General features: G+C 43.2%; 2 protein-coding genes across 3 annotated transcripts; one reads left to right on the forward strand and one right to left on the reverse strand.

Moving 5' to 3' along the window:
- Positions 1-22,258: 22,258 nt before the first annotated feature.
- LOC121573904 (ankycorbin-like) lies at positions 22,259-84,004 on the reverse strand. 2 transcript variants are annotated; one of them, XM_041886296.2, is made up of 18 exons: positions 83,782-84,004; positions 83,143-83,222; positions 47,293-47,423; positions 44,147-44,235; positions 43,285-43,349; positions 41,932-41,989; positions 39,380-39,450; positions 30,550-30,656; positions 30,138-30,325; positions 29,690-29,736; positions 29,120-29,206; positions 28,594-28,683; positions 28,018-28,167; positions 27,489-27,590; positions 25,739-27,280; positions 24,500-24,661; positions 23,372-23,437; positions 22,259-23,272 (listed from the first exon to the last, which is right to left on the reverse strand). In XM_041886296.2, the coding sequence occupies exons 2-18, from the start codon at positions 83,176-83,178 to the stop codon at positions 23,186-23,188; spliced, it is 3,078 nt and encodes a 1,025-aa protein (XP_041742230.2). In that variant the 5' UTR covers positions 83,179-83,222; positions 83,782-84,004; the 3' UTR covers positions 22,259-23,185. The 2 variants fall into 2 exon arrangements, with proteins under 2 accessions (XP_041742230.2, XP_041742231.2); XM_041886297.2 differs by lacking the exons at positions 27,489-27,590; positions 83,143-83,222; positions 83,782-84,004 and adding an exon at positions 47,529-47,618.
- A 22,305-nt stretch (positions 84,005-106,309) lies between these two features.
- On the forward strand, positions 106,310-107,540 carry LOC121574407 (relaxin-3 receptor 1-like). The gene has a single exon (XM_041887033.1). The coding sequence runs from the start codon at positions 106,327-106,329 to the stop codon at positions 107,533-107,535; it is 1,209 nt and encodes a 402-aa protein (XP_041742967.1). The 5' UTR covers positions 106,310-106,326; the 3' UTR covers positions 107,536-107,540.
- Positions 107,541-108,030: the final 490 nt, after the last annotated feature.

Below are 108,030 nucleotides of genomic sequence, written 5' to 3' on the forward strand. Positions count from 1 at the left end.
CATACTGCCAGGACCGGCCGGAGGAGTGGTCAAGGTACGTTCCCTGGGCCGAGATGGCCCAGAATTCCCTACGCCATTCCTCCACTAACCTAACTCCATTTCAATGTGTGTTAGGTTACCAGCCGGTTCTGGCACCCTGGCAGCAGAGCCAGATCGAGGCTCCTGCGGTGGATGAGTGGGCGCGGCGCTCGGAGGAGACTTGGAACGCTGCACACGTCCACCTGCAGCGGGCCCTCCGACGTCAGAAGGCGAGCGCTGATCTCCACCGCAGTGAGGCACCGGTGTACGCACCTGGTGATCGAGTCTGGCTCTCTACCAGAAACCTGCCCCTCTGCCTGCCCTGTCGGAAACTGGGTCGGGCGGTTTGTAGGGCCATTTAAAGTCCTGAGAAGGTTGAACGAGGTATGTTATAGATTACAGCTACCTGTGGAGTATAAGTGTATTAACCCCTCGTTCCATGTGTCCCTTCTCAGGCCGGTGGTAGCGGGCCCACTCCAAGAAGATGAGATCTTGGAGACTCCTCCGCCCCGTTGGACATCGAGGGGGCACCGGCGTACTCCGTGAGATCCATCTTGGATTCGAGACGCCGGATGGGGGTCTCCAGTATCTAGTGGAGTGGGAGGGGTACGGTCCGGAGGAGCGGTGCTGGGTGCCGAGGAGAGACGTGTTGGACCCGTCGCTCCTGACGGAGTTCCATCGGAGGCATCCGACGCGCCCTGCGCCGCGTCCCCCTGGTCGTCCCCGAGGCCGGAGTCGGCGCACGTCTGGAGCCGCGCGTCAAGGGGGGGGGTACTGTCACGGTTTCGGCCGAGGCTGCCTCTCTCCCTTGTTCGGGCAGGCTTCGGCGTTCGTCGTCTCCGGAATTCTAGCTGCCACCGATAGATGTTTCATGTTCGTTTGCTTTTGTCTGTTTGTTTCCACACCTGTTTCTGTTTTACGTAATTAGTGTCCTATAAGTTTCTCGTTGTGTTTGTCTAGTGTTGTGTATGATTGTTTCCGTCAGTGTTGTGTTTTGCTCGGTTGAGCGTATTTCTCCACTGTGCTGGAGCTTAGTTGCACTTGTGTGTGCACCGGTTCATTTTTGCCGCACCTGTTAGTGCGCATCTACCTTTCGCCTTCGTGCGTGTTTTTGCTGTCGGGCTTAGTTGTCCTGTTGCCTGTGTTGGGCCAGTATTACAGCATTTGGAACATTCAGTCTGCGTCCTGCGTTTGATTCCTACACTACACCTACAACACGCCCTGACAGGGTGTGATGTATGCAGAGGGTTTAGACATGTTAATGTCATGGAAAGTATGCAAAAGGTAAGACATGTTAATGAAGCTCTGTGAAGTATGCAGAGGGAGTTAGACATGTTAATAGTATCTGTGAGGGGGTTAGACATGTTAATGAATATCTGTGAAATGTGCAGTGGGGGTTAGACATGTTAATAGGGATCTGTGAAGTATGCAAAGGGTGTTAGACATGTTAATGGTTTTTGTGAAGTATGTTCATGTAGATCAGTTTTCTGTGTGATGGAGGATAGAGGAGAGGAGGGGAGTGCAGTGCAGTCTGTGTGTCCAGCCAGGAAAACACTTACTAATAATGGAGAAGAGTCAATTGAGTAAATACATAAAGGGCACTCTTGTTTTCAACACTTTTGTTTCTTGCCAATGAGAAAAACAGTTTACTTTTGAATTTGCAAACAATGTGTCCCATTAAATTGTATTAGCGAGTGCAATCTATGACAACAATAAATAAATATAATATAGTTTTTTCTTAGCACGGTAAGAATAAAATAATAAAATATGCCATTATGCTATAGGAATACTTTGTAATACATAGGAATGTCAGGTCTCAGGAGTGTGAGAACTAAATATGATTTGATGGGTTTTGAGGATTATAGTTGTATGAAGCAATGCAGTGTTATCCAGCTGTGTAAATGAAGCACAGAGTTTCCAGGAAGTCACTGCGGACGGCATTAGCCAAATAACTAAGTTGATTAATCATTGACTAACTAAGTCTGACTTTGCTTAATCAAATTGTCTCTGTATGAGAAACATCCAAAGGCTGTGTAGTATATTACTCATAGTGTCTGGAGCATGCCTCCATTCCACCTCCTCAGAGGGCACCAGGAGTTCTCCCTGCCTGCCATTGGCTTATTAATTTGCTTGTGCTTGGCAAGTGTTTAAGGCATAATTACCACAGAAAGTTACAAAAATACTGTTCTAAAGAGAGTTATTACTTTATTATTGCAGAAGGGTTCATTAGGATGCTTTGGGAGGGTTGTAAGCAATGATCCCTCTAAGTTGCGCGCGGGCGCTCCCCGGGACTGCGGCGCATAAAAAATATCAGTGTGCTCAGAGAAGCACAAGATAGTCACTCAACTTTCTAGAGTTTTCCCCATTAGTTAACACTATCAAAGTTTCCCTTTACTGTGGGAATTGTGATTGAATCAACACAATATTAGCCAATATTAGTGCCATAACTGTGGGAAGCATTGGAGTCAACATGGGCCAGTATCCCTGTGGACTGCTTTCGACACCTTGTAGAGTCAATGGGTGTGCAACTCAATATTAGGAAGGTGTTCTTAATGTTTTGTACACTCAGTGTAAAACCACCATCAAATAAATATGTCTGCCTTTATGGATTCACAGAAGATATTTACAGTGTATAAACTGTATTATAAGCTGTACAGGCCTCTGTAGCATCACACAGATGTTAGACATTAAGATATATCCCTCCAAAACATATTTGTCAAAATACAGCGGAGTGTACACTATTTTAATGCTAACTCAAAAAGAGAACTGGGTATTCGACAAGAATATTATAAGACAAAAGTAACATACAAAATAATACTGTATGAACAGTGTAGTACAGTTCAGTGTGTCTGAGTGTGTTTCAGGTATAGTAAAGTACAGAGAACTGTAGCTACAGATTGTTACACCAGATAACAATTGGCACAGATAGATTACATCTTCACTCATCGGATGGTTCTAGAATCGAATGAGTCCCTGCATACAAATACCTTGGTATTTGGATTGACAATGATTTATCATTTAAAAAACATACGAATGAGCTTGTTAAGAAACTAAGATTTAAAGTGGGCTTTTTTTACACAAACAGCTCTTGTCTCTCTCTAGTCAGCAGGAAGCAGATTGTGCAGTCAACCTTTCTACCTGTTCTTGATTATGGTGATACTATTTATCAAAGTGCAGCTGCCTCTACTCTTAAACTCCTGGATGCCGTTTCTCATAGCGCCCTTCGTTTTATCTCAGGAGACAGTTTTATTACTCATCACTGTATTCTTTACCAAAAGATTGGCTGGACCCCTTTGAAGTCACATAGATCACATCATTACGCTCTTTTTGTTTACACAAGCTTCCATCTTACCTAACTTCACTGTTAAGATTTAAAATGACAAGTTATCAAACTTGTTCACAGGGTTGCTTAACTCTGGAGGCTCCTTTGGTGTCTACAGAGTTAGGTAAGTCAGCCTTTAGTTTTCTTGCTCCACATGTTTTGAATGATCTCCACAATACATTTCGATTAGATGCGTTAGTGTCTCTAGGGCAGTTCAGGCAGCGGACAGAGGATTTTTGTAATGAAGAATGTGTTTGTTTTAGTTGACTGTGTTTTGTGTATATTTATGTTTGTCTGTGCAATATCTGTTGTGATGTATTTTATTAGTTTTATATTGTATTTGACTTTTTATCTACTTTATGAAATTGTACAGTATATGCAGGGCTCCCTCATAAAATAGACACTGGTCTCAATGGTGACTCCCTGATTAAATAAAGGTAAATAATAAATAAAAAAATGTTGGTTTCACTGTCCAATCATAAAAAGAAAAAAGAGCCCACTAATTGTTATTTGTACCTTTCCACAAACGGTCTGGTATGTGTTGCTTGATATGAACAAGTTAATACAAATGTATTAAAGAATAGGTAATGCGTCCACGATTAGTTAGTAGCTACTGCCTGGCCAGTGATCTAGCTAGCTACAATTCAATAATTAGCTATCCTCCTAAATGTGGTGGTCAGTGGATAAACTAGCTATGAGTTAAACATATTTGGCTAAAAATGAACTAGTAGCCAGTTTTGTTGCCTATTGTGGAATTAATCTAACCCGCTGGCTCCTGAAGCCTATGTCCCCATGAGCTCCCAAGTCTAGCTAACGTTAGCTAGCTAGCGTTGCAAATTAGTATTTCACCAGCATTTCACTAGCTAGCTGATATGAATCAAACATTGTAGCTAGCTAACACGCCCTCCTCGGCGACAATGTTATTGGGCCGCGGGAATGTCAGATTCTTATTCTTATTTTATGTTAACTGTCATTGAAGTTGGTGGTTACTACTGGTTTCAGATCCGATGAGAGAGAAATTGTCCGCCATGTTTTGTGTTTTGGTAAAGGCTCAGAGTGACGTCACACACTCAAGAACGCTTAACCAGACGCATTAATAATATTCAAGGAAATTTCCCCCACCGTATTTGTCATCTGCCCTCTTGGTGCTGGCATCGGCAGTAGCTGAGCTTCTAGCTAAAATCCTACTCTTTGTTTCGAACACTCTTTGCTATATTCCGGTTGAAACATGTATGGTTGAATGTCACCATGTAGCTAATAGAACATCAAAAAATGCTCCATCGTTGAATTCGTGTTGATGAGAGAAATCACTTGAAGTCATTGCAGTCTGGTCAGTTCTTTCAATTTTGCCCAAAGGATTTTGTGTCATTTCATATGTATATACTGTATTCTATTCTACTGTATTTTAGTCAATGCCACTTCGACATTGCTCGTCCTAATATTTATATATTTCTTAATTCCATTCTTTTACTTTTAGATTTGTGTGTATTTTTGTGAATTGTTAGATACTACTGCACTGTTGGAGCTAGGAACACAAGCATTTCGCTACACCTGCAATAACATCTGCTAAATATGTGTGTGACCAATAACCTTTGATTTGATTTGATTTAGTGTCCACCTCTCTTTCAAAAAAGCCCGCCCTGGGGGAGAGACGGGGCCAGATCACGGAGCACTGCTCCACATGAGTTGTAGACTTTCAGAGACTGGAAAAAACATGTCACCTTGTATATTTAGCAATTAATCCACCGATTAAAGACGTCCAATGGATCTATCAAACAAGGACAACCTTATCTACACACAAAAACACCTACAGTGTGATCGGTATAACCTTTGCGAAATGCCACAAAGCAGGACTACATTTATTTTCAGATCTCACACACCCCTCAATACACCAGAAGTCGTCATAGGGTGTATCGTTTGGCTCACGAAGCCGAGGCCCGCCCTCTTCATGGCCAATTATGTGTGAAACACATCTCACTGACCCAAGAAATCCCTCAGACATGATCAAAACAAACCCAGGGGTCCCCCAGGGTGAAATTCCCCTATAAGGGAAATACCCTGTAGTCAGGATATCTATCCACCTCTTTTATGTGCTGTTTCTCTTCGTCACACCTCCAACAGTCTTTGAGGTTACATTCATCTTTATACTGCTCTCCTTGTGTTTCTGTGTAACTACTTTCAACTGGGTCGCGCCCCACTAAGGGAAGGTTGGATTTGTGTCCAAAAGTGTCCAATAGGTGGAGAAACAGTTATCCAGAACAGAGAGTGAGTATTTCATACCATGTGTTACCCATTCCTCATCCTGGGTTCACATCATGTATTCTCTTACCTTTGCTTTACTGGAACAGTAATGATGCAGAACTCTGTGCTGAAAACCCCAACTAACAGCTCAAATATGTACTGTGGTCCTATGATGTTACAATCTTTATTAGATTTACCTTTCTCTCACCACCAAGTTAGGTTTGTAATCAAACACATTCACGCTGGTGATCTGAGATAAAGTGATTCAGTACTGGGATACAGTAACACAGTACTGCACATGAAGTTGCGGAATAGCAAGTTGCAGGTTTTTTTGTGAGAGACATTTCTGTTGGCCAGATAGACTATAACTCTTCCAAATCATTAAAAACATATGGTGCAAATGGCAGATGGCTTGATGAATTTGGAGGCAGTTGCACTGTTGACCATAAAAGCCCAGAACCGTCCTTCTAAGTAACTACATGTTGATGCATTGCCTCCGCAGCTAAAATTAATCAAAGCAGGTAATGTGTATTACTTTACCTACATCAAATGATGATTACTAGTACAGATGTAGGATCTTAATTTGATCACCCGGTTGCCGGATAACATTCTTGCAATGCAGAAATGTTTAAACTTGTAGTGTATTTGAGGTTTAAAAATGCTTCTGAAGTTTGTAGTTTCCACTTTGAACTTTCAGACTTGATTTTCCCTTGTGAAAAATGTATCAACCACTGTAAAAATGTCCATTAATTATAATCCACATAATAATTCACATTTCCTGTTGCTGCAGGATTATTTTCCTGCTATAGCAAACTGGATCAAGTTAAGATCCTACATCTGTAGCTTGGACAGTACATGGCATCAATATGGCAAGAGAGAAGAAATATGTCTCTATTCGTGTAAGCATTTTTCTTTGTCATGCTGAAAGAATGTCCCATGTTGATTTCTTGCCGCCATTACAGTACTGTACAAACATAACACATGTACTTAATATGTTTGTTTTTGTTTGTAATTAAGGCATATTACTTAAAGCCAAGTTCTCCAGAGGCAGACAGAGAGAGAAAAAACGTAATGTCCCATAAAACATCATTAATCACTCTTTAATTATTTTCAGATTGTCTTGAGGAAGCCATTTCAAAGGCTCATGGGCCAACATTAATAACATTAAAGGCGAAAGACCCTCAGCTGAGGAATTAGAGTGATAATAAAACATAAATATAACGGGCTGTGAGTGGGTCACAGGGAAACAGCCAGCAGAGCAATAAGGTTCAGATGTGACAAAGCGATAATTTAGCATTTGTATTGGAATGGATCCACAGGCATTAGCCAGGAGTGTGTGGACAGTTCAAAAGTATCGCATGGTTTCATTATGTTCAGAGATTATTAGGGACATGGAGATAATATTTCACTCCTTGGCCCCCACTCACAACACAGAGCTAAGTGTCTATAGGACAATCTTGTATCTTTGTTTGTAAATAGAATGTAAGCATTATTTACTAAGATGTGAAAGACATCCACATTTTTTACAATTGTATACATTTTCACTTCATATTAATGATATTAAATCATTAGAGAAATAAGATATATTGCAGATATATATAACATATCATGGAGTTACTTTGTTACTTGACTTATTTACTTATTCTCTTCATTGAACGAAGCAAACAGTAAACCTAACATGGTGGGCCTACCAAAGTTTCTGTTACCACTCATTTCTGTGTGTCATCCTATTAGAGGTTCATGGAATAGCCCAACCCAGCTCTGCTGCTGAGAGGTCCACACAGAGGGAAGATAGTACACAGAGAAACAGGCTTACAGCTCTGCTGCTAAGAGGGAAGAGAGAGTACACAGAGAAACAGGCTTACAGCTCTGCTACTAAGAGGGAAGAGAGAGGAAAGAGAGAGAGAGTACACAGAGAAACAGGCTTACAGCTCTGCTGCTAAGAGGGAAGAGAGAGAGTACACAGAGAAACAGGCTTACAGCTCTGCTGCTAAGAGGGAAGAGAGAGAGTATACAGAGAAACAGGCTTACAGCTCTGCTGCTGACAGGGAAGAGAGAGGAGAGAGAGAGAGTACACAGAATAACAGGCTTGCAGCTCTGCTGCTAAGAGGGAAGAGAGAGAGTACACAGAATAACAGGCTTACAGCTCTGCTGCTAAGAGGGAAGAGAGCGGAGAGAGAGAGAGAGTACACAGAATAACAGGCTTACAGCTCTGCTGCTAAGAGGGAAGAGAGAGGAGAGAGAGAGAGAGTACACAGAATAACAGGCTTACAGCTCTGCTGCTGACAGGGAAGAGAGAGGAAAGAGAGAGAGAGTACACAGAATAACAGGCTTACAGCTCTGCTGCTAAGAGGGAAGAGAGAGGAGAGAGAGAGAGAGAGTACACAGAATAACAGGCTTACAGCTCTGCTGCTAAGAGGGAAGAGAGAGGAGAGAGAGATAGTACACATAATAACAGGCTTACAGCTCTGCTGCTGACAGGGAAGAGAGAGGAGAGAGAGAGAGAGTACACAGAATAACAGGCTTACAGCTCTGCTGCTAAGAGGGAAGAGAGAGGAGAGAGAGAGAGAGTACACAGAATAACAGGCTTACAGCTCTGCTGCTGACAGGGAAGAGAGAGAGAGTACACAGAGATACATACTTTTTAAAGATTTAAAACACAATATGTTTGCATTTCCTGCAGTGCAGGTACTTTCCTGCAACAACAGGGTTATCAAATTAAGGTCCTATATCTGTTCTGTGGTCTGACTTCCCCCTAGGCCTGTGACCAGGCCAAAGCCTGTATGAGACACAGGATCTGACCAACCCAGTCTGGAGGGGTATAGGTAAAAACGAACTGACATAATGTCTTGTACTTTAACCTTAACACACACTAACTAAAACATAATTACAGATACAGATGATACTTTCACTGTCACGCCCTGGCTCTGGGGACACTTGTATGTTGAGCCAGGGAGTGAGTTTCATTTGTTTCTAGTAGTTGTATTTCTAGGTTGGCCAGAGTGGTTCCCAATCAGAGGCAACGAGTGTCAGCTGTTGCTGGTTGTCTCTGATTGGGAACCATATTTAGACAGGCTGTTTTCCCACAGTGGTTGTGGGATCTTGTGCCTTTTGGTTTGTACCGTAGGACTGCACGTATCGTTTGTTGTTTTGTTCGGGTAATCACAAATAAAGAGTATGTTTGCTTTCAACGCTGCGCCTTGGTCCTCCTCTCTTCCCGACGATCGTGACATTCACAAACAATTCTTCAATATACTGTAGAATAAAGCAAGTTATTATGCATATTGTTGGTGTACCCCTGGTTGTGGTGCTATGAAATATCGAGCTATAAATGGACTGACTCAGTGTTCTTGTGGTTAGAGTGTCCACCCTGAGTTTGGAAGGTTGGGAGTTCGATCCCTGGCCAAGTCATACCAACGACTGTAAAAAATGGGACACGATGCATCTCTGCTTGGCATTCCGTATTAAGGAGATAGATTGCGGATAAGGCCCTGCGATAGACTAGCGTCCTCTCCAGGGGGTGTACTTGTACATCAAGCTGCCTCATGCTACAGAAACAGGAGAACGGCTCCTGCTCCTATGAGCTGTTCTGGCTTGCACAAGGCTACTACTTTCTATAAATGGACTAGGAGTGAAGATGTGTGGTCCCTTACAGTTGCGTGGATGAACGGGCCTGTCTGATGAATGGAATACTTCCAGAGCTGTTGATGGGGATGTTAATGTGAGCCCACAATGATAAGGCTCTGGTTGCCGGAACTCCTCTGAGAGTGTGTGTTTAGTCTGAGTCGGGTCAACCATCTGCTCCACAGCTGCCTGCTTAATTGGAAAATGTTAATGTTAGTTAGGGAAATACTTAGAGAATCAAAGGATTAAGTTAAATAGCAACCATTTCAAGAAATCTCTCACTCACAAATATGCATTTCTTGCTTACTCATCTCTGGTTCACATCCATTGCACGTCCAGTGTTACAGTCTAACAGTGTGAGTTGGCCAATGTTAGGCAATTAACATCTCTGTCCTCCAGGGACACGGGGTAATAAGAATGTCTTAAACCACCTCCTCACCAGTCTTATTCATGGTCCTTTGAGACGGACAGGGACAATTATCCTGGTCACATGACTAGTAACGGACAGGATGCAGTACCCTGTGCCCCTGGACAACATTCAACCTTAGACCAGACTTTCGATTTGGGGGTGCTGGGCAACAATTATGTTGAGATCTAAAATTGGGCAGATGGGGAAAATGATCCCTAATGATTTTAATGCAAGGAATCACAATGTCCTTAACTGCTTTGTAAGTGCAGTAAAAGCTATCTTCCTTGGCATTACTTCCTACACCTCAGTCTAATCAGGTTTCAGTCTGAAATGCTAGTAGATCTGTGGAGCTAATTGTAATGTATTCCAGAGTCAGACTCAAAGCCGTGCAGATTCTGATTCTAACCCTCTTCCTAAAGTCCTGAATAAATTCACAGAGAACAACTAATCCCCACTGGAACAAAGTTTCAATATTGCAGAGGAAGAAGCCTGGTGATGTGCCAGTCTCCGCATGCTGGCAGATGACAGGGTACGACCGTCTGGAATGAAGACTTTCAAAGCCCACTGAAGGACAGAAATTGATTAGATATGTCAGTCGGACACAGAATACCTGCTGTAAGATCAATCATTGTCCTTGCCAGACCTCACCCTCAGTGAAAGCTCTCCACATACAAGGTCACCCCAGTCTTAGTTGCCTTAGCCTAATTTACCCTGTTGAACCCCAACACCAACCCTAACCTTCCCTGTCTAACCTGTTCCAGTCCCGTTATACTCTACCCCAGTCAGGCTTGTTCCTGTCACCATTGCCCCTGTCAGAAGATGCCTGCAGGGCTGTAACATGATTTGAGTTTTAGTGAGCAATTTCTTTTTTTAAGCTGAAGCTCATTTCATACATTTCTATACGATTCAAATGCTATTTGGAGAACAGCAAAACAAGCAAAAATTACCCCAGCCATTATCACCTTGGCTGTTGTAGGTTCATTCACCTCAGTTGATCTACAAACACCTAGCCTATTAGCTATTAGGGGGGAAATATGAGAAATGATTCACACGGACATGTAGCATCAGCGACTGTTCAGTCAGTTGTAATGATTGAATTGCATAAAATCATCAACTCTTTACATAGATATCTCTTTTCTCAAATTACATAGCATTCATATTTGTATTCCGAGGCATTACTAATCAACCGCTGCACAAACAGACATCAATGGAGCACACAGATGATCGTATTATCACGTTCACATGAATCATTTGAATATTACTGATGATTCTGTATTAATATCAGTGATGTAGTGGTAAAATAAAAGTGGGTGATGGATAAACTATAAACTCCAGTGGGCAATCAAGATAAGATGAACAACCACCAATATGAAATACAATTATTTTTAGAACTGTATTGGTTGCATTTTGATTGGATTTGAATGTAGGCCTATAGGGAAGATGGGCCATGTGGAGATGTTATTATTGAAACATATCTTATTTTTTAAAGTTCCTAACTTGTTTAAAAAGATTAGTAGGCCCCTTTTCTCAAGGGACCTCACATGGGGACCGACCCCAAGTTTGGGAACCACTGTACTAACCACTCTATGCTTGCTTCCCCTCGCTCTCTCTGTCTCCTCTGCTTCCTCCTGCATGCATTGCAACCCGCCTCAGCCTTACCACTGAGCACCACATCACCGTCTGTCTCAGTTGCCTACTCTTTGTAAAGCAAAGTTATTATGAGCACATAATAGCCATTTTTTTTGCTCCTGCTGAGGTAGGCTCTGTTTAATGTTAGCTTCTTACTTCATCCTTCTAGCTGGCTAATACTAGCCAGAGCCCTTTAATGTTACTGTAATAGAAGTCTCTGCCAGCAGCTAGCCACCTGACTGACTGACATACAGTATCTATAAGTGAATATTTACAGATGTAGGATCTTAATTTGATCACTCTTTTGTTGCTGAGAATATTCCGGCACAGCGGGAAATGCAAACTTGAAGTGTATTCAAGGTTTAAAAAGGCTTCTAAAGTTTGCAATTTCCACTTTAAAATGTCAGACTTGATTTGCCCTAATGAAAAATGTATCAACCCCTACATTTTTTTCTTCCATTGACTATAATCCAAATAATAATTAACGTTTCCTGTTGCTGCAGGATTATTTTCCTGCTGTAGTAAACTGGCTCAAATTAAGATCCTACATCTGTAGGTTGTGCACTCATTCCCTGAGAGTCGGTTTTTGTTTGTTTGGGGGATGTCTGTAGACACGACAGGAGTCACAGGACAGTTTTAAAATTGCATTTTGTCCAGCATCTCACAAACACATCTCTAGTTGCCTACTTGAGCTGACTCCGAGCTGGGGTAGTTTGTTTCACGTCTCAGGCCCTCGACCTGTGCCGTGAGAGGGCAGAGTTAGCTGAGAGTGGTGAATGTGCTGCTAAAAATGCAAATCCGAGTGACGCAGGCAAACATAACGAACAAACCACTGTTTGTGATTCCACTCGTTCGCAAAGAGGTAGGTGCGATTAGAACTCAGTCAGATCAAGAATATAAGCGTTCTGAGCTTCAATCCTTAAGAGTCTAGTTCTAATGAACTTACATATGGAATTGTTTTAAGATGGTCATACCAAGGATCATTTAGCTATTTGATTTAGAATTTTAGGACCCCTTGATGTATCTTTTTTTTTTGAAACATTGAATTTGGCCTTCCTGATATTAGCCCATAGAAACGCAGATAGTCAAAAAAAGTTTGTGAAAAGTGCAAATCAATCCCAGAATAACATCAAAGGACCTTGTGAAGATGCTGGAGGAAACAGGTACAAAAGTATCTATATCCACAGTAAAACGAGTCCTATATCGACATAACCTGAAAGGCCGCTCAGCAAGGAAGAAGCCACTGCTCCAAAACCGCCATAAAAAAGCCAGACTACGGTTTGCAACTGCACATGGGGACAAAGGTTGTGCCTTTTGGAGAAATGTCCTATGGTCTGATGAAACAAAAATAGAACTGTTTGGCTATAATGACCATCGTTATGTTTGGAGGAAAAAGGGGAATGCTTGCAAGCCGAAGAACACCATCCCAACCGTGAAGCACAGGGGTGGCAGCATCATGCTGTGGGGGTGCTTTGCTGCAGGAGGGACTGGTGCACTTCACAAAATAGATGGCATCATGAGGAAGGACAATTATGTGGATATATTGAAGCAACATCTCAAGACATCAGTCAGGAAGTTAAAGCTTGGTTGCAAATGGGTCTTCCAAATGGACAATGACACCAAGCATACTTCCAAAGTTGTGGCAAAATGGCTTAAGGACAACAAAGTCAAGGTATTGGAGTGGCCATCACAAAGCCCTGACCTCAATCCTATAGAAAATGTGTGGGCAGAACTGAAAAAGCGTGTGCGAGCAAGGAGGCCTACAAACCTGACTCAGTTACACCAGCTCTGTCAGGAGGAATGGGCCAAAATTCACCCAATTTATTGTGGGAAGCTTGTGGAAGGCTACCTGAAATGTTTGACCCAAGTTAAACAATTTAAAGGCAATGCTACCAAATACTAATTGAGTGTATGTAAACTTCTGACCCACTGGGAATGTGATGAAAGAAATAAAAGCTTAAATAAATCACTCTCTACTATTATTCTGACCTTTCACATTCTTAAAATAAAGTGGTGATCCTAACTGACCTAAGACAGGGAATTTTTACTAGGATTAAATGTCAGGAATTGTGAAAAAAATGAGTTTAAATGTATTTGGCTAAGGTGTATGTAAACCTCTGACTTCAACTGTATACTGTACTTCCATTCATTTTTTAACTGGTATCCGGCTACCTTCAGACTAGTCTTGTGAGGCTTGTGGGCGTCTTATAGCAAAACAACATGGGGAGTTCGTGAGAGACTCACCTTTCCATAGAGGGGTTAAACTGTTAGAAGGCTAGTGACTGAAGTTGGCAGATCGGCTGTACCGACTTCAGACGAGTCCCGTGACACTTGTGGGGGTCGTAGAACAAACGGAGAAATCCATTGTGTTCATGAGAGTCTCATCTTTCCATCTTTCCATAGTTTGTAGGCCAAACCATTCAGACGTTTTCATGAGAAGACTGGTTTCCAGGACGTATCATGGTCTGACAAACATCGCTCTAGCTCTGCCACCTTTCACTGCAGATGCAGTGGGGCGACATCAGTGGATGCAGTGGATGGCAAAAAAAAACATATCTCTAGCTTAAATTGATGGATTTTGATGGGGATGTTTTTATTATGCTAATTAGATTTCCGCGGGGGTTGGGTACATCGACTCTAGGGGATTAATCAATACTGGGAGCAGTATTTAGATGTTGACCCATCATTTATTTTCTTTATTGTGTACAAATATACAGAGTCTACAAAACATTAAGAACACCTTCCTAATATTGAGTTCTTCTTTAACCTGTCTCCTCCCCTTCATCTACACTGATTGAAGTGGATTTAACAAGTGACATCTATAAGGGATCATAGCTTTCACCTGTATTCACCTGGTCAGTCTATGTCATGGAAAGAGCAGGTGAATCTAAATGTTTTGTACACTCAGTGTATATATACACTACCAGTCAAAAGTTTTGACACACCTACTCATTCAAGGGTTTTTCTTTATTTTTACTATTTTCTACATTGTAGAATAATATTGAAGACATCAAAACTATGAAATAACACATATGGAATCATGTAGTAACCAAAAAAGCATTAAACAAATCAAAATATATTTTATATTTGAGATTATTCAAATAGCCACACTTTGCCTTGATGACAGCTTTGCACACTCTTGGCATTCTCTCAACCAGCTTCATGAGGTAGTCACCTGGAATGCATTTCAATTAACAGGTGTGCCTTCTTAAAAGTTAATTTGTGGAATGTCTTTCCTTCTTAATGTGTTTGAGCCAATCAGTTGTGTTGTGACAAGGTAGGGGAGGTACCCAGAAGATAGCCCTATTTGGTAAAAGACCAAGTCCATATTATGGCAAGAACAGCTCAAATAATCAAAGAGAAACAACAGTCCATCATTACTTTAAGACATGAAGGTCAGTCAATAGGGAAAATGTCAAGAACTTTGAAGGTTTCTTCAAGTGCAGTCCCAAAAACCATCAAGCGCTATGATTAAACTGGCCCTCATGAGGAGGTGTTATGGTGTGGGAGTGCTTTGCTGGTGACACTGTCTGTGTTTTATTTAAAATTCAAGGCACACTTAACCAGCATGGCTACCACAGCATTCTGCAGCGATACGCCATCCCATATGGTTTTGGCTTAGTGGGACTATCATTTGTGTTTCAACAGGACAATGACCCAACAGAACTCCAGGCTGTGTAAGGGCTATTTTACCAAGAAGGAGAGTGATGGAGTGCTGCATCAGATGACCTGGGCTCCACAATCCCCCGACCTCAACCCATTTGAGATGGTTTGGGATGAGTCGGACCGCAGAGTGAAGGAAAAGCAGCCAACAAGCGCTCAGCATATGTGGGAACTCCTTCAAGACTGTTGGAAAAGCATTCCAGGTGAAGCTGGTTGAGAGAATGCCAAGAGTGTGCAAAGCTGTCATCAAGGCAAAGGGTGGCTATTTGAAGAATCTCAAATATAAAATATATTTTGATTTGTTTAACACTCTTTTGGTTACTACATCATTCCATATGTGTTATTTCATAGTTTTGATGTCTTCACTATTATTCTACAATGTAGAAAATAGTAAAAATAAAGAAAAACCCTTAAATGAGTAGGTGTGTCCAAACTTTTGACTGGTACTGTATATTTATTTATTTTCAAATTAGAAACAATTACAGAGGTCCGGACCTCGGTGTCCTCATATGTAGTTACGGCCATGGCTGCCTGGACAGATGGTGTCTGTGCCTCCCTCCACCTCCCCTCTCCAACCAGGCAGTGTCTCCCTCCACGCCGAAGAAGTGAACCCTTGCTAGCCACTTCCTCCCTGGGTTCTCTTCACACATTTGCTAACACTGCACCGACACCGCTGGCCTTTTGAAGTCCTTTTGAAGAGCACAATTATTCCCCCCTCTAGACAGTACACTCACTTCCTACCTTTTTAGTAAGCCAGTCACAGACACTTTGGCGAAAGTGTCAGACTCTTAGACCTTAAGTATGCCCATAAATTCTCTGTCACTTGGTTGCAAACATTGAAACCTCTTTCCCCCAAGGTGTCTGTTTGCTCGTTTTTTGACTCAGTGCAAATGCAGCTTCCGCACCTTTGATTTTAGGTGAATCAGCTGTGACTGGATGTTAAAGAAGCCATTTCATTAGGGAGCTGGGTGTGCTAATTGCTTTACATGTGCCACCCTGGTATTAAACAAGGCACATTGGGCTGGTGTGGTTATGGGTTAGAATGGCGCCTTGGCGGGTGGTTAAGGTCAAAGGGTATTAGTTCAAGGGGCGGTAGCACCTCTGTTAACAGTATGTGTCTAGTAGTGTGTGTGTGTGTGTGAGGTCGGCTGGGGATCGGGGTGAGCTCTGTGTGTTGAGTAGTTACTGCTGAGGCAATCAGAGGCATTCTCCGGTTCTCCCTGCTCAGAGAAACTTCCTCAGTAGAAACCGTGTTGAGCTATTTAAGCCCAGCCTTTGAGAAGTCCCCCCCCCCCCCAGCTTGAAGCTCTCTTTGTCATTAATAATAAAATATAACCTGTTTTGAAATCCGGTTGTGGCATGTTTCCATTTAGGCTCATCAGAAATTGATGTGGATGCTGTGTGCGGATGCAAGGATCCAGAGGGCGATGGTAGGTTGCCTGGTTCAGCAGCACAGCGTGCTGACACGACCTGTGATGAGTGAGTCTCTGCCCTGTGTACTCTCAAAGCCTCCGTCCCAGGGAGAGTACTGTGGATACCCTCCTAAATAATACATCATGTTAGGCTATATGAGTGCACACACACACACAAATACAGTTGTTACACACAGGCATCTTAACAGATAAAGAGAGAAAGCCATTTACCCGTATATGATTAGATTTGCCATTCGCTGTGGATAGATAATTTCAAACCCACATTATGACTCACATACCTACCTGTGTCTCAATGTACCAGAGAAGGCTCTAGGATCCCACAAAGTCTGATTACAAATTGCCAGTGGAACTCAATCTCCTTGACCTGGGTTCACGAGCGAGCGAGCAGCACCACCACCACACTCTGTGTGATCTATGGGTAAGCAGTTGGCCATACATCTTGCAGCAATTTAGCAGCATGCGCCTTGTACAGTGAATACATTAATCAGTTCTGGGCCAGTGTATTAGGCAAATCTTTTGATGGCACGGTTGAGGCATAATGAACAGAGGCAGGAAATGTTGCGGACATTAGTAAATTACTCGACAATCAAATGCGGTTGCCCAGATATCCCTGGAGGTTTGGGAAACTCATTGGCCTGTGCTGCATATATGCATGTTTAGCTGAAGACAACGTCATTGTTTTGGAAATCAAATATTGACAGCACATCAGTAGCAACACTGGTTGATTTGAAAACTTCATACATTATTGGGTGATTAATCACAATAGTACAACAGAAGTTTTGAAATAATTCACTTTAACCCAGCTAATTTCTCCCATGGACAGCTTTACTAATTTTTCAGAGACTTTATGAGACAAGAGATCATCTTTCTACAAGCATAGTTTTTATTTGTAACTATAATTGACATGTCATTGCCAACTCCATCCACACATCTTTCATATTTGTTCTTGTTTTCTTTCCCCCAAACATGTCCCTATAAAGTCCAGATGCAAAGCCTAGAGACAGGGTATTGATTACTTTTACTGCAGTTGAGTTTGATGACTTCAAAAAGAGATAACACACACAAAGGTGAACTTTTGTCTATAATTTAGTCAATATTGTGTGTGACCATACTGTGGGTAAGTCCATACTGCCACCTACCAGAGGCTGAGAGAATTGCTATGAAGAGGTTTCCACATTTCCAAAGAGGTGTTCAATACAGTATATGGTAAATAGTAGATTTATGAAACATGGTCAATGAAATCATTAACATAGTGCATGCAAACCATAATTCTAAAACCGCTGGAGTTGGACCTCACAATCTTGCACTGGCTTCAATGCACTGGATGGCCTAGTGCCTGCATGAAACTGCCTGAATTGTGGAAATATGGGAGTAGGATTGCAAAATAACTTTCCCACATTTCCCAGAAAACCTGTTTGGAAACCTGGGAATTTTGGAAAAGTGACTGGAATTTTGCAACTCTACATGGGAGTGTGGTTGTCTTAAATCCTTGAAGTTCTACAGGTTTTATCATTGCCTCTCCTAGCAGCAATTCAGCCATTAGCTCACCAGGAAAACAAAAATTATTAAGAGGTTATAAAGATCTATTGTTATGAGTCATGAGAGGTGTACTAGTCTGTTGGAGCTAGGAGAGTTCAGTCACTATATGGCAGAGGTTTACAGTGGTGGCTCTCTTCTGTTCTTGCCCTAGGGGGATGATAGTGGGCCAGGGGAGGAAACTCTAAAGGGTCGTGCCACTGGGAAGAGGAAAATAGAGCGGATAAATTACCCAAAATTCAGCTGGCAGCACATCTGAGACCACGGCACAGCAAGGAAAGTCTGTTGACGTGTGTGTCGGGGGCATACCAAAAGGAACTGTCAGTGTCCTGAGGTCAGCACAGGCCTGCGGGGAAGTAGAGTGCCGTCTACCCTCGTCCGCCCAACTCCTAACTTCCCTGAGTCTTTTAACAGAACACCTTTCCTGTACGGAGGTATAGCAGTGATGTTAATATGAGGTTCAGGAGAAATTAGAATGCTATTAGAGAATCACTTTCAGAGTAGATTACAATCACAAAGAACCGGCGATACCAGTCATGCTCGTCTACAGGCACAATAATATGCACGTAAGATGAGTATGTGTCAGCAGGAGCATGACTGTGCATAAGTTACAGTAGATGTCCGCAGGGTACAATAACCTTATTTCCACTTCTCTGAAGCACATTATCCATTTCAATTATCAATAGAATGTCTTCAGGATAAATCAGATTCTCAACTCAACCTCAATATCTTCCTATGCCACATGACGACTCGCTAGCAGCTAGCTGGAGGGTGACTGATAACAGGAAACAATCGAGAAAGACTTCCAAGAAGTTAAAGCAAAGACAAAAAAATATATATTTGTGCTTCCTGTCTGTGCCACAGACTAAAGGCCTGTCGTCAGTGAGGCTACAGCAGCAGTCAGTGAGTCATGTGTCCTCCAAATGCTCCTTCCCACTCCTGGAGGGGAGAAGAGGGGGGTTCTATAGAACTCTAAAAAGGGGGTGGTGGACAGCTCCAATTCTGACACACTGTTAGACAACTAGATTCCAGTAGATACACTTTTTAATTAACATACAGAATGCTGCAGCACGAGGCATTCATAGGCAGCCTTAGTTATTATGCCCCCAGCCTCTGGAATAGCCTGCCAGAGAACCTGAGAGGGGCTGAAAGTGTGGACATATTTAAAAGAGATCTTAAAACACACCTTTTTAGCTTTGCTTTTCCTTAGGGTGTTTTTTAGTCGTTCAGTTTTTATTGTTATTCTTTTGTTTTTTATCCTCTTATGTTTGTTGTCTGGTAAATATTCCAGTTTTTTTTTCTTCATTGTTTTTATTAGTTTTTTCCTGTGAAGCACATTGTGTTGCATTCCATGTCTGAAATGTGCTGTATAAATAAAGCTTGATTTTATTTTATAATAAACAAATACCTAGAACAACACGATATAGAGAAAAATATCAACTAGATAGAATACTTTGAGTTTTTCCCACTGTCAGAAGGGTTTGATCGGAACCTCCAGGGTGGGTTTACATACTGATAAGGGTGTTGACACAGAGGGCTATATTCAATCCGTTGCACGGAAGATCTGTGATATAGCACAATTGAAAGGTAATTTCTGATTGAGCCGACATATGCAGAGTTTACCGTGAATACAGTCTCAGCGAACGCAGGAACATTGCCTATAAATTCAAATCTCGCAATAGCGCAGATCTTCAGCGCTACAGATTGAATCTAGGCCTGAGAGGAACAGATGTGAATAATGACCTGAGATGGGGCATAGTGACGGTCCAGACTTTTATACAAAAGGAGGAAGTCATCAGGGCTGTAAATGCAGTCTGCTGTCAGGCTAGTAGAGATAAATCCTTATCTAATAGCCATGATCTAACACAAATATCCATGCCTGGGGTAACCTGAGCAGCTCCCTAAATCAACATCCATCTAATGCTCTACAACTTCTATAAATAACAAGCTAGTTTTGCAGAGAACAAATTATTTCCACCTGCTTTACATCACCAAAAGTGGTGTGTGTGTGTGTGTTGAAATCAGAGCATGGCCATTCATTATTGTTTGGCAGAAGCCCCTCTGTCATCCTAATTGATTACCTCTGTCATCCTAATTGATTATTGATCAATCAATCAAGGGCATTTGCGCTCTCTGGCGGGGTTGAAATAAAAAGTAATCATCACCACAGCCAGTTGGATCAATACACGCCATTAAATGCCATATTTATGGATAAGGCAACAGGCGAGGCCTTTACAATTTATTGAAGTGGGCGAAAAGCAATTGGCAAACAAACATAAAAATCAGATTGAATTACAACAACAAGTTGAAAAACAGGAGACACAAAGGACATACTGTATCCTTCCTTATCCCTTTCTAAATTTAAAACATTCAGGCAACGCTTATTAACCTCTCTGTCATTGAGAGAGGAGTCTTCTTTTTACCCTTATTAACAAGAGTTATTCGAGAAACTCATAGGCTGCGTTTACACAGGCAGCCCAATTCTGATATTGTTTTCACTAATTGGTCTACGGACCAATCAGATCAGCTCTGAAAATGATCTGATGTGATTGGTCCAAAGACCAATTAGTGGAAAAAAAATCAGAATTGGGCTGCCTGTCTAAACACAGCCTTAGTGACCTAGGATAAAAGGACAACTTCACTCCTGTCTTTACCGTGTACTTAGTCTGAAAGATCAAGTCCTCATAGATACTGTAAAGGTAATCTTTTAGAAATGTATTCCAATGAGTAGTATGAAGATGTAGTGCATAATCCTAAATAATTTAGGCTGCGTTTAAACAGGCAGCCCAATACTGATCTTGTGCCACTAATTAGTATTTTGACCAATCAGATCACCATTGGGCAAAAGAGCCGAATTGGGCTCCATGAGTAAATACACACTGTAAAAAAAAATCCTGTTGTTTTTACAGTAACTTACTGGCAGCTAGTTACCTGTAAGTTACTGTAATAAAAAAGTATGTACTGTACAGTATGTACTGTTAAACCAAAGTTTATTTGGAATTTACGGCAACATACTGTACCTTTTTTAAAAGTAATTTACAGGTAACTTTTTTTTTTACAGTGCAGTCTTAGAGGTGCCGTAAGAGCAGAAATGTATGATAAGAACATCAAGTACAGCACTTTGGTGGTTTTTATGGGTTTGGGATATGTACAGTATGTCAGCCATATCTGGAGCTATCCTGCATATCACAGCTCTGATGTAATTGTACATCAATCACTGTGATCGTTCTATGGGAGTACACTATGTGTAAGATATGGCACATTCCATGTAATTGTGACAATCCTGAGCGTTCAACCCACTAATATACTCAGCTATTTATCATTGGATGCATCTGCTGCATTGTTCCTTGTATCATTGCAGTTGTACAACCGTAATGTTGCTTGTACTGAAAAGAGTTCAGATTCCCTAGGCTGTTGAAAATACATGATTTGTAGAGGACAACAGTGGAAGTGCAGGGATGAAATAGTGCAGTTGTTACACTTACCAGGCTACAATGAGATCATACAGCACTTGATTTAAACTTAACACAGCACAACAAACAGCACCAAAGACACATTGTCACTTATCTAGGACACACTGAACTAAAATCTTGCGTGATCGCGTCAGATGCTTGATTAAATTCTGTGGGAGATGTGTTAGAAAAGGTACTAAAAAAGTCTCCGTCCCTCTATACGTAAACTCTCAGCCAGTTTCAGGCAAGTCTTTGGGTCAAATGTCCACTCCCCTTCCGAAATTTGAAAGATGTGGGCACCTGCGAAATCGTGATTTGTCCAAATGATCAGTGACTGATGCTACTACCATTTACTGTATGTTACGAGCATCTATCATTGAGAGATTATAGTCCTCCTACTTATACCTAATGAATTTCACATTTCACAATACAACACAATACATGCTGCACTGCTCAGGTATAGTAAGTAGGTGGATGAAGTGGTTTGAATGAGGCTGAGCAACTTGCTCAACAGGCCAAGAGCCTCACATGCTGCCATACCAACACTGAAATGGTTGGATGTTTCATCCCCCAAAAATCAAGACACAATATGACTCCCTGCTACAGCTCTTACACTATAATGATATTACAAAAGGATGGAAGAAGAACACTGCAATATTACTTTTAAAGCCTTCAAGAATCAAGACAAATCTGTCAGGCTTCAACACGGAAAGAGCAGGTACATGGGACACAAAAACTAAAGGTGTAACAGGTAATCTGCAGAGGCTATATATTCTGCAGACTATAGAGTTTGAATGGGAGGACAGCGTGAGGAAAGTGCATTAGTCACATGGCTATGTTCTGTCCTCAGAGAGACTACCCAGAGCTCTGATACCACATCCCCCTTCAAGTACTGGATTATTGCTCAATAAGTATAATTGCTGAGGCAATGAAAGGGGGGTTTCATTATTTTAAAAGTCAATTCGGTTCTTAAAGTCATATTGATTTAAGAAGTCTCCAAGGGAATATGGAGTAAATGAGGACAAAACCCACAATTGGGTAAAATTGGCATTCACAGATTGCAGACACTAAAAAGGGCCTAGGTTATCACACAATATTGAATTCATTCAAAAACCACCAAATAGGGTTGTTAAAAAAATACAACTACCAAACTTCTTTGTTTTCATTTAAATAAGTTATGTATCTTGAAAAATATTGCATATATTTGAAAATATTACTTTTATAATTTGAAATGTCGCTAAAGTATTTAGCAGTGTTCTTCTTCTTTGGTTGATTTTGGAAAAGTTGCATGCAGAGGTCCAAAAAATATTTTTGATTATATAGCCTGGCTGACACAACTCACGTGGTAAACAGCCGAAAGAGAGCTGTGACACAATGGTTGTAAATGCAGTATTTGCGCAGAAATGGGCTGAGCTTTGATTGGTTCTCTCAAACATTTTTTCTTTCCTGGGGGGTTGAGACCTCATGTTGTTTGGATTTGAAAATCCAACAGTTGTATTGGAAGGGACGGCGCTCGGGGGCTGTGGGTGGTCGTGCCGACAACATCAAAATAGCCTTTTCAGACTGTGAAGTCAGGAGGACTTCGAGTTAGGTGTTAGCCAGACTAGAAAACCGGTGCTACAATTCAACATTGACAACATTACAAAACGAATACTGCTAGTTCATAGATAGGATGCCAGTCAAATCTATTGACAACAAGTCTTCATAGCTACCCTCTGACATCATTTGTAGACATAAGAATGTCTTTTTTTTTATCATTATCTTTGCTTTGATGGGCACACGTGCACTGTAGTGTGATAGATCAGATAGGTTGTGTCTCCTCTCCAGCATTGTCAGTAGACAGATAGACTGTTCCATCTCAGACACTTAATTTGGCTTCTGTTGGCAACTTGCACATCATCAGAATCTGCTTCAAGGCTTTCTGAACATCCTCATCCATCTGACCCTGTGAGGAATAAAGCCATGATGTCATAACATTAAAACCACACCTGCAGCGTTTAATATGAAATGCTATCCAGAGTACACAGTATGCATCAGAACATACCTGGACGGCGTATAGGAGGTGCATCCTGTAGATGGACACTATCTCATGGTGCTGCCTCTTTGACTCCTATAGTACAGAGATGCAGAAACAGGTTAGTGTGTTATTTTTACATTTTAGTCATTTAGCAGACGCTCTTATCCAGAGCGACTTACAGGAGCAATTAGGGTTAAGTGCATTGCTCAAGGGCACATCGGCAGATTTTTCACCTAGTCGGCTCGGGGATTCGAACGAGCAACCTTTCGGTTACTGGCCCAACACTCCTAACCGCTAGGCTACCTGCCGCCCAATTAGCTAGTCAAATATCCTTCATCAGCTATAAAACCATGGTGAAATTGCTCAGAATTATGAAAGATAACCAAAAATACTAAGATTGCATATACAGGAAAACCCCTTGCTAGATCAGCATCTACATGTAATTGTCCTTAGTCATAGCTATCTGAGTACTTCCAAAGAAACTGGGTGCTCAATAACTAAGAAGCTGTGTGTGCTGCAGCCTGTGAGAAACAGGTGCAGATGGGGAGATACAGCCCGCTGGGCACAGACGTCAGTTCAACGTCTATTTTAGATGTACATTTGGTTGAGTTGTCAACTAACATGAATTGAATGTGAAATCAACAAAACATGTCACCATGTAATTGGATTTAGGTGAAAATATGAAATTCCCTTACGTTGATGACTTTTGGCAAATCCAAACAGTTTTCCATGTTGATTTAATGTCATGGCATATAATGTTTTTGTTGAAATGACATGGAAACAACGTTGATTCAACCAATTTCTGCCCAGTGGGAGTATGATCCAGTTTGGCCGCCCAGCCCAAACACGCCTGTGTCTCATTATGTCTTGGACCAGAGGAGGCTGCCCTGGATCAGGACATTAGACGTCTTGGCTCTAAAAAACTAAAGTTATTGGCTAATCATGACAGTACAGATATTTCAGCACATCATTCACAGTAACTCACCCAACTGTTAGCTTCCAACTGTCTGACAAATGTTCCAGGAAAGTATTTAGTCTTAGGAATTCGTGTGAAACGGTGTATCCTGTCTTCTGTCTCTGATGCTATCTGAGTGAGGTTGAATACAGTACACTGATTGTAGGTTGAATAAGCCATATAGTTTGAACGTGACTTACCCCTAGCTGGTACTGCAGCTGCTTGACTTGCTGCAGTAGGTTGTCCAGCTGCTGCTGCTGCAGGGTCTGCTGTCTCTTGGCTGAGCCTGCGCTGTAGGACAGCTGGGATAGGCTGTTTAAGGCATCCTTTAACTTCCCCACCTCTCTCGACAGGTCATCAATCTGAGACACAAACATAGGGATCAATAAAAGTGCTTAGACAAAACAGCTTTTCTATCATGACCAAAGACTAAACAAAATGTCATAAGAAAGCAAAATAGAGGGCCTCCTGAGTGGCGCAGCGGTCTAAGGCACTGCATCGCAGTCCTGGGCTGTATCACAACCGGCCGTGATCGGGAGTCCCATAGGGCGGCGCACAATTGGCCCAGCTTCGTCCAGGTTAGGGGATGGTTTGGCCGGGGGGGGGGGCTTTACGTGGCTCATCATGCTCTAGCGATTCTTTGTGGCGGGCCGGGCGCCTGCAGGCTGACCTCGGTCGTGAGTTGAACAGTGTTTCCTACGACACATTGGTGCGGCTGGCTTCCGGGTTAAGCGGGCGGGTGTTAAGAAGTGCGGTTTGGCGGGTCATGATTCGGAGGACGCATGACTAGACCTTCGCCTCCAGAACCCGTTGGGGAGTTGCAGCGATGAGACAAAGTCGGAATTGGGGGGGAAAAAGGGGGTAAAATACAATAAATAAATAAATCGCAAAATAGAGGGATACCTCTTTAACAATGCAGCGGTTTTTATCTCAATATGAAATTATTTCTGGGTAGCGATTAAGTACCTTACTGTTAAGTACTGGATTGTTTTCAATTAAAATGCTCAAAAAGAAACACAAATAGCTTATTAGCAAAGAGCAATTTCTCAAGCAAGAGTGGTCTGAGTGGGGAGGGGAAAACTGAAAACTGTCTATTATTGGCATAAAGGTTTGGAACTCTCTTATTGGTCTATTAACTAATTTCCCGCCTGGTGATGTCACCAGGCAGGCCAAAACTCCATCCCACCACAACAGGCTGAAATTTCAGCCTTTTCAAACAGCTGTTACACTAAAAGGGCTTAATCATCATTTTCACAATTTCACAGTAGTATTCCAATCTCATAGTGTGGAAATATATATAAAACACTGGAAAATCACGTGTTTGACTGCACAGGTACTTTAAGTGTTTCCTTTGCCAAACCAGGGAATTTGCTAGCTATATCATTACCAATGAACATTGTATAAAACACTCTACCAACAGAAAGCTGTAACTAACAAACCTTCTTATTCTTCTCTCTCTCTGAGCTGACATGTTCCTCCACCAGCTTCTTCAGCTGAGCGATTGCATCTTTGGCCTCTCTGAGCTTGGTGCTCAGAGTGTGGTTCTCCTTCTCCCTGCTGATGGCTAGCTCCTGCAGGGCCTCCCTCTCACTCCTCCCCTCCTTCAGCTCCTGCCACGCTGCAGCCGCCTCCAGAGCCATCTCATCCTGCTTCCTCAGGGCCCCCTGGAGGAGCTGTGTCAGGTTCCCCATCTCCTTCTCCAGGCCCTCGCTCATCTGCTCGTGTTCCAGCTGTGATATTGAGTCTTCCGGTGTGTGTTCCTTCTCCATGGTAAGTCTGTTCTGTAGGGCGTCCACCTGCAGGGTCCTCTGGGACAGCTGTTGTCTCAGAGCGTCTGCCTGGCCCTCCAGGTCCTTGATGGCGCTGCCCAGAGAGGACACCACCTGGGTGTGGTCAGATAACGCCACTGACTCCTGAGCCTCAGCCTCAGCCTCCTGCTTCAGGAGGGCAATCTCCTCCAGAGAGGCTGAATACTTGCTCTGTGTGTCGGCTAGCAATGCCTGCAGCTCCTCTACTCTGCTCCTCAGCGTGTCCTGCTCCTTGTCTGGGGAGGCTACAGGGCTGCCAGGCTTAGACTTGACAGCCCAGGTCTCCTCTAGCTGGTTCCTAGTGGAGCTCAGTTCACTCTTGGCCTCGCTGTAGGACTTGGATAGTTCCAACAGGCGGCGCTGCAGCCCATCGATCACGCTCCCCAGCTCGCCTTTCATCTCCTCAAAGTCTTTAGCTGCAGCCTCTACGGGGACCGTCCCCCTCAGTGCCTCCTGCAGCATCCTGATCTCCTCCTGCGCCTCCTTGTACCGGTCCACCAGCAGGCTCTTCTCCCGATCACCACTGTCATCTACTGCCTTCAGCCTGGCCTCCTGCTCCCTGATCCGGCCTACATCTCTCTCCCTCTGCTGCCCTGACTGGGCCAGCTGGGACCTCAGCTCTTTCACTTCCTGTTCCAGAGAGCTTCTCAGTCTCTGGAGCTCCTGCCCTGTCGTTTCACTTCCTCCACCACCTCCTCTTTCAATATGTGCCCTGAGGGCCAGTACCTCCTCTCTGGCCTGCTGGTGTTTCTCCTGCGTCTCCGTCAACTTGGCCTGTAGCTCTGCTAGACTTTCCAGCAGCACCTCCCCCTCCCTCGTCGTCGTCACCTCCTCCTGCTCAGGTTTGAGCCTGGCATGGAGCGTGCAGTTCTCCTTCCGCGTCTCCTGCAGTTTGGACTGGACTCTTCCTAGGGACTCCCTCAGCAGTCGGATCTCCTCCTCGCCTCCCTCCTTCCCCCCATCCCAACTCTCTTCCTCCTTTTGTCTCAGGGAGGAGCTGCTGAGCTCCAGGGCAGACGCCTTAGACATGTCCTCCTCCTCTGTCCCCTGGGGCTGGAGCAGGGTCTCGCTGGGGGACTTGTGGTTGGTGTGGTAGGAGGTGTTAGAGTTCATACTGTTGGGATGGGACGAGTCCTCCTGGCCACCCTCACCTCCCTGGGGAGAAGGACGCTTCTACAGAGAGATGTAGATAGAAGGAGTGATGAGATGGAGAAAGATAAGTAGACAAGGTTTAGTTGATTATTTAGGATCTTATTAAGTGGATCTTTCTTAGGTAGAGGGCCTAATTATAGCAAACACCACACTGGGATATCACCATATTTCACTATATTAGGATATCTACGTCCCTGGAATGACAAGTTGTTTTGAGTATCTGGCTAACCTTGAGTATCTGGGCCAACTGCTGGTTCTCCAGAGACAGAGCTGTAATCTTGGCGTGTAGGGCCACTACCAGAGCTGAGTCTACCTTCCCACAGTCCTCTGCCTGTATCAGCACAATTATATAGTTAACATACAATGGTTTGGACCACCAGGGAATATTATGTTAGGACTTTGGGCCATCTCATGAAACTTACATCACACATCCATTAGTAATTTCTGATGTACATGTAGTAATATTAGTCAACAGTTCAGACTGTGTTAAGTAAAGTAGTGCAGCAGGTGGTTAACTCTTGTACTGTAACTGACTACATTACAGTGTGGGTTTTTGAGCTGCTGCAGAAAAAAACAGTGATGAGTTTTTGACAGCCCAGCCGTCAAAAACACAGCACAGCAGCTGTATAAATGGATTCCAGAGAGAGAGAGAGAGAGAGAGAGAGAGAGAGAGAGAGAGAGAGAGAGAGAGAGAGACGCTAGTGGACTGGGATCAAAGCAGACTGATATTAAAGGCCTGCGCTGTAGCTGTAACTCGCCTTGGGCTCCGGCTCCGTCTCAGTCTGGCATATAGTCACAGTCTGGTCCACAATCTGCTTCAGATTCTCAATGGTCTCCAGCAGCATGCACTTCTCCTCCTGTAGCTTCTCCAACTCCTCCTTTAGAGACACGCTCCGCAACTCCTCTTCCTGAGAGAGAGAGGAGAGGGAAAGAGGAGGGGAAGAGGAAGGGAGGGAGAGAGAGAGAGAGAGAGAGAGAGAGAGAGAGAGAGAGAGAGAGAGAGAGAGAGAGAAAGTTATGCAAAGAGAGAGAGAGAGAAAGTTATGCAGAGAGAGAGAGAGAGAGAGAGAAAGTTATGCAGAGAGAGAGAGAGAGAGAGAGAAAGTTATGCAGAGAGAGAGAGAGCGAGAGAGAGAAAGTTATGCAGAGAGAGCGAGAGAGAGAGAGAGAGAGAGAGAGAGAGAGAGAGAGAGAGAGAGAGAGAGAGAGAGAGCGCAGTAAGCAAAACCAACATAAACAACAGTAGTGACACAGAAAATAAAACATGATGGAAAACAACCAAATGAGAGGCCTAATGACTTATAAGAAATATTCTTGAGTGTAAATGCATGTACCTTATAATTAAATATTTTAAATCCACAACTTTTACTGGAGACTGGAGTTTCATTTGGGGTCATGTACGCGGGAGAGTTGGGACTAGATATCTAGAAAGTTTGGAAACATGAATGACATTTCTTATTGTTTACTCCTGCACCATAGACACAATAATTACTTCAGTAAAAGTTATCTATACATACAAATACACTCACACACAGAAAAACAACCCTAATGCAGCACTGAATTCAAAGAGGCTCAAAAATTTTTTTACACACGAATTCAAACAGATACTGACAAGGTAAACACATATTATAACGTTTAAGATACCTGGCACAAGCAGGGCTGAGGACCATTCAAAAGGGAACCAAAAAGGAAGATAAACAGACAGACAGGAGACGGACAGACCAAAAACAGACAGACAGACCAAAAACAGACGGACAGACCAAAAACAGACGGACAGACCAAATAGACAGGCAGACCAACAGACAGGCAGACCGACCAACATGACGAAAGACAGACTGACAGACAGAGACATGCCTTTACCTGCACAGGGCTAATTGGAGGTGGAGGTGCTTTTCGTTTTTTGGGAGTTGTGCTTCGATCGCCACCTAACCTAGCCAGTTGATCATGCTGAGGTGTGATTGAAGGAGTGGGAAGAAAGAGAAGAACAAAAACAGAAGAACGATCCAGCAGTTTTTAGTTAGGTTAGTTAGTGAAAGAGAAGAATCATCAAACATTTGGAGAGTTTGTGATCAAAGAGAAGGTATTTATCCAAGAGTAGCAAGGCCCTGAAGATTGATCTGTTAACTAACGTGTTAGATTCGTGCTCATACATGCTGCTTGAGGTGCATTTCAAAACGAGTCATTATGTAAAAGAAACAAAGCTATCATCTCATTCAAGTTTAGATAAGGTTGTCAATGACGACACTACAGTGGAAAGAGGTTGGTTTGACTGTCTAATGTGTACTATTCCTTCTGATTAGACTAATAAGTGTAATTTATTACATGTTGATATCAAGTTAAATGTGTGTAGGTTCAATGATTGGGAAAAACTGGTTGCAGTTGTGAAGCTTGGAAGAAGATAGAAAGATTGCACAAGCTGAACTAACTTACCTGAGGAGTTTTGGGGGACTTTGGGGACTTCGGGGACTTCGGGGTGTCTGTGAATAGGGAGGAGAGAGGGGAAGGACAACATTCAAGACACAGCCTGAAGATGGCAGTGTTGTATAAATTCTGCATGACAGGTCAACTGAAAAGTTGCATTTCAAAGCTTGACCACAAGGACCTCAATGATGTATCTGGGTAGATTATGCAGGAAAGTAAAGAAAAGCCTGAAGTTCTTCTAGTCAAAACATCTCTCTTTCTATAACTTTACAAAGTGAACAACAGAACAATGCTTCATGTTACAACCATTAACATGCATCCGAAAGCTTGAATTTCATAACTTCTAGTCACTTCAAATGGATTTGAAGGGAAATTAAGCCGGAAGGAGTCTGCTAGAGTCTCTGGTTAATTGCCTCATACTAGGCTCGATCAGTGCTAAAGACAGTTCTTCTCTCACCGGACTCTGAGTGGGCCTTGTGCAACTCAGCGGTCAGAACGGCCCTGATCTCACTGCTGCCAGACAGCTTGGCGTAGTGCAGAACGTCGTGACCCAAAGAGTCCACAGCCTGAAGGGCAGCTCCTCTCTGGACCAGAACCTCCACTACAGACACACTGCTGCTCTCACTGGCCAGCATCACCGCTGTCCTGTATCACACAGTCAGAAATAGTATCATCATCATCATCATCACCATCATAATACTCATCATTAACATCTTCTTCATCATTATCACTATCATCATCATCACCATCATCCACAACATCACCATTAAGGTATTATAATGTAATGTGCTTGAAGACAACCCGGTAATGAGTAAATGAAGTTATGAAGTAGAATGCATGTGTGATCTGACAGATGAGTCCTTCCTTACCTGCCGTTCTTATCACATGCGTTGACGTCGGCTCCCCAGTCCAGGAGGCTGCTACACACCTCAGCATGGGCGTGTCTGGCGGACAGCAGCAGGGGGCTGAGACCATCCTACAGGGCACACACATCATAGTTCACTAACAGTACGTTGTATACAGTGTGTTCAGATGCCTTGATCATAGTAACACAGAACAGAAGTTTGCATACTGTACTGTCATACTGAAGTTCACATAATGTACTGTAAAAGGCTCCATGACCTTGTTTCTCAGGAAGTGAAAGGAAGAAGAGGAAGAAGTGGTTGGAATGTAAGCTTCACAGTACATTCAGCTGCTGTACACTAGAAGATAGTGCATTGTTCGGTCTGCTGCAATGAAATCATACCATACCAGACACAAGCTGTTTCGGTCATGTAGTCCATGACCACAATGCAATTCCAAAGACAACACTTAGAGCTTTGAGCGGTAACAGGCTGGGCTACATCCTTCAGCATCCTGCTAAAGTAGAAGCATGACTTTATATCTCCAACCTCTACTGAAACACATGAAAGCAAAGCAGTCAAGTCCTTTTATTGTATCCTTCTGGCACACTGAATCAGCTATTCTGTCCCACAGCTCAGAGAGAGGGAAAAAGAGAAATAAAAACTCACTCTCTCTCTCTCTCTCTCTCTCTCTCTCTCTCTCTCTCTCTCTCTCTCTCTCTCTCTCTCTCTCTCTCTCTCTCTCTCTCTCTCTCTCTCTCTCTCTCTCTCTCTCTCTCTCTCTCTCTCTCTCTCTCCTCTCTCTCTCTCTCTCTCTCTCTCTCTCTCTCCCCCCTCTCTCTCTCTCTCTCTCTCTCTCTCTCTCTCTCTCTCTCTCTCTCTCTCTCTCTCTCTCTCTCTCTCTCTCTCTCTCTCTCTCTCTCTCTCTCTCTCTCTCTCTCTCTCTCTCTCTCTCTCTCTCTCTCTCTCTCAGGCAGCCACACACACCCACATACACAGACCCCTCCACAAACATCCACCCACGCTGTCTTCTCTTCCGACGCACAGACAGTCTTCCCTATCAAATAATGCACACAACACAGCCAGCCAGCCATCTCTTTCTTGTCCTTTCGATATTCCTTTCTGTCTATCCTTTCATTTCTACTTTTCTTTCCCAGGGTTTGACTTGCCTTATTAACAAGGTTCAGGAAACTGACACCTCTTCAAAAGCAGAGTCAGGCAATATCTACAGGCCCAGTCTTTGCTTCACGGAACATTACACACTGCACTGGGCGTTGACTCGTTACCTAACATGATCATATGGATTTACTGTCTCACTGGTAGATGGAACATTTTTCAAAATCACATAATATCCCTGAAAGCTCTCTGAAAACACTTATAAGGACAACCATAAAACGTGAAATACTAATGGTTGACGCAGACTTCATACTCAACTTCAAATGAACTTCATAACTTCAAACTTCTACCATAGACTAAAACCAGTAGCCAGTTGAAAAATAATTTATTTCACCAACGTACTTTCCCCAGAGAGACATCACATACCATAACCCGTAGGTTGAGTGATTTCTCTGGTGATACAGTGAGCTCCAAAGGTATTGCGACAGTGACACATTTTGTTTTGTTTTGACTCTGTACTCCAGCACTTTGGATTTGAAATTATACAATGACTATGAGGTTAAAGTGCAGACTGTCAGCTTTCATTTGAAGGTATTTTCATCCATATCGGGTGAACCATTTAGAAATTACAGCACTTTTGTACATAGTCCCCCCATTTTAGGGGACCAAAGGTATTGGGACAAATTCACTTATATGTGTATTGAAGTAGTCAAAGGTTTAGTATTTGGTCCCAAATTCATAGCACACAATGAGTACATCAAGCTTGTGACTCTACAAACTTGTTGGATGCCTTTGCTGTTTGTTTTGGTTTTGGTTATTTTGTGCCGTGGCAAAATTTGGTTTGACTTTGGATAGCCTGTCTGTGGGGCCAGTTAGGGACTATCAATAAATTACACAATGTTGTCTTATTAAATGCTTTCAATATTTGTATACAAATTCCTACAATTTATAGTTGTAATTTGGAGCTATTGACCGTTTAAAATATTGTCCCATGTACATTGTGTAATTTACTGATGGTCCCAAACTAGCCCCATAGGGATATCGGCATTGTGATCCAGTTGCGTGCAGCTGTGCGCCAAATTGATGATTAGTTGGGTGTTGCCAGCTGTGGGTATTTGGGCAGGATTGAAATAAAACCAACCTAAGGAAAACTGTTACGGTACCCTTCATTCTGTGACATACATTATTCTCCTAATTATCTCGCAAATCTCAGTTTTGGACGATACTGAATTTTTGACCAAAATTATCCTATGTACACTTTGTAGTCAATTTGGCCACTAGAATACCTTTCTCTGACTCATTTCGATGCCACATAAGCCGTCATCAAAAGGAGAAGTTGCTTACTACGTTCAGACCACACAGAGTACAGTTTCCACCTCATATCTTATTCTTATTTACTGGAATGACCTTTGGTAAATAACATGGGAATCTTTTCAGACCACACTGTACAGTTTTAATAAGTGTTTGTATGTCTATAGGTGAGAGGACAAAAATCAACCTTCGTAGAAAAGAGGAAACATCACTAGCCATTGTGTGCAGGTGTGACAAATATGACATTTGACACTCTTCGGGAATCTAAATGGGGTTAGGAGATATGTCAGAGTCGACTGGAAATGTGTCAGACTTGCTTAATGGTGCACTCCTAACATACACCACAAAGGGCAAAGCTATTACGTGGGTTTCTAAGGGTTTCTAAGACAAAAAAAACCTGCTTTCCTTATCTCTAGCACACAAGCTCTAGCAGCCGCAGTGTGAATGTTTTCATACTCTCACAGTCTGGGGGGATGAGAAATACATGGTCTGATCCTCATGCCTAAATAAAGCCACAGGATGGCATCTGTGATTGAGGCCAGTGGAGCAGAGGCTGTCTGCCAGGGCCCAGGAAGCTTATGTAACAATCTGACATTTAAGCCATGTGTAATCTCAGCACAGTGCACCACAGAGAGATGTGGCTAAGGCTGTCTGGCCCGACAGAGAGATGGGGAGGGTTAACCATGAAGGAGTGGGTACAGGGTCCTAGCGAAGCCACATTGTTACATCAATTGTGTGTCCCACTGTCTATAGATCCCCTTTATTCTACTCTGTTCATTATTGCAAGTGAAAGGCAAGGTATGAGTGACTACACCTCATCACCATCCTGTATAATATTGAGATACTTCTGTCTCTGTGTGTTGTATCGTTATGTTGACATTAACATGGATTACAGACAACCACACTATAAGCATCCACTCCTCCACGACTGTGAATGTTCAAAAACTCTATGTGTGTGTGAGAAACAAGGACATTTTGTGGGGATATTTCGCCGGTCCCCACATGGAAAAAGGCTATTTTAGGCTTAGGGGTTAGGTTTAGGATTTGGGTTACAATTAGGGTTACAATTATGGTTAGGAGTTATGGTTAGGTTTAGGGTTTGGGGTTAATGTTAGGGTTAGAGGGATACTTCGGGATTTTGGCAATGAAGCCCTTTATCTTCAGTACTTACCCAGTGGATACCATTTTTATGTCTCTGCGTGCAGTTTGAAGGAAGTTGCTAACTAGCATTAGCGCAATGACTGGAAGTATATGGTAACTGCTAACATGCTAGTAGATACCATAGACTTCCAGTCATTGCGCTAACGCTAGTTTGATATGGCTCGCAAAACTAGCTCTAACTTCTTTCATACTGGACGCAGAGACATATAAATGGTATCCAATAGTTAATCTGACTATGGGGAAGTAGATAAAGGGCAAGAGGACAAATCTCAGACTGGCCAATAAAAAGAAAATATTAAGATGGGCAGTCTGAGATATGGCATTTCTGCCTAGAAGGTCAGCATCCCGGAGTCGCCTCTTCACTATTGACGTTGAGACTGGTGTTTTGCGGGTACTATTTAATGAAGCTGCCAATTGAGGACCTGTGAGGCGTCTGTTTCTCAAACTAGACACTCTAATGTATTTGTCCTCTTGCTCAGTTGTGCACCGGGGCCTCCCACTCCTCTTTCTATTCTGGTTAGAGCCAGTTTGCGCTGTTCTGTGAAGGGAGTAGTACACAGCGTTGTATGAGTTCTTCAGTTTCTTGGCAATTTCTCACATGGAATAGCCTTCATTTCTCAGAACAAGAATAGACTGACGAGTTTCAAAAGAAAGTTATTTGTTTCTGGCCATTTTGAGCCTGTAATGGAACCCACAATTGCTGATGCTCCAGATACTCAACTAGTCTCAAGAAGCCCAGTTTTATTGCTTCTTTAATCAGCACAACAGTTTTCAGCTGTGCTAACATAATTGCAAAAGGGTTTTCTAATGATCAATTAGCCTTTTAAAATGATAAACTTGGATTAGCAAACACAACGTGCCATTGGAACACAGGACTGATGGTTGCTGATATTGGGCCTCTGTACGCCTATGTAGATATTCCATTAAAAATCAGCCGTTTCCAGCTACAATAGCCATTTACAACATTAACAATGTCTACACTGTATTTCTGATCAATTTGATGTTATTTTAATGGACAAAAAAAGTGCTTTTCTTTTGAAAACAAGGACATTTCTAAGTGACCCCAAACTTTTGAATGGTAGTGTACGTGTGTGTGTGTGTGCATGTCCACAGTACGTAAGCTACAGCTCATCCCACTGAATATGAAATGCAGCCAAATTAGGTTATTTTACCTGATCTTGTGTGCACTGCTGATGACAGTCTCCATCACCTTCTAGTGGGTCACACTCTGTGAAGTTACAAAACCTCTAAACAAGGATACATACTGCTCCCTGTCTCCCGCCCCCGACTGTGTTTCTCTGTCTGGAACAGCAGGCTCTGCCCACACAGCTAAAGTACCGCTGTTCAGATGGCATCAAAGCCCATTTATATCTGATGGATAGATCACACTGTGGAGCACTACACCATTACACGTGATTGTTTCTGAGAGAGACAATTTTGATTGCAGCAATAGCTCTCTGACAAAGACACAGTCATCTTGCGTGTTTACCATCCAGAGGATTCTGACATGATAACAAGCTCACAGTAATGATGAAGTGTCAACCAGGCTTTGAGTGGGGCGAGAAAACGATGGACTCTGACTGGTGTGTGACTCCCTCCCTGGCCTTCCAGGACCCTCCACAGTGCCCAGTTAGTTCCTTGGAGAATAACAGTGTTCAGTGCTATTTCAGGACCAGGGAGGATTGATAAGAACCCAAAGCTTGATTGGAGAGGGTTTTTTCATCTACACTACAACACAAATGTGCTTCTTCTTATACCTCTGCAACAAAAGCTAACATCTTTGATTGCGCCAAATGGATTCATTTGTTAACAATCTATCTTATTGTGTGTATCATTTTCTCTCAGTCGGCCAGCTGAAGAAATATGGTCTGTGTCAACGTTATAAACTTAGCAAAAATAAGAGGAAATGCAGGATTTGAGAAATGTTTAAAACAAGTATGGAGGACTTTATGTAACACATTATGTAACACGAAACTTCACTAAAGGAAGAGTATGATTCTCTAGTTGAATCAGAGGTTCTGACTATGCTGTATTGGTTATTTAAGCAATGAGGTCCGAGGGGGTGTGGTATATGGCCAATATACCACGGCTAACGGCTGTTCTTATGCACAACGCAACACGGAGTGCCTGGACACAGCCCTTAGTCGTGGTATATTGGCCATATATCACAAACCCCCGAGGTGCCTTATTGCTATTATAAACTGGTTACCAACGTAATTAGAGCAGTTAAAATAAATGTTTTGTCGTACCCGTGGTATACGGTCTGACATACCTCGGCTGTCAGCCAATCAGCATTCAGGTCTCAAACCACCCAGTTTATAATAGCAAGTTATACATTCTTAATCATGTATCCCCGTGGTAGATTACTGGATCAGAATAACTGTAAAAACAATACATAAAAGCCCTCACGGCTCTTTATACGACCCCAGTGCTGCAATTAATGTAATTGGAAATAACATGGGCATTTTTATATGTGGGTGAATGTGTGTGCTAGAGTGTTGATCAGTGAAGCTTTTTTCTTTATGGTGCACAAGACACCTGTCTGATTCGCGCCTGTCTCAGTGGAATAATCCATTGCGGAGGCCACGGGGAATGCACAGTCCATCACTCTAAGACATGTGATACTGAAATTGTATATAGTTATATTATGTAAATATAATGGTGCAACACTAATAAATCAAATATTATTTTATAACAATTGTGCTTTCTCCTACGTTGGATACGGTCGCTGTCCGCGGTTCTGAAACAATCTTCAGTGCGCCGTAGAATTGCCGCCTTTCCCGATGTTGCTATGCGCATAATAGCAAAGTTAACCAGCATATTGGGATTGAGAACAATGCGGCGAAGGCAGCAGCAGCAGAGATGAGGAAACAGCCTGTCAGTCCTACTCCCGCTCCCCCTCTCCAGCGCTCGACGTTGCCGGTCTACTAACCACCGGTCCTGGCAACAAGCATTACGCACACCTGGTCATCATTATCTCCTTGATTACTCCTTCATTTAGCCCTCAGTAGACAGCAGTCACTAGGTAGTATTGTTTTCTCTCACGTTATGTACGGTTCTCATGTTCTGTTCGTCTGCATTGATTCTTTATTAAACTCATGTTCTGCACCTGCTTCCCGACTTCCGGAGTATTACGTTACACAGCCCTTGCCTTAGCCTAATTGTCTAAGAAAATTGAGGAGAGCGGTTTTACAAATCATCCATATATACAGTACCAGTCAAAAGTTTGGACACCTACTCATTCAAGGGTTTTTCTTAATTTTTACTATTTTCTACATTGTAGAATAATAGTGAAGACATCAAAACTATGAAATAACACATATGGAATAATGTAGTAACCAAAAAAGTGTTAAACAAATCTTGAAGGAGTTCCCACATATGCTTAGCACTTGTTGGCTGCTTTTCCTTCACTCTGCCGTCCGACTCATCCCAAACCATCTCAATTGGTTTGAGGTCGGGGGATTGTGGATGCCAGGTCATCTGATGCAGCACTCCATTACTTTCCTTCTTGGTAAAATAGCCCTTACACAGCCTGGAGGTGTGTTGGGTCATTGTCTTTTTGAAAAACAAATGATAGTCCCACTAAGCCCAAACCAGATGGGATGGCGTATCGCTGCAGAATGCTGTGGTAGCCATGCTGGTTAAGTGTGCCTTGAATTCTAAATAAATCACAGACAGTGTCACCAGCAAAGCACCCCCACACCATAACACCTCCTCCTACATGCTTTACGGTGGGAAATACAGATGCGGAGATCAATCGTTAACTCACACCGCGTCTCACAAAGCCACGGCGGTTGGAACCAAAAATCTCCAATTTGGACTCCAGACCAAAGGACAATTTTCCACCTGTCTAATGTTCATTGCTCGTGTTTCTTGGCCCAAGCAGGCCTCTTCTTATTATTGGTATCCTTTAGTAGTGGTTTATTTGTAGCAATTCAACCATGAAGGCCTGATTCACACAGTCCCCTCTGAACAGTTGATGTTGAGACGTGTCTGTGACTTGAACTCTGTGAAGTATTTATTTGGGCTGCAATTTCTGAAGCTGGTAACTCTAATGAACGTATCCTCTGCAGCAGAGGTAACTCTGGGTCTTCCATTCCTGTGGTGGTCCTCATGAGAGCCAGTTTCATCATAGCGCTTGACGCTTTTTGCGACTGCACTTGAAGAAACTTTCAAAGTTCTTGAAATGTTCGGTATTGACTGACCTTCATGTGTTAAAGTAATGATGGACTGTGATTTCTCTTTGCTTATTTGAGTTGTTCTTGCCATAATATGGACTTGGTCTTTTACCAAATATGGCTATCTTCTGTATACGTGTTGCTGTGTTCGGAGTTTGTTAGAACCGATTTATTGATGTGATTATGATTGGCTATATGTCAGGCCCTATTTATCACATGCATGCGATGCTTACATGTTTCACGTAAAGAGAGCAAGGGTTGAGGGAATAGGGAATGTTTTTCCTAAACAAATTAGGGATTTCGGTAACAGAACTTTTCAGTCAGAATCAAATAAGAAACTAAATGGCTGAAATGATGTTGCAGCTTCAGCACGGACAGTGCAATACACTTGCTGTGCTGTGGTGCCTTTTCGCTGCAGTAGGGAGGAGAGCGAGACAACGTGCGCCAGTCACACAGGCACTCGCTGTCATTTTTTTTAACAGTGTGACCATCGGGCTCTTTCTGGAGTCATTTGTGTGTCTTAATCATTTAATCAAACAGTGTGCTTAAAGCATCATACAAGCATATGTAGGCAATTTTATTTTATTATTTTATAATGTCTATATATGGACAAATAAGTCTAAACATTTCGACCAATCGATTGGTTGAGAGAACAGGACGACTCTCGATCGATCAATTTATTTATTTTTGTCGGGGACAGCCCTATGGGCTACACAGTCCAACTACCACAACACAAATACACAATGCATGCCTCTCACTCACAGTGAACCCGCATCACACACACAGTTAACACCACAATAACACCCCATCAACCCCAGAAACACACACTCACATGCACACTCCCACACAGTCGGTCAGTCAGAGGATGATAGTTTTCTTGTCATGTTTAAGGCACAGCAGAACCAGTACAATAGGATTGATGCATGCTGCATTTATGTGGAAGTCTTTTCTCTACCCACTGGGTAGTCCTAATTGGTCAGGCCTGGATATTTCTTTAGTTTGAGTTGAAGACCTTCAAAGAAGCCCTATACAAACAATAACTTGAACTGAATGAGGGAACTGCATTGTATCTGATTGAATGGCATACATACCATGTCTTTGATGTTCACCGGACACTTGTGCTCACATAAGGTTTGGACAATCACAATGCTTCCACTGGCAGCTGAGGGAGAAAATAAGAGAATCATGTGAACACCTAAAATGCCTTGTCTACCATGGAGTTATACCATGGAGCTCACTGCCTGAATAGAACTCAACTGTGTCCAACATGGTGGAATTATCCTACAGTCGTTCGTAGCTGGAAGTTGCAACCCTGGAGATAATTAGGCAGAACCTGGCAGTAGAGTCTCCTGTGTAATTGACATGGCCCTTTATACAGTTCTCTTTGATCCAGGCCTTTCATCCCCAGATAAAAGCATCCCCTGCAGGCTGAAGGCTCTCTAAAATTGTAGGAAACTCTCCAGTACGCCTTGCTATTTCTGCAATTTCACAAACACTAACAACTGGAACAGCACTCCTGTATCTAATATCTAAGTGGCCTATTAGAATAGTGTCACAGTGAGTGTACAGCGAAATATGTTCTTCATTGAGCCATTCAAGAGTACATTACATGTACAGTGAGGGAAAAAAATATTTGATCCCCTGCTGATTTTGTACGTTTGCCCACTGACAAATAAATTATCAGTCTATAATTTTAATGGTAGGTTTATTTGAACAGTGAGAGACAGAATAACAACAAAATAATCCAGAAAAACGCATGTCAAAAATGTTATAAATTGATTTGCATTTTAATGAGGGAAATAAGTATTTGACCCCCTCTCAATCAGAAAGATTTCTGGCTCCCAGGTGTCTTTTATACAGGTAACAAACTGAGATTAGGAGCACACTCTTAAAGGGAGTGCTACTAATCTCAGCTTGTTACCTGTATAAAAGACACCTGTCCACAGAAGCAATCAATCAGTCAGATTCCAAACTCTCCACCATGGCCAAGACCAAAGACCTCTCCAAGGATGTCAGGGACAAGATTGTAGACCTACACAAGGCTGGAATGAGCTACAAGACCATCGCCAAGCAGCTTGGTGAGAAGGTGACAACAGTTGGTGCGATTATTCGCAAATGGAAGAAACACAAAATAACTGTCAATTTCCCTCGGCCTGGGGCTCCATGCAAGATCTCACCTCGTGGAGTTGCAATGATCATGAGAACGGTGAGAAATCAGCCCAGAACTACACGGGAGGATCTTGTCAATGATCTCAAGGCAGCTGGGACCATAGTCACCAAGAAAACAATTGGTAACACACTATGCCGTGAAGGACTAAAATCCTGCAGCGCCCGCAAGGTCCCCCTGCTCAAGAAAGCAGAGGAGAACTGGGTGAAAGTGTTGTGGTCAGATGAGACCAAAATCGAGCTTGAACTGAACTTTGGCATCATCTCAACTCGCCGTGTTTGGAGGAGGAGGAATGCTGCCTATGACCCCAAGAACACCATCCCCACCGTCAAACATGGAGGTGGAAACATTATGCTTTGTGGGTGTTTTTCTGCTAAGGGGACAACTTCACCGCATCAAAGGGACGATGGACGGGGCCATGTACCGTCAAATCTTGGGTGAGAACCTCCTTCCCTCAGCCAGGGCATTGAAAATGGGTCGTGGATGGGTATTCCAGCATGACAATGACCCAAAACACACAGCCAAGGCAACAAAATGGATTTCTCAAGAAGAAGCACAATAAGGTCCTGGAGTGGCCTAGCCAGTCTCCAGACCTTAATCCCATAGAAAATCTGTGGAGGGAGCTGAAGGTTTGAGTTGCCAAACGTCAGGCTCGAAACCTTAATGACTTGGAGAAGATCTGCAAAGAGGAGTGGGACAAAATCCCTCCTGAGATGTGTGCAAACCTGGTGGCCAACTACAAGAAACATCTGACCTCTGTGATTGCCAACAAGGATTTTGCCACCAAGTACTAAGTCATGTTTTGCAGAGGGGTCAAATACTTATTTCCCTCATTAAAATGCTAATCAATTTATAATATTTTTGACATGCGTTTTTCTGGATTTTTTTGTTGTTATTATGTCTCTCACTGTTCAAATAAACCTACCATTAAAATTATAGACTGATCATGTCTTTGTCAGTGGGCAAACGTACAAAATCAGCAGGGGATCAAATACTTTTTTCCCTCACTGTATGGTTTACCCCAGGCTCAGAAACATTCCAGTCATCTACTGTACGGGTAGTCTGGTCTCATAGCTGCAGCTAATCTTCTGTAATCATCAGCAAGCATTTGAGCTGAGGTACAGTAGGGTGCAATGGATGGATGGTGACATAGATGGGTGACTGAAAGAGGGGAATGGGGATCAGGTGCTTAGTAGATACGCTATCCGCTGCTCTGCGACTAAGAAGATGAATCATCGAGACGTTTTATCCTCCTAGTTTTATGGGTGTCAACTTGAGTAATACAAATTAATCTCAATCAATTTCTGATAAGACAGCACCATTTCAGGTAGAATCTTTAATGCCTAAGTTACAATTTCCCAGAGCTGATGCCTGGGGATGTCCTATAGCAATAACGTTTCATACTTTTATGTAGGCATTATAGAGCCCTTAATCATATGTATAACACTCGTTAAGTTATTTCTAACCAAGTCTTACCTGCGTGGTGAAGGGCTGTCTTCCCTGAGCAGTCCAGAGCATCCAACACACATTTACTCTGGTGGGAAAACACGGGTTTAGGTCAACATCTATATGACTATATTATTTTTTTATCACTGTGATGGTTGATCTGAAAAATGTGACTGAGCCTTAATGAACTGTGTTAGCTAAGAGTATGTCAGACATTTTTGAGATGCATTTTAATTTGGAGTTAATGGGAGTGCCCTTGCATCAGATTTAAAACAGTGTGTCAAGTCAATCTGTATGGGCAGCGGCTTAGCTGGCCATTCATTTGACAGGTATTACCAGAGAGGGAAGGATATGTATTACTTCTGACTTCAGCTTCCCAACTGTTCAGAAAATGGTCTCAATCTCAGCATAGATAGACATAAAATGAACCCACTGAAAATAGTACACTCAATTCTTGATAGGCTACATATCAATCACAAAAATAGCTTTAGTACATAATTGCTACACCAAAGCTTTGAATTTCATGTACCACAGAGCCGCTCAAAAAGTTAGATCCATTCTCTAAACAAGGTGTAAGAATGACTGATATTAGCATTGAGTAGATGAAACCATTCACTCAGATCATATTAAGAGTCAGCCATTCTGATTGATGGCTAAGTATAATCCTGTATGCACAGTGAGTGTGGTGTAGCCTTGAGTCTGACAGCTTCATAAATAATTTTATCCACACAGTTATGACATGCTGAAAATACTAACTAACAACAGTTCATGCACAGATAATGTATTCTTAATATCTGAACTACACAAAAATCCCTGAACTAAATTAGGACTTGAACCAGCAGTCCACTGTACTAGTGAGCAAGGCACTTAACCCTAATTGCTCCTGTAAGTCGCTCTGGATAAGAGCATCTGCTAAATGACCAATTATTTATTATTTATTTAGTTGTTTTCCACAAGCTATCAATATTGCTCCTGCAGAAGCCTTTTATTGTGTGATCTTATGTATGGCTAAACTGAGGTCATATCAGGGTTGTGTGGAGGATAGAGAGGTGGTCATGGGTTAGATCAGCAGATACACTAGGACAGACAGTAGGATCATCAGACAGAACACAGACAGATATCACATGCCTCTCATCACAAGACTGCACTGCAGTGTTACAGTCAGTCAGTGAACCCATCTTCACAATGGTCAGAGAGTGCCTTTTTAAATTGTGATTCAACAACAAGCACAACTGTTTTAGCTCTCTGGCATACAAATGGCCCATAAATAAGGGTGATAATGAACTACCCAAGAACAAATCAATGGCTTCATCCGATACAGTCAGTGAGTGTTGTCGGTCACCATTTGTTTACAGTTTCATTCATTCAGTAGCTCCATCTTACCTGTATAAGCTTTTCGGCACACTCCTGATGGTTGTTTTTGGCAGCGAGGTGTAAAGCACTAAAACCTGAGGAGAAAAAGACATCCAGGTGAGACATCTTTCGTTGCAGCCTCAGCTTCATTCAACTCCCTGCAGGTCTCAAGTCCATGTGGTCCTCTGTAGCTCAGCTGGTAGAGCACGGCGCTTGTAACGCCAAGGTAGTGGGTTCGATCCCCGGGACCACCCATACACAAAAATGTATGCACGCACGACTGTAAGTCGCTTTGGATAAAAGCGTCTGCTAAATGGCATATTATTATTATATTAAATGTCTGTAACCACTAGCAGTCATATATGTAACCACTAGCAGTCATATATGTAACCACTAGCAGTCACGTCTGTAACCACTAGCAGTCCCGTCTGTAACCACTAGCAGTCATATCTGTAACCACTAGCAGTCATATCTGTAACCACTAGCAGTCACGTCTGTAACCACTAGCAGTTACGTCTGTAACCACTAGCAGTCATATCTGTAACCACTAGCAGTCATATCTGTAACCACTAGCAGTCCCGTCTGTAACCACTAGCAGTCCCGTCTGTAACCACTAGCAGTCATATCTGTAACCACTAGCAGTCATATCTGTAACCACTAGCAGTCATATCTGTAACCACTAGCAGTCATGTCTGTAACCACTAGCAGTCACGTCTGTAACCACTAGCAGTAGAATCATACTTGGGAAAAGTTTCTGGGCAGATTAGTTCTATAGGGAATGTTCACCTACAGTATGTTCAGGATATATTCACATGTTATGTAAGTAGCTCTCCCTTCAAATATTCATCTGGATCTTTGGGCAGGCACAGTACAAGGTTTGTAGTCCACTAACCTGAGGCGTCTATGACAGATGTGTCCGCTCCATGGGCCAGCATGACTGCCAGACATTCGGTTTGACCACGGGTGGCAGCCACATGGAGACTGTATGGGGAGAGAGAGGTCATTGGATGAATAAACAGAAAGTACAGCAATAAATTCTGAAAAAAGAAATCCCTACAATTCCTTATACAAAAAGAAAACAAAGGTAATTGACATCTCCAACAATGTGATCGGTTAATATGGTTTTCACTGGCCAGATCTGCTTCTTTAAGGTGGAAAGATCAAGAAAAGGTTGAGTGGTGTGGGGACTATTGAATTCTGTGCTAGAGAATGAGTTTATTCAGTATCCGCCAATGTATTGATTGTGTTCTGAGCTTTGCCTTTTGTATGTGTTGTTAGAACAGGGTCAGTGCACTGCTGTGGATACATTTTTTATTTTATTTTACCTTTATTTAACTAGGCAAGTAAGTTAAGAACAAATTCTTATTTACAATGACAGCCTACACCGGCCAAACCCGGACGACGCTGGGCCAATTGTGCACCGCCCTATTGGACTCCCAATCACGGCCAGTTGTGATACAGCCTGGAATCGAACCAGTCTGTAGTGACGCCTCAAGCACTGAGATGCAGTGCCTTAGACCACTGCGCCAATCGGGAGCCCAATGAGCATTGCTCTAGGCCATCATGCAGGCTCACAGAGCTAACACACACAAAGAGCTAACACAGGCAGCCGGATGACCTATAGGACCACTCCACTGAAGAACATGAAAACAGAGCAATTACCACTGCTATAGAGGATGTCTTCTTCACTACTCTGAACGAACATTGAAACAGGAAACAGCATAGCAGATTCCAGATTCTAAACATTCTAGTGCACTTCTGCCTAATTGCTTTGGAATATGAGAGAGAAATATTGAACAAGTCAGACTGAGTCATCATCCAAGTGTATTTGGAACCGTTAATAAATACAGTACTCAGTACTGCTGTGAAAAGTTATGACTTCAATTGGAAGAGAAAGCAAAACCATTTTTTCCAAATAGTTGTTGTCATTTATTTAATGAACACGGATTATCTAATAGAGGAATACTGAGATAAGCAAGTGTTTAGACTATTTCATTGACCTTTCTGTTACCCTCAGAATGGAAAGCAATTGAAAACACACTTGCCTGACGAACATGTTTGATATGCCTGGCACAGACTGATAACTTTCATGGGTAATTCAGTATTCTACAACAGCTTCCTCAGATAACCCACATTTCAACACCAATTACACTTCCTCAAGTACATCAATTGCAAGGTCAATAAATGATGATTAATTTATGATAACAAGCACTAGTGGAAGGACACAATTTAACTCCTAGAAGACGATAAATCAGACGATGTCTTTGTTCTTGCAATAACACAATGTAATGAACGGAATTAGGTACGTTTTCCTAATGATTTAGGCTACATAAGTGACGTGCATGATTACTGTGTTTGTGTGTAATTGTCTGTGTGTGCGTACGTGTTTTGTAATAATAATCATGAGATTGTGCTTTGAGACACCAGCAGTTTCCATCCATTCCAGTCATTCAAAGTCTCCAGTATATCCATGGTGACACTGGCTGTTTGGGAAGCAGGTTGGCATTTATTGGGATGACTCATGTACTTGAGGCAGCTCTGCAGGGTAGTTTCTAGCTGGCACAGCCACAAAGTCATAAAATCTGAGTTTAAACATAACCTTAACCACACTGCTAACTTAATGCCTAATTTTAGTTTTCATGATTTTTTACGATATATAGCCAATTTTGACTTTGCAGCTGGCCCATCTAGTGGAAATCGCCCAGCGCTGCCTCCAGGACAAGATTCATCCCAATAAAAGTCAACCTTCATTTGGGAATGCCATGCCAGTCAGTGTGTGTCCTTCTGGGAAACCTGGGAAGGTCAGGGATGTAAACAATGGTATCTTCGTATGGGTGACTTAAAAGACACATTGTGTGGCTGGCTGTTGTGAGCGATTCCCCCTCAAAGTAAATCACTAAATATATTTAGGTCAGTGGTGTTGTCTTTCACTAACTAGTCTCTGGCAGTGCTGCTCTATCTGTAGCGGTCAGAAAGAGGTCAAACATTAACATTATCTGGTCCAGTTAGGAAGTGGGAGCATGGCTGTCACGTCCATTCAGACAGAGCCTATACTGTAGAAATTAGGACAATATCAGGACACAATCACGCTTTGTGATAATTGGGAGCTTGTTAAACACACAAAGGAGATCATGCCTACTGTATACTATGGGAATTATATCATGTTTAATAGGCTATCAATGAAAGGCCATTGACCCTCACAGGTCTGTACACATGGAGTAAGACACTAAAAGAGAACAGGAATTCATATAGACATTCATAAGTGTCTTGGCTTTGCCAAAACAGTGTGTGGGGTGCATTTTATGAATCATTAGCTCAACAATTTAATAATCTCCCCATCCTGAGTTACAATATAATGCAATTTAGACTTTAGCACATATTCATTATGGATATGAGGAAGGGCAAAGCAAAAACCCACATCATCATATTAAAGATAGACAAAAGGAGAAGGAATAAAGGAGATAAATGATGACGTGACTCAAGCAATTAAATAGCAGTGATGCTTGTACAGATATCATTATATTTCTATTGTGCTATACTTAGCAACTCATTGTCGGTCAAGGTGCAGTTAATAAGAAACAGTGATTTGCTTTACTTTCTTTAACTTTCTCTAACCATGATAAAATCTCAACCTGATCTAAATCCACATGACGTATTCCTCCTTCAACAGAAGTTGTCTCAAGGTACTGTATCTAGGGCAGTTCAGTTCAGTTCAGGAGCATCTCCAATAGTGACAGGGACTATGGCTTATTGAGCTGAACAGTTGCCTGGGGGCAATTCTATCACTATCAACTATTGTAGATGTGTCATCATAGAACTTTGAGGGAATATCTAAGTACTGTAACTTCTATGCTGCACTGAAACAGTATCAGTATTAGAGTTTTAGATGTTCCGGGGAAGATTAGCAAAAATGTGATTGATTCAAACAATAAACATTACTATACTCATTCAGTTTGCACAACAAACATCCTAAGCGGTCCAAATTTCCCATTTCTAATCTGTGTGACCCAACCCTGTCCATCAAGCCTCGATACTCACGCTGACTTGCCCTCACTGTCCAGTTTGACTGCGCTGGCTCCTTTCTTGGTGAGGAGGGAGGCCACCTTCTCCACCTCTCCATGTTCCACAGCTGCCAGGAGGCGCTCATCGTTTTTGCTCCATTCATGGGCCTGAGGAGAGAGAGAAATAAAACATTACAGAGGTTAATGCTTCTCATTCACAGTTTAATATATCTATTACTGTATCATTACTGTTCAAATCAAACAGCCCCTTACCCGTTGTAGACAATTAGCATAAAAGATGAGAGACGTCATAGCTGTTTGTTGATTTTACTCCAACGTGAACCTAACGCAATTCAGCCTGTGAACGCGGCCAGCCATGTCTCTCTGGTAACCTCTAGTCTAGAGGGTGATTATCCCATTTAGGCTTAATCCTTAAGTAGGGAGCTTCCCATTACATAACCTGAGGAACACAAGTTTCATTATGGCTTATAGGCATTAGGCATGCTGCACCAGGGGGCTGTTTCAACACCATCAATAGAAGATTGTTTCACTTTCAACAAATGTTTAACCATGAAGACCGTGGGCAGTCATGACACGACAGTCATTCAGTTTGAAATGCTTATGCCTATCCTTTGTTTTTTCGCCTGAACCATTGGATCATATTACTGTGAAAACACAATGCTTAAGGAAGCCAGTATCCCCCTGCACCTAAACCATGAAAATCAAATCCTCAAATAAAAGCTTCTCTGCAGAGATTTACATGGGAATTAATTTCACCAGAGCCCAGGAATGGTTGAAATGCGCCGAAAATGACTAATGTCCTAAAACAGGGAGGATTGTTTCTCTAACTCAGCTGCAGTCCATTTTCACAACGATTTTCCCTCATTTGTAATCCTGACTGACTGTCAAGACGTACGGGCTCCAGCCTGACCTCATAGTGGGGGCTGTGTGTTCCTTCTGGAGGTTACTGGCTGGCCAGGCCTCAATGACTCTGTCCTACCCTGCCTGGCATGCTCATACACACAGGCTTGATTATAGCAGCCATGCACACATTCACTTCCATCTATTTGTGGGGTTAAGGCACTGGCTTAACTATTAGGATGATGGGAGGCTCAGTCTGAAAGAGAAGAAGTTATGAACCGGGCAGAAAGAGTATCCATTCTCTCCGCACACACACAAAAGTAAGGTGCATGACGCATGTATTCAGCTTTACAGATCTGCCATCTTAATTTGATCACTCTTTTGTCACAGAGAATTTTCCTGCACCGTAGGAAAAGCAAATTGTAGGATTCAAGGTTTTAAAAGTATTCTAAAGTTTGTAATTTCCTCTTTAAAATTTCAGACTTGATTTGCCCCAACCCCTACAAAAATGTCCATTAATTATGATCCACATAATAATTTACATTTCCTGTTGCTGCAGGATTATTTTTCTGCTGTGAGAAGCAGGGTCAAATTAAGATAGCGCACCTGTGTGTGCTGCTTTGAAAGAAACTGTCTGCTCTGGTAGGTCGCATCAACTCAGTTTTATTTGTGGGCCATGATCCTTCAATAGAAGTGTCATCACAAATCAAGAGTTCTATAAGACACAGACATTTGACAAGCCCAAGAGGTTTTGAAGTATATGAATGGTAGGAGATGGTGCTATTCCCCAGTGTCCTTTCAAAGTTAAGTTTCCATTGAGGCTATGTTGTTAGTTCTTATGGGTTCTACCATCTCTACACTGCCACGTGAGCAGAGGAAGGGGCCTGTTGAAGGGACCTGTAAACTCAGGTATGCATAGATGAGCTGTAGAAAGAGCAGAGGGGTAGGGCTGTGATGGTAATTGAATAACCATGTAACTGATGGTTATGGATGAAGACCGCCATGAAAATAAAATAACCGTCAAAACCGTTTAAATAGGCCTACATTTTTATTTTTATTAACATGTAGATAAACTTTACCTAATAGCGGGAGTGTTTACTAATTATTATAAGCAATTGTTTTGCTAACTTAATCTGTCTACATATCCTCTTTCCAACTGTTGTTTGATGCTCCAGCAGCTAATCCGCTAGTTGTGCAGGGGTGTAGAAGCACTAGCCTATAGGTCAGGGATCATCAACTAGATTCAGCCGCGGGCTTGAGCGGATGGTCGTGGGGCTGGAAGATAATTACAAATCGTTTGTAGACTGCAAATTGACCGCAAGAAGCCCAAACAGATATAATGTTTGACTAAAACATAATAACTTCAAACCTTGCTTACATTTGTATACGATCATGTCGTGGTCCTCTATTATGCGTGGGAATACTTGGGAACATATTTTGTTACATTAAAATCACTTGGAGCTGACTTCCTGGTGTTTTTTTTACAGTCTTTTATGTCCAACAATGAAAATTCCACACCAATTTATTTTTTTATTTTTTTAACTCGGGGAGGGGCCAAATAAAAAACAGCCGCGGGCCAAAATCGGTCTGCGGGCCACCAGTTGGGGACCACTGCTATAGGCTATTGCACTTCTATAAAACATATTTAAATGTGTGGACTTTCTTTTATATAATGCACGTTTTCATTGCTTGTTAGTAAATAAATAAATCGGTCTTCTTTTTAAAAAGGTTGGATGTGTCTGACTATTCATTAATTATTCAACAGCAGTCAACAAGGTTGTTCTGGCTCTGAGGCCTATAATGCGCTAATGTTGTGTCAAATGGACAATGCGCCAATCCTATCCAACCTGTTATGGTATAATTCGATAGGTAATCTATTCTCAATGTGTAGACTAATCAACGCTGATAAATAGGCTGTTGACGTGTTGCGTGTATTTGTTTCTATTTTAATTATTGTTAATGTCATCTTCATATTATCGCATAGCTGTCCCCTTCATACTGTCCATGTCAATTCATTATCTTATAGCCTACTTTTGGAAAGCCTAAGGTAGGCCTATGTTTTTTAATACGTTTTAAGGAAAGGATCAATATTTGCTTGTGTCTGACATACGCTGGTGGCTTTGATTGACGTGTCCTTTTACTCGGGTGTGCATGTTTGAATTTGCTGATTCTCTCTATAGGCCTATATGTCCATTTAGAAAGTTTCCTAAAGTAGCCTGTCTGGACTCCATCTCTTTAATAAGAATCAAACGCTACTGTCATGATTTAATCTTCTGAAAGGCCTATTTACAGTAAAGTCCGTTATTTTCATCCAAATAATTAGGAAGAAATAAATAAATAAATACATACGAGCACGTCTTGTTTATGACGCGTTCACACCAATTGCGAAATATCGTCCAGCCACAATCCATCAATTATTTATTCGGAACAGGTTTGTTTTTTGTGTCTTTTCGCAATGCGAAAATAAGCTGTTGACCAATATAAATGGTTATCTGGGACACTGCCGCTGACAGGTCTGTGGGTTCGTTGTGTGAATTAATTTCTCTCTGCCTGTTTTTTATGTTTGTAATGCATCAGTGCAGAAAGGTATCAATTTAGCCAATGTGATCACATCACTCCAGAGCTGGGCTACACGTCACTCTCACCATTCAAACTTCCCCTCCAGTTCATTGCCAACACTGTAACCTATTTTATAACCATTCAGCAAGCAAAAGGATCGATCAATGCTTCTCTCCTCGAATAGGCCTAGGCATATTAGTTTCAAACTATACTGCTGTTCATTGTCTATATATAGGCTACTCGTTCAAGAGCTAGAGAGAGGGGGAAGAGATTGGCCAGTGGAGTTGCCAGCGGAGATGCGTGAATTGTGCAAGAAGGGAACAGTGAAGAAGACAGAGAGATGTGTAAGTCAGAAGTTAATTAAAATATTAATGCATCATTCGTCTAGCCTACAGTATATATTTAAGCAATAAGGCCTGAGGGTGTGTGGTATATGGCCAATATACCACGGCTAAGGGCTGTTCTTACGCACGACACAACACAGAGTGCCTGGATACAGACCTTAGACGTGGTATTTTAGCCATATTAACTGGTTACCAACGTAATAAGAGCAGTAAAAATACATGTTTTGTCATACCCAATTGTCTGTCAGCCAATCAGCATTCAGTGCTCGAACCACCCAGTTTATAATAGGCTATATTTTATAGGCCTGCTAAAGTGAATCTAGGCAACCCTAAAAGACAGAGAAAAGTTTACCCTTATCAATAAGTGGTTGCAAAGAGTTAGATAAAGCACTCACTCAAAATGTAGTGTCAACATACCACCCATTGCTTCACAAAAATTGATCAACGGCTGATCATTAGGCAATCGACAGGTTGCATGCATGCGTTTCTATTTTCTAATGGTTTTCAATTTCATCTTCATGCCTATCACATCTGTCTCTATACACTGAGTGTACAAAACATTAGGAACACCTGCTCTTTCCATGACAGACTGACCAGGTGAATTCAGGTGAAAGCTACGATCCCTTATTGATGTCAACTGTTAAATCCACTTCACTCAGTGTAGATGAAGGGGAGGAGACAGGTTAAATAATAATTTTCAAGCCTTGAGACAACTGAGACATGGATTGTGAATGTTTGCAATTCGCAATTCAGAGGGTAAATGGGTTAGACAAAATATTTAAGTGCCTTTGAACAGGATATGGTAGTAGGTGCCAGGCACACCGGTTTGAGTGTGTCAAGAACTGCAACCCTGCTGGGTTTTACACGCTCAACAGTTTACCGTGTGTATCAAGAATGGTCCACCACCCAAAGCACATCCAGCCAACTTGACACAACTGTGGGAAGCATTGGAGTCAACATGGGCCAGCATCCCTGTGGAACGCTTTCGACACCTTGTAGAGTCCATGCCCCGACTTATTAAGGCTGTTCTGAGGGCAAAAGGGGGTGCAACTCAATATTAGGAAGATATCGCCCTTAAAACTTTTCTCGTCAATTTATATGATAGGCTACATTGATTTAGCATTATCCTATAATGTAGACTATTTTATTTATATCCTACAGAAAGGATTTGAAGCTACATTTTGAAAGGACAAATGTGATTTGCTTATGAGTCTGAGTGAGATGCGCTGCAGGTGGCTTTGATTGATGGGTCCTTTTAGGTGGGTGGGTGAGCGTGTATGAGTTCACTAGTTCTCTATATCCATTCAGAAAGTTTCCCTAAAATAGGCCTAGCCTGTCTGGACTTCATCTCTTTAATCGGATAGAAAAAAAGCTGTGTCTTGTCGCAGGGTCAGAATATGTGCTAGGAATGACGACAGGTGCCAGTTTTGCATTTCCACTGTTATTAAATGGGGTGCAACAGAATGAAAGGTAGCCAAGCTCCTTTCATGATGCATCCTATAGGATGCATAGCCTATATTCTAATATTTTCAGTAGCATATTCTTTTTCCAGTAGTATATGTTTTTTCTCTCATTACTGCAGGCATCCTCTCTAGCCACTTTGAACAACGTATTGCCACAGAATGACCGCAGCAGCGTTGGTGACGTTATGCGAATTGTTCAAAAAATTGGAGGGAAAAACTTGGTGTGAATGGCTTAGTGCGTCAAAATCGGGATCTGTATTTTTTCGGAATTCCTCTCCAATCTGGCATTCCTTACATTTGTATAATAGACTAATATTTAGAGGTAATAACTTGAATAATAATAATGAAATTCTACTGATAATAACGAAGTATAATAGTAATAGTGAAGTTGCAGAGAAAAGCCACGTGTTTCTTTTGAGTCTGATACAGTGAGGGAAGAGAGTATTTGATCCCCTGCTGATGTTGTACGTTTGCCCACTGACAAAGAAATGATCAGTCTATAATTTTAATCGTAGGTTTATTTGAACAGTGAGAGACAGAATAACAAAAAAAAAATCAAGACAAACGCATGTCAAGAATGTAATAAATTGATTTGCATTTTAATGAGGGAAATAAGTATTTGACCCCCTCTCAATCAGAAAGATTTCTAGCTCCCAGGTGTCTTTTATACAGGTAACGAGCTGAGATTAGGAGCACACTCTTAAAGGGAGTGCTCCTAATCTCAGCTTGTTACCTGTATAAAAGACACCTGTCCACAGAAGCAATCAATCAATCAGATTCCAAACTCTCCACCATGGTCAAGACCAAATTGCTCTCCAAGGATGTCAGGGACAAGATTGTAGACCTACACAAGGCTGGAATGGGCTACAAGACCATCGCCAAGCAGCTTGGTGAGAAGGTGACAACAGTTGGTGCGATTATTCGCAAATGGAAGAAACACTAAAGAACTGTCAATCTCCCTTGGCCTCCATGCAAGATCTCACCTCGTGGAGTTGCAATGATCATGAGAACGGTGAGGAATCAGCCCAGAACTACACGGGAGGATCTTGTCAATGATCTCAAGGCAGCTGGGACCATAGTCACCAAGAAAACAATTGGTAACACACTACGCCGCGAAGGACTGAAATCCTGCAGCGCCCGCAAGTTCCCCCTGCTCAAGAAAGCACATATACATGCCCGTCTGAAGTTTGCCAATGAATATCTGAATGATTCAGAGGAGCACTGGGTGAAAGTGTTGTAGTCAGATGAGACCAAAATGGAGCTCTTTGGCATCAACTCAACTCGCCGTGTTTGGAGGAGGAGAAATGCTGCCTATGACCCCAAGAACACCATCCCCACCGTCAAACATGGAGGTGGAAACATTATGCTTTGGGGGTGTTTTTCCTGCTAAGGGGACAGGACAACTTCACCGCATCAAAGGGACGATGGACGGGGCCATGTACCGTCAAATCTTGGGTGAGAACCTCCTTCCCTCAGCCAGGGCATTGAAAATGGGTCGTGGATGGGTATTCCAGCATGACAATTACCCAAAACACACGGCCAAGGCAACAAAGGAGTGGCTCAAGAAGATGCACATTAAGGTCCTGGGGTGGCCTAGCCAGTCTCCAGACCTTAATCCCATAGAAAATCTGTGGAGGGAGCTGAAGGTTCGAGTTGCCAAACGTCAGCCTCGAAACCTTAATGACTTGGAGAAGATCTGCAAAGAGGAGTGGAACAAAATCCCTCCTGAGATGTGTGCAAACCTGGTGGCCAACTACAAGAAATGTCTGACCTCTGTGATTGCCAACAAGGGTTTTGCCACCAAGTACTAAGTCATTTTTTGCAGAGGGGTCAAATATTACATTTTTGACATGCGTTTTTCTGGATTTCTTTGTTGTTATTCTGTCTCTCACTGTTCAAATAAACCTACCATTAAAATTATAGACTGATCATGTCTTTGTCAGTGGGCAAACGTACAAAATCAGCAGGGGATCAAATACTTTTTTCCCTCACTGTATGTGCCAATCCCCCCCAACGGTTATGTCAGTGACCAGTGGCGGACTGGCCAATTACCGTAACCTCAAATTCCAAGACCATCACAGCCCTACAGAGGGGTCACACACCCCTTTGAAGTCTATCACCCCTTTTACATTTAAACACTTGCCCCCCAATCCCCCCTTCTTTGATACATGTATAAATATTTTTACAAGAAATTGTGCCTTCCTGTATTATGCTTATTCTATTGTACTGAGCCATTTACTTTATATTCATATGCTGATCTTTTATTATTTCTTATTGTTGTTGCATTGTTGAGAAGGAACCTGCAAGTAAGCATTTCGTTGGATGGTGTATACCATGTGTATCCTGTACATATGACTAATACAAATTGAAAATTGAAAAGAGATCACTATTTTGGGAATGATGTAACAGAAGACAGCTCACAGACAGTCCGGGAATAACAAACCTTACCCAACATCACACTGGCAAGAGGCACTATTTGACCTGGTAAACACAGCAGGGTATGACTAAAAACTCACATACCTAAGTGGACAAATATGTAAAGAAATCTGAAACCTCTCTACATCTGATTGGTTCCCAACTTCCCATACATGGCAATAGAGGGCATCTGGATTTAGACAACTGGTTTTCTTTGAGCAACTCAGACCAGTCTCTGTTACAGCATTAGATGAGACAAGTCTAGTGATAGCAATTAGTGAACACATGTTTCTGCCCTGTTGAACTCTAGCTCTTAGTAGTGCTTAAGTGGTGAAGGCGGTATACTGTCAGGATGATCTGACACTGGTGTTATATGGAGAGATTAATCCTCTTATAAACATCAAGCTGTACTGTAACAGCAGACTTGTCATCTCATCTGAAATCTGTGATCTGTAGATAACCTGGAGTTACCTACAGTTGAAGTCAGAAGTTTACATACACTTTTGTTGGAGTGTCATTAGAACTTGTTTTTCAACCACTCCACAAATTTCTTGTTAACAAACTATAGTTTTGGCAAGTCGGTTAGGACATCTACTTTGTGCATGACACAAGTCATTTTTCCAACAATTGTTTACAGACAGATTATTTCACTTATAATTCACTGTATCACAATTCCAGTGGGTCAGAAGTTTACATACACTAAGTTGACTGTGCCTTTAAACAGCTTGGAAAATTCCAGATAATGATGTCATGGCTTTAGAAGCTTCTGATTGGCTAATTGACATAATTTGAGTCAATTGGAGGTGTACCTGTGGATGTATTTCAAGGCCTACCTTCAAACTCAGTGCCTCTTTGCTTGACATCATGGGAAAATCAAAAGAAATCAGCCAAGACCTCAGAAAAAAACATTGTAGACCTCCACAAGTCTGGTTCATCCTTGGGAGCAATTTCCAAATGCCTGAAGGTACCATGTTCATCTGTACAAACAATAGTATGCAAGTATAAACACCATGGGACCACGAAGCCGTCATACCGCTCAGGAAGGAGACGCGTTCTGTCTCCTAGAGATGAACGTACTTTGGTGCAAAAGGTGCAAATCAATCACAGAAGCCAATGCTACCAAATACTATTTGAGTGTATGTAAACTTCTGACCCACTTGGAATGTGATGAAATAAATAAAAGCTGAAATAAATCATTCTCTCTACTATTATTCTGACATTTCATATTCTTAAACTAAAGTTGTGATCCTAACTGACCACCAGGAATTGTGAAAAACTGAGTTTAAATGTGTTTGGCTAAGGTGTATGTAAACTTCCGACTTCAACCGAATATAGTCTGGAGAAGAAAGGCCCCTTTAAGGCTCCTATATATGTAAAATATTACATTTTGTACACTGCAGGAACATAAAAAAGTACATTGTTATATCAAATATCAAAACGACATTTCCGGGATGTACAGTGCCTTCAGAAAGTATGCATACCCCTTGACTTATTCTATATTTTGTTGTGTTACAGCCTGAATTCAAAATTGATCTCTCAGCCATCTACACACAATACCCCATAATGACAAAGTGAATTTCTTTTTTAGAAATGTTTCACATTTACTGAAAATGAAATACAGAAATCTAATTTATATAAGTATTCACACCCCTGAGTCAATACATGTTAGAATCACTTTTGGCAGCGATTACAGCTGTGACTCTTTCTGGGTAAGTTTCTAAGAGCTTTGCACACCTGGATTGTACAATATTTGCACATTATTATTTTTTAAATTCTTCGAGCTCTGTCAAGTTGGTTGTTGATCATTGCTAGACAGACATTTTCAAGTCTTGCCATAGATTTCTAAGCCGATTTAAATCAAATCTGTAACTAGGCCACTCAGGAACATTCAATGTCGTCTTGGTAAGCAACTTCAGTATTTGGCTTTGTGTTTTAGGTTATTGTCCTGATGAAAGGTGAATTCTGTACAGGCTTCCTTCTTTTCACTCTGTCATTTAGGTTAGTATTGTGGAGTACCAAAAATGTTGTTGATCCATCCTCAGTTCTCTCCTATCACAGCCATTAATCTCTAACTGTTTTAAAGACACGATTGGCCTCATGGTGAAATCCAAGTGCGGTTTCCTTCCTCTCCGGCAACCAAAGTGTAATTAACTTCACCATGCTCAAAGGGACATTCTTATTTTTACCCATCTACTAATAGGTGCCCTCTTCGGTCTTTGTGGTTGAATCTGTGTTTGAAATTCACTGCTCGACTAAGGGACCTTAGAGATAATTGTACGTGTGGAGTACAGAGATGAGGTAGTCATTCAAACACAGATTCAACCACATGTTAAACACTATTACTGCACAGAGTCCATGCAACTTATTATGTGACTTGTTGAGCACATTTTTACTCCTGAACTTATTTAGGCTTGCCATAAAAAAGTGGTTGAATACTTATTGATTCAAGACATTTCAGCTTTTCATTTGTAATTAATTTGTAAAATTTTCAAAAAACATAATTCCACTTTGACATTATGTGGTATTGTGTGTATGCCAATGACACAAAATCTCAATTTAATCAATTTTACATTCAGGCTGTAACACAACAAAATGTGGAAAAGGTCAAGGGGTGTGAATACTTTCTGAAGGCACTAAATTTACTCACAAAAATGCTTTTATCCTGCATAGATTTGTGGTGTGATTGAACAGTTGTGTTCACTGCTTACTGCTGACAGTGCTTGGTTTATAAATTAATGTATCCCTTGCTGTTGTAGTGCTATCTGAGCCGTGCTGGTGAAGGACCTTGTAACCTGCAGTTTGTACACAGCAGGGGCCACAGCAGGGGCCAGGGGAAAGTAGAGCAGCGAGGTCAGCCCTGATAGATACTGTAGAGGGGCTGGGAGGCTGCTATAGTGTCTCTCACTATTTTTGGTATGCAGCGTAACGAGACACGGCTCTGCCAGAGATTTGGGAATAGCCAGTGTTATTCCAGTCGGCTAGGCTATCTACGGCCAGCTAGTTGAGGGAAGGAAAAAGTCAAGCCGTAAAATGCAGCAGCTCATCACATGCAATTTCCTGGTAATTACATCTCTGATACGGTGGGTGTTACAGGATAGACAGAGAGGGTAGAGTAAGATACAGACATTCAGTAGGGCTGTGACGATTATGGAATTTTGGGTTACGATTAATTGTCATGGAAATGACCACATTTATTGTCATAGCTAATTGATATTTTTGTTGAAAACATTTTATCATAATGCATCTTTGAAAAGTATCTACGACGTACATAATGAATACACCACAGCCTTGGTGACACCCTCGTCTCAAAAACTAAATGGTTTTGACCACTTGGACCTTTTGGAAATGAAGATTCTCCTGACCGTGCCGTTCTGTTCATAAAATGATTACCAATATTACCATCATGTTAAAATTAAAAACTGCAATTTTAAACTATATCTACTTGAAAATAAAGTTGAATCCCACCCCTCCTAAAATGTATTAAGTAATTAGCCTTGCACGAGCCGGAACGGCTCATAGGGCAGGAGCCTATCTCCTGTTTCTGTAGTGTGAGGCAGCTTGATGTACAAGTACACCCCCTGGCCTATGTATTAAGACAATTATTAATTTTTTGTTCATGATTATTGCCCATAATTTTCGATTATACGATTATTGTGCCAGCCATAACAGTCAGTTCAGTGAGGGAGTGAGCCAGATCAAGATACAGACCGTCAGACCATGGCTCTGGCGTCAGACCAAGGCTCTGCGTCTGTCCTCGTGCCTAGTGCCGTTTTCGACACCATCGTTCACCACATTCTTTTGGAGAGATTGAAAACCCTAATCGGTCTACGCGGACAAGTTCCTGCCTGGTTTAGATCTTATCGATCAAAAAGATATCAGTTCGTCTCTCAATGGTAAGTTTTGGTGTTCTTCAAGGATCCATTCCTGGACCACTATTGTTTTCACTATATATGCTACCTCTTGGTGATGTCATTCGGAAACACAATGTCAACTTTCACTGCTATAAAGAAGACACACAGTTGTACATTTCGATGTGATGGTGAAGCCATAAAATTGCCTATCCTGGAAGCTTGTGTTTCAGACATAAGGAAATGGATGGTGGCAAATGTTCTATTTTTAAACTTGGACAAAACAGAGATGGTAGTTCTAGGTCCCAAGAAACAAAGAGCTCTACAGTCGGATCTGACAGTGAATCTCGATGGTTGTACAGTCGTCTCAAATAAAACTGTGAAGGACCTCGGAGTTACTCTAGACCCTGATCTCTCTTTTGACTAATATATTTTTGTTTTTAATCAATAGCAGCTTTTTTTACATCTTCGTAACATTGCAACAATCAAGAAACTTTTTGTCAAAAGATTATGCAGAAAAGCTAATCCAATCTTTTGTCACTTCAAGATTAGACTATTGAAATGCTCTACTCTCCGGCTACCTGGATAAGGAACTAAATAAACTTCAGCTAGTGCTAAAGTTTGGCCACTAGAACCCCCCCAAAAATGCCATATTACTCCAGTGCTAGCCCTGTTAAGACTAGAGCTGATTTCAAGATTTTACTGCTAACCTACAAAGCATTACATGGACTTGCTCCTAACGATCTCTCCGACTTGGTCCTGCCATACATACCTTAACGTATGCTATGGTCACAAGACGCAGGCCTCCTTATTGTTCCTAGAATTTCTAAGCAAACAGGTCGAGGCAGGGCTTTCTCCTATAGAGCTAAATTTTTATGGAATGGTCTGCCTATCCATGTGAGAGACGCAGACTCGGTCTCAACCTTTAAGTCTTTAATGAAGACTCATCTCTTCAGTAGGTCCTATGATTGAGTTTTCCTAGCCACCGTGCTTCTACATCTGCATTTCTTGCTCTTTGGGGTTTTAGGCTGGTTTTCTGTATAAGCACTTTGTGACAACTGCTGATGTAAAAAGGGCTTTATAACCATATTTGATTGATGAAATTTGATTGATCAGTCAGTATCGTAAAAGTCAGTAGTAGGAGGTATTGCAGTAACAGTTGAACCAGACCAAGACACAGACAGACAGTAACAGACTCAGTCAGTGTAAAGTACAGTAAGGGAGTGAACCAGCCAGCCAGATAAACGGACTATAGTGGCTGCAGCCAGAATGTGGAGGGGGGATAACACTAAACAGGGATTACAGACAAATCCAGAGAAACAGTGCAGCTACTGTATGTGGTGACAGGCCTGCTCTGCCCTGTCTCTGACACCATTAATAAGGATCGGACCCTTTTTTTAAATTTTCTCCTAAAATGACATACCCAAATCTAACTGCCTGTAGCTCAGGACCTGAAGCAAGGATATGCATATTCTTGATACCATTTGAAAGGAAACACTTTGAAGTTTGTGGAAATTTGAAATTAATGTAGGAGAATATAACACATTAGATCTGGTAAAAGATAATACAAACAAAAAAATGTGTTTTCTATTATTTTTTTGTTCCATCATCTTTGAAATGCAAGAGAAAGGCCACAATATAATATTGCAGTTTAGGCGCAATTTTGGCCACTAGGTGGCAGAAGTGTGTGTGCAAAGTTTCAGATTGATCCAGTGAAGCATTGCAATACTGGACTATTTTATATCAAGTCTGCCCAAATGTGCCGAATTGGTCAATTGATACATTTTCAAGTACATAACTATAGAGAACATACAAAAATGATATGGTAATACATGTTTACACACTCCCAGGAATGTCATACATGATGGATCATTAGCTTACAGTGGGGAAAAAAGTATTTAGTCAGCCACCAATTGTGCAAGTTCTCCCACTTAAAAAGATAAGAGAGGCCTGTAATTTTCATCATAGGTACACGTCAACTATGACAGACAAATTGAGAAAAATTAATCCAGAAAATCACATTGTAGGATTTTTTATGAATTTATTTGCAAATGATGGTGGAAAATAAGTATTTGGTCACCTACAAACAAGCAAGATTTCTGGAAAATTGAAGGAAAATTATGAAACACAGATATCTGACTCGGATCAGGCTCTAAATTGTTTTACTTCTTTGCTAAACTTTATTGCAGACAAGCATGCCCGTTCAAGAAACTAAGATTAAAGGATAGAGCTAATCCCGGGTTCACACATGAACTATCAGAGAAACTTCAGGAGACAAACGTAGCTTGGGCTGACTGATTATACGTCTGAGGGAAGGAGGTTCTCACCCAAGATTTGACGGTACATGGCCCCGTCCATCGTCCCTTTGGTGCGGTGAAGTTGTCCTGTCCCCTTAGCAGAAAAACACCCCCAAAGCATAATGTTTCCACCTCCATGTTTGACGGTGGGGATGGTGTTCTTGGGGTCATAGGCAGCATTCCTCCTCCTCTAAACACGGCGAGTTGAGTTGATGCCAAAGAGCTCCATTTTGGTCTCATCAGACCACAACACTTTCACCCAGTTCTCCTCTGAATCATTCAAATGTTCATTGGCAAACTTCAGACGGGCATGTATATGTGCTTTCTTGAGCAGGGGGACCTTGCGGGCACTGCAGGATTTCAGTCCTTCACGGCGTAGTGTGTTACCAATTGTTTTCTTGGTGACTATGGTCCCAGCTGCCTTGAAATCATTGACAAGATCCTCCCATGTAGTTCTGGGCTGATTCCTCACCGTTCTCATGATCATTGCAACTCCACGAGGTGAGATCTTGCATGGAGCCCCAGGCCGAGGGAGATTGACAGTTCTTTTGTGTTTCTTCCATTTGCGAATAATCGCACCAACTGTTGTCACCTTCTCACCAAGCTGCTTGGCGATGGTCTTGTAGCCCATTCCAGCCTTGTGTAGGTCTACAATCTTGTCCCTGACATCCTTGGAGAGGTCTTTGGTCTTGGCCATGGTGGAGAGTTTGGAATCTGATTGATTGATTGCTTCTGTGGACAGGTGTCTTTTATACAGGTAACAAACTGAGATTAGGAGCACTAATCTCAGCTCGTTACCTGTATAAAAGACACCTGGGAGCCAGAAATCTTTCTGGTTGAGAGGGGGTCAAATACTTATTTCCCTCATTAAAATGCAAATCAATTCATACGATTTTTTACATGCGTTTTTCTGGATTTTTGTTGTTGTTATTCTGTCTCTCACTGTTCAAATAAACCTACCATTAAAATTATAGACTGATAATTTCTTTGTCAGTGGGCAAACGTACAAAATCAGCAGGGGATCAAATACTTTTTTCCCCTCACTGTATACACAATTAAATCCCACTTTGTAACACAACAAAGTGGGACTAGGTGAAAAATCTGTCTATGTGCCCTTGAGCAAGGCACTTAACCCTAATTGCTCCTGTAAGTCACTCTGGATAAGAGCGTCTGCTAAATGACTAAAATAAAATAAATATATATATATATATATATATACACATACAGTGGGGAGAACAAGTATTTGATACACTGCCGATTTTGCAGGTTTTCCTACTTACAAAGCATGTAGAGGTCTGTAATTTTTATCATAGGTACACTTCAACTGTGAGAGACGGAATCTAAAACAAAAATCCAGAAAATCACATTGTATGATTTTTTAAGTAATTAATTTGCATTTTATTGCATGACATAAGTATTTGATACATCAGAAAAGCAGAACTTAATATTTGGTACAGAAACCTTTGTTTGCAATTACAGAGATCATACGTTTCCTGTAGGTCTTGACCAGGTTTGCACAAACTGCAGCAGGGATTTTGGCCCACTCCTCCATACAGACCTTCTCCAGATCCTTCAGGTTTCGGGGCTGTCGCTGGGCAATACGGACTTTCAGCTCCCTCCAAAGATTTTCTATTGGGTTCAGGTCTGGAGACTGGCTAGGCCACTCCAGGACCTTGAGATGCCTCTTACGGAGCCACTCCTTAGTTGCCCTGGCTGTGTGTTTCGGGTCGTTGTCATGCTGGAAGACCCAGCCACGACCCATCTTCAATGCTCTTACTGAGGGAAGGAGGTTGTTGGCCAAGATCTCGCGATACATGGCCCCATCCATCCTCCCCTCAATACGGTGCAGTCTTCCTGTCCCCTTTGCAGAAATGCATCCCCAAAGAATGATGTTTCCACCTCCATGCTTCACGGTTGGGTTGGTGTTCTTGGGGTTGTACTCATCCTTCTTCTTCCTCCAAACACGGCGAGTGGAGTTTAGACCAAAAAGCTATATTTTTGTCTCATCAGACCACATTACCTTCTCCCATTCCTCCTCTGGATCATCCAGATGGTCATTGGCAAACTTCAGACGGGCCTGGACATGCGCTGGCTTGAGCAGGGGGACCTTGCGTGCGCTGCAGGATTTTAATCCATGACGGCGTAGTGTGTTACTAGTGTGTTACTAATGGTTTTCTTTGAGACTGTGGTCCCAGCTCTCTTCAGGTCATTGACCAGGTCCTGCCGTGTAGTTCTGGGCTCATCCCTCACCTTCCTCATGATCATTGATGCCCCACGAGGTGAGATCTTGCATGGAGCCCCAGACCGAGGGTGATTGACCGTCATCTTGAACTTCTTCCATTTTCTAATAATTGCGCCAACAGTTGTTGCCTTCTCACCAAGCTGCTTGCCTATTGTCCTGTAGCCCATCCCAGCCTTGTGCAGGTCTACAATTTTATCCCTGATGTCCTTACACAGCTCTCTGGTCTTGGCCATTGTGGAGAGGTTGGAGTCTGTTTGATTGAGTGTGTGGACAGGTGTCTTTTATACAGGTAACGAGTTCAAACAGGTGCAGTTAATACAGGTAATGAGTGGAGAACAGGAGGGCTTCTTAAAGAAAAACTAACAGGTCTGTGAAAGCCAGAATTCTTACTGGTTGGTAGGTGATCAAATACTTACAGTCATGGCCAAAATTGTTAGCACCCCTGAAATTTTTCCAGAAAATGAAGTATTTCTCACAGAAAAGTATTGAAATTACACATGTTTTGCTATGCACATGTTTATTTCCTTTGTGTGTATTGGAATAACACAAAAAAAACAGGAAAAAAGCAAATTTGACATAATTTCACACAAAACTCAAAAAATGGGCCGGACAAAATGATTGGCACCCTTAACTTAATATTTAGTTGCACACCCTTTGGAAAAAATAACTGAAATCAGTCGCTTCCTATAACCATCAATAAGCTTCTTACACCTCTCACCCGGAATTTTGGACCACTCTTCTTTTGCAAACTGCTCCAGGTCTCTCATATTGGATGGGTGCCTTTTCCCAACAGCAATTTTAAGATCTCTCCACAGGTGTTCAATGGGATTAAGATCTGGACTCATTGCTGGCCACTTCAGAACTCTCCAGCGCTTTGTTGCCATCCATTTCTGGGTGCTTTTTGAAGTATGTTTGGGGTCATTGTCCTGCTGGAAGACCCATGATCTCGGACGCAAACCCAGCTTTCTGACACTGGGCCCTACATTGCGACCCAAAATCCTTTGGTAATCCTCAGATTTCATGATGCCTTGCACACAGTCAAGGCACCCAGTGCCAGAGGCAGCAAAACAACCCCAAAACATCTTTGAACCTCCACCATATTTGACTGTAGGTACTGTGTTCTTTTCTTTGAAGGCTTCATTACATTTTCGGTAAACAGTAGAACGATGTGCTTTACCAAAAGCTCTATCTTGGTCTCATCTGTCCATAAGACGTTCTCCCAGAAGGAATTTGGCTTACTCATGTACATTTTGGCAAACTGTAGTCTTGCTTTTTTATGTCTCTGTGTCAGCAGTGGGGTCCTCCTGGGTCTCCTGCCATAGCGTTTCATTTCATTCAAATTTCGACGTATAGTTCAGCGCTGACACTGATGCACCCTGAGCCTGCAGGACAGCTTGAATTTCTTTGGAACTTGTTTGGGGCTGCTTATCCACCATCCGGACTATCCTGCGTTGCAACCTTTCATCAATTTTTCTCTTCCGTCCACGTCCAGGGAGATTAGCTACAGTGCCATGGGTTGCAAACTTCTTGATCATGTTGCGCACTGTGGACAAAGGAACATCTAGATCTCTGGAGATGGACTTGTAACCTTGAGATTGTTGATATTTTTCCACAATTTTGGTTCTCAAGTCCTCAGACAGTTCTCTTTTCCTCTTTCTGTTCTCCATGCTTAGTGTGGCACACACACAAACACAATGCAAAGACTGAGTCAACTTCTCTCCTTTTTATCTGCTTTCAGGTGTGATTTTTAGATTGCCCACACCTGTTACTTGCCCCAGGTGAGTTTAAAGGAGCATCACATGCTTGGAACAAACTTATTTATCCACAATTTTGAAAGGGTGCCAATAACTTTGTCCGGCCCATTTTTTGAGTTTTGTGTGAAATTATGTCAAATTGGCTTTTTTCCTGTTTTTTTTGTGTTATTCCAATACACACAAAGGAAATAAACATGTGCATAGCAAAACATGTGTAATTTCAATACTTTTCTGTGAGAAATACTTCATTTTCTGGAAAAATTTCAGGGGTGCCAACAATGTTGGCCATGACTGTATGTCATGCAATAAAATGCAAATTAATTACTTAAAAATCATACAATGTGATTTTCTGGATTTTTGTTTTAGATTCCGTCTCTCACAGTTGAAGTGTACCTATGATAAAAATTACAGACCTCTACATGCTTTGTAAGTAGGAAAACCTGCAAAATCGGCAGTGTATCAAATACTTGTTCTCCCCACTGTATATAAAAAAAGAATAAAATAAAAGAGAACACATAAAACAAAAAATGTGGAAAAAGTCAAGGGGTGTGAATACTTTCTGAAGGCACTTTACTTATAGTACACTCAGTCACTACACAAAAATGTGTATAAAAATCAAATTTTATTGATCACATACACATATTTAGCAGATGTTATTGCGGGTGTAGCGAAATGCTTGTATAATGTAATAAATAACACACACCTCATGTTGCTTAGGAGCTAGAAGCAGAGCTGCCATGTCTGTCGGGCCATCTTCCATCAGCCCTTGCACATGAGGCATGAGTGGAACGAGATTCCTCCCTGCTCAGTGCTCAGAGCTTAGTGCCTACTAATGGGGGACCAGTGCAGATGTACACGCAATAAAACAAATCTGGAGCAACAGCTAATCCACAGTTTACCAAATGAACTCAACTCAGAATACCGTATCCGGCTGCATCAGGGGAGCCCAATCCCACAGCACGGAAACACTAGCTACAGATCAGTAGAATGACATGGATCACATTAGTGAAGGCATGGATCGACTCGGGCTGGAATATGCTTTTTTGTCTACCATGGACATGGAGACAGGTGATCAGTTTGAGTGGGGTTGGAGGCAGATGCTTAGCCTCAAACTAATGCAAAAGTGAAAGGGTAAACAACTGAACAGATTTTCACTTCATTTTGGATGCATATAAAACTGAACCATGATTAGCTACATCGCTTCAGAAACCCAGAGCCCAGAGCGAGATTGTGTAAAACGGCCCAGGTCTCTCTCAGGGTTTCTGAAGCGATGTAGCTAATCATGTTAACCCCCGCAAGGCTGCCGGCCCAGACGGCATCCCTAGCCGCGTCCTCAGAGCATGCGCAGACCAGCTGGCTGGTGTTTTTATGGACATATTCAATATCTCCCTTTCCCAGTCTGCTGTTCCCACATGCTTCAAGATGGCCACCATTGTTCCTGTACCCAAGAAAGCAAAAGTAACTGAACTAAATGACTATCGCCCTGTAGCACTCACCTCTGTTATCATGAAGTGCTTTGAGAGACTAGTCAAGGATCATATCACCTCTACCTTACCTGTTACCCCAGACCCACTTCAATTTGCTTACCGCCCCAATAGATCCACAGACGATGCAATCGCCATCACACTGCACACTGCCCTATCCCATCTGGACAAGAGGAATACCTATGTAAGAATGCTGTTCATTGACTATAGCTCAGCATTCAACACCATAGTACCCTCCAAACTCATCATTAAGCTCGAGGCCCTGGGTCTGAACCCCGCCCTGTGCAACTGGGTCCTGTACTTCCTGACGGGCCGCTCCCAGGTGGTGAAGGTAGGAAACAACATCTCCACTTCGCTGATCCTCAACACTGGGGCCCCACAAGGGTGCGTGCTCAGCCCCCTCCTGTACTCCCTGTTCACCCATGACTGCGTGGCCAAGCACGCCTCCAACTCAATCATCAAGTTTGCAGACGACACAACAGTATTAGGCTTGATTACCAACAATGACAAGACTCTGGGAGTGCGGTGCCAGGAAAATAACCTCTCACTCAACATCAAGAAAACAAAGGAGATGATCGTGGACTTCAGCAAACAGCAGAGGGTGCACCCCCCAATCCACATCGACGGGACCGCAGTGGAGAAGGTGGAAAGCTTCAAGTTCCTTGGCGTACACATCACCGACAAACTGAAATGGTCCACCCACGCAGACAGTGTTGTGAAGAAGGCGCAACAGAGCCTCTTCAACCTCAGGAGGCTGAAGAAATTCGGCTTAGCAGCTAAAACCCTCACAAACTTTTACAGATGCACAATTGAGAGCATCCTGTTGGGCTGTATCACCGCCTGGTACGGCAACTGCACCGCCCACAACCGCAGGGCTCTCCAGAGGGTGGTGCGGTCTGCCGAACGCATTACCGGGGGCAAACTACCCGCCCTCCAAGACACATACAGCACCCGATGTCACAGGAAGACCAAAAAGATCATCAAGGACATCAACCACCTGAGCCACTGCCTGTTCACCCCGCTATCATCCAGAAGGCGAGGTCAGTACAGGTGCATCAAAGCTGGGACAGAGAGAATGAAAAACAGCTTCTATCTCAAGGCCATCAGACTGTTAAATAGCCATCACTAGCACATTAGAGGCTGCTGCTGCCTATTGAAATCACTGGCCACTTTAAGAAATGGAACACTAGTCACTTTAATAATGTTTACATATCTTGCACTACTCATCTCATATGTATATACTACATTATTTTCTATAATATTCTATTGTATCTTAGTCCATGCCGGTCTGTCATTGCTTGTCCATATATGTATATATTCTTAAATCCCATTCCTTACTAGTTTTGTGTGTATTGGGTATATGTTGTGAAATTGTTAGATATTACTTGTTAGATATTACTGCACTGTTGGAGCTAGAAGCACAAGCATTTCGCTACACCGGCTATAACATCTGCTAAACACGTGTATGTGACAAATACAATTTGATTTGATTTGATTTGAGTTAGGGCCCTAGAAAAACAAGAAACACTTAACATTATCTGGAGGGGCTTGTGTGGCTAAATGACGTTCAGGGAAAATAAAGACATGGGACAAACATAACCTCCACCCTTTTCAAAGAGTAAACATTAAAATAAAATGAAATATTATTTTATTTGTCACATGCGTCGTAAACAACAGGTGTAGACTAACAGTGAAATGCTTACTTATACAGAGTGAAAACAATACAGAGTGAAAAAATAGAAATAATAGAAAAATAATAACACAAGGAATAAATGCACAATGAGTAACGATAACTTGGCTATGTGCAGGAGTACGAGGTAGTTAAGGTAGATATGTACATATAGGTAGGGATAAAGTGACTAGGCAAAAGGATAGTTAATAAACAGTAGCAGCAGCGTATGAGATGAGTCAAAACAGTTAGTGCAAAAAGGGTCAATACAGATAGTCCGGGTAGTTATTGGTTAACTATTTAACAAACTCAATCTAAACTGTCCAATGGAGACCGGCAAGTTTAATTTCAAGGTGGCCTGAAGGCTATTCCATGAGCTGGGGGCATAAAAACTAAAAGCACCTCCAGAACCAGCCAGTCCAGAGAGCGGGTCTGAAAATTGCTGGATATCCAATTAATATGTGAGCTGAGGTAGTCCAGGAGTCTCTGAAGAACCGCTTTATATACAAAAAGTAGCCAATGCTGGGCCCATCTGGTAGTCAGACTCCTAGCCAACAGAACTATACAAAAAGCAGTGATGTGTACGAAAATGATCCCCAGTGATAAAACGCAGTGCTGAGTGATAGACTGAATCTAAAGGTTTTAAAACAGAATCTGCCGCATGCATGTAGATTATATCACCATAATCAAGTAGTGGGAGAAGCGTTGTTTGAACAGTCTTCCTCCTACTATCCAAAGTTATGCAGGATTTATTTCTATAAAATAAACCAATCTTAATTCTCTGCTTTTTTGTCAGTTTTTCAATGTGTATTTTAAAAAGAGAGCTTATTGTCAATACAAATACCCAAGTACTTATCATGGGGAACTTGCTCAATCAATGTGCAAATATGCAGGTCCTCAGGTTGAATATAACGAGACCTAGAGAACAACATAAAGTTGGTTTTATTAGCATTTAGCACTAGTTTAAGATCAGTAAGCGATTTTTGAATTTAGTCAAAACCATGCTGAAGGTCATGAATGACCTGCTGTACTGAGGACACACAGGAGTAAATAAATATCATCCACGTAGATATGAATGTTACAGGTTAACAGATAGACCAATATTATTTATAAAATAGTGATGAGAACAGGGCCCAAAATCGACCCATGTGGCACATTTCGTAATATTGAGGAAAGTAGATTTGATACCGTCAGTAAGCACACACTGTTATATTTATTCTCGGTAATACCAATTACTCCACCGAATACATTCTTTTAAAAAGTTTACTCGGTCATAACAGATTTTATATGGGAAAATAAAACTCATAGAATAAAAAGGACAGTTTTACTTCTTCTTAAGTCTGGGGTGGTTTCAACCTTTCAGACTTGGAATTGTATCAACTCGCCAACCAAGGCTTTTACTTACATTTTACATTTTAGTCATTTAGCAGAAGCTCTTATCCAGAGCGACTTACAGTTATTGAGTGCATACATCATTTTATTTTTCATACTGGCCCCCCGTGGGAATCGAACCCACAACCCTGGCGTTGCAAACGCCATGCTCTACCAACTGAGCTACATCCCTGCCGGCCATTCCCTCCCCTACCCTGGACGACGCTGGGCCAATTGTGCGCCGCCCCATGGGTCTCCCGGTCGCGGCCGGCTACGACAGAGCCTGGATTCGAACTCGTGGCACAGCTAGCACTGCGATGCAGTGCCTTAGACCACTGCGCCACTTGCAACATATAGTTGAGTTAACTAAAGAGGAACAATGGGTACATATTGAAGATGTGCATGCTCAACCCCAGAAACATTTTACATGTCTATTTTCAAAGTATAAAGCTACGAACATTAGCAATTTCATAGTTAAGAACACTATAACAATATGGAGGAAAATGAAACGTATTCTACAAGAACCAATACCACTCCCTAAAAACACAACCATATGGAACAATCCTTAGATAGCTTTTCAGAATTCACCAATAAATTGGTCCACATGGAAAACTAAAGGCATAGAAACCGTAAATTACTTGGTAATGAATACATTTATTTCTATGACAGAATTCAAAAGCAATTTTGGACTGACCAATGTAGATATTTTCAAATACATGCAACTTAAGTTTCATATGATTACATTTCTATTTGAAATCTTTTGGACATCAGAGCAATCTTGAGGTAATCCTGTTTTAGTCAGAAAATGATATTCATATGATAGGTAAGATATGCAAAACCTTGCAGAGAGCCAACTGACAATCTCTTAGAATTTTTTTTTTATTAACTATTGGAAAAAAACATAAAAATAAATGATATTGGCACAAGATGGAGAGAATGCTGGAACATAACTAACGAAATTACAGTTAACAGAAATGTATGCTTAATCCAGTATAAACTAATATATAGAATTTATTATACGAGACAAAATTCTCAAATTCTACAGCACAACGACAGAGTCATGTATTAAGTCTAAAACTAACAATGACTCAATAATCCATGCCTTCTGGGAATGCTATAAAGTCCAAAAGTTATGGGCAGAGTTAGAAAGTTGTCTGTCAGAAGTATTACAATGCAAATTTACTTTTAATCTGTCTGTCTGTATATTTCAAGACATGGCATATGAGGGTGCAGTGAGATACCCGATGGGTTGGACAATACTTTTCGCGTCAAATATCTTGAAAAAACGTATACTTAAAAACGGGAAATCAACCAATCCTCCATTGTTAACACAATGGAAAGGTCAAATGCTTTATTATCTAAAATGTTGAAAGCGCGTGGGCGATGGAGAGAAACAAAATGGTGGAGTTTGAGGCCATGTGGCGGAGAGTGATGCGGGCGCTGGAGACGGGGATGTGAGCAGGTGGGCCTGGGCAGGTGTGATGTTGTTGATGTTTGTATGCTGTTGTGTGTATGTGTATGTTTTGTATTGTTTGAAGAAGACAAAAGTAATCGTAAAAAAAAAAGTAGACTGTCCATGAAAAAATTGCAAGATGCCTGATCTAGGCCTATTTCAGAGAACCTTTGAACAAGTAAGAAATGATCAACCCTATCAAACGCCTTCGACAGGTCAATAAATAAGGCAGCACAAGGATTTTTATGGTCTAAACAATATAGCACATCATCTAAGACAAGTGTAGCCGCTGAAACAGTGCTATGTACAGGTCTAAAACCAGATTGGTGCTCATTAAGAATAAAATGAGAAGTAGTCAATTTTCTAAGCTGAGAGTTGGCCAGGGACTAAAACTTTGGCGAGGCAAGATAGCTTGGAAATTGGACGGTAGTTATCGAAGTCAGAAGGATCTCCGCCTTTGTGTAGGGGGAAGACTTGTGCCATTTTCCAGATCATAGGGATAACCCCAGAAACAATTGTCAAGTTAAAAATATAGGTTAATGATTCCGCATTAAGTGGGGCAGACCGCTGCAGCAAAAAGGGGTCAAGTGAGTCAGCCCCAGTATATATATATATTTTTTACAGCGATCTTCAATAAGGCACTTAGTAAATCATAGACTTCAAATGGTAGATATGAAAATGAGGAATGTGTATCTGGGAATGTATCGTTCTCTGCAACCTGGCTTGAGGTGAGTTAAGGACTCCCTCTACTGGAATCAGAGTTTTCAGAAGCAATTTTTTTAAATAAGTGGCCCGCTTAGGCAAAGTGTTTATTAAAAGCACCACAAATGTCCATCTAATCTGTTATGGGACCGGAGGCTGTCATAACCTGCTGGGGCAATGAGGGGGTGGAGTATTGTTTCAGTGATTTGACTATCTTCCAGAAGGCAGCTGGATTCACACCATTCTCAGATACACATTTCAAGAAGTACAGTGGGGGAAAAAAGTATTTAGTCAGCCACCAATTGTGCAAGTTCTCCCACTTAAAAAGATGAGAGAGGCCTGTAATTTTCATCATAGGTACACGTCAACTATGACAGACAAAATGAGAAAAAGAAATCCTGAAAATCATGATTTTTAATGAATTTCTTTGCAAATTATGGTGGAAAATAAGTATTTGGTCAATAACAAAAGTTTCTCAATACTTTGTTATATACCCTTTGTTGGCAATGACACAGGTCAAATGTTTTCTGTAAGTCTTCAAAAGGTTTTCACACACTGTTGCTGGTATTTTGGCCCATTCCTCCATGCAGATCTCCTCTAGAGCAGTGATGTTTTGGGGCTGTCGCTGGGCAACACGGACTTTCAACTCCCTCCAAAGATTTTCTATGGGGTTGAGATCTGGAGACTGGCTAGGTCACCCCAGGACCTTGAAATGCTTCTTACGAAGCCACTCCTTCGTTGCCCGGGCAGTGTGTTTGGGATCATTGTCATGCTGAAAGACCCAGCCACGTTTCATCTTCAATGCCCTTGCTGATGGAAGAAGGTTTTCACTCAAAATCTCACGATACATGGCCCCATTCATTCTTTCCTTTACACGGATCAGTCATCCTGGTCCCTTTGCAGAAAAACAGCCCCAAAGCATGATGTTTCCACCCCCATGCTTCACAGTAGGTATGGTGTTCTTTGGATGAAACTCAGCATTCTTTGTCCTCCAAACACGACGAGTTGAGTTTTTACCAAAAAGTTCTATTTTGGTTTCATCTGACCATATGACATTCTCCCAATCCTCTTCGGGATCATCCAAATGCACTCTAGCAAACTTCAGACGGGCCTGGACATGTACTGGCTTAAGCAGGGGGACACGTCTGGCACTGCAGGATTTGAGTCCCTGGCGGCGTAGTGTGTTACTGATGGTAGGATTTGTTACTTTGGTCCCAGCTCTCTGCAGGTCATTCACTAGGTCCCCCCGTGTGGTTCTGGGATTTTTGCTCACCGTTCTTGTGATCATTTTGACCCCACGGGGTGAGATCTTGCGTGGAGCCCCAGATCGAGGGAGATTATCAGTGGTCTTGTATGTCTTCCATTTCCTAATAATTGCTCCCACAGTTGATTTCTTCAAACCAAGCTGCTTAGCTATTGCAGATTCAGTCTTCCCAGCCTGGTGCAGGTCTACAATTTTGTTTCTGGTGTCCTTTGACAGCTCTTTGGTCTTGGCCATAGTGGAGTTTGGAGTGTGACTGTTTGAGGTTGTGGACAGGTGTCTTTTATACTGATAACAAGTTCAAACAGGTGCCATTAATACAGGTAACGAGTGGAGGACAGAGGAGCCTCTTAAAGAAGAAGTTACAGGTCTGTGAGAGCCAGAAATCTTGCTTGTTTGTAGGTGACCAAATACTTATTTTCCACCATAATTTGCAAATAAATTCATAAAAAAATCCTACAATGTGATTTTCTGGATATTTCTTTCTCAATTTGTCTGTCATAGTTGACGTGTACCTATGATGAAAATTACAGGCCTCTCTCATCTTTTTAAGTGGGAGAACTTGCACAATTGGTGGCTGACTAAATACTTTTTTTCCCCACTGTATGTACATTTTGTTTTTCTAACCAGGGATAGACATCTATTTCTCAAGCGTCTGAAGGACTGCCAGTCAGACGTATAATCAGTCAGCCCAAGCTACGTTTGTCTCCTGAAGTTTCTCTGATAGTTCATGTGTGAACCCGGGATTAGCTCTATCCTTTAATCTTAGTTTCTTGAACGGTGCATGCTTGTCTGCAATAAAGTTTAGCAAAGAAGTAAAACAATTTAGAGCCTGATCCGAGTCAGATATCTGTGTTTCATAATTTTCCTTCAATTCGCAAGAGGCTGAATGTATCTCACCAGAGAAAGCATCCAAGTGAGCGAAACAGCGCCCCTCTGTCTCTGTATGTGTAGGCAGGCCATCTATCTGATGCTGTCTGGTCAAAAAGAGTATGACATTGTTGCCGTCCATAGCATTGAATGCAAGGGAAGCCAGCGAGCATTTGGCCTCCCTTGATAAAAAAGTATAAAATAATACCCAATCAGCATTGAGCTAAAATGAGTGAGCTCAACTGTGAATGGTCCTGGCACACCAAAAGAAAGTCTCAAGGGAAGCCAGTTTGTATTTGGCTTCATTCCTATCACATCGCATCAAACCAAACGTCATTGACAGAAGAAAGAAAACTTGAATTGTTGCACCTCGTTGTGTTGATGTTCTCCAGTGGCTAGCTAGCTAGCTAAAATTGCCCCTTTCCTAAATTAGCCATGGACAGAGATAGGGATTTGGACTTGTGGTTTTACTTAATTCTAAGTACTGGTCAATGATTATAATGGCGATTCAGATCCAACCATAAATTCATACATTGTGCCCCTGGCCTGAGAGGATGGAAGTTCAATTTAGCTAGATGTAGAAGGCTAATGTTAACTAGCTAACATTGCCCATGAAAGGAAGTTAGGCTAGCGAGCAAGCATTTTAGCCAGGTAGTCTAGGACAACAAATAATTAAAGTGTGTACTGTATGACTAAGTCATAGACCGTATCATCAACATTAAAGAGAGGAGGATGGCATTGGCATTTCTCTACAAGTTGGGTGAGTCAACATGCTTTCTCCACTTGCACGCAGGCACACACACAGAAATTAGAACCACGAACAGCCACATCATATTTAGCTTACGTTGATTGGACTAAATTGCTTTCAGTATCTTTTAGTTGTCACTGTATTAGACTAAACATAGGTGATTTGATGATGTTGAAATGTTGAAGTTGAAATGGTTCTGGAATAGTGAAGGCAGCTCCTGTTTTCATTGCGACTTGCGGTAACTCTCTGTGGTTCTAAATCAATAGTTGTTTAGTAGTCCGAAAATGTCGGAAACATTCACTTGCTTGACCATGCTGTAGGTCATGTAACTGTGGACTTCACCGGACAGAGGTTGCTCTCCGGTTTTGTGATGAAACAAAGGTGTGGTTGAATTTATTCTGCAAATGTGTCATCTTATTGTCTCGGCCTTAGACCTATACAGTATATCACGGTCGCAAGGCATATGAACTAACAGGTTATAGAGCAAACACTGCAATCATCACAACACATACTCTAGGTTGTAATATGGCATTTGTTTCTGCCTTCGCTTTCCCAGTGATTTTACCCACGCTCCGCTGCTGGAGAAAGTACTCCCTTTTGACAACATTACATGCAAAATATAGACTAAATTTGCCATAAATTAGCCTGACAGTATTTTTGAAATGTTATTATTGTAATGTATCCGAGCATGTTTTCCTCGAACAGCTCTATCCCTGGTGAGTGTGGTTACAGTATGGGTGTCCAGGGGGACTACCTTATGTGAGGACTGTAAACCTCACCGGACATGTCTGTCAAAAACCCAACAGGCTATCAATTTACTCTCTGGGAGACATTTAGGTGACAGCGAAAAAAAGAAAGGTTGCTGTCAAACCAGATTGTATCACTTTAAATGCTTATCTCCATTGCAAATATCAAAATGAGTTTCGAATGCAACAGATATTTACACATCCATCACAAATCATCACAAGCATTTTGCTAAGATGCCTGGAGAATTAAAAGAAAATAGACATTAATTAGGGGAATGTAAATGTTCACATCAAATGTTATTCCAAATCTGTCCTAGAGTCCATTTCCTGTTCTCTGAGGCCCCCCATGTCTCCAAAAGAAAAAACTAACCCAGACCGCAAAGTTGGATAATTCCTTAAGCTACACTCAACGTACTTGTTTAGTTTTACCCACTTTATATATTAGGAAGAGGGAGATGAAAAGGAAATGTCTACATCAGAAGACTTCCACATCCCCTCAAGCAGTAACCTGAGTATGAGGCTAAAACAAACAAACTTACCAATGTTGCTAATTACATAATAACAATAACGCTTCAAAAGACTGAGTGCCGTCTGTCCAAAACAAAAAACTGTAGTGCAGAACTTAATTAGCCACAGGTCATGCCAGCACCTGGGTCTGCTAGCTGTACCAAGTATGTAATTAAAATAATGCACCACTTACATTACAGTACAGCAGACAACTGGGCCAACATCATAAACAAACTGTAAATGATGCGCACTTGGTCACACCAGCTTAGCAGCACAGCTTTCCCTGGATAGCAGAGATTAACCATGTATAGGATGACTTACTGCAGAACAGAAAAAAAAAAGCTACATTACAACTACTTAGAAATGCAGATGCAGCATTTCTGGAAACTGCCTCAATTGCACTGTTGTTGTTTTCCACTCAACAAAGATGAGGACATCTTGCAAAGCTCTATCCCGGATGCAATTTCCTGAGGGCAAAAGTACACTAAAGCCATAATCTGCAGCCCAATAGATTTTCTTCTGCTCTACAGATAGATGAAATCCATAACAGAGGGAGAGGGCAGTGACCTGGGAGGGAGGGATCATGGAGATTGTGTGGGGGGGACAAACTCAACATCAAGCAGTCCATGGAAAGTGTGTTCCTTCAACATCAGTATTCCTGTAAATACTGCGAAACAAGGCATATACTTTCTACACAATACTAAAGTATATCAGGTGTTCTGTTCTGGATTGCCATTCCAAACAACTTTTCCAATATGTAGACTTGTTCTCAATCCAATGCTCACGGTTGTGTGACTGAGCTTCTGGTATTCTCCCTGTACTGGAACGTGCCAATTCTTCAATGATTACTTCTCCACACAATAAGAGCAATGTACTGTAAGGCATACCTGCTGCTTCTGGTATTCTCACTATACTACAGTAGCATCAAGGTCTGGGGTCTGGTCTGAAGGACTGCTGGTGAAATCATCAGCCTAGATTTATACTGATACCAGTAAGTGCAGACAGACAGCAACTGTAAAAGTCACTCTCACTTTCTCTGCTCTGGACCCCTAAGGACAACCAAAACCCCAGAGCCATGATCCAGTGTTTGCCTTATTGTAGACTAGGATGCTTTTCATAATTGAAATGTGGGTAAAGTTTTATACTGGAGCAAAAACTTGCTACAGGCAATGCCGTATGTCTCACAGTCTCAGCAAAGAAAACTGATCTGAGGAACAGCTGATGACCCGAGTTCTGCCAACAATTCCAATGTGTCCCTATGGGTATTGTCTGTCTACCACCACAAAGATGCATGTTTGTGTAGAAAGTGTGGCAAGTATAGTATCTACAGCCTTACGATAAACAATTAAATGTTCACTTCAAGCACTTCCTAATACAAAGCATATGCACAATGTCCCCAAACAATGCCTCCGTTCTACTAAATAACAGCTGAAACTGCTTAAGCAATTTCAAATAGACTTGAGCCGTTTACATGACTTTGAAACTGTAACCAACATAAGGGACTGGAAACCACAGAGAAATCATGGTTAAACAAAGACCATATGGTAAGTTTCAGACAGACTTCCACTACAGCACAGCAGTGATCTTTTTTCATACAAAATGATACATTTTCCCATGGTATTAAACCTCTAAAATGTGTTTGAATGCACACCCGCACATTTAGTCAAATTAACTTTAGAGCCTATTTAGACTAGCAAATGTAGCGCATAAACATGTGGAGTATTAACATCATGCAAACACACTCTACTGTATACAGTTTTGCCATGGCATCAACAACTGCTATATAAACAACTGCTATATATTATAATTTCAACATTTCCTTTTGCCTCAAGTCCCCCTGTTCATTCTCTGGCTTTTCATCCCCATCACCACAAAGCTGACTCTGAGCTTGTCTAGATGGACTTCACTTCTTGTTAAGGTGCTGAGTAGCCAAGGCAGGGTACAGACAAGGGACTGTTGTTGGACAGAGCACTTAGTCAGAGAGAGAGAGAGAGCAGAGAGCCAAACAACACAAAGTCACAGACATAACGTGGCATGTATATCTATGTATATGCTATGGGTTGGAGAGTAAGAACAACATATTGTTTTCCCTCATATGTAATCTTGGTGAAGATGTTGGTTTTCTGAGCCATTGCAGTTGGTGGGGTGAGGTTCATTGTGCAGGAGTTTCCTTACAGTTACGTCCCCAAGCAGAGGCCTAAATGTCACTTTTGAAGCATACATAAAAAATAGCCTGAGTACTACACTTCCCTTAAAACAAATAGCCTGTTCTATAAATAAACATTTCCGAAAACACTGAATGCTTATTCAGAAATTGGGGTTGTGGAAAAACCACCTCCCTCACAGACACACATTCATATATGTAACATGGCTACAGTGCATATATTTTTCTTCTTCTTCTTCTTACCCTGAATCTATGCAGTAGGAGGAGCAACTGACAAACTACCAGCTAAATCAGATGACTGAGGAATGTTATGAGAACAACAAATGAACACAAGGTTGCCAAATCGTTACAGATAACAGTATGACCTTGTCATTGATCTCACGCCAAGCTTTTCACCTGAACTCTTTCAGTTCACTTGCCATGGATCCAGTAATGCAATATGCTCCAAGTTAACTTTAAAGTGAGGCCTTTTCTGCTCCCCACTGCTTACATTTCTCTCTCCCTCTGCTCTAGTACCTTTCCCTCTATCTGTGATCAGTGGCATGTACCATTACCTCATTCCTGGCGATAAAGTAACCGACACCAGCCTGAGCCCTGGGAGGATAGGAACATTTTATTTATTACCACATTTTTTCATTATCGTGTTCAAACAAAGACATAATTTAGTGCCACACTAAACATCTCCAAAATCCACAGAGTCATTCTATACCATGCTCAGGGTCAGAGTCAGCGCAACCTACAATTACTGAGTCAAGCCATCTGTTGTTGACCAGAAGTTCCTCTACTGTCTCTCTGCTTCTGTAAATAACAGATAAAGAAACCGCATGGTCCTACTTTTAATAGACTCCATGTCAGAGTTTGGGCTGTCTCTGGGACTCCCCTAAGACAAGCCTCCAGGATCCATCCCCCCACACCCCACCATGCAGCCAAGATGAATGCCCTACTACACCGGTTTACTGTCATTGTCCCCCATTAAGAGGCCTTTCAGTGAGATGACAACGATAAGAGACAGTCTGCTCTGCGCTGAGATCATTCTAAGCCATTCAGACAGCTGTGTTTGGTGAGTCGAGGATGCATAATCCACCACACACATGAATTAGACACAGTCTGGAGGCTGGAGAGGGTTGGAGGGGGCGGTGTGTTGGGACAAGCCTTACTTAATCCCTCTGAGCAGCCAAGGCAGGGCAGCTGGGAGCAGTGTAATATATAAACTCTACTGTAGAAGTATGGTAGTAGGCTAGAGAGTCTGTCTGGGAAGGAGAAGGGTAATGTAAGGACACTCCATGGCACATTTCCACTGAGGATTTACCAAAGTATTTCACCTAAAAGGCTCAGACTTTTCTGTTTCCATCTACGCGGGCCGGCACCCGTCTCTCACTGGCCATGACGACAACCTGCTCTGACTTGGAGCCAAGGCAAGGCCCTGGGTACTTTTCAGCTGTCATTTACATAACAATGGCTAACTGTGAACTTTAACAACTCCTCACAAAGCAACAGTCTTGAATATTTTTTAATTTTTTTTATTTAACCTTTATTTAACCAGGTAAGCCAGTTGAGAACAAGTTCTCATTTACAACTGCGACCCGGCCAAGATAAAGCAAAGCAGTGATGATGCAGAGGTTGTTGATACTGCCCACCACAAGTCTTTAGGAAACACAATAACACTAGCGCCCACATTAACATAAAACACTGGTGATACCCTGGTGTGGGGGTAAGTCTAGATGGAAAAGCACGATACTCATATTAATTAATGGAACAACCTTGACTACACTCCCAAGATGTATATTTCACCAATATTTCAAATGAGGAATATTGTGAAATGTGTAGTGCAAAACTCAAATCAAATCAAATTGTATTTGCCACATGCGCCGAATACAACAGGTGTAGACCTTACAGTGAAATGCTTACGTACAAGCCTTTAACCAACAATGCAGTTAAAAAATAATAATAATAAAGTGTTAAGTAAAAAATAGATAAGTAAAAAATTAAAAATAGCAAATAATTAAAGAACAGCAGTAAAATAAAATAACAGTAGGGAGGCTATATACAGCGGGTACCGGTACAGAGTCAATGTGCAGGGGCACCGGTTAGTCAAGGTAATATGTACATGTGGGTAGAGTTAAAGTGACTATGCATAAATAATAAACAGAGTAGCAGCAGCGTAAAAGAGGGGGTGGGGGGCAATGCAAATAGTCCGGGTAGCCATGATTAGCTGTTCAGGAGTCTTGATAACTTGGCCAGACCAGAAGGGAGAGAACTACTGTAAATCACAGAGACCTTGGGAATAGGGCTCTACAATGACTCTAATAGCGTAGTACTTCAAAGGCTTGAACTCCTCCCTGTCCCGCTGCTGCGCCCAGCCAGTCTCATTCCTTTTGCTGATCCACTGACAGATTCTATGATTGGTCACCTGCAGTTTGGCCTCAAGTTCTCTCCTGATTGGTTATGTGGTCTAGATGCAGCTGTGGATTTCTGATTGGTGCCTAGGATGGATCAGACTGGATATAACCTGGTTTCTGGGAATGTGCTTGGCCATTAGCCACAGACGGACTTACTGAGACAGAAAAACAGGGCTCTCACTTTTGTTGCTATCGCCAAATAGGCTTAGACTAAAATGCTAACAATGTATTCACAGACACACACAAAAAAAACATGAATGAGCTCTTCTCCTTTAGTATGACCTTGTATAGATAGGCACTGTAAGACACCTGCTGCTGATAGTTTACAATGGCTGTTTTTTGTGTGTTTTTTTTTAAACCAGTGAGACTTCTTTTTAGACATGGCTTGCTTCCTGATTTAACATTTTCCTTCATGCAACATTAAATCTGTTTAATACCAAGCTGGGAGAGTACATTTACACCACCTGGCCCTGTCAATACATGTCTACGATAAATGATCCAGTTCCAATTTGGGTTTTGAAGGCGCTTGCATTTCGTAACAGCCTCAGATCAATGCAACATTGTCTAACCTGTCTGAGACAGTTGCAACACAGTCTAGCCTAACCAGTAAGATAACGTTGCAGCAACATAGGCTAACCTGTAACAGACTGGAGGTGTCAGGTGAGGACATGCCTTTAGGGGATTACTGTCTGGTCTGTCTCCTATTTCAAAACACAAAAAGATGCACTTGGGCCGTGAGAAACAGGGGGGAGGGGAGGAGGTGCAGAGGGAAGGGTAGCTGGGACTAGGATGTATGAACTATAAAGACACAGCTGGAAGCGCTGGGCAATACTTTTTAATCACAGTAGACACAACTCCACTTCATTCCTGATCATTCTCAGCTGAGTTGCTCATTAACTTGAATCCCTATTGCAGGTAGATCATTGTAGATTAAGAGGATCCTGAACGACATTTAGCATTGATTTAACACTAACATTGTGCTAGTCCTTGGATAAAATAACTATTATATTACAAGGGCTATTTGGCAAATGGCTGACTTCATAAAACTATTCATACTGTCATTCCAGATCTCCTTGTTTTATAAAATAATGAATGTCTGGCTCTGGAATGAATTCCACTGCAAGGTCAGGCTGACACGTCGCCCTAAAATAGAATCAGGAGGATATTTTCTTTCTATTGCTCTTCATGAGCTGTTTATGAAAAGCACACAGTATGTTGTATGGCTGGAAGCAGAATGAATATGGTCTGTGGAGTTAGTTGATCCACAGCAATCCCACTACTACAGTATATGAGGAGGGTTTTCTCAGTGTTGGAGAGGAGAAGTCAATAGTCATAATGACACATTGGTATGGTATTGACTAAGGCTGTCCATCTATATGCCACATGGAATATGTATGGGCCAATAGCTCAACTTGAAAACCTCTCAAGAGCTTCTTCTCAAAACTAGTCAATTCATATGATGGGGTGAATTGTATGCAAAACCAGAATTCAACCAAAAGATCATAAATACGTTATTAAAAAGGCAAGTCTTCAACTGGTTCAGATGTTTTTTTCATGAGTGAACACTTTAGAAAGTTTGTTTTAATGTATTCAGTCCAAGACTCTTCCACAACCACCAATGATATGTTTCGCCGGAGAGAATGAGAGTAGACTACCGTATCACAGTTTAGGTCATTTTCTATCTACTAACACTAAGGCCACCAGTGGAAACTGTAAACTGTAGTCAATCTTGAGGACAGAACATGAATTTTTAATAGCAAAACAAGTGTGAGAAGTGGTTATGTGGGTGTGAAGTATTAAAGTAGATGGTTACAGAGATACAGACTGACTGTTCCTAAGCAACCTAAATGTGAAAAACACCCACGGGTTGCAACTCCCACTGTTAAAATACATTAGTCAGCCATAAGCAATGGTTATGTTTCACAACAACAGCAACAGATCCAATACCCCATTATCTGTGGCAATAATATTGGCATATAGCCTCAAACTTTTATAAATACAAGCTAATAAAGGTTTCTAGGTTTATAATCTCCGTATGTCATATGGGCACATTAATAGTACTAAACACTTTTCCTACAGAAAACCACACCCCAAAACTGCCTTGGGCCTCTTGACAACTCTTAGTATTCCAGTGACTCAGAAGGAATCATCAACTCCTACATATTTCAGTGAAGGTATTCTGCCTCTAAAAATAATATCCCTGTCTGTCAATAACATTGGAACGGTTCTGAAATGTATATTGATTTATGAAATTCAATGTGTATTCAAAGAAAACGAATCCAAACTTTTGAGTGTTGTACTCTAGTTGCCTGACTGTTGGTTTATCCCCAGCTTCCTGATTAGGTACGTACTCATCCGAGATAACGGACGTACCCAATTTAAAGTGTTTAAATCACCCCCTTCATAGCCACACTTCCTCTCTGGCACTGATGCTGTCTGATTATGGTCACTGTGACTACTGATGAGTCACACTCAGTGGAAGTTAGTCACTCCCTATAGGATCTTCAGGAAACACAGCCTGGCAAAGTCACTCCCAAATGATTCAGTCACAACTATGGAGAAACTACCCAAGGAGGCTGTAATTGAAGTAACTTTATGGCAGAGGGCTTCATTGCTATGACAGTCACAGAGCCATACGGATGGATGAATGAATGAATAAAAATATTCTGTCTGGCAATAACATACCACCACCACCACAAAAGCCCATTGAAAAGTAATGCATGTTCTTACGTCGCTCTTCCTAAACTTCGCTTTAAGGCTCTTCATGTTAGGCCTGGTCCATACAGTTTCCCACTTGTCCAGCTGTGCCTCTGAAACAAACAAAAAAAGATAGTTGCACATTGTATTAAGCCTAACTGCTGAAAACGAACTCTTAATAGTCTCTAAAGTGCAACAGGGAGAGGCAAAATGTGCAAATGTAGCCGTTTTCTCTGATTTCATGTTAACTTATTTGAGAGTTAGCGCTTATTATTATGCATGTGTAACTGTGTAATATTAACAATTTGCAATAGAAACGTGTCTTGCACTCATCAGCACAATAGCCTAACCAGCACTAATGAATAAAAACAAACTATGGGACTGAACTTCTAGGCTGATACAAAGTAACGTTATCCATCGCGCGCTCGAGTCCAATGGCATGGTTATAAGTTATTTTGAGGTGGCAACAGTAGCCTGTAGCAATAGATTGCTGTATATAATGGCTACGATTAGTGCACAATGTTCAACGGCAACATATTATTTTTTTATTCCGATACATTTGTATCATTCAACCAAGCTTGCTCGTTAGCGGAAGATAGGAACAGCTAGCACGCTAACAATTCAGTCTAGCATCAACCTTGTAAATACTGTATGAACACACTGCACACTTACCCTTTAAAAGTTGGGACTCACAGTAATAGCCTGTTCGATAGCCTACAGAGTTGACTAAATTGTCAGTCGGTAGAAATATATTAAAATAGAATCGACAAACAGAAAAGGAGTAGCTAGTGTGAACAAATAGCCCGCCTAGATAGGCTATGCTGGCTAGGTTCAGGCTGAATACATTAAAAGTTGGACTATTCAAGTGCCTGTCGCTTTGCTCCGGAGCTAGCTCCCTCTGATTCTTCCCGGAGTTGAAAGGGTGACGTCATTCCTCCCTCGTGACCAAACACTTCTGCATATTCCCAATCATGAATACATTTACATTTTAGTCATTTAGCAGACGCTCTTATCCAGAGCGACTTACAGTTAGTGAGTGCATACATTATTTTATTTTTCATACTGGCCCCCCGTGGGAATTGAACCCACAACCCTGGCGTTGCAAACGCCATGCTCTACCAACTGAGCTACATCCCTGCCGGCCATTCCCTCCCCTACCCTACCCTGGACGACGCAGGGCCAATTATGCGCCGCCCCATGGGCATTTTGTATGCTAAATGTGCAATTTAATTATAGTCTTGTGTTTATTGTAATCTTTGACAACAATTACAACAGTAAAAAGCTGTTTACAACACCAACGTGAGTAGGTAGACAGCAAAAGCACACTACATTTTTGCGGATTCAATTTCTCCTAAAGGCTGCACCCCATAGTAATGTGCAAAAATAGCAACACTACTGTATAAGCTACAAATAGACTTGTAGGGCAGTCAGTGTTTTGCCGTTCTGTCTATTTTTCATATTTCCTTCAATGCAAATATATTCTATCACTGTTAGTTGTTTTACTTCGGAGATGGTTTCTGTCTGCTTTAATGCTCTGTCTATCCCATGTGAACATCTGTGATATCATCAGGCTCTTGTTCTCTCAGCTCAGCAGAATGGTTTACTATACTATACAAACATTTAGAAACCATACATCAGTGCAATTTAGCCTCACCAGATATGTAGGATATTTCATGGCAGACATACAGCATTTGAATCATCTATGATGCCATGTTACAAAGACATTTGGCTGGATTAATGAAACAACAAAAGCTGCCTCATGCAGTGGTAGGCTACATCTGTCCATCTAATCCACATTGCCATAAAGGCTTTCACCAGCCTGGTTAGATTTTAGTCCTACAGTCAGGGCCCCCAGGCATAAGTGACTTAAGCGGTCGCTTATTAGAGCCCCATGCCACTAGGAGGCCCAATACCAATTAAAAAACAAATATATATATATATATATATTCAAAAAAAAGTATTTTAGGAGCTCAGTTGGCTCTCAACTTACTGCTGATATTTAGAACAGTAGAATACACAAGGTGCAAGGTCGAAATTTGGTTGTGCATCAGCAGTCTTTCTCTTTATGTTATGTCAGTCACTGACAGTCACTCAATAAGCTATGTCAGCTAACAATTTTTAGATTGGTAAATTAGTCAAACCAGCTATCTAAACTTGTAGTAATCACGGACAAATACCAACTGGGCACGGAAGGTACGTGCACAGGGGACTTCCAGGTGGCCCCGATTGATTTTGTTAGTCACTCTTGCTCAGATATCATCAACATGGCATAAGTCATGGCAAAATGTGTAGAATTGCAGGAAATTGGCTTTAAAACTGCAACAATTTATCTCCACCCCATGGCAAAATGGGTAGAATTGCAGGAAATTAGCTGTAAAATAGCAATTGTTTTCTCTCTGCCCCATGGCAAAATGAGTAGAATTGCATGAAATGTGTTATAAAATTGCAAAATGATCTCTCTGCCCCATGGCAAAATGAGTAGAATTGCATGAAATGTGTTGTAAAATTGCAAAATGATCTCTCTGCCTCATGGCAAATTGTGTAGAACAGCAGAAAGCTTGCTTTAAAACTGCAATATTTTCTCTACGTCCCATGGCAAAATGTGTAGAATTGCAAGACATTTTCTTTCAAACTAAAAATTTTCTCTCTGTCATCTACAGGGGGGCCACTAAAATGTTTTGCCCGCCAGGTAGAACCCGCTCAGGGCCACCAAAAGGCTAGGGCCGGCCCTGCCTACAATATGTCAACTGGTATACTGGGCTGGAACAAAAACATGCACACCCTATGGGTCCCAATGCAACGACCAGTACTGAAGAACAGCCTCTCCCAGTCTGACCTCAACTTTGCCTCAGCATGTTGGAAATTAAGCTAACTCTACCCTGGAGATTAAAGGAGCATCATTGCTCCAGTCTCATTCATGATGTAATAGCAGTGAAATATCATCCACTGAGGGTTTTATGGCAAGACTTTAGCGATTGATGAAGGGCATGAGCAAAAAGGGATTGAATAGTATTGGTATTTTTTCCTTTCTCTTTAACTGTTAACAGAGATGGGCAATTACTGCACCAAAACCCTCCTTCTATGTGGGCTTTCTAGTCAGGATTGCATAATACCCGGAGTGAGATTGCATCAATGTTGCGCGCTCTGCAGGCTTTACACTGTTGGTGCTGTTACACTGTGGGATGCGCTTTCTATAAATCTGTCCAGTAGATGGTGGTAATGCTCTGTAATTTCCTCTCTACTCATTCATCCTCACTATGGTGCTGAGATCGTGTAGGGGCATGTGGGCTGTAAAGTGCAAGATGCTCTGCTCTAGAGATATATACACTCAGTGGACAGTTTATTAGGTCGGACCCAGTGTGGTCATCTTCTGCAATAACCTATCCGTGACAAGGATCAACCAGTTGTGTGTTGCGAGATGCCAGGGTGCGCACCGCTGTTGTACTGCGCCGATATTTGCCTGTTTGTGGCCCGCCTGTTAGCTTGCATGATTCTTGCCATTCTCCTTCGACTTCTCTCATCAACAAGCTGTTTTCGCCCACAGGATGGCCTCTGACTGGATGTTTTCTGTTCATCGCACCATTCTCGGTAAACCCTAGACACTGTTGTGTGTGAAAAGCCCAGGAGGCCGGACGTTCCTGAGATACTGGAACCGGCACGCTTGGCACCGACGATCATACCACGCTCAAAGTCATTTTGGTCACCCGTTTTGCCCGTTCAATCGAACAGTAACTGAATGCCTCGATGCCTGTCTTCCTGGCTATTAGATGGCCACTCTCTGGCCTCTCTTGGCCTAGAAATGAGATTGCTTGGCTCAGTCATAGTGGGGAGAGACTATAAAGACACTCCTGACTTGTAAAACGACTAACCAAAATCTGAAACTGACCCTTACCTTAACCCTAGCCTTAACCAAACCTTTAACCCTAACCTTAACCCTAAACCTAACCATAAACTTAATTTAATTTGAATCAATTCTGTAATACAGTGTCCTTATAGCCTTTTCAGTCATAGTGGCTGAACCCACCATTAGGATTCTACTCTCAGATTTAATAAACTGTCAGCTCTTTCATGTGCTTCTTGCTCTTACATTGATTGAAGCCTTTTTCCAGAAGCCTTTTCGGCGAGCATTACTTTGACACATGACACATCCACAGAAAAGGATCTCATGACATCACAGTAGTGAGCTCTAAAAAGGGTATTGGCAGATATTTCAACATTTCGTATGTTTATCTTGATTTTTTCCCCCAATTTCCACAGGTGTTTTGGGAATAAGGTTGGTACTAAAAGTCCTGCTGCAATCCTCCAGCAAAGATACTTCTGCTCCCATGAGTCTCTACTATCATTCATATTTTAGTCATTTTCATCCATCCTTAGTCTGATGTTGGTGTTGTAATATCTGGAAATCAAGAACATCATTACATTCATTTTAGAAATAATGGTAGACCGAGAATAGTGTTATTGTTTTATGGATATTGTAAATTATTAAGTGACAGGATCTGTTTTACTGCATAATGAAATATATTTTGCAGACAAACCAAAAGTTAAAAGTTGTTATTGTGCTTGTCCCTGCTGTGGTCTTTGCAGTTCATTCTTGCCCTGTGAATCTTTACATCTTTGCATAATGTCAATGTGTGCTGTACTTACCCAAGCAAATGAATGGCTTCAACAGAGGGCATCCAAAATACAGTGGGGAAAAAAAGTATTTAGTCAGCCACCAATTGTGCAAGTTCTCCCACTTAAAAAGATGAGAGAGGCCTGTAATTTTCATCATAGGTACATGTCAACTATGACAGACAAAAGGAGAAAAAAAAATCCAGAAAATCACATTGTAGGATTTTTAATGAATTTATTTGCAAATTATGGTGGAAAATAAGTATTTGGTCACCTACAAACAAGCAAGAGTTCTGGCTCTCACAGACCTGTAACTTCTTCTTTAAGAGGCTCCTCTGTCCTCCACTCGTTACCTGTATTAATGGCACCTGTTTGAACTTGTTATCAGTATAAAAGACACCTGTCCACAACCTCAAACAGTCACATTCCAAACTCCACTATGGCCAAGACCAAAGAGCTGTCAAAGGACACCAGAAACAAAATTGTAGACCTGCACCAGGATGGGAAGACTGAATCTGCAATAGGTAAGCAGCTTGGTTTGAAGAAATCAACTGTGGGAGCAATTATTAGGAAATGGAAGACATACAAGACCACTGATAATCTCCCTCGATCTGGGGCTCCACGCAAGATCTCACCCCGTGGGGTCAAAATGATCACAAGAACGGTGAGCAAAAATCCCAGAACCACACGGGGGGACCTAGTGAATGACCTGCAGAGAGCTGGGACCAAAGTAATAAAGCCTACCATCAGTAACACACTACGCCGCCAGGGACTCAAATCCTGCAGTGCAAGACGTGTCCCCCTGCTTAAGCCAGTGCATGTCCAGGCCCGTCTGAAGTTTGCTAGAGTGCATTTGGATGATCCAGAAGAGGATTGGGAGAATGTCATATGGTCAGATGAAACCAAAATAGAACTTTTTGGTAAAAACTCAACTCGTCGTGTTTGGAGGACAAAGAATGCTGAGTTGCATCCAAAGAACACCATACCTACTGTGAAGCATGGGGGTGGAAACATCATACTTTGGGGCTGTTTTTCTGCAAAGGGACCAGGACGACTGATCCGTGTAAAGGAAAGAATGAATGGGGCCATGTATTGTGAGATTTTGAGTGAAAACCTCCTTCCATCAGCAAGGGCATTGAAGATGAAACGTGGCTGGGTCTTTCAGCATGACAATGATCCCAAACACACCACCCGGGCAACGAAGGAGTGGCTTCGTAAGAAGCATTTCAAGGTCCTGGAGTGGCCTAGCCAGTTTCCAGATCTCAACCCCATAGAAAATCTTTGGAGGGAGTTGAAAGTCCGTGTTGCCCAGCGACAGCCCCAAAACATCACTGCTCTAGAGGAGATCTGCATGGAGGAATGGGCCAAAATAACAGTGTGTGAAAACCTTGTGAAGACTTACAGAAAACGTTTGACCTGTGTCATTGCCAACAAAGGGTATGTAACAAAGTATTGAGAAACTTTTGTTATTGACCAAATACTTATTTTCCACCATAATTTGCAAATAAATTCATAAAAAATCCTACAATGTGATTTTCTGGATTTTTTTTCTCATTCTGTCTGTCATAGTTGACGTGTACCTATGATGAAAATTACAGGCCTCTCTCATATTTTTAAGTGGGAGAACTTGCACAATTGGTGGCTGACTAAATACTTTTTTTCCCCACTGTATGTGTGATCAAAGGCAGCTACTAGCATGTACTGCCCAGCCCAATTCTTAATGTTTAGCTCACCTCATCCATGTAGCCAACCTAATGTAGCCTACCTAATGTAGCCTACCTAATGTAGCCTACCTAATTCTCAAGTCAGCTTGAGAATGCATTGAAAAGCCCACTGAAAAGCCCCACTCGATTTTTCATTGAAACATGCATCCTCTAGAAAGAAAAAGAAAACTGTCAGGAAAAAGTTGGCACCACTATAGTTGCAATTACTAAACAGAGAGGCAAACAGGTGATGACAATAAAGCATGAATGAAACTGAGGAGCTTAGGAGCTGGACTGTAATTTATTCTCAAACAATCTATGGTCTGACCCATTCCATCCTTACAGTATGCCAACATAGGTGGTGTTTGATGTTTGATGATCTTGTTGATCCAGTCCAGGTGTCTTTTGGAGAAGTGGGAGTACACTCCGGGCTTCTTGGGGTTGCCACAGCCACTTCCACCAGACACCAAGCCTATAAAGGCTATCTTATACTCCAACGGACCACCAGAATCCCCCTGGAAAAGGTCAACACACATTTGACCTTTCATGCACTGATAAGCTAATTCTTGTCGAGGTTATCAATGATGTTAGTTGGACCAGGTAAAGTAGATAGAGCTCATGGCATCTGACTGGTTCAAAAGGTAATTAACCATGGAAAAAATGGCCAACAAAGTGGTAATCAATGGAGTTAGATCTATCAGTTCCCCCACACACCATACATCGCAAGCGTCTGCCTTTGTTGTCTTGACTTTGTTGCTCCTTGCACAGAGCATGTCCTGGGTGATCACATGGTTTGGGTTGTAGAAGCAGTCACAGAGCTCCCTGTACAGTATGTACACTTCTGCCCCCTGCAGTGTGTCTTGTCTGATGTCTTGGGTAGTCTATCTAATTTTACCAGCCCCCACCCTGTCACCTGGCACTGTGTGCCAACAGGGAGGTCTTTGCCAGACTTTGAAAATGCTTTCACTTTCAAGGTCTTGCTGTTTGTCTTGACTTACATCTTCAGCTGTAAGAACAAAAATACCCCCCCTACTGTTTAGCATCAGGTCATTATCTTGTGATGATGACATCCAGACTTTTTTTAAAGGTAATATACTATACCACATCCTCTGTCTGAAATGGGTATTGGTGTATCTTGCGCTACATGATGCAAACGTCCTCATGGCATCTTCAATAAACAAATAAATCTGGACATCAACCTGAATTGAACTATTGATGCCACATTATCTACTAATGAGGCTATAATGTGCCTGCAGTTGCTGTGATTAATTCACCTTGATTAACATGTCATCTGCCTTGGTTTTGTCACTGTAGGTGCCCGGCATATAGTACTCCTCTATGTCCACCCACCGTGTGTCGTTGCTGCTCTTCAGAGAGTGAGCTCCAAGGAGGGCTGTCACTGATTTCTTAGACTCCCCAAAGAAACTGCAATTCAAGACATAGTTTTCATGTTCACACTATACAGTATAATTTCCTCTGAATGGCCATTTCCAAATATTATAATCACACGCAATATAAATAAAAGCAAAAATATATATATTTTTACAGTACGGTGTATACTGTAGATGTCCCTGTGTTCAGTGCTGTGGCAGAATTTGCAGATTATTGTCACGCCGTCATGACAGACTCATGACTAAATAATGCAGTCTGAAGGAGAGAAAAAAACAGTTGGCAGAGTATTTCTGTATTGTATTATTATTATTATTATTATTATTATTATTTTTGTGTACTTTTTGACATTTTTACTACATTTTAGGCGCTAGTGTCAAGGTCTGATGTGGATGCGGTGGTGGAGTCAAGCGCAGGACACAGAGGAATAGTCAAGACGACTTTACTAATACCTCTTAAGGTACACACAAAATAACAGCCTCCAAAAACACAAGAGGTGTAACAAATACGCGAGTGCGTAAATCCCACAAAAGCCAAAGACACAGAGCCTAAACATACAAGACAGGCGGACAATAACACACAAAATGCAAACCTAACACAGGGGAATTTATAGGAGACATAATCAAGACAGAATACGCGACAGGTGCACCAACTAGACATAACCAAACAAACATCGAAAACATCAAGCGGTAGTAGCTAGTACTCCGGGGACGACGAACGCCGAAGCCTGCCCGAGCAAGGAGGAGGAGCAGCCTCAGCGGTCTCTGTGACAGTACCCCCCCCTTGACGCGCGGCTCCAGCCGTGCGCCGACCCCGGCCTCGGGGACGGCCAGGAGGACGCGGAGCAGGGCGCGTAGGATGACTCCGGTGGAACTCCGTCAGGAGGGAGGGATCTAAAATGTCCCTCCTAGGCACCCAGCACCGTTCCTCCAGTCCGTACCCCTCCCACTCCACGAGATACTGCAGATCCCCATCCGATGTCTCGAATCTACGATGGACCGGACTGAGTACGCCGGAGCCCCCTCGATGTCCAGTGGGGGCGGAGGAGTCTCCCGTATCTCACTGTCCTGGAGTGGACCAGCTACCACCGGCCTGAGGAGAGACACATGGAACGAGGGGTTAATGCGATAATCATTAGGCAGTTGTAACCTGTAACAAACCTCGTTCAATCTCCTCAGGACTTTAAATGGCCCCACAAACCGCCGACCCAGCTTCCGGCAGGGCAGGCGAAGGGGCAGGTTTCGAGTCGAGAGCCAGACCCGGTCTCCTGGTGCATACACCGGAGCCTCACTGCGGTGGCGATCGGCGCTCGCCTTTTGCCGCCTGATGGCACGCTGCAAATGAACGTGTGCACCATTCCACGTCTCCTCCGAGCGCCAAAACCACTCGTCCACCGCAGGGGCCTCGATCTGGCTCTGATGCCAAGGTGCCAGAACCGGCTGGTAACCTAACACACACTGGAAAGGTGTCAGGTTAGTAGATGAATGACGGAGGGAGTTCTGGGCTATCTCTGCCCAGGGAATATATCCCGACCACTCCCCCTGCCGGTCCTGGCAATATGATCTCAGAAACCTACCCACATCCTGGTTCACTCTCTCCACCTGCCCATTACTCTCAGGGTGGAAACCCGAGGTAAGGCTAACCGAGACCCCCAATCGTTCCATGAACGCCCTCCAGACTCTAGAGGTGAATTGGGGACCCCGATCAGACACTATATCCTCGGGTACCCCGTAGTGCCGGAAGACGTGGGTAAACAAAGCCTCAGCAGTCTGTAGGGCAGTAGGGAGACCCGGCATTGGGATGAGACGACAGGCTTTAGAGAACCGATCCACAACGACCAGAATGGTGGTATTCCCCTGGTAGGGGGGAAGGTCCGTGACAAAGTCTACCGAGAGGTGAGACCACGGCCGTTGTGGAATGGGTAGGGGTTGTAACTTCCCCCTGGGCAGGTGTCTAGGCGCCTTACACTAGCGCACACCGAGCAGGAGGAGACATAAACCCTCACGTCCCTAGCCAATGTTGGCCACCAGTACTTGTCACTAAGGCAGTGCACTGTCCGGCCGATACCAGGATGTCCAGAGGAGGGTGACGTATGAGCCCAATATATGAGGCGATCACGAATCTCGAGCGGAACGTACGTCCGCCCCACCGGACACTCTGGAGGAGTAGGGTCGGTGCGTAACGCCCGCTCCATCTCCGCATCGACCTCCCACACCACCGGTGCCACCAGACAAGACTCCGGCAGTATGGGCGTGGGCTCAATGGACCTCTCCTCTGCATCATATCGCCGGGACAGGGCGTCTGCCTTACCGTTCTGGGACCCTGGGATGTACGTGAGCTTAAACACAAACCGGGCCAGAAACATGGTCCACCTAGCCTGACGAGGGTTCAGTCTCCTCGCTGCCCGGATGTACTCCAGGTTACGATGGTCAGTCAGAATGAGAAAAGGGTGTTGAGCCCCCTCAAGCCAATGCCTCCACACCTTTAGGGCTTGAACCATGGCGAGCAGCTCCCTGTCCCCCACGTCATAATTACGTTCCGCCGGGCTGAGCTTCTTAGAGTAAAAAGCGCAGGGCCGGAGTTTAGGGGGGGTGCCTGAGCGTTGAGACAGTTCAGCCCCAATACCGACCTCTGACGCGTCCACCTCCACCTGGAACGCTAAAGCGGGATCCGGATGCGCCAGCACCGGAGCAGAGGTGAACAGGTCCTTCAGTTTACTAAATGCCCTGTCCACTTCAGCTGACCACTGCAAACGCACTGGGCCCTCCTTCAGCAGGGAGGTGATGGGAGCTGCCACCTGTCCAAAACCCCGGATAAACCTCCGGTAGTAATTGGCAAAACCCAAAAACTGCTGCACTTCCTTAACCGTGGTTGGAGTCTGCCAATTACGCACGGCTGAAACGTGGTCAATCTCCATCTCCACCCCTGACACGGACATTCGATGGCCCAGGAAGGAGATGGACTCCTGGAAAAACAGACATTTCTCTGCCTTGACATACAAGTCATGCTCCAACAGCCTACCCAACACTTGACGCACCAGGGCTACATGCTCTGCTCGTGTAGTAGAGTAAACTAGTATGTTGTCAATATACACTACTACACCCTGCCCATGCAAATCCCGGAAGATCTCGTCCACAAAGGATTGGAAGACTGAAGGAGCATTCATTAACCTGTATGGCATGACGAGATACTCGTAGTGACCCGAGGTGGTACTAAATGCTGTCTTCCATTCATCTCCCTCCCTAATACGCACCAAGTTGTATGCGCTCCTGAGATCCAGTTTTGTGAAGAAACGCACTCCGTGTAATGATTCCGTCATACTCGCAATCAGAGGGAGTGGATAACTGTATTTCACAGTGATCTGATTGAGACTACGGTAATCAATACACGGGCGCAACCCTCCATCCTTCTTCTTCACAAAAAAGAAACTAGAGGACGCAGGGGAAGTGGAGGGCCGTATGTATCCCTGTCTCAGAGACTCGGCTATGTATGTCTCCATAGCCACCTTCTCCTCTTGAGACAGAGGATACACATGACTACGTGGAAGTGCAGCACCTGCCTGGAGGTCTATCGCACAATCCCCCTGTCTATGAGGTGGCAATCGCGTCGCCCTAGTCTTGCTGAACACTAGTGCCAAATCAAATCAAATCAAATCAAATCAAATTGTATTGGTCACATGCGCCGAATACAACAGGTGCAGACATTACAGTGAAATGCTTACTTACAGCCCTTAACCAACAGTGCATTTATCATCATCAAATCATCATACTCAGGAGGAATGTGCAGTGCCGGCAATTGGTTCGGACTCTCCACCGTGGTCGCCCCTACGGAAACACCTAGACATCGCCCAACACACTGGGCAGACCACTCCTTGAGAGCCCTCTGTTGCCACGAAATGGTGGGGTCATGGGCGATTAACCAAGGAAGCCCCAGCACCACGGGATACGCAGGAGAGTCGATCAGATATAACTGAATGAACTCCTCATGATCCCCCTGCGCCTTCATCTTTAGTGGCGCTGTGACCTCCCTAATCAACCCAGATCCCAACGGACGGCTATCTAAGGCATGAATCTGGAAAGGCACATCTACTGGTCGGAGGGGAATCCCTAACTTAACACAAAAATTACGATCAATAAAATTCCCAGCTGCGCCTGAATCGACTAGCGCCTTATGCTGGGAATGAGATGCAACCTGGGGGAATACTACAGGTATACACATGTGACCAACAGAGAGCTCTGGGTGAGTTGGGCGCCTACTCACCTGAAATGACTCCCCAGTGTGTGACCTGTTGCCTCGATCCCCTGGAGACCCTCCCCAGCACCGAACCGCAGTGTGTCCTCTACGGCCATAGTTGGTGCAGGGGACGGCCTCCCTCCAGATCTCTCTCCTCCTCTCTCTAGCGCCAGCACCCCCGAGCTCCATAGGGCTCGGCTCGGAGGTGCTGGGGGATGGAATGGACGGCCCCAACTCCGGACGTCCGCGGGTGGCCAGCAGGGTATCCAGACGGATTGACATGTCCACCAACTGGTCGAAGGTTAAATTGGTGTCCCTGCAGGCCAACTCTCGTTGAACGTCCTCTCGCAGGCTGCACCGATAGTGGTCGATGAGGGCCCTCTCATTCCACCCCGCATCCGCCGCTAGAGTCCGGAAGTCCAGGGCGAACTCCTGTGCGCTCATCTTCCCCTGTCGGAGGTGGAACAGACGCTCCCCCGCCGCTTTACCCTCTGGGGGATGATCAAAAACAGCCCTGAAGCGGCGGGAGAACTCCGCGTAGCTGATGGTGGCGGCGTCTATTCCCCTCCATTCGGCATTGGCCCACTCCAAAGCCTTGTCGGAGAGACAGGAGATGAGGGCGGAAACGCTCTCGTATCCCGAGGGCGCCGGGTGTATGGTTGCCAGGTAGAGCTCCACCTGAAGGAGGTACCCCTGACACCCGGCTGCGGTGCCATCATATGCCCTCGGGAGCGAGAGCCAAATCCCACTGGACTCCGGAGCTGGTACGATGGGACTGGCCGATGGTGGTGGTACGGTAGGAGGAGGTGTGGGCAAGCCTCCTCTCTCCAATCGGCGCAGGGTGTTCATGACTTCTTGCATGGCGGCGCCGAGTTGCTGGATCATGGCGTCCTGAATGCTGACCCGCTCCTCCAGTGACTCGGTCACCGCCGCTGCTGCTCCTACTGACTCCATAGGTGGTGTGTTATTCTGTCAAGGTCTGATGTGGATGCGGTGGTGGAGTCAAGCGCAGGACACAGAAGAATAGTCAAGACGACTTTACTCAATACCTCTTAAGGTACACACAAAATAACAGCCTCCAAAAACACAAGAGGTGTAACAAATACGCGAGTGCGTAAATCCCACAAAAGCCAAAGACACAGAACCTAAACATACAAGACAGGCGGACAATAACACACAAAATGCAAACCTAACACAGGGGAACTTATAGGAGACATAATCAAGACAGAATACGCGACAGGTGCACCAACTAGACATAACCAAACAAACATCAAAAACATCAAATCAAATCAAATCAAATCAAATTTTATTGGTCACATGCGCCGAATACAACAGGTGCAGACATTACAGTGAAATGCTTACTTACAGCCCTTAACCAACAGTGCATTTATTTTAAACAAAAAAGTAAGAATAAAACAACAACAAAAAAGTGTTGAGAAAAAAAGAGCAGAAGTAAAAATAAAGTGACAGTAGGGAGGCTATATATACACAATAGAATAAAGTGACAGTAGGGAGGCTATATATACAGGGGGGTACCGTGGGAATGAGATGCAACCTGGGGGAATACTACAGGTATACACATGTGACCAACAGAGAGCTCTGGGTGAGTTGGGCGCCTAGCGGTAGTAGCTAGTACTCCGGGGACGACGAACACCGAAGCCTGCCCGAGCAAGGAGGAGGAGCAGCCTCGGCGGTCTCCGTGACAGCTTGTAACACAAGCATTTCGCTGCACCCCCTATAACATCTGCTAAACTATGAAAGCGACCAAAAAACTTTGATTTTATTTAAAGATGAAGGTACAATGTCACATGAGAATTGAAGTGTGAAAGAGAGTGCAGCACAGAGGGACATGATGTGATATAACAGAGACAGGGATCAAGTTGCCATATATGTAATACATACTGTAAAGTTCTAAATCATATTCATGATAACCTTGGGTTGGCATTATGACCAAACTCAATTTAAGTGTAACTGAACTTTATAATCTTTCACCCCAGAGACATTTTTGTAAATGTTTGTATATAACGTACACTTACAGTTTGTGTCACGGTAAAGGCCTTATGTCCCCACAGGTGACAAGGGGCTTATGTAAGTAAGAGTGCCAAAGCCCTTATCCTGGCTCCTGTGATGTGTGACCTTCAATAAGAATTGTGGTAAAAAAAATATATATTTCCTACTAAGCAGAATATAAATTGTTTCGACTGAGTATGTGTTTTCAAAGCAAGCTGGTACAATTGAAGCAAAGTGCCTTATTTTAAGTTGCAATGCCTCAAGAGTATGTGACAGAGGTTGCAGGTGACAGTGACAGAAAAGAAGATTGCTACATGTGAACTATTTTTAGAGGCAATTCTGAAGAGGAGGAGATGGTAAACAATAACAAGCATGCCTTCAAGTGAGCCACTCACATCTACTTCAAACCCTTCTGCTGTGTGTGTGTGTGTGTGTGTGTGTGTGTGTGTGTGTGTGTGTGTGTGTGTGTGTGTGTGTGTGTGTGTGTGTGTGTGTGTGTGTGTGTGTGTGTGTGTGTGTGTGTGTGTGTGTGTGTGTGTGTGTGTAAGAAAGCGAGAGAGATGTGGGGGTCTTGATATGGCCTTTGGACATGTGTTTCTACAATTGAGGAACAGGTATCACGCATGTTTTTCTCTCCAGGCCTAAATCAAAGCTTTTTGTTCAGAGGTGAATATAATCACACTGTGCCACTCAAAGGTTTTACCAGCAAAGCACAGTTCTCTGTATTCCCATAAGTTAACCTTTCGCTTTCTTTCATTTTGAAAACAACTGCTTTCTTCTTCGTTCAACTCTTACTACATTCGGAAAGTATTCAGACCCCTTGACCTTTTCCACATTTTGTTACGTTACAGCCTTATTCTGAAATGGATTAACTAGTTTTTTTCCCTCATCAATCTACACACAATACCCCATAATGACAAAGCAAAACAGGTTTTTAGAAAATTTTGCAAATGTAGAGAAAATACTAAACTGAAATATTACATTTACATAAGTATTCAGACTCTTTACTCAGTACTTCGTTGAAGCACCTTTGGCAGCGTGTACAGCCTTGAGTCTTCTTGGGTATGATGCTACAAGCTTGGCACACCTGTATTTGGGGAGTTTCTGCCGTTCTTCTCTGCAGATCCTCTCAAGATCTGTCAGGTTGGATGGAGAGCGTTGCTGCACAGCTATTTTCAGGTATCTTCAGAGATGTTCAATCGGGTTCAAGTCCGGGCTCTGGCTCGGCCACTCAAGGACATTCAGAGACTTGTCCCGAAGCCACTTCTGCGTTGTCTTGGCTGTGTGCTTAGGGTCGTTGTCCTGTTGGAAGGTGAACCTTCACCCCAACCTGAAGTTCTGAGGTCCTGAGCGCTCTGGAGCAGGTTTTCATCAAGGATCTCTCTGTACTTTGCTCTGTTAATCTTTCCCTCTGCCTTTCCTGGGCCTTTACTAGTCTGGGTGTCAAGGGGTGCTGAAGGTGGGTGTGGTGCATGAATCAAGCGCAGGACGCAGAAGCTCAGTCCAAAAGACTTTAGTGCAATATTCACGTAGAAAATAAGCACAATAAGCCCGAAGGCGAAATAACGGCGCACACAGGCGTCAATCAAACGGCGCACTAACATGTGCGAAAAACCTCTCCAAAACACTGGAGGGAAGTACGTAGCTCCAACACGAAACAGAAGAGCAATCACACACAAAGACAAACACACACAACGAGAACTAAATAGGACACTAACGAGGACTAACAAGACACAGGTGTACAACATCAAGACAAAACCAAACGAACATGAAACATAGATCGGTGGCAGCTAGTACTCCGGGGACGACGACCGCCGAAGCCTGCCCGAACCAGGAGGAGGAGCAGCCTCGGCCGAAACCGTGACAGTACCCCCCTTGACGCGCGGCCCCAGCCGTGCGCCGACCCCGGCCTCGGGGACGACCAGGAGGACGCGGAGCAGGGCGCGCGGGATGGTCCCGGTGGAATTCCGACAGGAGAGATGGGTCTAGGATGTCCCTCCGCGGCACCCAGCACCGCTCCTCCGGGCCGTACCCCTCCCACTCCACGAGATACTGGACACCCCCCATCTGGCGTCTGGAGTCCAAGATGGACCGAACGGTGTACGCCGGAGCCCCCTCGATGTCCAGTGGGGGCGGAGGAGTCTCCCCTATCTCATTGTCCTGGAGTGGACCAGCTACCACCGGCCTGAGAAGAGACACATGGAACGAGGGGTTAATATTCTTATACTCAACAGGTAGATGTAACCTATAACACACCTCGTTCAATCTTCTCAGGACTTTAAAGGGCCCCACAAACCGCCGACCCAGCTTCCGGCAGGGCAGGCGGAGGGGTAGGTTTCTGGTAGAGAGCCAGACTCGATCTCCGGGTGCGTACACCGGCCCCTCACTGCGGTGGAGATCGGCGCTCGCCTTGTGACGAAGGGACGGCCCGCTGCAGGTGGATGTGGGCAGCGTTCCACGTCTCTTCCGAGCGCCTCATCCAATCATCCACCTCAGGGGCCTCGATCTGGCTCTGCTGCCAAGGTGCCAGAACCGGCTGGTAACCTAACACACATTGGAAGGGGGTTAGGTTGGTAGAGGAGTGGCGGAGAGAGTTCTGGGCCATCTCGGCCCAGGGAATGTACCGTGCCCACTCCTCCGGCCGGCCCTGGCAATACGACCTCAGAAACCTACCCACATCCTGGTTGACACGTTCTACCTGCCCGTTACTCTCCGGGTGGTACCCTGAGGTAAGGCTAACCGAGACCCCCAAACGCTCCATGAACGCTCTCCAAACACGGGAGGTAAACTGGGGGCCTCGATCAGACACTATATCCTCGGGTACCCCGTAATGCCGGAAGACGTGGGTAAATAGGGCCTCAGCGGTCTGTAGGGCAGTAGGAAGACCCGACATAGGGAGAAGACGACAGGCCTTAGAGAACCGGTCCACAACGACCAGGATGGTGGTATTCCCCTGAGAGAGGGGAAGGTCTGTCACAAAATCCACCGAGAGGTGGGACCATGGTCGTTGTGGAACGGGCAGGGGTTGTAACTTACCCCTGGGCAGATGTCGGGGCGCCTTACACTGGGCGCACACCGAGCAGGAGGAGAATTAAACCCTCTCATCCCTAGCCAAAGTGGGCCACCAGTATTTAGTGCTAAGGCAATGCACTGTCCGGCCAATACCTGGATGTCCAGAGGAGATGGACGTGTGAGCCCAGTAAATGAGTCGATCCCGAATCTCGAGCGGAACGTACTTCCGACCCTCAGGACACTGTGGAGGGCTGGGGTCGGTACGCAACGCTCGCTCGATTTCGGCATCGACCTCCCACACCACCGGTGCCACAAGGCAAGACTCCGGTAGTATGGGAGTAGGCTCAACGGACCTCTCCTCCGTGTCATACCGCCGGGACAGCGCATCTGCCTTACCATTCTGGGACCCAGGGATGTACGTGATTTTAAATACGAACCTGGTGAGAAACATACTCCATCGAGCCTGGCGAGGGTTCAGTCTCCTCGCTGCCCGGATGTACTCCAGGTTCCGATGGTCAGTCAAAATGAGGAAAGGGTGTTGAGCCCCCTCAAGCCAATGCCTCCACACCTTAAGGGCTTGAACTACAGCTAACAGCTCCCTGTCCCCAACGTCATAGTTACGCTCCGCTGGGCTGAGCTTTTTTGAGTAAAAAGCACAGGGGCGGAGTTTAGGTGGCGTGCCGGACCGTTGAGAGAGAACGGCCCCTATACCAGCCTCAGACGCGTCTACCTCAACCTGAAAGGGTAATGCGGGATCCGGATGCGCCAGCACCGGAGCCGACGTAAACAGGTCCTTCAGTCTCCTAGAGGCCCTGTCCGCATCAGCTGACCACTGCAGGCGCACCGGACCCCCTTTCAGAAGGGACGTGATGGGAGCTGCCACCTGTCCAAAACCCCGGATAAACCTCCGGTAGTAATTCGCAAAGCCCAAGAACTGCTGCACCTCTTTTACAGTGGTTGGAGTTTGCCAATTACGCACAGTGGACACACGATCCACCTCCATTCTCACCCCTGACGCGGACAACCGATAACCCAAAAAGGAGACTGACTCCTGGAAAAACAGACATTTCTCTGCCTTGACACATAGGTCGTGCTCCAACAGCCTCCTCAATACACGACGCACCAGGGTTATATGCTCGGCTCGGGTAGACGAGTACACCAGAATTTCATCAATGTACACGACCACCCCTTGTCCCTGCATATCCCGGAAAATGTCATCTACGAAGGATTGGAAGACTGATGGAGCATTCATCAACCCATATGGCATGACGAGATATTCGAAATGACCTGACGTGGTACTAAACGCTGTCTTCCATTCGTCGCCCTCCCTAATGCGCACCAAGTTATACACGCTCCTGAGATCCAATTTTGTGAAAAACCGCGCTCCATGCAATGACTCTGTCATGGTCGCAATCAGAGGGAGTGGATAACTGTATTTCACAGTAATCTGATTGAGACCACGGTAATCAATGCACGGGCGCAATCCTCCATCTTTCTTCTACACAAAAAAGAAACTCGAGGAGGCGGGAGAAGTGGAGGGCCGAATGTATCCCTGTCTCAAAGATTCGGCTATGTAAGTCTCCATAGCTTTTCTCTCCTCTTGAGACAAAGGATACACGTGGCTCCGTGGGAGCGCTGCTCCTGCCTGGAGATCAATCGCACAATCCCCCTGTCTATGAGGAGGCAACTGCGTCGCCCTAGTTTTACTAAACACGAGAGCTAAATCCCCATATTCAGGCGGGAATGTGCAGTGCGGGCACTTGGTTTGGACTTTCCACCGACGTCGCCCCCCACGGAAACACCCAGACATCGCCCCTTGCACTGAGCAGACCACCCATCGAGAGCCCTCTGTTGCCACGAAATAGCAGGGTTATGGGTGCTTAACCAGGGAATTCCCAGCACCACTGGGTACGCAGGAGAGTCGATCAGATACAGCTGTATAGTCTCTTCATGACCCCCCTGCGCACACATCCTAAGTGGTGCTGTGATCTCCCTAATCAACCCCCGACCCCAACGGGCGGCTATCTAAGGCATGAACGGGAAAAGGTTTGTCAACAGGTAGGAGAGGGATCCCTAAATCTAAACAAAACTTCCGATCAACAAAATTCCCAGCTGCGCCTGAATCTACTAGCGCCTTATGCTGGGAATGAGGTGCAACCTGTGGAAAACACACAGGTATACAAAAGTGCGCAACAGAAAGCTCTGGGTAAGTGGGACGTCTACTCACCTGGGAGGCCCCCAGTGCGTGGCCTGTTGTCTTCTCCCCGGAGAACCCTCCCCAGCACCTGGCCGCAGTGTGCCCTCCACGACCGCACTTGGTGCAGGAGACAGGCCCCCTCGGGCTCCTCCTCCTCCTTTCTCTAGCGCCGGCACCCCCGAGCTCCATAGGGCTCGGCTCGGAGGTGCCGGAGGGCGGAATGGACGGACCCCCCTCGGGACGTCCATGGGTGGCCAGCAGGGTGTCCAGACGGATGGACATATCAACCAACTGGTCGAAGGTGAGATGGGTATCCCTGCAGGCCAAATCACGTTGAACGTCCTCCCGTAGGCTACATCGAAAATGGTCGATGAGGGCCCGTTCATTCCACCCTGCGTCCGCCGCTAGAGTCCCGAACTCTAGAGCAAACGCCTGTGCGCTCCTCCTCCCCTGTCTCAGGTGGACTAGACGCTCCCCGCTCCACGGTCTTGAAGCGGCGGGAGAACTCGGCGTAGGAGATGGTGTTGGCGTCCATCTTCCTCCACTCGGCGTTAGCCCACTCCAACGCTTTGCCCGTGAGACAGGAGATGAGGGCGGAAACGCTCTCGTGTCCCGAGGGCACCGGGTGTACAGTGGCCAGGTAGAGCTCCACCTGTAGGAGGAACACCTGACACCCGGCAGCTGTTCCGTCATACGCCCTCGGGAGCGAGAGCCGAATCCCCCTGGGTTCCGGACCTGGGACTGGTGGACCGGCCGATGGGGTTGGCAGGGTAGGCGGAGGTGTGGTAGGTGGAGGTGTGGGTACCCCGCTGGCCTCCCATCGGTGCAGGGTGTTGATGACGTCCTGTAGAGCGGTCCCCAGTTGTCGTATCTGGTCATCTTGGCCGCGAACATGCTCCTCGAGCGACTCAGGCGTAACTGCAGATCCTGCTGATTCCATTTTTGGTGTGTGATTCTGTCAAGGGGTGCTGAAGGTGGGTGTGGTGCATGAATCAAGCGCAGGACGCAGAAGCTCAGTCCAAAAGACTTTAGTGCAATATTCACGTAGAAAATAAGCACAATAAGCCCGAAGGCGAAATAACGGCGCACACAGGCGTCAATCAAACGGCGCACTAACATGTGCGAAAAACCTCTCCAAAACACTGGAGGGAAGTACGTAGCTCCAACACGAAACAGAAGAGCAATCACACACAAAGACAAACACACACAACGAGAACTAAATAATACACTAACGAGGACTAACAAGACACAGGTGTACAACATCAAGACAAAACCAAACGAACATGAAACATAGATCGGTGGCAGCTAGTACTCCGGGGACGACGACCGCCGAAGCCTGCCCGAACCAGGAGGAGGAGCAGCCTCGGCCGAAACCGTGACACTGGGGGTGTGGGGGAGTTGTTTTAAGATGGTCATACAGTCGTGGTCAAAAGTTTTGAGAATGACACAAATACTAATTTTCACAAAGTCTGCTGCCTCAGTTTTGATGATGGCAATTTGCATATACTCCAGAATGTTATGAAGAGTGATCAGATGAATTGCAATTAATTGCAAAGTCCCTCTTTGCCATGAAAATGTTTCCACTGCATTTCAGCCCTGCCACAAAAGGACCAGCTGCCATCATGTCAGTGATTCTCTCGTTAACACAGGTGAGAATGTTGACGAGGACAAGGCTGGAGATCACTCTGTCATGCTGATTGAATTAGAATAACAGACTGGAAGCTTTAAAAGGAGGGTGGTGCTTGAAATCATTGTTTTCCTCTGTTAACCATGCAGGTAAGCAAGGAAACACGTGCCGTCATTATTGCTTTGCACAAAAATGGCTTCACAGGCAAGGATATTGCTGCTAGTAAGATTGCACCTAAATCAACCATTTATCGGATCATCAAGAACTTCAAGGAGAGAGGTTCAATTGTTGTGAAGAAGGCGTCAGGGCGCCCAAGAAAGTCCAGCAAGTGCCAGGACCGTCTCCTAAAGTTGATTCAGCTGCGGGATCAGGGCACCACCAGTGCAGAGCTTGCTCAGGAATGGCAGCAGGCAGGTGCGAGTGCATCTGCACACACAGTGAGGCGAAGACTTTTGGAGGATGGCCTGGTGTCAAGAAGGGTAACAAAGAAGCCACTTCTCTCCAGGAAAAACATCAGGGACAGACTGATATTCTGCAAAAGGTACAGGGATTGGACTGCTGAGGACTGGGGTAAAGTCATTTTCTCTGATGAATTCCTTTCCGATTGTTGGGGCATCCGGAAAACACCTTGTCCGGAGAAGACAAGATGAGCGCTACCATCAGTCCTGTGTCATGCCAACAGTAAAGCATCCTGAGACCATTAATGTGTGGGGTTGCTTCTCAGCCAAGGGAGTGGGCTCACTCACAATTTTGCCTAAGAACACAGCCATGAATAAAGAATGGTACCAACACATCCTCCGAGAGCAACTTCTCCCAACCATCCAAGAACAGTTTAGTGATGACCAATGCCTTTTCCAGCATGATGGAGCACCTTGCCATAAGGAAAAAGTGATAACTAAGTGGCTCGGGGAACAAAACATCGAAATTTTGGGTCCATGGCCAGGAAACTCCCCAAACCTTAATCCTATTGAGAACTTGTGGTCGATCCTCAAGAGGTGGGTGGACAAACAAAAACCCACAAATTCTGACAAACTCCAAGCATTGATTATGCAAGAATGGGCTGCCATCAGTCAGGATGTGGCCCAGAAGTTAATTGACAGCATGCCAGGGCAGATTGCAGAGGTCTTGAAAAAGAAGGGTCAACATTGCAAATATTGACTCTATGCATAAACTTAATGTAATTGTCAATAAAAGCCTTTGACACTTATGGAATGCTTGTAATTATACTTCAGTATACCATAGTAACATCTGACAAAAATATCTCATAACACTGAAGCAGCGAACTTTGTGAAGACCAATACTTGTGTCATTCTCAAAACTTTTGACCATGACTGTACATAACATGAATCATTTAGCCTTCAGGTATAATTTTTTTGTATAAAAAATGATTTAAGAAAATATTGAAGACAGTCAAAGAATTAATCATAAGGAATAAGGTTTTGAAGTGTCTGTCCTATATTTAAGAGATATAAGAAAGCTCAGGAAATATTTGGGTTTTCTTGGACACATATTTAACCCGTTATTTTTGTTGGCATAAAACGACCTCCATATTTCCATTCGTTTGTATGGGTTACCTTGAGATGGAGAACAGCATCGTGTTCGTGAGAGTCTCCCCTTTCCATAGTGGGGTCATATTAGTTTGTAGCTCAAAGGTTTCGGACACTACAGACAGAAGTTGCCACATCAGCTTTACCGACTTCAGACAAGTCCCGTGACACTTGTTGGGGTCATAGAGTAGGGCGACCTGCCTTGTAAAACAGATGAGGATAAAGAGAAGGATTGTTTTACTATCTCACTGCATCAAATCAATCAAAGCATGGCTCTCTCACACAACTGCGGATCATGTGGCAGTGGAATTGAAGGCACAAACTTAAGTTTACCTTATATTGAAGTTTTGCAGGTGATATGGAGCTCTCCAGGATGAATGGCAGAGTAATACAATTATGGGTCTATGATATAATGCATGAGCTGAAATGGTTTATGACTCCCTTGTCGTTCCATTAAAGATTTACTGCAGTGGGGAGAAGAGGAGATTTGGATAGATCCATTTGATTTGGATAGATCCATTGTCGCTCATGTAAGCAAACTGCCTGAAACCAGCATTGCGGACAGCACGATTTTATGCATGATGTTTTACTTATAAAAACGAATTTTTTATTTATTTTTTATTCAAAACTTGATAATGGATACATGTACGAAAACACTTTTACTTTTATGTCAGTTGTTATCTGGGATCGTGTTTCGACCATTTCAAAGTGGATTTGACATCAAGCAGGTGTGTGTGTCAGCAAGAAGCAACAAGAACACTACCCCCATAGCATTGTGAGAGAGACCAAGCTGCAGCAGGTGCGTCTCAACACGCATAACATCCGAGGCAACTGGCAGGACATGAGATGGATTTTCTGAGCGGCAGCAGTGCGGGACTGAGGTCAAAGATGCAGGGGGAACAAACTGAGGAAGGTTCTGAATTATATCCTGTTGCTGACTTGAACTTCTCTTTCATGCTTAACGAAACAAATCAGTCCTTTGGAGAGTACTTGTCTGATTTGGAGAAAAATGATTTAGTTGGGGATGGATCCGCCGTCCTGAGAATAATAATCTCTGTGATTTACTCTGTGGTCTGTATCTTGGGGTTGATAGGAAATATCCTTGTCTTATACCTCATGAAGTCTAAATGGAAGAAATCGTCCATTAACCTTTTCGTGACGAGTTTAGCGGTGACTGATTTCCAGTTTGTATTAACTCTTCCTTTTTGGGCAGTGGAGAACGCTTTGGACTTCACCTGGCTTTTTGGAAAAGCCATGTGCAAGATAGTGTCTTACGTGACAGCGATGAATATGTACGCAAGTGTCTTTTTCCTGACTGCTATGAGTGTGGCACGGTACTGGTCGGTTGCATCTGCTCTCAAGAGCAGGCGGCGCAGTCCGCGCTGCTGCTCCGCGCGCTTTATGAGCATTGTCATATGGGTTGCTGCTATATCCGCAGCTTTGCCCCATGCGGTGTTCTCCACAACCGCGACTGTCTCCAACGAGGAACTGTGCCTTGTTAAATTTCCAGACACTGTTGACGCACAATTCTGGCTTGGACTTTACCATAGCCAAAAAGTACTGATCGGGTTTCTAATACCGCTGGGGATCATCTCCGTCTGCTACCTGCTGCTTTTGCGCTTCATCACATCCAAGAATGTGAACACCTCCAGCGCAAAGAGACGCTCCAAAGTGACTAAATCTGTGACTATAGTGGTTCTGTCATTCTTCCTCTGTTGGTTGCCGAACCAGGCACTAACGGCATGGGGGATTCTCATAAAACTCAACTTTGTGCATTTCAGTCGGGAATATTACACCACCCAGGTATATGTATTCCCAGTGTCTGTCTGTTTGGCGCACTCTAACAGCTGTCTAAACCCCATATTGTATTGTCTAATGAGAAGAGAGTTCAGAAAGGCTTTGAAAAAACTTTTTTGGCAAATAACTTCTCCATCGGTGACCAACATGAGACCATTTACGGCGACGACCAAGCCGGAGCAAGACGAGCATGGACATGCGTTGGTACGGTTAAGTCCGGCAGAGCCAGCTTTGGTTTTCTATCCACCTGGTGTTGTCATTTACAATGGGAGAAACGATATGCTCCCGAAAAGTACGTAGCCTGTCTTAATACATGTAGCCTACCAAGCTGTCTATGTGGCCAAGTCGATTTCGAATAAATGAATTTCAACAGAATGTATGTTTGTTTGTTTGTATGTATTATTGTGTTGATCGATTTAATTATTAATTAAATATGTATACTGTATATGTATTTATTTATTTCTAGCACCATTATTACCACTATATTTGTCAATTTTACGCATCAGTGAGAAGTGGCATGCCCTGGACTGATTGAAGCCTAAACTTGTCTAGACAGATTCAGAAACGTGTTGTAGAGACCTTTTCCAATGTCACTCATCGTGTTACAACTGAATAAAGGCATTTCACTCTTCGAAATGTATTTCATAGATGCACATCATTCATGTATAAAACCAGCCAGTCGGTTAATCTTACGTAAATTCTGGCCTTTAATGTATATGTGTGACACATCAAAATAAAGACCTGGATTATCTTGACATACACAGTTTGATAGATTAAAACTCTGATGTGGTAAAT

Source organism: Coregonus clupeaformis, chromosome 9 (assembly GCF_020615455.1).
Source record: "Coregonus clupeaformis isolate EN_2021a chromosome 9, ASM2061545v1, whole genome shotgun sequence".
In the NCBI taxonomy this organism is placed as follows: Eukaryota; Metazoa; Chordata; class Actinopteri; order Salmoniformes; family Salmonidae; genus Coregonus; species Coregonus clupeaformis.

Coding starts and splice junctions, on each gene's coding strand:
- LOC121574407 (XM_041887033.1), top strand. CDS start 106,327: ATGCAGGGGGAACAAACTGAGGAAGGTTCTGAATTATATCCTGTTGCT.
- LOC121573904 (XM_041886296.2), bottom strand. CDS start 83,178: ATGAAGAGCCTTAAAGCGAAGTTTAGGAAGAGCGAC. Junction 28,684..29,119: donor CTCCAATTAGCCCTGTGCAG/GTAAAGGCATGT, acceptor CAAACTTTCTAG/ATATCTAGTCCCAACTCTCC. Junction 27,281..27,488: donor AGTTGGCCCAGATACTCAAG/GTTAGCCAGATA, acceptor ATCTCTCTGTAG/AAGCGTCCTTCTCCCCAGGG.